This window comes from Bufo gargarizans, chromosome 3, assembly GCF_014858855.1.
Source record: "Bufo gargarizans isolate SCDJY-AF-19 chromosome 3, ASM1485885v1, whole genome shotgun sequence".
Lineage (NCBI taxonomy): Eukaryota > Metazoa > Chordata > Amphibia > Anura > Bufonidae > Bufo > Bufo gargarizans.
Window position 1 is genome coordinate 324,186,962 of NC_058082.1, and position 144,179 is coordinate 324,331,140.

Below are 144,179 nucleotides of genomic sequence, written 5' to 3' on the forward strand. Positions count from 1 at the left end.
GAAGCCAGATTGTCTGTTACGGGACCTCTCTGCTCTGCCTGTGTGCTAGGCCTAAATATATGCCAATGGACTGTTGCAGTGGTGGCTGACGTGAAGCCTCATTCTCTGCTATGACATGCAGACTAATTCTCTGCTGACATGAAGCCAGATTGTCTGTTACGGGACCTCTCTCCTCTGCCTGGGTGCTGGGCCTAAATTTATGACAATGGACTGTTGCAGTGGTGGCTGACGTGAAGCCTGATTCTCTGCTATGACATGCAGACTAATTCTCTGCTGACATGAAGCCAGATTGTCTGTTACGGGACCTCTCTCCTCTGCCTGGGTGCTGGGCCTAAATATATGCCAATGGACTGTTGCAGTGGTGGCTGACGTGAAGCCTCATTCTCTGCTATGACATGCAGACTAATTCTCTGCTGTCATGAAGCCAGATTGTCTGTTACGGGACCTCTCTGCTCTGCCTGTGTGCTAGGCCTAAATATATGCCAATGGACTGTTGCAGTGGTGGGTGACGTGAAGCCTCATTCTCTGCTATGACATGCAGACTGATTCTCTGCTGACATGAAGCCAGATTGTCTGTTACGGGACCTCTCTGCTCTGCCTGTGTGCTAGGCCTAAATATATGCCAATGGACTGTTGCAGTGGTGGGTGACGTGAAGCCTCATTCTCTGCTATGACATGCAGACTGATTCTCTGCTGACATGAAGCCAGATTCTCTGTTACGGGACCTCTCTCCTCTGCCTGTGTGTGTGCTGGGCCTAAATATATGCCAATGGACTGTTGCAGTGGTGGCTGACGTGAAGCCTCATTCTCTGCTATGACATGCAGACTAATTCTCTGCTGACATGAAGACAGATTCTCTGTTACGGGACCTCCCTCCTCTGCCTGGGTGCTGGGCCTAAATATATGCCAATGGACTGTTGCAGTGGTGGCTGACGTGAAGCCTCATTCTCTGCTATGACATGCAGACTGATTCTCTGCTGACATGAAGCCAGATTCTCTGTTACGGGACCTCTCTCCTCTGCCTGTGTGTGTGCTGGGCCTAAATATATGCCAATGGACTGTTGCAGTGGTGGCTGACGTGAAGCCTCATTCTCTGCTATGACATGCAGACTGATTCTCTGCTGACATGAAGCCAGATTCTCTGTTACGGGACCTCTCTCCTCTGCCTGTGTGTGTGCTGGGCCTAAATATATGCCAATGGACTGTTGCAGTGGTGGCTGACGTGAAGCCTCATTCTCTGCTATGACATGCAGACTAATTCTCTGCTGTCATGAAGCCAGATTGTCTGTTACGGGACCTCTCTGCTCTGCCTGTGTGCTAGGCCTAAATATATGCCAATGGACTGTTGCAGTGGTGGGTGACGTGAAGCCTCATTCTCTGCTATGACATGCAGACTGATTCTCTGCTGACATGAAGCCAGATTGTCTGTTACGGGACCTCTCTGCTCTGCCTGTGTGCTAGGCCTAAATATATGCCAATGGACTGTTGCAGTGGTGGGTGACGTGAAGCCTCATTCTCTGCTATGACATGCAGACTGATTCTCTGCTGACATGAAGCCAGATTCTCTGTTACGGGACCTCTCTCCTCTGCCTGTGTGTGTGCTGGGCCTAAATATATGCCAATGGACTGTTGCAGTGGTGGCTGACGTGAAGCCTCATTCTCTGCTATGACATGCAGACTGATTCTCTGCTGACATGAAGCCAGATTCTCTGTTACGGGACCTCTCTCCTCTGCCTGTGTGTGTGCTGGGCCTAAATATATGCCAATGGACTGTTGCAGTGGTGGCTGACGTGAAGCCTCATTCTCTGCTATGACATGCAGACTAATTCTCTGCTGACATGAAGACAGATTCTCTGTTACGGGACCTCCCTCCTCTGCCTGGGTGCTGGGCCTAAATATATGCCAATGGACTGTTGCAGTGGTGGCTGACGTGAAGCCTCATTCTCTGCTATGACATGCAGACTAATTCTCTGCTGACATGAAGACAGATTCTCTGTTACGGGACCTCTCTCCTCTGCCTGGGTGCCGGGGCCTAAATATCTGAGAATGGACTGTTCCAGTGGTGGGTGACGGGAAGCCAGATTCTCTGCTATGGAACCTCTCTCCAATTGATTTTGGTTAATTTTTATTTATTTAATTTTTATTTTAATTCATTTCCCTATCCACATTTGTTTGCAGGGGATTTACCTACATGTTGCTGCCTTTTGCAGCCCTCTAGCTCTTTCCTGGGCTGTTTTACAGCCTTTTTAGTGCCGAAAAGTTCGGGTCCCCATTGACTTCAATGGGGTTCGGGTTCGGGACGAAGTTCGGATCGGGTTCGGATCCCGAACCCGAACATTTCCGGGATGTTCGGCCGAACTTCTCGAACCCGAACATCCAGGTGTTCGCTCAACTCTACTCACAGGCACTTGTTTCCAGCAGCTGGTTGGTTAAATCCATTGACAGGAAGCATGTGATGCCTGATTGGCTGACCAGCCCACTGTCAGCAGGGTTGATTGCCACAACAACAGAACAACCCTGACCTTGCAACAACAGAGAGGCCAGACTCTGTTGGAGCATGGACAGGTTAGTACATGACACTGTTCTTATTTAGTAACCTTATTTAGTAACCTTAATCTCCAAGTATGGTGGTGATAATGGTGGAGTGGTAGAGAAATTACTGATTGGTTGACTGAGAGGTTTTACTATATAAATCTTTGTTGTCCTCCATGCATTTGTCGTCTATGGCATAAACTGATAGAGTTGGAAGGTATGCAATATGCTGTGAATATGAATACAAGGTTGGGGGTTTGTAAGTGTAGTGGCAATGAAAAACACCAAAATCACCTCTTACTGGGTGCACTGCTTTGTGGTTCTGTAAGCATAGGTCAGCAAATCCTGCATACAATCAGGCAGTGTAATTCATCCATACTGGCATGTGGCTGTTATGGGACCACAAAGAAAAAGCAATGCAGAAAAATGTATACATCTGGAATTTCCAAGCAGGATTCACAATAATAACATCTCTAGAGACTGTATTTTGGAATATGTTTAGACCCTGACTTTGTGGGCAACATACTGTACTGACACTCGTTTTAAAGCACATTATTCCTAGCTCTGTTTCCTTATGACAGATCGACTGATGTAAAGTGAGAAATGTCTTGACCATTTTGCTGCCAGGGGGTCATCAATTATAAAGATATTAAAAGAAATGAATATATGTGAAGCAAGTCCCTCGGGGCGTTAAAAAAGAAGTAAGATCTTTGACTGGTGACACAGGTCAAAATAATTGAAAGGTGAGGTATGATTATTCTGTATTCTATTTTTAGGTGACAGATTTTAGTTCATGCATTTGAATGAATAATATCTTGAGTCTTCAAAAATACTCAAAGGGCCCAAACTATTATGTTATTCACACCAGAAATGATAAATATGTACATAAATTTGTCTTCACTTCAATTGGATGCTGTGACTCTTCAGTGTTACTGCCATAATCCAGCACTAACTTTGTACGGTTTAGTTATTTACTAGTTTTGTTATTCTATTTTATGATTATTATTGTTTCTATCATTATATAAAATCCCCTTATCATACTGTGTAATTATTTTGTTATTTTAACACCTGGAGTTAATCATGGAGTTAAAGCAGCTACAGAGCCCCAGCTATGAAGATTAAGTCAGTCCTCCCCCTGCTGCCCGGGCTCTAACTGTTCTCACAAATCCTGATCAGAGCTCGGGCAAAACTGTTTAGGGGGTTAAAGAAGATAATTTCAGATCAGACTTAGTACAAGCAATTCAACTTTAATGAACAGTACTGCAGAAACAGTAATACAAAAATGTGACAGTTGAGGTCACTTTAAAAAAAGCTTAGTTCTCTTAGTGGTTATAATACTCCAATGAGGAAAGGAGGGAGAAATAGTTTCAGTTACACACAAGGTGACATTTAGCTGTTACAGAGTATAACAAGAATGTGTAGCCTAAGCTCTAACTCCTGTTTGCTTTACAAGAGACCCACCAAATGAGTGTTTCTTCATATAGGCCCAACTATTCCCAACTAAACAATGGTCGTCATTTACTCCTATCTAGACCCCAACTGTATATGGCTTTACCTCTTCCAGTACAAACACGTTTAGTTCTAGTGCTCCCCACAATCACATCAAAAATATCAAAGGCACCCCAACAGCCACAGAAGCTCATCTCTTTTTCTAGTAGAACTGGTACATATCAGTCTTTACTAGACACAGTCGCCCGCCACTAAGAGCTGACCTCACCCAGACCAATCATACACTTGGCATACACATCTTCAGTTTCAGCTTGCACAGTACTTTAGCAAACCTTCTTCATCCAGCTTTAGCCTAAATGTCCCCAGTCTGACAAGCTGGGCTAGGTTAACATCTGCTCCCCTGATGACTCAGTTCTGCCCTGTAGAACAGTATCACAACTTCTCTACAAGACGCCAGATAACACTATTTGCAGGCTTTCCGCAGACCCCAATCGTGTTTTACAGCCTTGATCCGCCACTAATAAAGATTAGAACTATGTGTATGCCATGCACCTCAATGTTGGATTAGGCCTCCTAAGAACTGCTATTGGCCTAGAATATAGGTCTTATACTAAGAGTGTCCTGTGTTGCTTTTAGCAACCAGTCAGAGCTCATATTATTGACCTGTAGCAAAATAGAAGCTGAGCTGTGATTGGTTGTTATATGCAATCTGATAAATAACCATGCTAAGTGCCACAGCAGCCAACAGACAATAGCTCCTGCAATTTGGCGGTTAGGTTACTAAGCGTATTCTTTAACAAATAATTGGAAAGTGCGGGGTGAAAATTTCCACTCAAAACATAGTCTATTACATTCCCCGAGTCACAAGAGGCAGGTGTGCAAAATTTTGTGATTGTAAATGCGACGGTGCAGGTTCCTTTAGAGGACATAAATACATCTTTATATATTATATATATATATTGTTGAGGAAGGGTTGAGACGTATGCATATATATCCATGCATGCCTGCAAACACGTGCGGGCATGTATGGTATATATGTGCATACATTAACCACAGCATCATGGGATGATGTGCGCAGATGTGCCCAGCATCTGCGCACGTCTGCCCATGGTGATCCCCAGGGGCTCATGGTGGCCCCTGTGGGAAATATGTGCCTCCTTTAGACCGTGCCCCTTATAATATATATATATAGCTGTGGCCCCTTATAACATATATATATATATATATATATATATATAATCCCCCTTAGAATACATTATGCCCCTTATATATGTGTATATATATTATCAGGAGGACATATATATGTATCTGCCCCTTCTTTGATATATATGGGCCCCTTTATATGGCCAATAGGGATATATATTTCCTGTATGGCCGTGTATATATTGGCCCTGTTTGGCCAGTGGGGACATATGTATGTCCCCTGTATGTGATGCCCCAGGTATATGAGACTGTGTGTGTATATATAGATATGTGTGTATGTATTTGCACACATGTCTTTATGTATATACACTTGTGCCTGCATGACAGTATGTATGTGGGCTTATTGCTGCCCATTCATACCCCCGGTTTTGTATGTGTATGTGTTTATAGATGTGGATATATATATGTACTATGTATATGTGTATAATTGTGCATATGTGCATATATACATATATATATATATATATATATATATATATATATATATTGGCCCTGTATGGCCAGAGGGGGGAAGGTCATAGTGTTATGTCTGTATATGTGGATATGTCTGTATGCTGCACACATGTCCATTTATACTTACATTACAGTTGGGTATATATAGATATGCCCCAATTGTCTTATATGCATGTGGCCAGTTATGTCCCCCAGCCATGGAGCCCCCCGCCTACCTGCGGGTGATGGCACCAGATGGCTAGATTGTCCAGTTTCTGGTCACTTCAGAAGATCAATAGAGCTATAGAGCTCTTTAAAACATGCCCAGCAGGGCTCCCCCACCTTCTGTCTAGGGACTGTTTATGACATGGGTGTGTGTTTGTGGTGCCATGGTGTCTTTGGCTGTACAGATTGTGAGCCTCAGGGGGCCAGCCAGTTGTCTGCTGCAATCTGAGTGCATGCATTCCGTCACACGCACACGATGATGTCATTTCCCTACACCTTGGATGGGGGAAGGGGGGGGGGGGTGAGAGTGACTTATATATCAGTCCAAGACAAAGGACCAGGGCTCTTGCAACCAGACTAGGATCAGAGACAGATGGGGACTGCTGCCTGAAGGAAGAGAGGCCCATATGCCCCTGGAGATGGCTGAGTATACGCTGGCATGGCATTGTACCTCTGCCCTTGCAGTGCCAACCATATTCACCCCTTCCCTGCCTATCCCTTCACTGCTGCCTGCTTACTCCAGTAGCAGCTGAGTGTGTGTTTTGGGGTGGGCTGCTAAGGTATGTAGGTACAGCTAGAGTGTGGGGTGGAATTGGGAATTGTCTAGTGTAGCTAGATTTGTATTGTGGTGTGTACGTCTATATGTATATATATATATATATTTATAACCATTGATCTATAAATATATATAGATATAGCGTATAATTAGATAACCTCAGCACTCACTTGCAAGTAACCCTTGCAGTGCTGAATCTATAGTGTCTGTGGCCTGCACTCCCCTGCAGTGCCCCTGTTAACCCCTTGTACCCTGTAGGGACAGTGCAGATGGGTGGGTTGTTGTTAATATTACTTGTATGTGTGCATTGTCTAGTTAGTTTATGGATGGAATTTGGGAACGTGTACAGTAGTTTAGGATTGTATATTTAGTGCTGTATTGTTAGTGTATTGCGTGCTTAGTGTATTGTAAGTAATAAATACCGTTATATTTGTACCCTTTGTGTAGCGTGTACTTGTTATCGGTAGCGAGTTAGTAAGGTGCATGCAGCTAGTATAGTGATTAGTGTAAAGTATAGCGAAAGTATTGTGTATTTATTATATAAAGGCATAAATAGGCGGAGTCATCAATAGACGGCCCCTCCTATTTATGAATATTAATTATCAATATTTGCATAAATGTTGGTGATTAATATTCCCCCTTTACATATATATATGGACGGAAGACAACAAAGAAAGTCCGCAGCACTCGTTGAAATATAGAAAATGTGTTCTTTATTCACACATGTCGAATTTTGACAACGTTTCGGTTCTCTCACAGAACCTTTCTCAAGTCATGTGTGAATAAAGAACACATTTTCTATATTTCAAGGAGTGCTGCGGACTTTCTTTGTTATATATATATATATATTGAATCAATTGAAAAACAAACTGAAATCTTTTAGGTGGAGGGAAGAAAACAAAAACAAAAATTAAAATAATGTGGTTGCATAAGTGTGCACACCCGATTATAACTGGGGATGTAGCTGTGTTCAGAATTAAGCAATTACATTCAAAAGCTGAACCCCAAATAAAGTTCAGCTGCTCTAGTTGGTCTTTCCTGAAATTTTCTTGTCGCATCCCACAGCAAAAGCCATGGTCCACAGAGAGCTTCTAAAGCATCAGAGGGATCTCATTATTAAAAGGTATCAGTCAGGAAAAGGGTACAAAAGAAGTTCCAAGGCATTTGATATACCATGGAACACAGTGAAGACAGTCATCAGGAGGCTACCAAGAGGCCTACAGCAACATTAAAGGAGCTGCAGGAATATCTGGCAAGTATTGGCTGTGCGGTAAATGTCACAACAATCTCACATATTCTTCATATGTCTGGGCTATGGGGTAGAGTGGCAAAACAAAAGCCTTTTCTTACAAAGAAAAACATCCAAGCCTGGCTACATTGCAAAAACACATCTGAAGTCTCCCAAAAGCATGTGGGAAAAGGTGTTATGGTCTGATGAAACCAAGGTTGAACTTTTTGGCCATAATTCCAAAAGATATGTTTGGCGCAAAGACAACACTGCACATCACCTAGAATATGACATATTTTCAGTTGTTTCACACTTTTTTGTTATGTATATAATTCCACATGTGTCAATTCATAGTTTTGATACCTTCAGTGTGAATCTACAATTTTCATAGTCATGAAAATAAAGGAAACTCTTTGAATGAGAAGGTGTGTCCAAACTTTTGGTCTGTACTGTATATATATATATATATACAGTACAGTCCAAAAGTTTTGACACACCTTCTCATTTAAAGAGTTTTCTTTATTTTCATGACTATGAAAATTGTAGATTCACACTGAAGGCATCAAAACTATGAATTAACACATGTGGAATTATTTACTTATCAAAAAAGCATGAAACAACTGAAAATATGTCATATTCTAGGTTCTTCAAAGTAGCCACCTTTTGCTTTGATTACTGCTTTGCACACTCTTGGCATTCTCTTGATGAGCTTCAAGAGGTAGTCACCTGAAATGGTTTTCACTTCACAGGTGTGCCCTGTCAGGTTTAATAAGTGGGATTTCTTGCCTTATAAATGGGGTTGGGACCATCAGTTGTGTTGTGGAGAAGTCAGGTGGATACACAGCTGATAGTCCTACTGAATAGATGTTAGAATTTGTATAATGGCAAGAAAAAAGCAGTTAAGTAAAGAAAAACGAGTAGCCATCATTACTTTAAGAAATGAAGGTCAGTCAGTCCGGAAAAATTGGGAAAACTTTCAAAGTGTCCCCAAGTGCAGTCACAAAAACCATCAAGCGCTATAAAGAAACTGGCTCACATGCAGACCGGCCCAGGAAAGGAAGACGAAGAGTCACCTCAGCTGCGGAGGATAAGTTCATCCGAGTCACCAGCCTCACAAATCGCAGGTTAACAGCAGCTCAGATTAGAGACCAGGTCAATGCCACACAGAGTTCTAGCAGCAGACACATCTCTGAATCAGGCCTTCATGGTGGAATATCTGCTAGGAAACCACTGCTAAGGACAGGCAACAAGCAGAAGAGACTTGTTTGGGCTAAAGAACACAAGGAATGGACATTAGACCAGTGGAAATCTGTGCTTTGGTCTGATGAGTCCAAATTTTAGATCTTTGGTTCCAACCACTGTGTCTTTGTGCGATGCAGAAAAGGTGAACGGATAGACTCCGTGAAGCATGGAGGAGGAGGTGTGATGGTGTGCGGGTGCTTTGCTGGTGACACTGTTGGGGATTTATTCAAAATTGAAAGTATACTGAACCAGCATGGCTACCACAGCATCTTGCAGCGGCATGCCATTCCATCCGGTTTGCGTTTAGTTGGACCATCATTTATTTTTCAACAGGACAATGACCCCAAACACACCTCCAGGCTGTGTAAGGGCTATTTGACCATGAAGGAGAGTGATGGGGTGCTACGCTAGCTGACCTGGCCATCATAGTCACCGGACCTGAACCCAATCGAGATGGTTTGGGGTGAGCTGGACCGCAGAGTGAAGGCAAAAGGGTCAACAAGTGCTAAGCATCTCTGGGAACTCTTTCAAGACTGTTGGAAGACTATTTCAGGTGACTACCTCTTGAAGCTCATCAAGAGAATGCCAAGAGTGTGCAAAGCAGTAACCAAAGCAAAAGGTGGCTACTTGACATATGTTCAGTTGTTTCATACTTTTTTGATAAGTATATAATTCCACATGTGTTAATTCATAGTTTTGATGCCTTCAGTGTGAATCTACAATTTTTATAGTCATGAAAATAAAGAAAACTCTTTGAATGAGAAGGTGTGTCCAAACTTTTGGTCTGTACTGTATATATATTTATTTATCTATCTACTGTAAGAAATTCCATGCCACCTCCGTATGGTGAGAAGATTGTGTCCTTTATTCACCTATGCAACGTTTCAGTCCACATACTGGGACTTTTTTCAATCAATGCGGAGATGCCATGGAATTTCTTCTATATTTGTACTGAGTGATCTTGTCAGGGTCCACAGCCACTGGCACTCCTTCTATATATTGGTTATATAAAGTTTTTTTATGATGCTGCTTCTGCAATTTTTTTTTTAATATATTTTGTTTCACTAAAGGTTATGAGGTATTGGGCTTCAAAAAAATGCCACCTACGCATGTGCACATGGTTGCAAATGAAAAACCGTATCTGGAAAAAACGGATGATAGTAATGAGACTGTATAAATGTTCAGACCTGAATACTTTACATTTACATACCAATTTTAGTTTTTTTTTTTCAATTGTCTAAGTTTTTCTTGAAGTTTAGAGCTTATTGTCGAAATATTCTAGTGACATAGCAAAATGACAATTTACTACTGTAAATTTAATACAGATACAATTAAGGGCTTATTCAGACGGCCGTATGTGTTTTGCTGTCCACAAATTGAGGATCCACAAAACACGGATACTGGCCTGTGTGAGTTCCGCAATATGCAGACCGCACATACGCAATTGCAATTGCGTATAAGAATAGGACATGCTCTATGTTTTTTGGAGGGCCTCGGAACGGAACAATAGATGCGGACATTTATTGTGGCCCCATTGAAATGAATGGGTCTGCACCGCCCCGCAAAAATGCAGAACGGGTGCGGAACATAACATATGGCCGCCTGAATGAACCCTAAAAAGGTTGTGCGATATTTAAAAAATAAAAATAAATAGGGTTTGCCAGGCATGGGCTCAAAATAATAAAACAACACTCACTTCATCAGCCGTTTTAGCACCATTGCTTTTATTCCCGCTGCTTCTGATCACCGCTGGCCCAGAAAGATAAGCCCAACCCACTAAACCCAACCAAGGCTTTAGAGGCCATTAAAATGCCAGCAACGGTGACATGCTAGTAGTTAGCACATCACACTCTGTTTTGGTGGGGACTGGAAAAGACAGGGATGACAGCCTTTGAACGCTATGAATAATATAATGATAGGTATTGATAGTTTTCTCGAGAAATGCCTTGAACTAGACATCTTAGACAATGTAGTTATGAGCGGAAGGGGCAATATTCAAATTTGTTATATTTTGAGAATATTTGGTAGAATATTCAACATATATTCCCGAATTTGAGAATTCGCGAATATGATCTTGATTGTGAAAATCGGCAATGTAATATGTGCGTAATGCGCACGCAATACAGGCGGGGGTCACTATAGCTACATTTTTCAAGCTGCTAGAAGTTTTCTGAGACTGGAGAAAATGGTTGGCACGGAAGAACATTACAATAGCTTTATATGCAATATAAAGCGAAAATATGCATATTATATCCAATATATTCGCAATTGCACAAATCGACAATTAATGATACGCATATTTTTGCGCAATACGTGCAACTTCACATTTTAGCAAGTCTGACTACATATTAGTGATTGGTGCACTAAGTATTATTGTGAACTTGTGACATCCATCACAGCACTATGTATGTATGTATGTGTGTATGTAGCATACATACATACGTACAGCACTATGTATGTAGCATGTATGTATGGACAGCAGAACCTATCAGGTGCTAGGGATGTTGCTAAGCTCAGACAAATACATTGCAGCCTTCTCATTGGCCCACAAGCAAGAGGAAGGGAGGGATCATGGGTTTAGTAAAAAAATAAAATAATCTAGAATATTCGAAAATTACAAATAAATATAATTATATTCTAAATATTCGCAAATTCTTGAAGTGGCGATATTTGCGATTAAAATTTGTGATTATAATATTTACGCCCATCACTAAGACAATGTAGTTTATTAATGTCATTGTTGAGGTAACTTCTTGTGGGATATTTTGGTTTCTTGTTATCATGAAATGTTAAGGAACAGTGCAGTCCTGTGCTCCACCTGCACCACTCTCTGCCTACTTGCATGATCCGTCCTAAAGTAATGGTCCACAACTGGGCGGCATTCTTTCCTAACTAGGTGTTGGACCATATTAGGAAAAATAAAATTGAGAAAATAATAAAGTTAATGACAGGAAAAAAAAAGGAAAGAAAAGAAACAAAAAGCAAAGTCAAAATCAGGCTAGAGTCTAAACCAGAGAGACCAGAACCAAGACAATTTTACAAACACAGAGTAAAATACCAGATGGAGTTAGAGACAGGAGATCAAGTCATGCAATAAATGGCAGTCAGGTGCTAAGTAGGGACAATCCAAAATTCAGAATACCAGAGAGCCAAACAGAAGTACAATACATCCTAGTGAGGCCTAGAAAACCAATCATGGGAACGTGTGGCCAGCAGCTCCCTGTTTAACCTCTTGGGTACCAGAGGTTTTTGCGTTTTCATTTTTCTTCCGTGTATTCACAGAGCCATAACCTTTTTATTTTTCCACTTGCATAGCCGTATGAGGGCTTGTTTTTGTGGGATACGTTTTACTTTCTAATACCACCATTTAATATAGCATACAACATAGTGGGAATTCTAAATTGGGTGGAATTGAAAAAAAAAATGCTATTCAGTCATATATACCAGTTTTCTGGCGTATACTTGTCGCATATTACGGCACAAAGGTTTACGCTGCAATCTGCAACTTTTCCTTGCTCACACCAGGCATAGAAAATGTTCTAAATTTAAGCCAGCAAGGAAGCTTACATTTAGACTAGGGGTGGATGTGCTAAAGTTATGTAGAGGCCGGCGCCTCTTCATAACTTTGGCATTTTCCACTGCCAGCGCTGGGGTTAAACGCTGGTTTTAATAAATTACTTATTTTGTCCCTCTGGCGTTCCCTGTGGGGAAACAGTGCCACATGTGTATAGGGTTTTTTATTTTTTGTGTTTTAATACTGAAAAAATAATAATCACATCAACATATTTTTACATCGCCCATTTTGACTTTTTTTTCTATTACACCATTCGCCATTTGGGATAAATATTTTTATAATTTAATAATATGGGTGTTTTCGGACATTTTATTGTTTATGCATTTATTTTTATTCTAGGGAAAGAGGAGTCATTTAACTTTTTTTTATATATATATCAAAAAAAAAATTAAACTGTTTTAACCCCTCTAGGAGGCTACAATATTCACTAGCTAGATGTATTTTAGCTTATACTGTAGTTCCATAAAGCTACAGTCTAAGCTCAATTTGCAGTTATTCTTATGTTGGCCTGCCACCTGCAAGCCTTCATAGGACCTGCAGCTCTAATACCCTCAGTCTCTTCAGAGAGACTAAGCACATTAAAACGAAAGGCCAACATCGCCAAATGCCACACGGAGGGTTCGGTCCTCATCTGGAAGCTTGCTCTTCAGTTTTTTTTGCCATTTAGATGCAGTGGTCACGTATTCAGGGTTAAGGGTTAAATGCCTGCGATCGGCATTTATTGCCAGTCGCAGACATTAGCCACAGGCCTCTGCTGTTTGAAACAGTAAAGACCCACTGGTTATGACGCCCGTTGCGCTCACGAGCAGGCTCCATATTTAAAGACCCTCCCAGTGCTGTACATATACGGCACTGGAAGTCTAAACCTTAAATAGTTTGCCTCAGGAAGAATGTGACACTGGCTCAGAACCATGGTTGATCAGGCATCCTGGCTACAAAAAGCCTTTTTTGTTGTGTATTAGTGTCACCACCAGACATCTGAGAAGCTCTGACAGACGTCTAGAACCTCCTCCTTGAGGTTCCTTTGTTTTGCTTTCATTTTCTCATCTCGTTAGCCTCTCTCAGCTGTCATGTAGTTGCACTGATTGCATCCCTTTAAATTCCTTTCCCATAGTGCATCACTTTGCGGTTTATACAACTTCCTGGAGTGTGTGTATGCTGTTCCTACTTCTGAGTCTTCTACAAGAAAAGTTTTGTTCATTCATTTGTGTTTTTCTGTTTGCTGGATCCCAGGTGACCCTGACTCCCTCCGTATCTAGTGTAGGGAGCTGGTGGTCGTGTCCCCTCACTATTATAGGGTGTTCAGGTGTTATACAGTCAAGGTACGAGGATATGCAATCATCTACCATTGGGATTTTCGCATAGGCTGAGCATCCAGGGAGAGAGCCAGGTCTGATGCAGGGCTCTCCCTTTTTGTTCCTTAGTTTTGGATCCAGTCAGTCGTATATTCATTTTGTGTTTTCTAGTTTCCTGCACACCTTCCGTGACATTATAAACCGCCAAAACCATCTCAAGCATGGATCAGGTTTCACTTTTGACTGAACACATGCAGGGTCTTTCATTGGAGGTAGAAGATCTCTGTAAGACTCTTTCTCAGTTTCAAGTGACCGGTTCAGCTTGCGTTCATGGAGTTTGTTCTGGGCCTAAGATCTCACTCCCGGATACGTTCTCCGGGGGTAGTGAGAATTTTGTGTGTTTTAGAGAGGCTTGCAAACTCCATTTTCGCCTACTTCCCCATTCCTCTGGTGATGAGGAACGGAGGGTGGGGATCATCATATCGCTGCTCAGGGATAACGCTCAGTCCTGGGCCTTTTCGCTGCCGGTGGGGGCACGGCCCCTCCGTTCAGTGGATGAATTCTTTTTAGCCCTGGGTCAGATATATGATGATCCGGATCGTATTGCTCTGGCTGAGTCTAGACTACGTCTTTTATGTCAGGGAAAACAATCTGCAGAGATATACTGTTCAGAATTTCGGAGATGGGCAGCTGATACTGGTTGGAATGATGCTGCACTCCGAAGTCAATTTTGCCATGGTCTTTCAGAGGGATTGAAAGATGCATTTGCCTTTCATGAGAGACCTGCCTCCTTGGATTCTGCCATGTCTCGGGCCGTTCGTATTGACAGGCGTCTTAGAGAGAAAGGAGAGATCACTCCTTCCTGTCATACTCAATCCCAGGACAGTGTGGCGGTCTCATTCAGTGCACAGGGGTCTCAGTCGCTGTCAATCCCTTCTGAGCAGGAACCAATGCAGCTGAGTTTGATTGCCTCTAACAATAGAAGATTCAGCCCTCATGGGAAGGTTTGTTTCTGTTGTGGAGGTATAAATCATTTGGCAAATGTTTGTCCCTCTAGGAGATTCAGGCAGTTTTTTGTGAGTAATAAAGAAACAAAAAGAAAAAAATCCTTTAAAAATGTTCCATCTATTACCATTGGCAGGTATGATGCGGAAATTGAAGGTTTTCCGTTTGCTTGTAGTTCCCGTTTTGTCCTACCTAGAGAGCAAGAACATTTGTTGTGAGATTTTTGTAGATAGTGGAGCAGCTGTCAATCTCATTTATAATCAATTTGCTATAACTCATGGTTTCCAGGTATGCACTTTGGGAAAGGATATACCTGTTTTTGCTATTGATTCGGCTCCACTTTCTCAGAAATCGTTAAAGGGTATAGTTCACAATATTCGTTTGATTGTGAGTGATGCTCATGTTGAGGATGTGTCATGTTTCGTCCTTAGCGGGTTGCCTACTCCTCTAGTGTTGGGGCTACCCTGGCTCACTAAACATAACCCCACCATTGATTGGCAAGCGAGGCAAATAAATGTTTGGAGTGACTTTTGCAGAGAGAATTGCCTCACGACATCTGTTTCTGAGGTTTCTACTAAGACTGTACCATCTTTTCTCTCAGAATTTTCGGATGTCTTCTCTGAGAGTGGTGTTCAGGACTTGCCCCCGCACAGGGAGTACAATTGCCCTATTAATCTCACCCCAGGCGCCAAGCTGCCTAAATCTCATTTATACAATCTCTCCCAACCTGAAAGGGTCGCTATGCCTGCTTATATCTCTGAGAGTCTGAGAAAGGGACACATACGACCCTCGAAGTCACCTGTTGCCGCTGTTTTTTTCTTTGTTAAGAAAAAAGATGGTTCTTTAAGACCATGTCTGGATTTCAGGGAGCTGAACAGTATCACAATTCGTGACCCTTATCCGCTTTCTCTGATCCCGGATCTGTTTAACCAGATTGTTGGGGCTAAAGTTTTTTCCAAGTTGGATCTAAGAGGGGCATACAACCTGGTCAGGGTCAGAGAAGGAGATGAATGGAAGACGGCCTTCAATACCACTGAGGACCATTTTGAGAATTTGGTTATGCCTTTTGGTTTGATGAATGCTCCAGCCGTCTTTCAGCATTTTGTGAACAGCATTTTTTATCATTTAATGGGGAAATTTGTATTAGTGTATCTAGATGACATTTTGATTTTTTCTCCTGATTTCAAAACATAAGGAACACTTACGTCAGGTTTTGCTCATCCTGCGGGAGAATAAATTGTACGCTAAACTGGAGAAATGTGTGTTTGCGGTTCCAGAAATTCAATTTCTGGGTTTTCTTCTCTTCGCTTCTGGTTTTCGCATGGACCCCGAGAAGGTCCGCGCTGTGCTTGAGTGGGAGCTTCCTGAGAATAGAAGGCGCTGATGCGTTTTTGGGGCTTTGCCAATTATTACAGGAAGTTTATTTTGAATTATTCCTCTGTTGTTAAACCACTCACTGATATGACTAGAAAGGAGGTAGATTTTTCCTCCTGGTCGGTAGAGGCACGTAAGGCCTTTTCTAATATCAAGGAGAGTTTTGCTTCTGCTCCCATCTTGGTACAACCTGATATTTCTCTACCCTTCAGAGTTGAGGTTGATGCTTCTGAGGTGGGTGTGGGTGCGGTCTTGTCTCAGGATCCCTCTCCTGCCAAATGGCGACCGTGTGCCTTTTTCTCGAAGAAACTGTCCTCCGCAGAGAGAAATTACGATGTGGGAGATAGGGAGTTGTTGGCCATCAAGTTGGCTTTTGAGGAAGGCGCCATTGGCTAGAGGGAGCCAGACACCCTATTACCGTATTTACTGACCATAAGAATCTGGCGTACTTGGAGTCAGCCAAGCGTCTGAACCCAAGACAGGCCAGATGGTCTTTGTTCTTTTCAAGGTTTAATTTTGTTGTCACTTTCCGCCCTGGGGTTAAGAATGTGAAGGCGGATGCCCTGCCACGTTGTTTTCCGGGAGGTGGGAATTTTGAAGACCCGGGTCCCATTTTGGCTGAAGATGTGGGGGTCTCTGCTCTTTATCCTGAATTGGAGGCAGAGGTTCAGGTAGCCCAGTCAAAGGCTCCTGATCTTTGTCCTCCTAGGAGGTTGTTTGTGCCTCTCGCTTTAAGACACAAGATTTTTAAGGAACACCACGATACTGTCCTTGCTGGCGGGGGCAAGAGCCACAGTGGATCTCATCGCTCAGAGATTCTGGTGGCCTGCGCTTCGTAAGTCGGTTGAGGGTTTTGTGGCAGCCTGCGAGACCTGCGCTCGTGCCAAAGTCCCTCATTCATGGCCAAGGTCTTCTCTTTCCCTTACCCATTCCTTCCCGTCCTTGGACACATCTGTCCATGGACTTCATTACGGACCTGCCTCGTTCCTCAGGGAAGACTGTGATTCTGGTGGTGGTGGACCGCTTTAGCAAAATGGTGCATTTCATCCCTTTTCCTGGCTTGCCCAATGCTAAGACGCTGGTGCAGGCATTTATTGATCACATTGTCAAATTGCATGGTATTCCTTCAGACATAGTCTCTGATAGGGGCACGCAGTTTGTTTCCAGATTCTGGAAGGCTTTCTGTTCTCGCTTGGGGGTTCGGTTGTCATTCTCTTCTGCTTTCCACCCGCAGTCGAATGGCCAGATAGAGCGCGTCAATCAGAATCTGGAGACATATCTGCGCTGTTTTGTGGCGGAGATTTACGAGGATTGGTGTTCTTTTTTGTCCCTTGCTGAGTTTGCTTTAAATAACCGTCGTCAGGAGTCCTCTGATAAGTCACCATTTTTTGGTGCATTAGGGTTTCATCCGCAGTTTGGGACATTCTCTGGAGAGGGGTCTTCTGGTTTACCTGATGAGGACAGATTCTCCTCGTCTTGGTCCTCTATTTGGCAAAAGATGTGTGCCTGGTCCGGACCTGAATGTTGGTGATCTGGTGTGGTTGTCTACTAAGAATATCAAATTGAAGGTTCTCTCCTGGAAGTTGGGTCCTAAGTTTATTGGGCCTTACAAAATCTTGTCCGTCATCAATCCTGTTGCCTACCGTCTTGATCTTCCTCAGACTTGGAAGATCCATAATGTTTTTCATAAGTCCTTATTAAAACCTTATGTCCAACCCATTGAACCCTCGTCTTTGCCTCCTCCTCCGATATTGGTTGATGGTAATCTTGAATTTCAGGTCTCTAGGATTGTGGATTCTCGTGTGGTCCGCGGTTCTCTCCAGTACCTCGTTCATTGGGAGGATTATGGTCCTGAGGAGAGGATATGGGTCCCAGTGACGGACATTAAGGCCACTCGTCTCATCAGGGCTTTCCATAGGTCCCATCCTGAGAAGATGGGCTCTGAGTGTCCGGAGTCCACTCGTAGAAGGAGGGGTACTGTCACCACCAGACATCTGAGAAGCTCTGACAGATGTCTAGAACCTCCTCCTTGAGGTTCCTTTGTTTTGCTTTCATTTTCTCATCTCGTTAGCCTCTCTCAGCTGTCATGTAGTTGCACTGATTGCATCCCTTTAAATCCTTTCCCATAGTGCATCACTTTGCAGTTTATACAACTTCCTGGAGTGTGTGTATGCTGTTCCTACTTCTGAGTCTTCTACAAGATAAGTTTTGTTCATTCATTTGTGTTTTTCTGTTTGCTGGATCCCAGGTGACCCTGACTCCCTCCGTATCTAGTGTAGGGAGCCGGTGGTCGTGTCCCCTCACTATTATAGGGTGTTCAGGTGTTATACAGTCGAGGTATGAGGATATGCGATCATGTACCATTGGGATTTTCGCATAGGCTGAGCAGCCAGGGAGAGAGCCAGGTCTGATGCAGGGCTCTCCCTTTTTGTTCCTTAGTTTTGGATCCAGTCAGTCGTATATTCATTTTGTGTTTTCTAGTTTCCTGCACACCTTCCGTGACAATTAGTGGCAAAAAAAAAGTTTTATTTGCCATTCAGCCATGCAGTTACATGTTCTAAAGCTTTTTTGGTGTGTATAAGTGGGAAAAAAGGGGTTATTAGCCATTGTGTGGTGAAGTGAGAAAATTACAGCCCTTTTTAGCATGTATTAGTGGGAAAAAAAAGTATTATTTGCTGTTCAGCGGTGCAGTTATATAGTCTAAAGATTTTTGGGCCGTTCAGCGGTGCAGTTATATGTTCTAAATCTTTTTTTGACGTGTATTAGTGACCCAAAAAAAGTATTATTTGCCATTGTGTGCTGTGCAGCAGTGCAGTTATATCTTCTACAGCCTTTTTGGCGTGTATTAGTGGTGAAAAAAAAAAGGGCTTAATAGCCGTTGTGTGGTAAAGTTAGAAAATTAAATGCCTTTTTGGCATGTATTAGTGGCAAAAAAATGGATTATTTGCCATTCAGTGGTGCAGTTATATGTTCTAAAACCTTTTTTGGCGTGTATAAGTGGGAAAAAAGGGCTTATTAGCCATTATGTAGTATAGTGAGAAAAATACAGCCCTTTTTGGCATGTATTAGTGGCAAAAAAAAAGTATTTGCCGTTTAGCTGCATAGTTATATGTTCTAAAGCTTTTTGGGCTGTTCGGCGGTGCAGTTATATGTTCTAAAGCGTTTTTGGCATGTATTAGTGGTAAAAAAAAAGTATTATTTGCCGTTGTGCAGTGAACTGGGAAAATCATAGCCCTTTTTGGCATGTATTAGTGACAAAAAAAAATGTATTATTTGCCATTGAGTGGAGCAGTTATATGTTCTAAAGCCTTTTTTGTTGTGTATTAGTGGCAAAAAAAAGTATCATTTGCTGCTCAGCGGTGCAGTTATATGTTCTAATGTTTTTTTAGCATGTATTAGTGACAAAAAAATGTATTATTTGCTGTTCAGTGGTGCAGTTATTTGTTCTGAAGCCTTTTTTTGGATGTGTATAAGTATGAAAAGAAAAGGGCTTATTAGCTGTTGTGTGGTGAAGTGAGAAAATCGCTGCCTTTTTTGGCATATATTAGTGGCAAAAAAAGTATTATTTGATCTTCAGCGCTGCAGTTATATCTTCTAAAGCCTTTTTTGGCATGTATTAGTGGTAAAAAAAGGGGCTTATTAGCCATTCTGTGGTGAACTGAGAAAATTAAAGGCCTTTTTGGCATATACTTGTGGCAAAAAAAAGTATTATTTACCGTTCAGCGATGCAGTTATATGTTCTAAAGCTTTTTTTGTTGTGTATTATTTGCCATTCAGCGGTGCAGTTATATGTTCTAAAGCTTTTTGGACGTGTATTAGTGTAAAAAAAAAAAGTATTATTTGGCATTGTGTGATGAAGTGACAAAATTATAGCCTTTTTTGGGGTGTATTAATTTCCCGTTTTATTTACTTATTTGATCTAACAGTATTTCAGACAGATAAGTGACAGGCCCTGAACAGGGGAGGGGCAGAGGCCTAAATGTTTCTGGAACAGGTCTCAGCAGAGTAAGGGGACATGGCAGCAGAGGTCATTTCCAGAGGCCCTGAGCTCCCAGTGTCAGCTAGCAGTCGTGTCTTGACCAGCAACCCAGCTGTTCTTGACATCAGACACCCCCAGCCAAGTTGGTAGGTTCGTCAGACACAACCCCTAGTTGGCATGGCCCGGGAGCAGGCCCTGTGCCCTCACCTGTCCTCAACCTGCCTCTGTCCTATTCTGTTCCCTCAGCAAGAGAAGTATTATATGTTGTGGGCTCAGCTCCACTATACAGCGAGGGCGAGCTACTAGTGGACAGTCAGCAGCTACTGCCCAGCCAAGAACTGGAGGAGACATCCACCACTTCCTCCGTTAGGCAGGCGAGTAGTGATGAGGAGAGTAGTAGAGTAGTGCATGGGAGCTGGTGTTGCGAGCGGTCAGGCTCCTGGCTCAGAGACCATTAAATAGGACATCTGTGACTTGCAGACAGTACTTGATGATGTAGCCGATCGCAATTGGGAGCCAGGTGACGAAGTGGCTTCATCATCATCGGGAGAAGAGGGTGGTAGCTTGCGCATGAGACAGAAGAGGAGCCAGCAAGTCTGTAGCGTAGCCTGAAGTCAGCAGGGTGGCAGCAGTGGGAGGTCAGGAGCCAAATGTGCCTGGGGTAGACCACTCGCTTCGCAGGAGCCTACCTGCCTGGAAAGCAGTGGTGCAGGGGTTCACTGAGGCGGTGGCGGTAGCAGTCAGTGAGTGCAGAGTGTTGGGGGTAAAATCACCTACTCAGCGGTGTGGCAGATTTTTTGTTAAGCTGCAGGAGGAGGTGAACATTGCCATTTGCCAAATCTTTGGGCAGAAGGTGAAGCGTGGTCAGGGTGCCAATGTTGGAAAAAAATGACATTGCAGCAGCACTCTGCAAACACAAATAAATTACAATAATTCCTTAATTATAGAAAACATTCTTGTGCTAATGTCATGCTTATTTTGCAAATTTGAGATTCTTGGCAAATACATTTTGTACAAAATTATTTGGGCCCGTCTGCCAAACGTAAAGGCGATCTCTATCAGATGGGAACCTAACACTAAATCCTACCTGTTATTTGCCATAATGGCCACCATAAAATTCAGAGAGTGCAGGTTCCACATGCATGCTGGGTTCACTCTACTATTTACCATTTTTGGTGCCATAATGGCCTCCATTAAATCCAGGGATGCAGGTACCAACATGCATGCTGAGCCCACTCTATACCTCTCCTGGTGCCAAATGGCTTCCAATAAATACAATGAGAGCAGGCTACAGCTTTATACTTACTCTAATTAAAATCAGCCTATGGGGCACCACGGCCTGTGTCAACATATGCAGCGTCACCATAAAGTGGGCTGGGAGAACCGTGGCTCCAATGTGGTAGTCCAGCCTGCTGCAGCAACCTCTGCATCACTCAGTGGCACGCACCCGATTTAAGGTAGTCAAGTCTCCACCACCTCAGCCGAAGAAAGTTGTCTGTTCTCCACATCATGTACCGATCCTGATGCTCCTGCTCCTTGCCCTCCTACTCCTCGTCCATCATTTTGTCAACAATTGATCACTGAAGCAATTGCCAAGAGACAGCAGTATATACACACTCATCCATTGGCGCAGAAGCTGAATGTGCTCCTGGCCAAGTTGCTGGTGCTGTCATTTCTTTACCAGAAATGCAGTACCAGCCCTTCACAAATATGTAGAACAGAACAGAGCCTGTCAGTGTCCGCCAAAGAGCATGGCAGGGCTGACGTGTGGAGCTATAACTATGGTCAAGGACAATATATGTCCTTTACGGCCCACTGGGTAAATGTGGTTCCTGCCCAGCCAAACCAGCAACTTAGCCAGGTGATGCCGCTTCCGCCTCCATGTTGTCACGCCATTGGTACTGCAACAATGTCTGCCTCTGCCTCCTCATCCTCCACTGTGTCCTCAGCCTCCACTGCAGGGACAATTCACAGTGCTCCTCCAGCATACCACATGTGCAGGGCACGGTGGTCTCACGCTGTTCTACACCTTGTTTGACTGGGCTAACGGAGTCACACAGGGGAGTAACTGCTCCGTGTCCTTCATCAAGAAATCAAATACTGGCTTTCTCCACGACAACTCAAAATCAGAACCATGGTGACCAACAATGGGAAGAACATGGTGTCGGCGCTGCATCAAGAAGGGCTGAGCCATGCGCCCTGCATGGCACACGTGTTCAATCTGGTTGTCAAGCGGTTCCTGAAGTCTTCCACCCATCTGCAAGACATCCAAAAAATGGCCAGGAAACTTTGCATGCATTTCATCCACTTGTACACAGCAAAGCACACCCTCATTTAGCTACAGCGTCAGAACGGCTTCCCCAACATAGGCTGATATGTGACGTTTCCACCCATTGGAATTCCACCCTCCATATATTGGACTGACTATACGAACAGAGAAAGGCCATAAACAATTTCTTGAAGATCCAAGTGGACAGGAGTAATCCCCTGTGTAACTTTGATGTCAGCCAGTGGCAATTCATCGCCAGGACTACGGGATGAACAACATCATTCCACTGCTTCATATCCTGGAACAGATGCTGGTACATCTGGCTGGTCAGGGGACTGGAGACGTGGTGCCTACATCTCATGGCCACATGAGCCCTGTGGTAGCTGAACAGGAGGAGGACATTGCAGCACAAGCAATGTGTAGTGAAATGGGTGGTTTTTCTACACAGATGACAGGAGAGGAGGAGCACTAGCAGCTGGAGGAGCAAGAGGGAGATGAGGAAGACAAGACACATAACCCAGGCACACTGTGGCAGTAGGCAGTCTATATGGAGGCAGGGAGTCCCTCTGAGTCAATTGAGCAAATGGCCCACTGCATGCTCACTTGCTTGGGTAGTGACAGACAAATTTTCACCATTCGGCAGAAGGATGACTACTGGCTCTCCACCTTGTTGGACCCTTGCTACAGGCCCAAAATTGGGGCCTTTTTTACACCCGCTGTAAGGGAGGACAAACTGAACTACTATAGGGACATCCTATGTAGTCAGTTGGCCTCTGCCTATCTGCACCATCCTCTCGCAGGTCTGACTGGGGAGCCCTCTGCGCTTTCGTTCCACTGCCATGGCAGCCATCAGCAGCTTGAGTCTAGAGTTGATGATGAGCAGCTTAACCTGCCTAGTGAAGAAACTACTCACCAGCAGCATCAGCTACACCTGGAACAGAACCTTAATCAGCAGGTGGTGGCATACTTGGACAGCACCCTGCCACCCCACATTCAAGATCGCCTGGACTACTGGGAAGCCAAACTGGATTTGTAGCCGCAACTGGACGACTTTGCCCTGGAAAAGCTGTCCTGCCCGGCCGGTATTAAGGCATCAGAGCTGTTGTTTTTTGTGTGGCCGGCGAAATAGTTACCCCAAGGAGAACTCGCTTGTCCACCCAAAATGTTGAGAGACTGACCTTTCCACCCACCAATGCTTGATGCATCAGATTAGATCATACATGCTGCCTCACCCAAACTTTGACAAAATATATCAGTTTCTTCTGGCTACCTGCCTCAGCTACTATTCTGATGGTGTCACCCGCCTGATGCCACACATCTGATGCCAAGTGCTCCTTCTTACACCCACCATCGTTAGCGGGTACTGTTATTGCCACTCACCACCCCAAACTGTCACCGGTTCACTCTGTGGTCACCTTATGCTGCTGCTACCTCACCACTCAGGCTTCCTCATGCTGCTGCTGCCACCTCCACACTCTGTCATTGTCTGTGGCCCCCTCATGCTGCTGTTAACTAAACACTATGTCACAATTCCACTCTGTGGCCTCCTCATGCTTCTGCTGCTGCCACCTCCACTCTATGTCACCTTGTCACTTTGTGGTCTCCTCATGCTGCTGCTAAATCAACACTATGTCACTGGGTCACTCTGTGGCCTCCTCATGCTCCTGCTGCTGCCACCTCCACACTATGTCACCTTGTCACTCTGTGGTCTACTTATGCTGCTGCCAACTTGCAACTCTGTCTTTGGGCCACTCTATGGTCTCCTTATGCCACCTCCACACTCTTTTATTGTGGCACTCTGTGGCCTCCTCATGTTGCTGCTGCTGCCATCTCCACACTATGTCACCTTTCCACTCTGTGGCCTCCTCATGCTGCTGTTAAATCAACACTATGTCACTGGGCCACTCTGTGGTCTCCTCATGCTGCTGCTGCTACCTCAACACTATGTCATAGGGCCACTTTGTGGACTTCTCCCACCCTCTCCACTTCATGACTGGGCCACTATTTTGCCTTTTTTTTTATCCTGGTTGACATCATCATTTATTTGACCCTTCTTATGATCTGTCAGAAGGATGGAAAAATGAGATTTACAACAGATCCTGTCTCTGTAGCTGCTGTAAGGCCTGTATGGCGCCATCAGAATTGGCTTATTATTTGGTAGCCAAAAGCAGGAGTGGGTACAAAACACAGATGGCATGCAAATATTCTATTGACATGTCATCTTTGTTTTGGATCCACTCCTGTTTTTTTTGGGGCTTCTGCAATACTGATGGATTACTGACCAAATGCTGACCGAGTGATGGGGGGGGGGGGTTATTGTTCTGATGGTTATTTGGTCAGTTTTGGCCCAGTAACTGCCCAAATAAGTGAAGTGTACAGTGATTCTAAAAACAATGACCGTCATGTGCCTGTCATACTGACTCACAGTATTGTTTCACAACCACAGTAAACTCCCTATGCATGTTACTGCAAGGCACAGTGTTCTACACTAGTGTTGAGCGCGAATATTCGAAAAGCGAATTTTTTTCGCGAATATCGCAACTTCGCGATTTCGCGAATATTTCGAATATAGTGCTATATATTCGTAAAAACGAATATTCGTTTTTTTTTTTGTTTTTTTTTTTCACAAAATTACAGTACACATATAATTGATTGTTTCCCAAAGGTCCAACAGCTCAGATCTTACTCACATTGCCTAGAAAGTGATTGAGGCGCGAATCTTCGTAAGGCGATTTTATTAGCGCACATGCGAATATCGGCACGTCCCAGAACAGAGGCAAAGGGCTTTGCATTCATACATTAGTGAATTGAGTTGTGAATCTTCGTAAGGCGATTTTATTAGCGCACATGCGAATATCTACACTTGTCCCAGAACAGAGGCACAGGGCTTTGCATTACATTAGTGATTGAATTGAGCTGCGAATCTTCGTGAGGCGATTTTATTAACGCAAATGCGAAAATCTACACTTGTCCCCAGAACAGAGAGGCAAAGGCCTGTGCATTCATATAGTATAGCACCATATTCGCGAATACGTAGAACTTCGTAAAATTCGATTTACGAATATTCGTATTTTTTATTTTACTTTCCACCTTACAGATGACATTGATCTGTACTCTGTCAACTACTGTCATCACCCCCCACTGTTTCTCGATTGATTCCCAAAAGTCCAAAAGCTCAGATCTTACTCACATTGCCTAGAAAGTGATTGAGGCGCGAATATTCGTAAGGCGATTTTATTAGCGCACATGCGAATATCTACACTTGTCCCAGAACAGAGGCAAAGGGCTTTGCATTCTTACATTAGTGATTGAATTGAGCTGTGAATCTTCGTGAGGCGATTTTATTAACGCAAATGCGAATATCTACACTTGTCCCCAGAACAGAGAGGCAAAGGCCTGTGCATTCATATAGTATAGCACCATATTCGCGAATACTTCGAACTTCGTAAAATTCGATTTACGAATATTCGTATTTTTTATTTTAGTTTCCACCTTACAGATGACATTGATCTGTACTCTGTCAACTACTGTCATCACCCCCCACTGTATCTCGATTGATTCCCAAAAGTCCAAAAGCTCAGATCTTACTCACATTGCCTAGAAAGTGATTGAGGCGCGAATATTCGTAAGGCGATTTTATTAGCGCACATGCGAATATCTACACTTGTCCCAGAACAGAGGCAAAGGGCTTTGCATTCTTACATTAGTGATTGAATTGAGCTGCGAATCTTCGTGAGGCGATTTTATTAACGCAAATGCGAATATCTACACTTGTCCCCAGAACAGAGAGGCAAAGGCCTGTGCATTCATATAGTATAGCACCATATTCGCGAATACGTAGAACTTCGTAAAATTCGATTTACGAATATTCGTATTTTTTATTTTACTTTCCACCTTACAGATGACATTGATCTGTACTCTGTCAACTACTGTCATCACCCCCCACTGTATCTCGATTGATTCCCAAAAGTCCAAAAGCTCAGATCTTACTCACATTGCCTAGAAAGTGATTGAGGCGCGAATCTTTGTAAGGCGATTTTATTAGCGCACAGGCGAATATCGGCACTTGTCCCAGAACAGAGGCAAAGGGCTTTGCATTCATACAGTATGAATTACGAATATTCGTAAATCGAATTTTACGAAGTTCGAAGTATTCGCGAATATGGTGCTATACTATATGAATGCACAGGCCTTTGCCTCTCTGTTCTGGGGACAAGTGTAGATATTCGCCTGTGCGCTAATAAAATCGCCTTACAAAGATTCGCGCCTCAATCACTTTCTAGGCAATGTGAGTAAGATCTGAGCTTTTGGACTTTTGGGAATCAATCGAGAAACAGTGGGGGGTGATGACAGTAGTTGACAGAGTACAAATCAATGTAATCTGTAAGGTGGAAACTAAAATAAAAAATACGAATATTCGTAAATCGAATTTTACGAAGTTCGAAGTATTCGCGAATATGGTGCTATACTATATGAATGCACAGGCCTTTGCCTCTCTGTTCTGGGGACAAGTGTAGATATTCGCATGTGCGCTAATAAAATCGCCTTACGAAGATTCGCAACTCAATTCAATCACTAATGTATGATTCATACATTAGTGATTGAATTGAGTTGCGAATATTCTTTCGAATATTCACGAAATTTCGCGAATTCGAATATGGGACATGCCGCTCAACACTATTCTACACCACTATACAGTCTCTTCGCAGCCAGGAAATAGCAGTTTTTTTTATCATATTTCGCCGTGAATAAATTCGGATCAAATCTTTTCGATAAATTTGGCGAACAGGCCAAATCTAAATTTTTAGAAATTTGCTCATTTCTAGCTGTGACCAGTGATTGGCTGCAGCAGTCACTATTCATGCTGACATTGTCATCACTAATAAGGTAATTATTACTCTATTTGTCATTTATGTGGTTTATAAAATAGTTCATGGGGTTGGAAAACTACTTTGTGCCGTTAACAGTTTTCATGTTTTTGCTTTATATTTTTCTTCACTGCCTTCAGTCATAACTTTACTTTTCTGTTCAAATACCCATATGAAGGCTTGTTTTTGTGGGACAAATTTTCTTTAGTGCAATTTATTTTACCATATCATTTAATGAAAATGGGCAAATACAGTAAGTATTGGTGGAGTGAAAAAAAAGGTTATGTGTTTTCTTTTTACGGCATTCATTGTGCCTTAAAAGAGTTGTCCTGCCATATATATTGATGACCTATGATATCTAATTGGTCCAACACCCAGCATCCCCACCCATCAGCTGTTTGCAGAGTTGGTGGCACTCCATGTAAGGCTGGCTTCCTGTTCATTATATTGCGCTTTGTCTCAGATGTGCAGTGTAATGATGAGTACTCGCTCCATTCACTTGAATGGAGCGAGTACTTGTAATTGCACTCCACAGGAGACGACATGTAAACAGCTGATGGGTGAGGGTGAAAGGTGTTGGACCTCCTCTGATCAGATATTTATCACCTATCCTGATGATAGGTTATCAATATATATGGCAGGGCAATCCCTTAAAAATTGATATATTAACTTGGGCATTCACTCTGCATTAAAACTGATGAATTACCTCATGGTCAGTTTCATTGCAGCAATACTAAATTTATGTTTATGCTACTATTTTTAATGAATACAAAACTTTGGGAAAAAAAATTGTGTCACCATATTCTGATACCAATATTTTTTTTTTACATTTTTTATCTACAGAGCCTCTGTATGTGCGAGTGCTTGCATTTTGTTGGGTGAGTTTTTTTTGTTGATACCATTTTTAGTACCTCAAGCAATATTTAACATACCATAGGCTATACTATAATGTTATAGGAAGATTAAAATCACAGGCCTGCATAAGATCTCACTGAGGGGTTATTTTCCAATGAATTCGCTCTACTTCACTAGCCTGAATGGAAACTAGAATAGGCATTTCCCACATGCCTCAATTTTCAGTGCATTTGAATGATGCAGTAGTATAATACATACTACACTTGCAGATATATTCCCGTTCTCACAAAGAAATCAAACAAAGGTAGTAAAATATATTAGTCTTAGTAATATAGCATACTACTTCACTGTTTTGTAGAATAAGTTTATTTTTGACTTACAAACAGCCACTATTATTTCATGGCTGATGCAATGCCTTAAAAATATTAATATTTGCCTCTTGAGTACTGAGTACTGAAAAAAAATGCTCTCAAGGAGGATTTATAACTGTTTAACGCAGTGAGAGCTTCTTAACCTTGGCAGCTATTAAATGTTAAGTTGAAACGGAGAACATTTTGAAATCACTAGTAAAAAAATAAGCTGACAGACCCCCACCTGATAGATTTAGGATGCTCCTAGCCACAAAATCAAATTCATAGCAGCCAAGGGGGAAAGCTGTACATTTCAGGTGCTTTAGATTATATGGAGAACATTAGTGAAGATTATATTTAAACAGAATATTACTGTCAAGTTCTATCTGACATTGAAATAGGTTTTTGATAGTTGTCTTACTAGGAAATTCCTTTCCCTCTCTTTCACTATAGTTACATGTAACGATGGCCTCTAGAAAACATTCTTAGGTACTATATGCCTGTGACAAAGAATATCAACCCGTTACGGATCAGCGCCATACATGTACAATGTAGCGAACATAGTGTTTGTGCATTTCAACATACATGTACTTCAGATCGAGCAGGCACAAGAGCTGTGCTCGCTCATTCAGTACAGTTGCTTGACTGTTAGTGATAGCCGGGACTCTGACGTATCTGCCAACGTTGCTGACAACTTCAATGCTGGTGGATTTATCCCTTAGATGCCACAGTTAATGCTGACTGAGGCATCTAAAGGGCTACACAGAGGGAGGGAGCTCCCTCTCTAACTCCAATGGCTCCCCACAATGAGATCGTAGAGTGCTGATGGTTGCTATAACATCCAGAAGACTTAAGAAGGCCTCCAGGCCTGACAATGTGAATGCAGTACAATACAGCAAGTATTGTACTCAATTGAAACAGGGATTTTGCCCTCAAATATTCTATACTGGTGCTGAAAAAAAAAGTTAGAAAATCCTAATAAAAACATTTAAAATTGTAGAAAATTAGAAAAAGAAAAAGACATACTAGGTATCACTGCAGTCTGTAACGACCGGCTCTATAAAATTGTTACATAATGTACCCCATCAAGTGAATGTCGCAAAAAAATAAAAACTATGCCAGAACAGTCAATTTTATCTGACAAACACATAGTGCAACAGCACTCTACAAACCTAAAGTAGAGTACAAAAGTATATTACATTGCAAATGCTAATAACTTAGAGATGCTTAGCAAATACATTTTGTACAAAATCATTTGAGCCCGTCTGCCGCACACCAAGGCGATCTCTATAAGACGGGTCCTAACACTAAAGCTCACCTGTTGGGTGCCATAACAGCGACCATGAAATCCAGGAAGTGCAGGTCCCACAGTTAATTTTAGACATCTTGCCCCCAAAACATAATATCAAGCGATCACAAATTTTTATGTACCCTAAATTGGTATCAATGAAAATGTAATTCCATCCTACAAAAAACAAGCCCTCACACAAGACCAGAAAAAATAAAGAAAAATATGGCTCTCAGAAAATAGCAACACAAAAACATGATTTCTTTTTTCAAAATGGCTTTTATTGTGTAAAACTGAAAAAAAAAAGAAAAAGAAAAAGAATAAACATATTTAGTATTTCTGCATCATGATGACCTGCTCTATAACATATCACATTATCTACCCCATCAGATTAATGCCATTTTAAAAAAAATAAATAAATAAAGACAATGCCACAACAGGTCACCTTGCCTTGCAAAAGCATAATACCAAGCAATCAAAAAAATTATATGTACTCCAAAATCATACCAATTAAAACATCAACTCATCCTGCAAAAAACGAGCCCTCACTTATAACTATTGCCAGAAGAAAAAAAATGGCTCTCAGAAAATGGTGACACAAAAAAGATGAATTTATTTTCAAAACAGCGTTAATTGCGTAAAAGTAGAAAAAATTTAAAAGTATATATAAAAAATTGGTAACCCTGCCTTTTCTTTATCCTGCTTCCTGAAATGTGAAATACAAATCATTTAAAATGTTATATTTAACCCCAAAACGTACCAATGATAGTGGCAACTCACAAAATAAGCCTTCACACAGCTTCATTGAGAGAAAAATAAAAAATTTATGGTTGGCAAAAAAATAGCTGTGGGAACCAATTCCAGCACTGGGATGTAAGGAGGCGAGTAAGTGAGCTTCACTACAGTTCCCCCATATTTAACGGTGCCATTGTATAAATTTTTAGCACATAGACCCCCTGAACTCAGTGGAAGTCCTGTGTCCTACCAGGTCCTTGGTCCATGAACCAATACCTTCTTAGAAATGGCAGCCAATCCACAACGGGGGGAGAAGTCACCGTTGCAACTGACATGCTGTGCAAGATGGTGTTTTCCCGCTCACTATTTCCCAAGCACAGCAGACCACCTAGCCTAAGAATTTCCCAATGCTTGGAGGGGGACTCTGTTACTGAGCTCATTATAGACCAGGGATGGCCAACCTACGGCTTTCCAGCTTCTGTAAAACTACAACTCCCACTATGCCCTGCTGTAGGCTGATAGCTATAGGCAGTGTGGGCTTGCTGGGAGTTGTATATTTGAAACAGTTGGAGAGCCTCAGGTTGGCCATCCCTGTTATAGACTATAAACAATTGGCAATTGAAGTGGCCTGTTGATTGGCCCCAGATATTAAAGATACCCTTGGCAACATGTTGGCTGGCTCCCTGCAGTAGATGCAAGATGATATAGCCCAGCACGCTACGAGACTTGATGAGATAGAGCAGTGGGTATCATATGTAGAAGACGATTATTTGCGGAAAAAAATCAGACCGAGAGAGTTACTAAAGAACACCACCCACAAAGACCATATCCAAGATCTTGAAAACCCATTTTGGAGAAATAATGTCCGGCTCGTGGGACTCCTTTGATTCTTATAGGTTTTATTAAGGGTGGTTGGATCCTGCCGAAATGAGGTCAAATGCAACGGGTAGCAGACCCATAGCTTTGGTGGGTTGTATTGAGGACTCCTCGGGCTAGAGGAAGGGGTTGTCCTCAATTGGGAGTATAGTTCTGTTTTGTATTAGAGGGCTCTGGAGTGGGTTTATCCCAGAAGAAAGTGAAGTCCATGACTCTAGTGACATTTTCACTATTTTCACTGTTTTCTGTGGGTTGGGGGGGGGGACAGGTTGGTATTGGGAGTTGAGCGGTCTCAGGTTCTCTTATCAAGAGGAATGTCATATTATTCTGCCTAGGTCAGTCGCACAGATAGTCAGGGGGATAACCAGTCTTTTGGAACCCTAAATACCAAATAATTATTTGGGTAATCTCCTGGAACAACAAGGGGCTAAGGTCCTCCCAAAAATGTATGTCGGTCTTACGTCATCTAAAAATTCTCCAGAATTAAAAGCTGACAGAATCAAAAAAACTTGGGCAGGACAGGAGTAGTAGTGATATATGTAGTGATGATGTAGTGATATATCCTGTTCATTATCACTGTATTTACATGGCTCTATGGAAAGGATTAATGAATACTGAGAGACTTTGGATTTTCATTAGGAAACTGGTAATTTTCTGCAGCTACCACAGGGTTTGAAGAGCCTGTTTTGGAGGGAAAAAACTGACGTTGTTTACCACCAAAAACAGACTTTTGAATGTCTGGATTAGGTTATTATGTCTGGTTATTATGTCTGGAAACTTGTTTTTGTCTGGAAACTGCTTTGTCATTGCCATTGAGTATCATTGAAGCTCGATTGTAAGTGTATTAGAGACAGAAAGTGTTACAATGTATCTATTTGCGATGAGCTTCACCACTCCACTCCTCCATTAGGCGGTGGTGACAGCGACATTACTTGTGCTATACTTCTTGTTTAACGTGTGCGCATCCTAAAAATATCTGTGACATTCTGTGTACTTTATTTGTGTATACACTTGCAAAACCTGCACTACTGTACATGTGACATACTTGCAAGCATATATACCATTTAATATGCGCAAGGCGAGCAGAAAGGGACAGGGAAGTGGCCATGAAACTGTGCCTGCTGCCAGAGCATAAGAAACACACTCATCCACAATACCTAGCTTCATGTCCCAGTTTGCAGGCTGGCGCAGGACTACACTCTCGAAGTCAGATCAGTGCGACCAGGTGGTCGGTTGGATTGCAGCAGATAATGCTTCCAGTTGGTTAAACACCACCCTGTCTTCCACAAAGTCAAGTCTCAGTAGCCAAGAGTGTGGTCAACCGAATCCTCACCCTGATACTCCTTCCACCCGCCATTCCTTAATTTGGGCCTCTCGCCAAGCCCGCTTGAAGAGGGACATGAAGAGATCTTGTGCCCTGATTCCCAAAGGGCTACACAGAGGGAGGGAGGTCATGATTAAGAACCATCTGGTTCGGGTGGCCAACTGCCGACTGGAGAAGACGCATCTTTCCTCTGCTCTGCTTCTGGGGGCACAATCCTCCTCAATCCTTGGCTAATTAAGCCTCAAAAGACCCCAGCTTATCCACAGTGGGATTACCCACACTCCACTCTACACAGAGAGACCAAATTTGGGTCACAAAGCGGTCCTGGGTCTGATTTGCCGCCGAGGCCTAGCAGCGTGTACATCCACGGCTTGGACGGAAGACTGCGGCGGCTGGGACAGCCATAAAGTCATGACGAGCTTTATCCCCTAAGCGACTCAAAAGACTAGCCCCGTTGGAATCATCGCAGCACAGGGCCAGGGGCCAGGGAGACGCCTTCGGCAAAAACTATGAAGCGGGCGCCATCTCGGGACACAGACAACATTAAACAAGGTACCGCTCTACCTCCAACACACCCCAGCCACACACAGAGCTGAGAAACCCAGTGCTGACACCCACAGCAGTAACGCTGACACACCGGGATACAGCAGCGGCGGTCTGAAACGTCCCTTCCGACTCTTACCTGGCCCTCTGCGCTGGACAATAACTCCGGTCCTGTCTGTCGGTGGCCCCAGTCCGGACACCGACCCGCCATCCAGTCAGTGAGTCTGCCTGTAACCGGGGATAGATCCTGCTGCAGGCCCGACCAAGCCCTGTGAAGGCCAATAAGGTAACCCCTAGTGAGGGAGCTAGATAGCTGCAGGGGCTGTTTGCTCAGACCAGCACTTGATTAACAAACGGTCCAGCCCTACAACAACTGAAGGGATATATCCTCACGAAGGGCCCTATTTCTGCCTAGCTCTGGAGACACAAGTTTCCTCCCCCCCCACACTGGCCCTCCAGGAATCAAATTAAAGGGTTGAAGACCATTTAACGCTTATCCCACTTGTTCACCTAAATTTAAAGAGACAGAGCTATATTTATTTTGCTATATTAAAGTGCCAGAAGAGAACTGATTAAATTGATTACTGTCTTACGCGTTGAGAAATAGAGAAAATTCAACAGTGGGGAATGAAGCTAGCCTAATGACATAACCAGTATCACCCTTACAGCGTGGTATTACAGCTTGGTTTAACCAAAATGGTGAAAATTGGTGGGTCTAAAGCTGGAGAACCAGCCGGTCAGCAGAAATTGAACTCAGCGAGTGGAGAAATGGACAAATTTATTAAAAAAGCAGCAGCCACGGTTGCAGCCAGAGAACACAAAATGGCGCCTGACACTCCAAAAGCCGCAGGCCGCAAACAAGCGGAATCCTCTGCTCATGAATGGGAAAGTGGGGAAGATACAGACAATCTGCCCATCTCCAGATCCTTCTTGAAGGAGGCTTTAGCATCTTCGTTCTCATCCGCTTTGGATCCCATCAGCTCTGACCTAACGACCATCAAGCTCGACGTCAAGCAGATAGGAAGAAGAGTTGAGACTTTAGAAGAAAATCAAGCAAACGTAATTCAACACCAGCAGGCAGTTACAAACAGTGTCTCCCTAATCCAGAAAAACATCAACAGTTTATTCAGTGCAATTGAAGATCAGGAGAACAGAGGAAGACGAAACAACCTCTGCTTTCGTGGCATTCCTGAATCAGTTGCTGCTGGAGACCTTCCTTACACAGTGGTTCAAATTTGCCTTATGCTCCTTGGCCCTGACACCGCTCACGAAGTTACACTAGAAAGGGCCCACAGAGCTCTAAAACCTAAACCTGCACCTTCAGAACCTCCCAGAGACGTGATATGCAAATTTCTGGCGTTCCCGGTGAAGGAAGCGATCATGTTTAAAGCGAGGTCCGGGAGTCCCATACAATGGGAGGGGAAAGACATCCTTATTTTTCAAGATCTGGCTCAGTCAACCCTGAAGAAGCGGAGAGCGCTTAAACCCCTCACAGACTGGCTTAGATCCAAGAAGATTCTCTACCGCTGGTCTTTTCCCTTCGGAATATCCTTCATGTTTGACGGCCACAGACTGTCCATCACCTCGTTTCAGGACTTAGAACCAATATATGATCTTCTGGGATGTGGCCCCTTAAACATCCAAAACTGGGACCCCGTCCAAAACCTTCTAGAACTCCCGGAACTACCTAAGCCGGAACCCTGGGAAAAATTACACACACAAGTCTCACAGACATAGGAGAAATGCGCAAGGTCCTTCTCCTAGACGTCTACAAGTGGACGATTAAAAAAAAAAAACGTGCTCATCACCACCAAGAAGTAGCTGTATGCTTTTACCTTCTAACTCTATCCCTCTGCCTCTTCTTCCTCTTATGTTATTCCGCCTACCTAGAGGTATAGAACGATCAAAAAAAATAGACCTTTACTGTCTATGAATGGGTTTTATTATCCTCTACTTAGGGTGATCTAACTGTCGCTAACTTTTCTCCCCTCTCTCTAAATACTCCTTTTACCCAATTCACTTGGGTTCCACTTTAACTAATTACTTCCATTTAATGGCTATAAAAGTTATTATGTTATACTTTTCAGCAATGGCCCGTCCTCTGACCCGGGCATATTGCTCGTTATATGTTTATGTTACTATTAGTTCGCTAGGAAACTGTATTGTAAGTCTGAGTCTGAGTAATGAGAAAACCAATTGTCATATGGATAGGTTTGCGGCTCCCTTGGTGGCTGGAAACTTGGGTTCCATTAGCTTTCCATCACAAGTAGCGAGTCTACAACCCCCCAACATTTTCAAGCCATGACAGATCTTCAAATATCCTCATATAATGTCAAAGGCTTCAAAACGCCCTCCAAAAGATCTCAAATCCTATCTTTATTAAGAAAAGAGAAATGTTCTGTAATATTTCTTCAGGAAACACATTTTAAAATCGACCATTACCCTAACCTCTCATTCTCTAGTTTTCCAGTGTGGTACCACAGTGGATCCGACTCTTCAGCCGCCAGGGGAGTAAGCATTGGATTCAAGAAAGGTTGTCCATTCCAATATACCTCCCATATACAAGATCCTGAAGGCCGGTACATAATGGTAAAAGGTACCTTTGCAAACCAAATATACACCTTTATCAACATCTATGCCCCTAACACTCAACAACACAAATGGTTCTCCTCCTTAACCCCACTGGTGGAAGAATTTAAAGATGGAATTGTTGTCATGGGTGGGGACTTTAACATAACAATGGACCCCACTCTAGATTCCTCATCACAAAAATCCTCTCTTTCCCAAACAAAACTCAGAGGTGTCCTTAAAAGACTCCACTCTCTCCAATTGGTTGATGTGTGGAGAATTTTAAACCCTTTAAATAGGGACTACACTTTTTACTCTAATATGCACCACTCCTATCATAGACTGGATTACTTATTAGTCTCAAAGGAACACCTCCAGTTTTGCACTAACGCTAGGATGGGGTCTATACAGCTCTCAGACCACTCTCCCATCTTCCTATCGATCTCTAACCCACAAAATATTCCTAAAACATTCAAATGGAGGTTAAATGAACAACTAGTCACTTTCCCGGATTACAAAAAAACAAATACAGAGCTCCCTGGAAGAATATTTTCTCCTAAATGCCATTCCCGAAACATCCCCCCAAACTGTGTGGGATGCACACAAAGCCTACATAAGAGGACAATTTATTAAACTGGGTTCCATACTAAAGAAAAAGAGAATGGCAAAGATGGAACAGCTTCTCTCGGAAATCCAGAAGCTGGAGGAGTCCCATAAAAAATCTCTTCTAGCCTCGGATCTCTCCCAACTTAACAAACTAAGATCAGAACTAAAAAACCTCCTTAATACTAACTCTGCCAAATTTTATTTACACTCCCAGTTTAAATACTTTGCCCATGGCAACAAAGCTTCAAAATTAATGATGAATCTCATAAAAAAGAGGAAAGTCCAAAACCACATCAGTAAAATTAATAGGAGAGATGGGGGGGTGGCTATCACCTCCAAGGACATTGCTTTTCAATTTCAAGAATATTATCAAACCTTATACAACATCCCACAAAGTAAGCCATATGCCCAAGACTCATCTAGCCCGAATACTATTGACTCTTTCCTCGATGCCATTACTCTTCCCAAACTGACGGAAGAACAAAAACTGATCCTCATTACCCCTTTCAGCACTGAAGAACTCGACAAAACGATAAAAAACCTCCCAAACGGCAAGGCACCTGGCCCAGACGGCCTCCTGGCCCTTTACTATCGCTCTTTTAGTACCACCCTCATCCCACACTTACTTCAGGTATGTAATAGATCCCTCCTAGGATTACCCATCTCAGAAGACATGACTAAAGCACATATTACCTTTTTACCCAAAGAGGGGAAAGACCCGTCTCAATGCTCTAGCTATCGCCCCATTTCCCTCTTAAACTTAGATTTAAAAATCCTTGCTAAAATGCTGGCTAACCGTCTCGCCCCATTCCTCCCAGACCTGATTCATAGGGATCAGACAGGCTTTGTAAAGGGCCGGGAAGGGAAAGACAATACTGCAAGAATTCTCAATGCCATCTACCACGCAAAGAAGAAAGGCTTTCCCCTGACTTTGCTAAGCACTGATGCGGAAAAAGCATTTGATAGGGTCAATTGGACTTACATGCGCTGCGTAATGGTCAAATTTGGTGTTCCACCACCATATGTAGATGCCACTTTCGCTATGTATTCCAATGCCTCCGCATCAGTGCTAGTAAACGATACTATTTCCCTTCCATTTGTAATTAAAAATGGTACGAGACAGGGATGTCCCCTGTCCCCCCTTTTATTTGTTTTAACAATGGAACCGCTTCTACAAACTATCAGACAAGATACAACAATAGAGGGGTTAAAACTAGGTAAGCAGGAACATAAAACCGCAGCTTTCGCGGACGACCTGTTAATCATCACTACAAATCCTCAAACTTCCTTGAAGGCCATCCACAACTTATTAGAAAGATTCAGTCCCCTCTCTAATTTCAAAATTAGCATGAGCAAATCTCAAGCCATAGGCATTGGCATTCCAACGCCTATGATTAACTCTTTAAAAGCTAAATCTCCTTTTAGCTGGGACACCCCCTTTATCTCCTACTTGGGAATGAAAATAAGCTCCGACCCCAATAACCTTTTTAACCTTAACTACACCCCATTACTTCAATCTATCTTGGATCAGATACACCATCTAGATTTCCAGACCCTGTCGTGGTTTGGTAGGAAAAACTTAATCACTTCTTTGATCATCCCCAAACTTAACTATTTAGAACAAGTACTTCCTATTCCAATCAAGAAAAAACATTTCAAGTCATTGTCGTCAGCAATTCGTAGATTTATATGGAAACAAAAAAGCCCGAGATTAGCGATGACCACTCTGCAAAAGCCCAGGGATCAGGGTGGCATAGGCCTCCCTAACCCACAAACATACAACAAGGCTATCCATCTGGCTAGAATCCTTGATTGGTTTTGGAAACCACCCCATAAATCATGGGTGGACATGGAATCATCCATAGCTCAACTTTCCTTCAGGTCACTCCTGACAGGTGACAAAGAAACATTAATCTCCCTCTCCAACACAAACCAGATTATTAAATCCTCGCTCTCAATATGGAACTGGTTTCGGGAATCTATTTGGGGTTTCCCTCTACCCTCCCCCTTAATACAAGTAAGAGACATTCTAGACTTAGCCCCTCTGGAATTAAAACAATGTCTCCCTATCTCTCTTAAAACATCCCAAACCCCCATTATTTCACTGTTTGATGAGGAGAGTAAGTTAATCACCAAAAAAGAAATGGCTGAGTTACTCTTAACCTCAGATACACTCCCCTCCCCGATATCATTCCTTCATAATTACATCTCTAAACACATCCCATTCCAGACTCTCCTTAGGCCCATTACTTGCTTCGAGGGATGGATATGTAGTCAGAATGCGATAAGCAAACCGATCTCTCAAATATACAAAAAATTAAACTCTCCTATTAACATGCCAAAACCAGCTTTCATTGGTTTATGGGAAAGAGATTTGGGAATCTCCTTTTCACCACCAGAATTGACCAAACTTTATATCTCCCCTCATAAATCGTCAAGGTGCGTACTAATTCAGGAGAATAGTTATAAAATTCTAATGAGGTGGTACAAGACCCCTGATATTACTTCCAAATATGACAGCTCGAATTCAGATAGGTGTTGGAGGTGCGGGGACTCAAAGGGAAATTTTTTCCACATTTGGTGGACCTACTCCATTGTATCTAAATGGTGGAAAGACATATTCGACAGGAGCAATACAATATGTAAAACCTCAATACCGCCAAATCCTTAATTGGCCTTATTGGGCCTTCCACCTCCGGACTTCATCCCTAAGATCCCCCCATTGTTCCATAACCTTCTCATGGCTGCTCGCCTCCTTCTGCCTCACTTCTGGCTTTCAACAGAACTTCCGTCCCCAGAAATGTGGATGGATAAGATAGATAGCTTATATAGATTCGAAGAATTGGCGGCTGCTGAAGAACGTAATTTAAGAAAATTTAGTGTTAAATGGGATAGATGGGAGAAACATAACCATTCCAACCACATGCAGACTTCTGTCAATAATCTGCCGACTCATTAATAGGGAGTGTGCATGTTTCCTCCTTCGGTCAACGAAGAGAGAGGCTATAATAGTCTAAAGGTTGGCCTTCTCCTTTGACTTTACTATTTGGTAAGAATTATTCTGTAATTACAATTATGTATATGTTCTCGACTCAGACTCAATAGGAGTGGTGATACTCAACTACTCCTACCCTTACCTGCTCACATTCTCATGGCAGTTTCACTGTATTGTTATTGTATACACCTAATGTTTACATTTAATGTTTACATCTAATGTTCTCATCTATTGTATGCTCTGTACTACCCAATATGGATTATGTACGACTCATCTATTTCATGACTGTACAATTATAATTACTTTAAATTAAAAATTAAAAAAAAGAACCATCTGGTTCGAAACGCGTAGACCGTATTGGGGCTTGCACCTTGAGGATTTTTCACCGCTGTATATTTGGTTTTGTGGAATAAAACATCGTTAAGCACGAAAAAAATCGAGGTGCTGGATTTTTTCCTTTCAAGTATATGAGTCTGGGTCTCTTCCCATCCGTGCACCTTTCAAACTACTGATGCAGGTGAGCTGGACTGTTACTATTGTTCCCTGATTCCCAAACTCTGGAGCTTCCACAGTCAGAAGAAGATGACGGTGGGGAACAGCAATTAGTGTTTCACGAGGTGGATGATTATGATGAGACACAGTTGCCATTAAGTCCACCACAATTAGTGTCTCAAGAGGTTCATGATGAGGATGAGACACAGTTGTCAATAACTGAGGTTGTTGTTAGGTCAACAAGTCAGGAGGATGACCAGAGTGAGGAAGTGGAACAGAATGTGCTGGACGATTAATTCACTGACCCAACCTGTTAAGGTGGCAAGCCGAGCGAGGACAGCAGTACAGAGGGGGAGGGATCTGCAGCACCGAAACAGACTCAAAGAGGCAGTGGGGTGGCAAAAGGGAGAAGGCGGGCCACACCAAACAGGTTAGCAACTATCCCTTGGAGCATCCCCTTGTTGCAAACTCGGTAGGTGTTCTGCAGTCTGGTGCTTTTTTTAGGAAAGTGCGGATTATAAAAGAATTGTCATTTGCAACCTGTTCCATACCAAAATGACCAGGGGCGTGAACACTAGCAACCTCACCACCACGAGCATGATCTGCCACATGGCATCAAAGCACCCTAATAGGTGGTCCGAATGCCTGCGTCCACAACCAGTGTCTGCGGGTCACACCACTGCCTCCTCTTCCCCTATGTTACGTGCTGGCCAATCCACTGTCCAAGACGTAGGCCCGGATGCCTCCCGCCATGCACCTGGACCTTCGCCAGCACCATTAGCTAGCACATCCACTTCTGTGTCCCAGCGCAGCATACAGATGTCTATACCCCAGGCCTTGGAACGAAAATGCAAATGCCCAGCCACCCACTCACAGACCATAGCACTAAATGCGCACCTTACCAAATTGCTGGCCCTGGAAATGTTGCCATTTAGGCTTGTGGACACTAAGGCTTTCTGCAGCCTGATGGTTGTAGTCCCAGCCTTACACCAGCATGTTACCCGTAACATCACTCATGCCCTGACCAACGCAGTTATTGGGAAGGTCCACTTAACGACTGACACATGGACAAGTGCTTTTGGCCAGGGATGCTACTTTTCCCTGACGGCACACTGGGTGAACCTTGTGGAGGCTGGGAGTGAGTCGTACCCTAGGATGGCACAAGTGCTACCAACGCCAAGGATTGCAGGCCTTACTTCCATCATGGTTTCCGCTGCCACCTACATTAGTGGCTGCAACCTCCCCCTTCTCCTCCTCCACCTCTGAATTATCCGTGTGCAGCACTAGTCAAACATCAGTCAGTAGCTGGAAGCACTGTAATGGGGAAGCGGCAACAGGCTGTGCTTAAACTAATCTGCTTAGGTGACAAACAGCACACCGCCACAGAACTGTGGCAGGGGATAAGGGACTAGACTGAGCTTTGGCTCTTGCCACTCAACCTATCTAGAGTGCCCCCCATTTCTTAGCTCTATTGTTTGTATATACAATGGTGTGCAGCCATTTTGTTTTTTGTAATTATGTTTGCTTCATGGATATGCACCTGTGATCCTGAAGGTTTTAGTCAAAATTTTCTTGCAATATATTGGGGGTGGCACCCCTCTACTTGGGACTTCTGAGCAGAATATGTTTGTAGCTGGTTCCTACACTGCCCTGAATATTGTAGTAAAAAATGAAATATTGGAATCGCACTCACCAGATCTTGCGGTCAACCGGAATGCAACAGCCCACCTGGAGTCCAAGATTCTTTAGGGCTCCCTCATGATAAATCCGAAAAACAACAATGGAGGCAGCATATCCGGTAAAAAAAACCTTTATTGGGCCCAGCCAAGTGAACTTGACGTGCAAAAAAGTTGTGACGTTTCGGCCGCTTCACAGCCTTTATCAAACACACTGTGCAATTTAAAAGTACCTGTTTAAATATACTAAGACACACCCCCTATCAATGGGGTGGCCAATGACAGAGACAAGAAATACTGATGTCATACAAAGTGCGCCCACAGGTGCTCCTACAAAGTGTCTCATTCATATAAGTTAGGTCCCCTGTCCCACATACCTTCACATCGCACGTGTATCACGGCGTACCCAGGCCTCCGGCGCGCATGTCGGGAGAGAGGGAGCAACGTCACCGGCCGCTTTACTCCGAGTCAGCTGACCGCAGGAAGCTCCGCCCCTTCGTCGCACGTCATCACCAGTCTCCCGGCACGAGCGCCGCCGCCAGGGACGCCTAGGAGTCACCTCCTCCCCGCCGCCTGCAAGCGATCGCTCCACCGCATCACGTCCACAGCACCAGCAGCCAAACCCCAGAACAGGTGGCGCAAATCGGGTGTCTCACCTAACACTTGCGCCCTCTCACACGCAGGGGGACATCCGCACATGGGCCGGTAGCAACACCACGCCTCCAGCCACAAAACCGGCCTTGGTGACGTCGCGGCTCCACCCTCCCCATGCCCGTCTCCCCACAGGTCTGTCAGAGACACAACTGAGGTCTGAACCCGCCCCTTGCTGTGACGCGTGGCGCGGGACGACCGCCCGCATGTCAGGGATGAAGAATAGATCCCTCATAACATACCGTGCTCTGCTCCGTGCGGACCAGGGAATAGGTGAAAACATGTGTGTATAATACAGAATACAATTAAATAAACACTACACAGGGAACAAGTTGCCATGGTCACTTTACACATTTGTGACTGAGAATTCTATGTTCATTCCGAACGGTTGCAGGGCTTTCATTTCAAAGATCCACTTAAGTTCCTTCTTGCGCAGAATGCGATCCTTGTCACCCCCTCGTCTCAGAGGGCCGACAGAATCAATGATTCTGAAGCGTAGTTGGTTGACCGAGTGTCCACGCTCCACGAAGTGTTTTGCCACCGGCTTATCTATCAGGGCCCTGCGGATATTGCTCTTATGTGAGTTGATGCGCTCCCTGGCTTCCATTGTGGTTTCCCCTATGTAAATAAGGCCACACGGGCACGTGATCATATAAATCACGTCCCGTGACCTGCATGTGTAGAAGTTTTTTATCTTGTACGGCTTGCCGCTGTAGGGATGGGCAAAGGTATCTCCCTTGAGCATGTTACCACAATTGCAACACCCAAGGCAGGGAAAACAACCCAACTTCCTTGGTGCCAGATACCTCTGCCCATCCCCACGCGGCTCGCCCACTTCCGTCCTCACCAATTTGTCACGCAGGTTGGTCCCCCTCTTGTATGTCATCATGGGGAAATCCACAAACTCCTCCACCCTGGGTAATCCTTTATGCAGGATGTGCCACTCTTTACGAATGATCCGCGCTATATCACCACTCTTAGAACCGTATGTGGAGACAAACGGGATCCGTTTGGCCTCCCTCTCCTTCACCTTCCCTTGGAGCGTGGACTCTCGGTCAACCTCCCCCACTTTCAGTGAGATCTTATCCACTAGTCGTCGTGGGTATCCCCTATCCAGGAATTTCCTCCCCATCTCCTCCACCCTCATCCCAAAACGCTCCTCCCCAGATACCACCCGTCTCACCCTCAACATCTGACTCCAGGGCAACGACTCCACCATCCATCGGGGGTGGTTGCTCCTGAAGTCCAACAGATTGTTCCTATCCGTTGGTTTATGGAAAATATCTGTTTCGATACCTCCCTCCTTAATGTGTACCATCACGTCTAGGAATTGCAGGGAAACTGTCGACATTGTCATGGTGAACCCTAGCCCGGGCACCATATTGTTGAGAAACTCACAAAACAGTTGTAATTCGTCTTGGGAGCCCCCCCACACCACGAAAATGTCGTCGATGTAGCGCCACCAGCACCGGGCTCTCCTAAACAAGTCAGCCTGGTAAATGAGTCTGTCCTCCACCTCTGCCATGAACATGTTGGCATACGTGGGCGCCACGTTCGAACCCATGGCCACTCCACGCAGTTGTTGATAATAGGTGTTCCCAAAGCGAAAATAGTTTCGCCTCAGGACCACCTCCAAGAGATGGAGGACAAACCCACGGCCGCCCAGGGAGAGCCCGGTGCGGGCCAGGGCCACATCGACGACATTCAATCCATAGGTGTGTTCTATGGAGGTGTAAAGAGAGACTACATCGAAACTGACAAGGATGGGGTCAACAGGTAGGCTCAGTTCTCTGAGCTTCAACAAAAAATGGCTGGTGTCCCTGATGTATGAAGGGGCGCTGGTGGCATGAACCCGCAATACCCTATCAAGAAATATCGCTATGTTGCTGAAGATTGAATCCCTGCCCGACACAATAGGCCGGCCTGGGGGGTCAACCAAGCTTTTATGTATTTTGGGAAGTACATAGAACAGGGGAGTGACCGGGTGTTTGATCAGAAGGAATTCCCTAACATCCATATCGATGATACCCCCAACCAGGGCTTCACCGATAATTGTTTCCAAAATACGTTTGATGTCCCACTTGGGATCATTCTGAAGTTCAACATATACCTCCCGGTCACCCAGCTGTCTATGTACTTCCCGTTCATAGCTGGGTGTGTCCATCACCACCACCGCCCCTCCCTTATCAGCAGATTTAATCGTTAAAGATTTATCCTCAGTCAGTTGTTTAAGTGCCTCTTTTTCCCCCCTTGTCAGGTTCGATGCAGTCCTCCCCTCCTTCAGCTCCCTCAAGGTCTCAATCTGTTTAGAAACAATGGCAATATATGTTTCCACAACGTGATTACTACGCGGTGGAGCAAAATCACTTTTGTTCCTCAAATCTAATGCCTTTAAGACAAAGTCAGCATTCGCCGCTCCATCCGATGTAGGTACCGTCGTCCTTTCCTCCTTATCAAGGAAGAAGGCCTTCAATCTGAGTGTGCGGTAAAACCGCTGGAGGTCAAGTTCCAAATCGAACCAGTCCATATCATGACCTGGACAGAAAGATAATCCACGTCCCAGGACACGTTGTTGTTCAGTGGAAAGCTGTCTCGTAGAGATGTTGACAACCAGGTTCAGGGTCAGATCTGGTTGCGTCTCGTCGCCCGTCCCCGTGTGTTCTTTTGTTTTTGGAACGGTGGCGGTAAGGTTTTTCTGGGGTCTATGGTATTTTCTTCCCCCCCTACGGCACCTGCGTCTTGGCCGTGTGGCGGGGGGCCTAAAAAAGAGGCTTTGCCTATATCGTCTGAGGAGTCAGATTCGGCCGAAACGTCATAATTTTTTTGCTGAATATTGTAGGCTTAAGTAAGTCCAAAGTGAGGCAGTTTCTTTAGTGATAGGGACCCATCTGCAGAAGCCACCTTGACGCCTGGTAGATGAGCCCGACACGTATGTGCGCTAAGAGCTTCCATTATTCATGTATACTCATTTATAGTCGGTATTGTACCACTTTTATTTAGAATGACCTCCATTTCTTAGCTCTATTGCTTGTATATACAATGGTGTGCAGCCATTTTGTTTTTTGTAATTATGTTTGCTTCATGGATATGCACCTGTGATCCTGAAGGTTTTAGTCTAAATTTTCTTTCAACCTAGAGCCAGGCATGGTTGTGTCTGATAATGGCTGTAACTTGGTAACGGCTTTGGAGCTCGGCAAGCTCACACACATACCATGCCTAGCCCACATGTTCAACCTAGTGGTTCAGCAGTTTCTCAAAACCTACCACAATTTGCCTGAGCTTCTGGTGAAGGTGTGCCGTGTGTGTGCCCATTTCCAAAAGTCATCAACAGCTTCCACCGCTCTGGCAACGCTGCAGCAGCGCTTGCAATTGCCAGCTCACCAACTGTTGTGCGACATGAGCACGTGCTGGAACTCCACGTTCCACATGTTGGCCAGGCTTTGTGAGCAGCAGAGGACAATAGTGGAATACCAGCTGCAACATGGTTGTCGCCTTTCCAGTCAGCTTCTGCTCTTCACAAGCAACGAGTGGGCATTGATGTCTAACCTCTAAGAGGTTTTATGCAACTTTGAGGAATCAACACAGCGTAACCATCCCACTTCTGTGTCTACTGAAAGTTTGCTGCTCACAATGAAGGCGGATGCTTTGCATGTGGAAGAGGTGAAAATGGGGGACAACTGTACACAGGGTGATAGCCAGATCACCCTCAGTTCATTTTCTCAGCACAAATTGGATGATGAAGAAAAGGAGCAGGAGACGGTTGCCTCCGCTACAGAAGGTAGTACCCATGGAAGTTTTATTTCATCTGTTAAGCGTGGATGAGTAGAAGAGAAGGAAGAGGATGACAAGATTGAGAGTCATCCTTCTGATGAGAACAGCAAAGTCTTGTCTGTTGGGACTCTGGCACACATGGCTGACTTTATGTTAGGCTGCCTTTCCTGTGACCCTCGCATTGTGCGCATTTTGGCCAACACCGATTACTGGTTGTTCCCCCTTCTCGACCCCGCTACAAAGAGAACTCCTTATCTCTCATTCCTGTGGTGGAGAGGACGAGCAAAATAGTGCAATACCAGAAGTTCCTTGTGGAAAATTGCTCCAAAAATTTCCAGCTGGGTAAAGGGGAACACACAGCAGTTCCAACAGAGGCAGGGTAACTCTCTCCAAGGCCTGGGACAGTTTTATGTCACTTCGCCAGCACCCTCAACCTGATGTTGTCATGGGTAGTACAGGCTAATAAAAGACAATCAAAGGGAATAAGAACAAAACAACTACAGACTTGGTCCCAAGCCTAGGGAATAAAGAGATCACCTCCTAGCAAACACTGACTCTCTTAGCTTCAACAATCTGGTTGAACAAATCTAGGATCAGGGGAAGGGGATAAGGATCACAGATAGTGATGCGATTCAACTCTCGTAAATCTAGACACGGCCTCGATGTCCCATCTTTTTTCTTTACAAAAAAGAACCCTGCCACCATAGGTGACTTAGATGGTCTGATGTGTCCCTTTGCCAAACTCTCAGTAATATACTTTTGCATAGCAACTCTTTCGGGTTCAGACAGATTATACAACCGAGACTTTGGCAACTTACCGTATTTTTCGCTTTATAAGACGCACTCCCCCCCCCTCCCCTCCCCTCCCCGCAAAGCTGTACAGCGCGGCCAGTGAAGTATCAGTGTGGAGGGAGGAGGCGGGGACACTCATGGCGGGGCCCAGTGCAGTGACTCTACTCTAATACACCAGGCCCCGCAACTGTTAAACATTCAATCTGATCTATATCTAATTGAATATGCTCTGTACGGTACTTACTGTAGTACCGTAAGTATAGCATTAAGACTTCACAGACCAGCATCTCCCTCGGTCATGCGCCGCCTGCCTCAGCTCCCTCCTCATGCGCCGCCTGCCGCAGCTCCCTCTGTCATGCGCCGTCTGCCTGTTCATTCATAACGTGAGATAAGCAGGCAGGCAGAGCATGAGGAGGGAGCTGGGGCAGGCGGCGCATGGCCGAGGGAGATGCCGGTCTGCGCCGTCTTAATGCTATACTTACGGTACTACAGTAAGTACTGTACAGTGCATATACAATTAGATATAGATCAGATTGAATGTTTAACAGTTGCGGGGCCCGGTGTATTAGAGTAGAGTCACTGCACCGGGCCCCGCCATGAGTGTCTCCGCCTCCTCCCTCCACACTGATGCATCTGATGGGGGATCTGTAGATGACACTTATGGGGATCTGTGGATGACATAAGTGTTATCCACAGAGCCCCATAAGTGTCATCCACAGATCCCCCATCAGTGTAATGCACAGATCCCCCATCAGTGTAATGCACAGATCCCTCATCAGTGTAATGCACAGATCCCCCCTCAGTGTAATGCACAGATCCCCCCTCAGTGTCATTCACAGATCCCCCCTCAGTGTCATTCACAGATCCCCCCTCAGTGTCATTCATAGATCCCCCATCAGTGTCATTCACAGATCCCCCCTCAGTGTCATTCACAGATCCCCCCTCAGTGTCATTCACAGATCCCCCCCTCAGTGTCATTCAAAGATCCTCCTTCAGTGTCATTCAAAGATCCCCATCAGTGTCATCCACAGATCCCCCATCAGTGTCATCCACAGATCCCCCATAACAGTGCATCATCCACAGATCCCCCATAACAGTGCATCATCCACAGATCCCCCATAACAGTGCGTCATCCACAGATCCCCCCATAACAGTGCGTCATCCACAGATCCCCATAACAGTGCGTCATCCACAGATCCCCATAACAGTGCGTCATCCACAGACCACCATTAGTTCAAAACCTACCAAAAGCACACCTTTTGGTTCAAAATATTTTTTTCTTATTTTCCTCCTCAAAAACCTAGGTGCGTCTTATCATCAGGTGCATCTTATAAAGCGAAAAATATGGTAGCTCTGGGAATCAGATTGACGGGGCAATCAGATTCTCTATGAGGGGGTAACTCCTGATCCACACCCTCAGCAAACACATCAGAGAAATCAGAGAGAAATGGGGGCAACATCTTAGTCGATATTCCAGCAAGAGATGTGATGAGACAGTTGTCCATACAGTAATCACTCCAGCCCTTGATCTATCTCGCTTGCCAATCAATGAAAGGATTATGTTTGAACAACAATAGCAACCCTAGCAGCAGAGGGGCCGGCAGACCCTTCATTATAAAACAAGAAATACCCTCAACATTATAATTCCCCACCCTTAACTGGATATCCTTCACCAAGGGTGTGTATGATGCCCTGCTTTTTGTGTAATAGAGGGTGTATTGGCATGCTGGTTCCTTGTAATTTTTGCCAGCCCTTTCACTTAGTGCATAGGCTTTATGAGTGTAGGAGTCCCACTGCCTGAAAAATTGTACCACAATGTGAATGAGGCCCTCCTTTATGTGATATACAGGTTGTATCCGTGTGCCTGTTCCTTGTAATTTTTGGAAGCACTTGCACTTTATATACAAGTAAATATACAGAAAAGAATGTTTCCTAACAATTTTTCCTCTCAAATCAATTTTATCTTTGGTTTGGTGCGTATTATTGTCAGTCTGTAAAAGTGGTGTACTACTCGGACAACATCGTTCCCTGCAGTGACCTGGGAGTCCAAGATACATCCAGACATCTTCCCCATGCTGTTCCTGAACCATTTCAGTGGTGTTTCTATTAATTTCTTACCTCTTACTATGAACCAGAAACCCTCCCCTCTTCAGAGCAGGGGGTGCCTGGTTTAATGCTCTGGTTCTCCCATTGACTTCCATTGTGCTCTGGTGTTCTGTAGAGCACCCGAGCATCCCAAAGTGTTTTACCAGAGCACCCGAGCACTTTGGTGCTCAACCAACACTATCAGGCACTCTTGCGCTTTTTTAAAAGGGACCCCACCCCCTCCCACAAGCTAGTGTGGCAAAATGCCAGGAAGGAATATGTCAGATGGGTAGCAGAAAAAGAGACATTCTATAAAACTGCTTCAGGGGCTCAGCTCCACAGGTTTGGAAACAAATACGGTAAACTCCTGGCAAACTGTAGCAATAGGTAGAAAATCATTTCACCACATAGCAATAATGTGGGTGCCGAAAGCCACAGTAACGATTCACCCAAAAGCCGTTACCGCCTTATTAGCTTCCTACTACACGGGGATAGGGGACCACAGATGCCAGTGGATACATTGTTAAAGGATACATCGCCCCCAAGCATTTCCCCTGTACAACTGTTCTTTTTAAATGCAAATATTACTGCAGAGGAGAGTGATAAGGGCTCTGGGAAATGCCAAAACCCACAGTCCTGATTGCTTTACCAGTGAATTCTACAAAGCTATGGAAGAGGAAGTTACTTCCCCCCTTCAATGCAGCTCTTAGAGGTGAGAGACCCCCTGGACAGGGATAACACATCCCACATCAAATTACTGCCAAAATCTGGAAAGGACCCTCTAGAACCTCAGTTTTACCACTTCGATCAGTGTAGATACCAAAATTCTGTCTAAGATTCTTGCAGATAGATTGCTGGTCATCCTGACGAGTCTGATAGCACCCGCCCAGATGGGATTTGTCCAAGGCCAGTCGTTTGTGAGTAATATAAGGTCGGTATTAACCGTGTTAGATGGAGTTCACCTTAACCCAGGGAATGACAAGTCTCGAGCCATGTTGGGCTACCCCACTCGAGCTAAATGCATGATTTGGCCTGAAGGGGCACTTCCTGCAAGTCCTCCAGGTTAAACCCTACTGTAAACATATACTTAGTGATATGTCTATGGAATGGGCATCTAATGCTTTTGATTCATTTATTCGAATTTCCCAGAGACCTAGTGTGTCACTCTTATACCAAGAGTTGCAGAATAGGTTTCACACCATTCATCCGGACAAGATTTTCAAAAAATGGGAGGCCATTCTGTGCTCGGGGGAGACACCTCTCATGGTAAAGCAGGGAATACAAGTTGTACAGCCTCATTTAATAAATTAATCATGGAGGAAAACCTGAAGATAATACACTGTGCTTTATACGATTTAAATCTCCCAAGCAAACCCGGCCAAATTTCATCACCTAACGACGTGTTCAAAATGTGTCCAAAAAGCCACGGATCTGTGACATGGCCTGTGGGTGTGCCCCAGACCAAAAATATTTTGGGAAACTGATTAATAAAGTGTATAAGTTCCAGGGTTTAATAAAAGAGAGTACAGGTGAAACTCGAAAAATTTGAATATCGTGCAAAGTTTATTTATTTCAGTAATGCAACTTAAAAGGTGAAGCATATGAGATAGACTCATTACATGCAAAGCAAGATATTTCAAGCCTTTATTTGTTGTAATTTGGATGATTATAGCTTACCGCTTATGAAACCCCAAAGTCTCAATTTTAAGGTACCCTTTGCTCAGGGGGTATGGATTAATTGAGTGTGACACTTTGAGCCTAGAATATTGAACCTTTTTACAAAATTCTAATTTTAATCTGCATTAATGCAAATCCTTTTAATTTGCATTACTGAAATAAATGGACTTTTGCATGATATTCAAATTTTTCGAGTTTCACCTGTATGGTCCTTTCACCATATTTTTTTCAGGGGCATATTTAAAATGTATTCAGAAACTTTTCAGAACCTTTCATTTTTTCCACATTTTATGTGTCCTTGTGCTAAAATAAATAAATAAAAAAATCAAGTCATTCTGCACTCAATGTACCATAATGACAAAGTGAAAACAGAATGTATTTGCTAATTTACTGAAAATGAAAAACTATTTTAGACATGTTACTGAGTACTTGGTTGAAGCACCTTTAGCAGCAATTACAGCCTCCAGTCTTCTTGGGTATGATGCCTCAAGGTTTGCACACCTGGATTTAAGGATTTTTTGATGTTCTTAAAATGGATGGGGACTGTCAGTAGACAGCTGTTTTCAAGTCTCTCTCAGAGATCTTCAATTGAGTTCAAGTCAGGTCACTGGCTGGGCCACTGAAGGGCATTCACAGAGTTGTCCATAAGCCACTCCCATCTTGTCTTGGCTGTGTGCTTAGGGTCATTGTCTTGTTAGAATGTGAACTTTCGGTCCAGAGCACTTTGTATCAGGCTTTCTTTAGGAAAATCTCTGTAGTTTGCTCCATTCAGCTTTCCCTCAACCCTGACCACTCTCCCTGTCCCAGCCACTGATAGACACAGCATAATGCTGCCACCACCATGATTCACTGTAGGGATAGTGGGCAAGTGATGAGCAGTGCCTGGTTTTCTCCAGACATAACTAGTGTTGAGCGCAAATATTCAAATCGCGAATATCGCCACTTTGAGAATTTGCAAAAATTTTGAATATTGCGCGATATATTCATAGAATTTATCGCAAATATATTACATTGCCGATTTTCGCAATCAAGTAAACAATGACTGGAGATCACGAATTCTCGAATTTGCAAATTTATGGCAAACATTCGGCCAAAAATTTGCTGAATATCGCAAATTCGAATATTGCTCATCTCTAGACATAACACTTAAAATTGAGGCCAAATGTACAATCTTGGTTTCATCAGACCAGATAATCTTGTTTCTTACACAATGTGAGTGGTTTAGGTATTTATTTTTTTCATGTTTCTTTTACTGAGAAGATGCTTCTTTATGGCCACCCTTACCAAAATCCAAGATTGATGAAATGCTGCAGTTAAGATTCAGTTTTTGGAAGTTTCTCCCATCTACACACACAGAGGTGTAGCTTCAGGGTTCAGAATGGGAAGGGAGGGGGGTCGAAACACATCTAAGTGGGTCCCCCAATGTGTTTTTACAGCTGCATTGGTGCATCCTAAGGCTGGGTTTCCACACAATTTTTGCTCAGGTGTTCTTTAAGCCAAAAGTAGGTATGGATCATAAAGAGGTTGACAGTACTGTATATGGGTGTTTGGGGTGAATATGACATTAGATGTTGCAATGAGCAGGTCACTGGTCAGCTATGCAGTGGGTCAGTATATATGTGTAGTAGTTTGTGACGACAATTGCAGCTTGCACAGGTACTGTAGCTGGGCCCTTTAAGATGTTTTAACTCACGTACCAGGTGAGGAATGCCAGGGGGGGATAATATCTCTGTGTAGCAGATATGGTAGTGGCAACGGTGTCTCCTACCTTGGTACGGCTAGACGCCTGGATCCTGGCTCACTTGCAATAAATTGAGTGTGATCAGTAGGAGTAATGGTGGAATGATTGAGATCCAGACAGGAGATATAATCCAACTTGTCTTTACTTAATGGCAACAGATATCCAAACGAGTTACAGCAATAGTCTTTTCGGGTTCCAGCAGGTATTGGCAATATGTGGCAGGAATTTATATCTATTCTGCTTCTTGTTATATGCCTAAAGAATCTGGCAAGTATTTATCCTCTGCTCTGTCTGACTTCTGCTTGTAGTGGGCCTGACTAGCTGAGGAGGAATTTGGCTTCTCCTGGGCTCTGGATATGTACTCACAGCACTGCTCGCAGGGAATGATGTCGTCCTGGAGATCTGAAGTTCTGGAGGTTATTGCTTGCTTGTCACCAGCTGAGGTAAATGACTCAGGCTGGGAAGATGGATCTTTGCCTCAGCCAAGGCGGGATGCAGGGTTGGGACCCCTGGTTCTGGGAGCTCCTACCAACACAGCTTGCCCCTGACAGGGGTGGCTAGTACACTAACTAAACTTCCTCTCCTCCTCATGAGACAGGACATGGGAACGTCCCACTTCTGCTCACTCAGGGGAGGCTAGGCTGGAATGGACTATTCCAGGCTAGGTATACTAACTGACTATGGTCTGCTACATATTGCTGCCACCTACTGGCGGACAGGGAAATTGCAGCAAATACATAATACAGGCCTAGAAAATACACATAATGGAAAATACTAAGTTTGACTACACAAGATGACAATAAATATACACTTGACATATTGTAGCAGGGAGACAGAGTTTAGTGACATACTCTGGGATGTTATAATGGGACCTCAAATTCCTTTAAACCTCCTGTCATCCCACCCCATTGCCCCCTAAGGGTACAGCCACACAGCGACACTGTCATCTGACAGCTGTCACGGCCAGGATTGCAGAGTAGTAGTGATCTCATAGAAATCAACAAGATCACTGCAACAGTTATGCAAGAAATCCAGCAGTGTTGGATATCTTGTGTTTGGTGCTGCAATCCAATTAATTTTTATGGGATCACTGCTACACTGCAAAGGCTGGCCATGGCAGCTGTTGCGCAACTAGTGTTGAAATGTAGCCATGCCTTACCCTAAATACAGACAAAAATAAAGAAAAAAATAATCATCTATCCTTGTGTGCTCTGGTTGCGACTGCTCCTGGTTCACTGCAATTTTCCTCCAGGTGTCTCCACTGCCCTGTGACCTGATTTTGCACAGTGCCATATCATAGTGCATACAGGGAGTGCAGAATTATTAGGCAAATGAGTATTTTGACCACATCATCCTCTTTATGCATGTTGTCTTACTCCAAGCTGTATAGGCTCGAAAGCCTACTACCAATTAAGCATATTAGGTGATGTGCATCTCTGTAATGAGAAGGGGTGTGGTCTAATGACATCAACACCCTATATCAGGTGTGCATAATTATTAGGCAACTTCCTTTCCTTTGGCAAAATGGGTCAAAAGAAGGACTTGACAGGCTCAGAAAAGTCAAAAATAGTGAGATATCCTGCAGAGGGATGCAGCACTCTTAAAATTGCAAAGCTTCTGAAGCGTGATCATCGAACAATCAAGCGTTTCATTCAAAATAGTCAACAGGGTCGCAAGAAGCGTGTGGAAAAACCAAGGCGCAAAATAACTGCCCATGAACTGAGAAAAGTCAAGCGTGCAGCTGCCAAGATGCCACTTGCCACCGGTTTGGCCATATTTCAGAGCTGCAACATCACTGGAGTGCCCAAAAGCACAAGGTGTGCAATACTCAGAGACATGGCCAAGGTAAGAAAGGCTGAAAGACGACCACCACTGAACAAGACACACAAGCTGAAACGTCAAGACTGGGCCAAGAAATATCTCAAGACTGATTTTTCTAAGGTTTTATGGACTGATGAAATGAGAGTGAGTCTTGATGGGCCAGATGGATGGGCCCGTGGCTGGATTGGTAAAGGGCAGAGAGCTCTAGTCCAACTCAGACGCCAGCAAGGTGGAGGTGGAGTACTGGTTTGGGCTGGTATCATCAAAGATGAGCTTGTGGGGCCTTTGCGGGTTGAGGATGGAGTCAAGCTCAACTCCCAGTCCTACTGCCAGTTTCTGGAAGACACCTTCTTCAAGCAGTGGTACAGAAGGAAGTTTGCATCCTTCAAGAAAAACATGATTTTCATGCAGGACAATGCTCCATCACACGCGTTCAAGTACTCCACAGCGTGGCTGGCAAGAAAGGGTATAAAAGAAGAAAATCTAATGACATGGCCTCCTTGTTCACCTGATCTGAACCCCATTGAGAACCTGTGGTCCATCATCAAATGTGAGATTTACAAGGAGGGAAAACAGTACACCTCTCTGAACAGTGTCTGGGAGGCTGTGGTTGCTGCTGCACGCAATGTTGATGGTGAACAGATCAAAACACTGACAGAATCCATGGATGGCAGGCTTTTGAGTGTCCTTGCAAAGAAAGGTGGCTATATTGGTCACTGATTTGTTTTTGTTTTGTTTTTGAATGTCAGAAATGTATATTTGTGAATGTTGAGATGTTATATTGGTTTCACTGGTAAAAATAAATAATTGAAATGGGTATATATTTGTTTTTTGTTAAGTTGCCTAATAATTATGCACAGTAATAGTCACCTGCACACACAGATATCCCCCTAAAATAGCTAAAACTAAAAACAAACTAAAAACTACTTCTAAAAATATTCAGCTTTGATATTAATGAGTTTTTTGGGTTCATTGAGAACATGGTTGTTGTTCAATAATAAAATTAATCCTCAAAAATACAACTTGCCTAATAATTCTGCACTCCCTGTACTTCCTGAAGCTGTAGGGCATCGTGTAGTACTGGTACCTGGAGTAGAGGATCAAGGGGCGGTGAGTAAAGTAATCACAATCACTTGCTGCTCCCTGAGCCTAGAAAATTATTATTATTTTACTGAAATGCACAGCTGTGCCCTTTGTGTGCCTCCCCTCAGTGGCTGCCCAGGCATATTAACTATAATGTAACACATGAATAAATGTTTTATAGCATTTTAAAGGGTTGGGAGAAAAAAAAAGGTTCACAATTGCTAAGCAAATTAATATACGTTGCTTTACAAGGGTTATCCCATGGAAGTTATTTCTCATCTGTTGACAGGATAACAGATTATGGGGGTACAACCGTTGAGACTGCCCACGATACAGAGAACGAAGGGTCCCCTCTCTGAATGGAGCTGTAGTGTACATGTTGGTCTACATCTCCATACACTTCCATGGACAGGTATAGATGACACTCAAATCAGTCATATAGAAATTAATGTGGTTGTGGACCTACAAGTTCACTACCATTCCATTCAATAAGTGGATTCAGGAAACCCTTATTATCAAGATTTTGTTGAGATCAATGTTGTATAAGATTTTGTTTCAATATACCGTTAAGTCGATATAACACCCTGCAGACTTTGTACCATTGGTGTGTGTACTCCAATGAAAAACACAGCTCCATTGACCTACTCAAAAAAACATGTGCCAGGTATGGCATAAAGGCCACGTTTGAGGCTGTCATTTTTTAAGCCGTTCTCATGAGCACACTGCCTGTTGGTGTGTACAATGGGTTTCACTCCTCTACGTCATAACATGGTGAATCTTTCTGTACTATTTTTTTTTTTAACCAGAAGAGCTTGTAACATTCAATTGGCTATACATGTCATGAGCTCCACCTCTCAAGTATTTTATCCTGGCAAAATAATGTAGGTCAGACGTCCATATTAGACATCAGATAGTAAGGTCTGCATGTCCAGGTAGGACCTGGCAACTCCTGGAGAGAGCTGCCTACAATGGTCTCCAGGTCCATCTAAGATATGGACTAGAGATGATCAAATAACTTCTAAATTAATTGGATTTATCAGGAATTTCATAAAAACTGTTCTGCCAAACCAAAGTTTTGGCCATTTGCTTCAGACGAATTGTGCAAAACTGTGATCGCCATTTTACTTTTACATACATGTTCCATGCCCTCACCTGTCCTGAACCTGCCTCTTTCTTTTTCTGCTCCTCCTGCTCGGGAGGTATTGTATGCTGCCAGCTCTGCTCCACTTTTCAGCGAGAACAAGCTTATTGAGGACAGTCAGCAGCTACTGCCCAGCCCAGATTTGGAGGAGAGGCCCGCTGCTGGGCATGAAAGTAGCGATGATGAGAGCCAAAAGTTCCCGGGGTAGACCGTCTCCTAGCCAGTGGCAGCTTATGCTTGACACCTGCCGTTTGACCTGGCTCTTTGAGAAGGCCACTTTATTTTTCAGCCAGCACTTTGGCATGAATGATGTAATTCCACTCCTTCATATCCTGGAGCAGATGCTGATAAATCTAGCTGGCCAGTGGACAGGAGGTGTGGCGCCTATATCGCATGGCCCCCTCAGTCCTGTGGGGGCTGAATTGGCGAAGAAAGAGGACGAGGAGGACACTAAAGCCTGGAAAATGTATACAGAAATAGGTGGTTTATCTGCACAAGTGACAGGAGAGGAGCAGAAGGAGCTGGAGGGTAATGAGAAAAATCAGACAGATGACCACGACAGACCATGGCAGTATGTAGTGGAGATGGAGGCAAGGAGTCCCTCCGAGTCCCTTGCACATATGGCCAGATGCATGCAAAGTTGCTTGCCTAGTAACAGCCACATTATTACACCGGAGGGATGATTACTGGCTCTCCACAATTTTAGAACCTCACTACTGGGCCGAAATGAGGGACTTTTTTTTACAACTGCTGAGAGGGATGATAAACTCAATTTATAGGGTTATAAGTGGTGTACCCCAAGGTTCAGTGCTGGGCCCTTTATTATTTAATTTATTAATGATATTGAGGTCAAGATTAATAGCACCATTTCTATTTTTGCAGATGATACTAAGCTGTCCATATACTACAAGCTGACTTGAACACTCTGAGTGATTGGGCATCAACTTGGCAAGTAAGGTTTAATGTGGACAAATGTAAAGTTATGCATCTTAGTAGTAATAATCTCTGTGCTTCATATGTCCTAGGTGATGAAAGACTGGGAGATTCACTTATAGAGAAAGATTTGGATGTCATTGTGGATAATAGATTAAATTACAGCATACAATGTCAATCAATGTCAGCTGTTTCTAAGACCACCAGGATACTGTCATGCATTAAACGAGGCATGGACTCGCGGGGCAGGGATGTAATACTACCACTTTACAAAGCTTTGGTGTGGCCTGATCTGAAATATGCAGTTCAGTGTTGGGCACCAGTCCATAGAAAGGCCTGGAAATGCTGCATTCTGACAGCCCTCTGTGATGCTGGAAACATGTTCGCCATTTTGTGTTAGTACCGGGGGTCAAAGTACGTTGCCACCCAGTCCTGGCACTTGCCCTTTATGCTTTTTATACGGGGTCCCTCTTCCAACACTGGAGCATGAAGACCCCAATTTGCACTAAATTGGAAGTGGTGGAGCAACCTGGCTACTGCTCATCGCCCAGGAAAGGAAAATGTCAACCTCGGTCTCCTCCCCCCATCCACGGAAAACACCAGGGATCACCAAAAAGTTTAAAATCCCCCTCAAATCTTACTCCTCCTCGTCCTCCTCCTCCTCCCCCCAGCCACCATCCTCCTCTGACTCCTCTTCAGACTCCTGCTGACTTGTCTCAGATGGAGTAGCCCCCCCTGGGAATTCATTCAGCATTGCGACTTCCTCATCTTCCAGCTCCTGCTCCTCGACGGCTTTATCAATGACACAATGCAATGCACGCTCCAGAAAGAAAGCATAAGGTACGATATCACGGATGGTGCCCTGGCTGTGACTGAACAGTTTGGTGATATCATCAAATGGCCACAGAAGTCTGCATGTGTCACGCATGAGCAGAAACTGGCACGGTGAAAAGAAACCAAGCTCCCCGAAACCTGGCCTGCTGCAGAGTTAATACAGATAGTCGTTAATGGCACGTTTCTCCTGGAGCAGCCTATCAACCATATACAAGGTGAAGTTCAAGCGCGTCAGGCTGTCACAAATCAGTTGTCTGAAAGGGACAAGTGGGGTCGCCGCTGAACGTTAGCAAGGCGAGTCATGGCCGTGTAAGATCTTTTAAAATGGCCAGAGATTTTCCTGGCCTGCCGCAAGACGTCCTGGACCCCGGAGTATTTGTCAACAAATCGCTGCATGACTAAGTTCAGGAGGTGTGCCATGCACGACACGTGTGTCATTTTGCCCTGTTTCAGTGCAATCAGCAGATTGGCACCTTTGTTGCACAACACTTTACCAACTTTTAAATTGAACGAGTGTCACAGTAAGTTGGGAAAAGGAAGAACACCAAATAAACAAACTACAACAGTAACACAGACTAGGCCCCAAAGCTAGTGAGGAGGGGGTGGTAACCTCCTAGTTATCCCTGAACCTCTCCCTGACTGCTGACAGTTTGAGCAAATCTTAATGGTGGAAGAACTCATACACCGAAACCTAAGACCTGCTGAAACTGTCACAAATCCTAAATTAGGGAGCGGGGATGAGACTGCCGGGACCTTCCACCATGAAGGGACCAGCGTCTTCCTGAGACCTAGACACAACACACAGGAGGACTTAGCTTAAGATGAATAAGAAGCAGGAGAACCTCTAGCAACTAGCTTAGAACTCCAGAAGGAAATAACAACTGCAAGGTCTGCAGTGAGGGGTGGGCTTGAATAGAGCCACTAAACATCATATGAGCAGAACCTGTGTAGAGGTGAGATCCTGCCCACAACAACAGACAGCAAAGAAAAACAGAAAGACCTGTCAGATAGACTCATTTGCTGCAAGTCTATCTGATCTTCTCAGACCTCTCACAGGGCAGGCAGTGACAGCGGGGTTAGCCACTGGTCGGCCTGTGACCGCAGAGCTGAAAGCAGTACAGGACCGGTGTGGCTCTTGGCTTCCAGGCACAACAGCTGCAGCACAGCATGGCAACTTCTCACCTAGGGAGCTTGGGGGGCGCATTGGAAGAGGCGGTAGCAGTGGAAAAGGAGGAGTCAGACGAGGAGGAGACGAAGGATGGAAAAGGAGCAGGAGAAGAAGAGGCAGGCCTGCATGCAATCCTTGGCGGTAACACCAAATCCACATGGGAGCCACGGGTTACATGCTTGTCGGCCGTCAGAAGGTTCACCCAGTGAGCAGTAAAAGTTATGTACCTTCTCTGCCCGTGTTTGCTAGACCATGTGTCTGTGGTCAGATGTATATTGGCACTGACACTATGTGCCAGAGATATATTCACTTGCTGCTGAACGTGGTCATATAGCTCTGGGATGCCCTTCTGGGAGAAATATTTCCTTCCGGGGACCTTCCATTGCGGTATGCCTCTGAGTCCACCAGTTTATTTGGCAGTAATTGGCGGGCTAGCTGTTCCAACAAGCCAGCGGTCAGCCGTTGGGCAAGAGGGTTATCTGGTGTCATTAAACTTTATATGCTCGAACACTTGGGCCACTGAAGCCTGCCTTCTGCCAGATGAACACGACAATGGTGGAAGGTAGAGTGGAGAACAAATGGGAGGGGACAGGAGAAGAGGCAGGACGTGGAGCGCCGAGAGGGTGGCTTTGTGGGTTCTTACGGTGTTGCTCCCACTGGGCTCGGTGATGAGAGGCCAGGTGCCTTCTTAAAGCCGTCGTCCCTAGGTGAGTGTTAGGCTTACCGCGACTTATGCTTGACAGCACAGGCTGCAGATGGCTACACTATTGTAAGCAGCTGACACGTAAAAAAAAAACACACTGCGGAGCCATGTGCCAGCGTCCTGGGAGCGCCAGAAGTGACCGTGCATGGTGGATGTGTCACTCCAGATACATTTTCTGTCTGCTTTTTGCCTACTGTGCCCTGCGAGTTTTCTGCTTGCTTCTCCTCCTTCTCCTCCCTCTTCGCTGCTCCATCTCTCCCTCTGAACTCCCCTCCTCTTCCTCTCTTTTGGGCACCCACGTGACATCTATCGAAACGTCATCATTGCCACTTTCGGCAACACTAACATTTAAGATCTCGGAGTAGGCAGCAACAGCGGGGACCTCCCGCCTTGGGCTGATCTGGGTACTGTCGTCAGACCGCTGGGTGGCAGCCGTTGCTACCTCCTCTTCCAATGTCAAGAATGGCTGCGCATCAGTAAGGACTGGGAATGTATGGGAAATTAATTTCTTTGACTCAAGTGGAGGGGCTATGGTGGTGGTGTATTTGAGGGTGCACACAGCAGAGAGTGAGGAGGGTGCAGATACAGAGGATGAGGAGGGTGCAGAAGCGGAAGGCTGAGTGAGCCACTCAACAACTCTGGTGCGCCCTTTAAAGTAATTGCAAGCGCCTTCTCTAACTTCTCAATTAGGCTCTGGCCTGGTGCACCTGCCTGACCCCTACCACCCCTGTGGAACAGCCTAAATCTTCCTCTGCCTGTTATTTTCAAAATGTATTTCCTTCTTCTGTCATCTCTGTTTTGGACCCGCTCCTGTTTTTCCTTTACCAATACTGATCAGTTACTGACCAAATATTGACCGTGTGAAGGCAGATACTCAAAAGACAGGATTCATCTATGTGGAAACAGCAGACGGTGTAAAATGAGACCGCTCTTTCACTATATAGTAGAATCATGGGCCACTGCACTGTTAAGTACATTATTCCTGATGCAAACGTTGACCTGTAAGAGTTCACACTTCAGTTATTTGTTCAGTTAATTCCGGCAGTTACTGTATGGTGAGCCAAAATCAGGAGCTAATCCTACCCCAGATAAGTTATCATGAAAAGAGCTGCACCTATTCTTTGTTTTGGACCCGTAACTGACCAAATAAGTGAAGTGTGAACTGAGGCTAATAGTGTCGAATGCTGATGCATTCATCCATATACTGTATTTGACCTGACTGTCTACTGATGAACAGTAAGTGTTTTACTATGAGAAAGGACTAGCTATGCATGCTGCTGCAATGCACAATAATGTACACTGAGATACACTCCCCTATGATATAGCTCATTTAACACACTTTGTGACAAATAAATATGGTATTAAGCAAATATTTTGAAAAATTCGGCCTAGTGTCCAAATCATTTTTTTTTTAAACTTCTCTCATCTCTGTTGATATCTTTTCACCACCAAGTTTTTTGGGGTAGCATTTTTAGTCACATAGCATTTTACTTGTGTCTTTTTCAGATGTTTATTTTTCCTATGAAGTCTATGGGAACACACCGGGGGAAAAAATAACTTCACACTGAAAGTGCACTGCAATTTCAAAGAGATTCAAATACAGAGAAACAAAAGAACATCAGGAAAAAAAAAAAAAAAAAACATCATTGCAAAAGACTGCAATGTTTGTAGGGATTTTTATGATTTCCTATCGGTCAAAATATACAATCTGAAAACACCCACCCCCCATTCCCACAGTGTTTTAATAAAAAAACGATGTAGTGTGAAACCACCCTAAAGGCCCCTTTACACCAGCTGACATAGCAGGTGGTTATGGGGGCCTAACAGTTTGTTCTCAATTAGAGTTGAGCGAACACCTGGATGTTCGGGTTCGAGAAGTTCGGCCGAACTTCCAGGAAATGTTCGGGTTCGGGATCCGAACCCGACCCGAACTTCGTCCCGAACCCCATTGAAGTCAATGGGGACCCAAACTTTTCGGCACTAAAAAGGCTGTAAAACAGCCCGGGAAAGAGCTAGAGGGCTGCAAAAAGCAGCAACATGTAGGTAAATCCCCTGCAAACAAATGTAGATAGGGAAATTAATAAAAATAAAAATAAAAATAAAAAAACATTAACCAATATCAATTGGAGAGAGGTCCCATAGCAGAGAATCTGGCTTCACGTCACCCACCACTGCAACAGTCCATTGTCAGATATTTAGGCCCAGGCACCCAGGCAGAGGAGAGAGGTCCCGTAACAGAGAATCTGTCTTCATGTCAGCAGAGAATCAGTTTGCATGTCATAGCAGAGAATCAGGCTTCACGTCAGCCACCACTGCAACAATTCCATTGTCATATATTTAGGCCCAGCACCCAGGCAGAGGAGAGAGGTCCCGTAACAGAGAATCTGTCTTCATGTCAGCAGAGAATCAGTCTGCATGTCATAGCAGAGAATCAGGCTTCACGTCACCCAACATTGGAAAAGTCCATTGGCATATATTTAGGCCCAGGCACCCAGGCAGAGGAGAGAGGTCCCGTAACAGAGAATCTGTCTTCATGTCAGCAGAGAATCAGTTTGCATGTCATAGCAGAGAATCAGGCTTCACGTAAGCCACCACTGCAACAGTCCATTGTCATATATTTAGGCCCAGCACCCAGGCAGAGGAGAGAGGTCCCGTAACAGAGAATCTGGCTTCATGTCAGCAGAGAATCAGTCTTCATGTCATGGCAGAGAATCATGCTTCACGTCACCCAACATTGGAACAGTCCATTGTCATATATTTAGGCCCCGACACCCAGACAGAGGAGAGGTTCATTCAACTTTGGGTTGCCCCGCAATATAATGGTAAAATGAAACTAAAAATAGGATTGAATGAGGAAGTGCCCTGGAGTACAATAATATATGGTTAAGGGGAGGTAGTTAATGTCTAATCTGCACAAGGGATGGACAGGTCCTGTGGGATCCATGCCTGGTTCATTTTTATGAACGTCAGCTTGTCCACATTGGCTGTAGACAGGCGGCTGCGTTTGTCTGTAATGACGCCCCCTGCCGTGCTGAATACACGTTCAGACAAAACGCTGACTGCCGGGCAGGCCAGCACCTCCAAGGCATAAAAGGTTAGCTCTGGCCACGTGGACAATTTAGAGACCCAGAAGTTGAATGGGGCTGAACCATCAGTCAGTACGTGGAGGGGTGTGCACACGTACTGTTCCACCATGTTAGTGAAATGTTGCCTCCTGTTAACACGTTGCGTATCAGGTGGTGGTGCAGTTAGCTGTGGCGTGTTGACAAAACTTTTCCACATCTCTGCCATGCTAACCGTGCCCTCAGAGGAGCTGGCCATGACACAGCTGCCTTGGCGACCTCTTGCTCCTCCTCTGCCTTGGGCTTCCACTTGTTCCCCTGTGACATTTGGGAATGCTCTCAGTAGCGCGTCTACCAATGTGCGCTTGTACTCGCGCATCTTCCTATCACGCTCCAATGCAGGAAGTAAGGTGGGCACATTGTCTTTGTACCGTGGATCCCGCAGGGTGGCAACCCAGTAGTCCGCACACGTTCAAATGTGGGCAACTCTGCTGTCGTTGCGCAGGCACTGCAGCATGTAGTCGCTCATGTGTGCCAGGCTGCCCAGAGGTAAGGACAAGCTGTCCTCTGTGGGAGGCGTATCGTCATCGTCCTGCGTTTCCCCCCAGCCACGCACTAGTGATGGGCCCGAGCTGCGTTGGGTGCCACCCCGCTGTGACCATGCTTCATCCTCATCCTCCTCCACCTCCTACTCATCCTCATCCTCCTCGTCCTCCAGTAGTGGGCCCTGGCTGGCCACATTTGTACCTGGCCTCTGCTGTTGCAAAAAAACTCCCTCTGAGTCACTTCGAAGAGACTGGACTGAAAGTGCTAAAAATTACCCCTCTTTCTCCTCCTCCTCCTCCTCCTGGGCCACCTCCTCTTCCATCATCACCCTAAGTGTTTTCTCAAGGAGACATAGAAGTGGTATTTTAACGCTGATAACGGCGTCATCGCCACTGGCCATGTTGGTGGAGTACTCGAAACAGCGCAACAGGGCACCCAGGTCTCGCATGGAGGCCCAGTCACTGGTGGTGAAGTGGTGCTGTTCCGCAGTGCGACTGACCCGTGCGTGCTGCAGCTGAAACTCCACTATGGCCTGCTGCTGCTCGCACAGTCTGTCCAGCATGTGCAAGGTGGAGTTCCACCTGGTGGGCACGTCGCATATGAGGCGGTGAGCGGGAAGGCCGAAGTTACGCTGTAGCGCAGACAGGCGAGCAGTGGCAGGATGTGAACGCCGGAAGCGCGAACAGACGGCCCGCACTTTATGCAGCAGCTCTGACATGTCGGGGTAGTTGTGAATGAACTTCTGCACCACCAAATTCAGCACATGCGCCAGGCAAGGGATGTGCATTAAACCGGCTATTCCCAGAGCTGCAACGAGATTTCGCCCATTATCGCACACCACCAGGCCGAGCTTGAGGCTCACCGGCAGCAACCACTCGTCGGACTGTTGTTCTATACCCCGCCACAATTCCTGTGAGGTGTGGGGCTTGTCCCCCAAACATATGAGTTTCAGAATGGCCTGCTGACGTTTACCCCAGGCTGTGCTGAAGTTGGTGGTGAAGGTGTGTGGCTTACTGGATGAGCAGGTGGAAGAAGAGGAGGAGGAAGCTGAGTAGAAGGAGGTGGCAACAGGAAGCAAAGAATGTTGCCCTGCGATCCTTGGCGGCAGAAGGACGTGCGCCAAACAGCTCTCCGCCTGGGGCCCAGCCGCCACTACATTTACCCAGTGTGCAGTTAGGGAGATATAGCGTCCCTGGCCGTGCTTACTGGTCCACGTATCTGTGGTTAAGTGGACCTTGCCACAGATGGCGTTGCGCAGTGCACACTTGATTTTATCGGATACTTGGTTGTGCAGGGAAGGCACGGCTCTCTTGGAGAAGTAGTGCCGGCTGGGAACAACATACTGTGGGACAGCAAGCGACATGAGCTTTTTGAAGCTGTCTGTGTCCACCATCCTAAATGACAGCATTTCATAGGCCAGTAGTTTATAAATGCTGGCATTCAGGGCCAGGGATCGAGGGTGGCTAGGTGGGAATTTACACTTTCTCTCAAATGTTTGTGAGATGGAGAACTGAACGCTGCCGTGTGACATGGTTGAGATGCTTGGTGACGCAGGTGCTGGTGTTGGTGGTACATCCCATGTTTGCTGGGCGGCAGGTGCCAACGTTCCTCCAGAGGCGGAGGAAGAGGCCGAGGCGGCGGCGGCAGCAGAAGAGGCCGAGGCGGCAGCATCAGAAGAGGTAGCAGGGGGAGCCTGAGTGACTTCCTTGTTTTTAAGGTGTTTACTCCACTGCAGTTCATGCTTTGCATGCAGGTGCCTGGTCATGCAGGTTGTGCTAAGGTTCAGAACGTTAATGCCTCGCTTCAGGCTCTGATGGCACAGCGTGCAAACCACTCGGGTCTTGTCGTCAGCACATTGTTTGAAGAAGTGCCATGCCAGGGAACTCCTTGAAGCTGCCTTTGGGGTGCTCGGTCCCAGATGGCGGCAGTCAGTAGCAGGCGGAGTCTCTTGGCGGCGGGTGTTCTGCTTTTGCCCACTGCTCCCTCTTTTGCTACTCTGTTGGCTCGGTCTCACCACTGCCTCTTCCTCAGAACTGTGAAAGTCAGTGGCACAACCATCATTCCATGTGGGGTCTAGGACCTCATCGTCCCCTGCATCGTCTTCCACCCAGTCTTGATCCCTGACCTCCTGTTCAGTCTGCACACTGCAGAAAGACGCAGCAGTTGGCACCTGTGTTTCGTCATCATCAGAGACGTGCTGAGGTGGTATTCCCATGTCCTCACATCAGGAAACATAAGTGGTTGTGCGTCAGTGCATTCTATGTCTTCCACCGCTGGGGAAGGGCTAGGTGGATGCCCTTGGGAAACCCTGCCAGTGGAGTCTTCAAACAGCATAAGAGACTGCTGCATAACTTGAGGCTCAGACAGTTTTCCTGGTATGCATGGGGGTGATGTGACAGACTGATGGGCTTGGTTTTCAGGCGCCATCTGTGCGCTTTCTGCAGAAGACTGGGTGGGAGATAATGTGAACGTGCTGGATCCAATGTCGGCCACACAATTGACTAATGCCTGTACCTGCTCAGGCCTTACCATCCTTAGAACGGCATTAGGCCCCACCAAATATCGCTGTAAATTCTGGCGGCTACTGGGACCTGAGGTAGTTGGTACACTAGGACGTGTGGCTGTGGCAGAATGTCCACGTCCTCTCCCAGCACCAGAGGGTCCACTAACACCACCACGACCATGTCCGCGTCCGGGTCAATTACTAGATGTTTTCCTCATTGTTACCGTTCACCACAATAAGAAAAATATTATTTGGCCCAATGTATTGAATTCAAATTCAGGCCTTTTTTTACAGACACTTAACACTATCTGGCTATCTATTTAGGTACCGTATTACACTAATAAAAGCACAGCAGTAACAACAGATTTAGCTGAATATAAATTTGAGGCCTAGTATTTAGGTGCTGGATGACAGGTGTACGTTTACGGACAGAATTAGACTTGGAATTGCACAGTAGCGTGTGTGTGAAGTTATTGAGAATGACCCTATCTGCACCTTGAATCTTATATACCCTTTTAGGGATAGATTTAAAGTAGGCCTGATACAGCAGAAACCACTAATTTAGAGAATTGCAAAATTGGGAATTGTATTTCAACCCAGAACAAAAACTGTGCTTTGACGGATACTAAATAACTTGACCAGCCACAGCAATAATGACAGATTTAGATGAATATAAAGTTGAGGCCTCAGGCCTAGTATTTAGGCGCTGGATGACAGGTATACGTTTACACACAGAATTAGACTTGGAATTGCACAGTAGCGTGTGTGTGAAGTTATTGAGAATGACCCTATCTGCACCTTGAATCTTATATACCCTTTTAGGGATAGATTTAAAGTAGGCCTGATACAGCAGAAACCACTTATTTAAAGAATTGCAAAATTGGGAATTGTATTTCAACCCAGAAAAAAAACTGTGCTTTGACAGACACTAAATAACTTAACCAGCCACAGCAATAATGACAGATTTAGATGAATATAAATTTGAGGCCTATTTTTTAGGTGCTGGGTGACAGGTATACGTTTACACACAGAATTAGACTTGGAATTGCACAGTAGCGTGTGTGTGAAGTTATTGAGAATGACCCTATCTGCACCTTGAATCTTATATACCCTTTTAAGGATAGATTTAAAGTAGGCCTGATACAGCAGAAACCACTAATTTAGAGAATTGCACAATTGGGAATTGTATTTCAACCCAGAACAAAAACTGTGCTTTGACGGATACTAAATAACTTGACCAGCCACAGCAATAATGACAGATTTAGATGAATATAAATTTGAGGCCTCAGGCCTTGTACTTAGGCGCTGGATGACAGGTATACGTTTACACACAGAATTAGACTTGGAATTGCACAGTAGCGTGTGTGTGAAGTTATTGAGAATGACCCTATCTGCACCTTGAATCTTATATACCCTTTTAAGGATAGATTTAAAGTAGGCCTGATACAGCAGAAACCACTAATTTAGAGAATTGCACAATTGGGAATTGTATTTCAACCCAGAACAAAAACTGTGCTTTGACGGATACTAAATAACTTGACCAGCCACAGCAATAATGACAGATTTAGATGAATATAAATTTGAGGCCTCAGGCCTTGTACTTAGGCGCTGGATGACAGGTATACGTTTACACACAGAATTAGACTTGGAATTGCACAGTAGCGTGTGTGTGAAGTTATTGAGAATGACCCTATCTGCACCTTGAATCTTATATACCCTTTTAGGGATAGATTTAAAGTAGGCCAGATACAGCAGAAACCACTTATTTAGAGAATTGCAAAATTGGGTATTGTATTTCAACCCAGAAAAAAATCTGTGCTTTGACAGACACTAAATAACTTAATCAGCCACAGCAATAATGACAGATTTAGATGAATATAAATTTGAGGCCTATTTTTTAGGCGCTGGGTGACAGGTATACGTTTACACACAGAATTAGACTTGGAATTGCACAGTAGCGTGTGTATGAAGTTATTGAGAATGACCCTATCTGCACCTTGAATCTTAAATACCCTTTTATGGATAGATTTAAAGTAGGCCTGATACAGCAGAAACCACTAATTTAGAGAATTGCAAAATTGCGAATTGTATTTCAACCCAGAACAAAAACTGTGCTTTGACGGATACTAAATAACTTGACCAGCCACAGCAATAATGACAGATTTAGATGAATACAAATTTGAGGCCTCAGGCCTAGTATTTAGGCGCTGGATGACAGGTATACGTTTACACACAGAATTAGACTTGGATTTGCACAGTAGCGTGTGTGTGTAGTTATAGAGAATGACCCTATCTGCACCTTGCTTGTTATATACCCTTTTAGGGATAGATTTAAAGTAGGCCTGATACAGCAGAAACCACTAATTTAGAGAATTGCACAATTGGGAATTGTATTTCAACCCAGAACAAAAACTGTGCTTTGACGGATACTAAATAACTTGACAAGCCACAGCAATAATGACAGATTTAGATGAATATAAATTTGAGGCCTCAGGCCTTGTACTTAGGCGCTGGATGACAGGTATACGTTTACACACGGAATTAGACTTGGAATTGCACAGTAGGGTGTGTGTGAAGTTATTGAGAATTACCCTATCTGCACCTTGAATCTTATATACCCTTTTAGGGATAGATATAAAGTAGGCCTGATACAGCAGAAACCACTAATTTAGAGAATTGCAAAATTGGGAATTGTATTTCAACCCAGAACAAAAACTGTGCTTTGACGGACACTAAATAACTTGACCAGTCACAGCAATAATGACAGATATAGATGAATATAAATTTGAGGCCTATTTTTTAGACGCTGGGTGACAGGTATACGTTTACACACAGAATTAGACTTGGAATTGTACAGTAGCGAGTGTGTGAAGTTATTGAGAATAACCCTATCTGCACCTTGAATCTTATATACCCTTTTAGGGATAGATTTAAAGTAGGTCTGATACAGCAGAAACCACTAAATTAGGAAATTGCTAAATTGGGAATTGTATTTCAACGCAGAACAAAAGCTGTGCTTTGACGGACACTAAATAACTTGACCAGCCACAGCAATAAACACAGATTTAGATGAATGTAAATTTGAGGCCTATTATTTAGGCTCTGGGTGAAAGGTATACGTTTACAGACGGAATTAGACTTGGAAATGCACAGTAGTGTGTGTGTGAAGTTATTGAGAATTACCCTATCTGCACTTGAATCTAATATACCCTTTTACGGATAGATTTAAAGTAGGTCTGATACAGAAGAAACCACTAAATTAGGAAATTGCTAAATTGGGAATTGTATTTTAACCCAGAACAAAAACTGTGCTTTGACGGACACTAAATAACTTGACCAGCCACAGCAATAACCACAGATTTAGATGAATCTAAATTTGAGGCCTAGTATTTAGGCGCTGGGTGAAAGGTATATGTTTACAGACAGAATTAGACTTGGAAATGCACAGTAGCGTGTTTGTGAAGTTATTGAGAATGACCCTATCTGCACCTTAAATCTTATATACCCTTTTAATGAATAGATTTAAAGTAGCCCTGATACAGCAGAAACCACTAATTTAGGAAATTGCCAAGTTGGGAATTGTATTTCAACCCTGAACAAAAATATATCCTTTGCCAGACAGCAGACAGAATTACAATTGGCTGGCCACAGCTGAAACACCAGATTTAGTGTACTGTTATTTTGGCAATTGTATTTCACCCCTCAATAAAATAGCAAGCACAGCAAAGCCCCTGATGTAGGATATAGCCAAAAAATAACCACACTATTGATGGTTAAATGCACTTGGTGACAGCTTGCCCCTGATGTGGGATATAGCTAAAAAATAACCACACTATTGATGGTTAAATGCACTTGGTGAAAGCTTGCCCCTGATGTAGGATATAGCCAAAAAATAACCACACTATTGATGGTTAAATGCACTTGGTGACAGCTTGCCCCATATGTAGGATATAGCCAAAAAACAACCACACTATTGAGGGTTAAATGTACTTGGTGACAGCTTGAATCTGATGTAGGATATAGCCAAAAAATAACCACACTGTTGATGGTTAAATGCACTTGGTGACAGCTTGACCCTGATGTAGTATATAGCCAAAAGATAACCACACTATTGATGGTTAAATGCACTTGGTGACAGCTTGCCCCATATGTAGGATATAGCCAAAAAACAACCACACTATTGAGGGTTAAATGCACTTGGTGATACCTTGCCCCATATGTAGTATATAGCCAAAAAATAACCACACTATTGATGGTTAAATGCACTTCGTGACAGCTTGACCCTGATGTAGGATATAGCCAAAAAATAACAACACTATTAATGGTTAAATGCACTTGGTGACAGCTTGATCCTGATGTGGGATATAGCCAAAAAATAACCACACTATTGATGGTTAAATGCACTTGGTGACAGATTGACCCTGATGTAGGATATAGCCAAAAAATAACCACACTATTGATGGTTAAATGCACTTGGTGACAACTTGAACCTGATGTAGGATATAGCCAAAAAATAACCACACTATTGAGGGTTAAATGCACTTGGTGACAGCTTGCCCCATATGTAGGATATAGCCAAAAAATAACCACACTATTGATGGTTAAATGCACTTGGTGACAGCTTGCCCCTGATGTAGGATATAGCCAAAAAATAACCACACTATTGATGGTTAAATGCACTTGGTGACAGCTTGACCCTGATGTAGGATATAGCCAAAAAATAACCACACTATTGATGGTTAAATGCACTTGGTGACAGCTTGAACCTGATGTAGGATATAGCCAAAAAATAACCACACTATTGAGGGTTAAATGCACTTGGTGACAGCTTGCCCCATATGTAGGATATAGCCAAAAAATAACAACACTATTGATGGTTAAATGCACTTGTTGACAGCTTGCCCCATATGTAGGATATAGCCAAAAAACAATCACACTATTGAGGGTTAAATGCATTTGTTGACAGCTTGCCCCATATGTAGTATATAGCCAATAAATAACCACACTATTGATGGTTAAATGCACTTGGTGACAGCTTGACCCTGATGTAGGATATAGCCAAAAAAAAACACACTATTGATGGTTAAATGTACTTGGTGGCAGCTTGTGCTGGCGCACCACAAGACACAAAATGGCCGCCGATCACCCCAGAAAAAAGTGAATGAAAAACGCTCTGGGCAGCCTAAAAACAGTGAGCAATTGAATAGCAGCAGTTCAATGATCCACAGCTGTAGATCGATCACTGAATTAAGTCTTTTGGAGGAGTTAATCACTGCCTAATCTTGCCCTAACGTCGCAGCTGCATCCTCTCCCTACACTGATCAGAGCAGAGTGACGTGCGGCGCTACGTGACTACAGCTTAAATAGAGGCTGGGTCACATGCTACACTGGCCAATCACAGCCATGCCAATAGTAGGCATGGCTGTGACGGCCTCTTGGGGCAAGTAGTATTACGCTTGTTGTTTGGCTGCTTTGCAGCCTTTCAAAAAGCTCCAAGAAAGCGACGAACACCGAACCCGAACCCGGACTTTTACTAAAATATTCGGGTTCGTGTCCGTGTCACGGACACCCCAAAATTCGGTACGAACCCGAACTATACAGTTCGGGTTCGCTCATCCCTATACTCAATAATTGCCTGCTCATTACAGGTGATGAAAGCTGCATTTATATGCACCAATCATCTTCACCATGTGGGAACAAAAGATCGTTAGAGGGAAACAATTTTGGCATCCATGTGGCATAAGCAATGCTTTTACCCAGGGGAAGAGTGTTCACTCGTTCATCAGATGATAAGGGGCACCTTTATACAGGGTAATTATCGGTAAAGAGCTTTACTAGGAATCCTCATTCTCGATAATTGCCCTGATTATTGTCCCACGCAAATAGCATTTATCATGAAGAGTAAGTTAATACAAGGCACTTACTAATGTATTTTGATTGCCCATATTGCCTCCTTTGTTGGCTTCATTCTTTTTTTTTTATCACATTATACATTGCTTGTTTCCATGGTTATGACCACCATGCAATCCAGCAGAGATTGGCCGTGCATGCACACTATAGGAAAAAGCAATGGCCCATGCACATTCCCACAGTCCTGGCCACCGGAGAGGCAGGGACTCTTCCTATAGTGTGCAAGCACGACCAACACTGCTGGATTGTAGGGTGGTCTTAACCTCTTGATACAAGCAGTGTATACTGTAATGAAAAAATGAATCAAGTCAGCAAAGGAGGCATTATGGGCAATCACAATACTTTAGTAAGTGCCCTGTATTACATTTTTCTACTTGATAAATGCCATTTGCTGTAGAGAAGCCATGCTCGTGCAGCAAATGACAACAGGCTGAGAGATCACCTTTAACTGCAGCATTAGGCTGTGTTCACATTTTTATCACACATTTAACGTATAACCATGACTTATCCATTAAACGGATGCCTCAGATAGATTCCATATAATGGCTTTCGTCACCATAGCTTTTCTTTATAAAATAAGTTATCCGTTAACATATGCATTTTTTTCAGGATTCTGCAGGATAAAGTGTGTTGTACTACTCCTTTGCATGTTAAATGTATGTGAAAGACCCCTTAATTGATTCTGTTACCATATCATATAAGCTTTGTTCTGGCAACATATCTAGGCAATATGCTTGTTTCTGGTACCACATATGTGGTAACATTGATTCTGACTTGAGATGAGCAAAGTTTTCAAAAATTGGATTCGGATGCTTCGCTGAATTTTTTTGAAAAATGTGTTTAGTTACATCACGAAGCGTGTTAAATCAGCTATATTCTGGCCTGCAGGGATAGTGTATCTTGGTGTACATCACTGTGCTTTGCAGCAACATGCATAGCTAGTCCTTTCTGGTAGTGAAACAGTTACTGTGCATCAGTACAGGCAGGTGGACACCCCTATAGCAGTAAAATTAGAAAGTTTATTCACCCCAATTTGAGAATCAAGGTGTAATATAATTGCTTATCTATTAAACAAGGTGGACATCCCAATAACAGTAAAATTAGACAGGTTATTCACCCCAATTTGAGAATCAAGGCGTAATAAAATTGCTTATCTAGTAAACAAGGTGGACGCCCCAATAACAGTAGAACAAGACAGGTTATTCACCCCAATTTGAGAATCAAGGCCTAATAGAATTGTGTATCTATTAAACAAGGACACTATTCAATTAGATAGTGCTGTGCCATACACAGATATTGATACAAACTGCGCTGTCTCCTATGGATCCGTTCAGCTTCAGATTACAGTCCCTACACTGTCCCTGCACTCTCCCTATCCAATATTCCACAATTAAAAGCTTTGAGCAACAATGTCTCTAGCGCTTGTCACGTCTCTCCCTATGATCAGCTAAAAGTGATGGTGGAGACCATCCAGGATAAGGCTTTTAAAGGGCTGTGACATCACAGGGGTTGGCTAGCTGATTGGCTGTCTGCACAGCATTATGGGTGATTCCACGTTGCCAGGCTTCTTACTTTCATTTTGTAACACGTGTAGCTGCCATTTTAAGAAAAAAATATTTATTACCACAAAGAGCTAGGAAATATGGATTTGTTGTGAATCAAATTGTTCCTAAACTTCGGATCGAATTCCACTTTGGATGCTTTGATTCGCTAATTGCTAGTTCTGACACAAACTACAGTATGTAGCACTCTTGGTTCTGATAATGTACTGTATCTATGTAGTAATTGCGGTTCGCCCGGCAGTCGTTTTGCGGCGAACTTTGCTCGTTCACGATTTACCGAACATGCGAACAAATGGTGATATTCGCACGCGCCAATTTTTTTTTCAATAGTGCTGAACTTTGACCCATGACACACCATCAGGTGGGACAGGACAGCCAATTGAGACATTTCAGCACATGGACACAACCCCAGCCCTATAACAAAACCCGATCTGGCAGCCATTTTACATTATGTGTTTTGCCATTGTAGGGAGAGGTTGCATTTTGGAGCAGGGACAGTTAGGGACTCCAAACGCTAGCTAATAGAGACTCAAAAGTCCTTTTAAGGACTGGTATATGTGTGCTATTGGTGTGATATAGAGGGGTGTGATATACTTATACTTTCTAACATATAAATTATATCATAGTGTATGTGTATTGTGCAGAAGTTGTGTGTGGTTCTGCTGCGATACCGCAGCTAGACAGAGGGACAAATGATATTGGAGTAACTAATTGCAAAGGGTGTGAAATAACTGTTGCCCCCCCCAAAAAAAAATGGTTGAGGGCTGCGATATACCTTCCACAAAATCCTGATTGAGTAGTGCTATATACCTGTTTCCACCAAATACTGATTAAGGGGTGCTATTTACCAGTTTCTGCCAAATACTGATTGAGGAGTGCTATATACCTTCTTCCACAAAATACTGATTGAGGGGTGCTATTGCTATATACCTTCTTCCATCAAATACTGATTGAGGGATGCGAGGCACCTGCTTCCACAAAATACTGATTGAGGGGTGCTATATACCTGTTTCTGCCAAATACTGATTGAGGGGTGCTATATAACTGTTTCCAGCCAAATACTGACTGAGAGGTGCTATATACCTGTTTCCGCCAAATACTGATTGAGGGGTGCCATATACCTGTTTCCGCCAAATACTGATTGAGGGGTGCTATATACCTGTTTCCGCCAAATACTGATTGAGGGGTGCCATATACCTTCTTCCACAAAATAATGATTGAGGGGTGCTATTGCTATATACCTTTTTTCACCAAATACTGATTAAGGGGTACAATACAACATTTTCCTCCAAATACTGATTGAGGAATGTCATATACCTTTTTCCACCAAATACTGATTAAGGGGTTCAATACACCTACTTCCACAAAATACTGATTGAGGGGTGCCATATACCTGTTTCTGGCAAATTCTGATTGAGGGGTGCTATAAACCTGTTTCTGCCAAATACTGATTGAGGGATGCCATATACCTTCTTCCACTAAATACTGATTGAGGGGTGCTATTGCTATATATCTTCTTCCACCAAATACTGTTTGAGGGGTGCAATACACCTGTTTCCGCTAAATACTGATTGAGGGGTGCCATATACCTGTTTCTGCCAAATTCTGATTGAGGGGTGCTATATACCTGTTTCTGCCAAATACTGATTGAGGGGTGCCATATACCTTCTTCCACTAAACACTGATTGAGGGGTGCTATTACTATATACCTTCTTCCACCAAATACTGATTGAGAGCTGCCATATACTTGTTTCCGCCAAATATTGATTGAGGGGTGCTATATACCTGTTTCCACCAAATTCTGATTGAGGGGTGCTGTATACCTGTTTCCACCAAATACTGATTGAGGGCTGCAATTTACCTTCTTCCACAAATAATGCTCTTCTCTACGGACTTAGGCAGAGATCATTTAGAAAATGACAGGCAGAGGAAGAAGCAGACCGTTCCGCAAGGATAGTAGGGGTCGGGCAGGTGCACAAGGCCAGAGCCTAAGTGGCAAGTTGGAGAAGGGGCGTGCGATAACTTCAAAGGGCACACCACAGTTAGGTGAGTGGCTCACTCAGCCTTCCGCTTCTGCACCCTCCTCATCCTTTGTATCTGCACTCTCCTCACTCTCTGCTGTGTGCACCCCCAAAGACACCACCACCACCATAGCCCCTCCACTTGAGTCAGAGGCAGTGGCGTAGGGATCGCCATAGCAACCATAGCAGTGGCTATGGGGCCCTACGCCACTGGGGGCCCGTCCGGACTGCATAATTTTTATTTTTATTTTTTTTATTAATACACTACACACAGGCACTCCAGGCAGCCAGCCAGGCCCGACCGCCCGCCCGCCCAGTGTAGTGGGCGGGGATCGGGCGGTCCGCGGCTCGGGCCAGGCTGGGGGGAAGGAAGCCAACAGGAAGGAGGAGCTGTAGTAGGAGCAGGTGGACCCGGGCCGGGCGCACTGTCTGCCGCACGCACAGGAGATTCGGAGAACATGAGGTAGGCGGTGGAGGGGGCCGGAACAGGGGCATAGCGGAGGCGGAGCCAGGCTTGCACCAGTGCTGCAGTGCGTGCAGGAAAGATTTCCTCCGGCTCCGCCTCCTAGAGTCCTAGTAACTAGAGGGAGGACTCAGGAGGCGGACTCATGCGGTGGAGGGGGCGGGGCGGGTCCGGGCCGGGGGGTACCTGTGGCTTTTGTGGAGAGTGGAGGGACTAGGAAGGGTCCCGCCGGCCGCACTGGCGCCAGTCAGATTCGGCGCTATGCGGCTGATATATATGCTAATCTTATCTGACTGCCCGAAACCAGTCTGGCTGAGCAGAGCAGGCGGCGCAGCTCTCATTCAGACTCAGAGAAAGTGAGAGAGGGGAACCCACCTCACAGTCACTCCCGTCTCCAGTCCTCAGTCTCAGTGCCTGCCTGGTCTCCAGTCCAGGGACAGACTCAGTCCTGCTGCCGTCGGTCGTGCCCAACTGCCCATCCAGTCTGTGCCTGGCTGGCACCTGCTGTCTGTGTGACTAGACTCTAAAAGTAAGTGATGTAAATATGTGATTCATTTGAATTTAAGTGAGATTATTGAGAATTTATGATTTCTGAGATAATCTAAATTCTTAAGGGTACTTTCACACTCGCGGCAGGACGGATCCGACAGGCTGTTCACCATGTCGGATCCGTCCTGCGGCTATTTCGCCGTGCCTGCGGACCACCGCTCCGTCCCCATTGACTATAATGGGGACGGGGGCGGAGCTCCAGCGCAGCACGGCGGTGCACGGAGAAAGCCGCCGGACTAAAAAGCCTGACATGCAGATAGATATGTGGGGGCTGGGGGGCCCATAAATTTTTTTTTGCTATGGGGCCCATGCATTTCTAGCTACGCCCCTGGTCAGAGGAATTATTTTCCCATCCATTCCCAGACCTTACCGATGTGCAGCTATTTTTGGCATCGGATGAGGAAGAGGAGGTAGCAACAGCCGCCACCCAGCAGTCTGACGACAGTATCCAGATCATCCCAAGGTGGGTGGTCCCTGCTGTTGCAGCCTACTGGGAGATCTCTAAAGTCAGTGGTGGTGAAGGTGACAATGATGATGTGAGGATGGTGTCCACAAGAATGGAAGAGGAGGGGAGTTCAGAGGGAGAGACAGAGCAGCAGATAGGGAGGAGAAGCAGGCAGAACTCGCAGTGTACAGGAGGCAAAAACCAGACAGAAAATGTATCTGTAGCAAGCCATCCACCATGCACGGTCACATCTTGCGCTCCCAGGACGCTGGCACATGTCTCCACAGTGTGGGCTTTTTTTAACGTGTCAGCTGCTGATAATAGAGTTGCCATCTGCAGCCTGGAGTGTCAAAGCATAAGTTGCGTTAAGCCCAACACTCACCTAGGGACGACCGCCTTATGAAGGCACTTGGCCTCCCATTACCGAGCAGTCGGAGCAACTTGTCAGAACACGCAAAGTCACACTTCCGGCGCTCCATGTCCTGCCTCTTCTCCTTCTCCTCCCTCCTCCCATTTGTCCTCCACTTCACCTTCCACCATGTCATTGTCGCGTTCATCTGGCACAAGGCAGGCTTCCGTGGCCCAAACGTTCGAGGGTAAAAAAATTATGTCGCCGGATAATCTTCTTGCTCAATGGCTGTCGCCAGCTTGTCGGAACTGCTAGCCTGCCAACTACCGCCATAAAAATTGGTGGACTTGGAGGCCTTTAGAAAATTTGTGGCCATTGGCATACCGCAATGGAAGGTTCCTGGAAGGAAATATTACTCCCAGAAGTGCATACCCTGAACTATGTGGCCACATTTAGTGGCAAGTTAATATATCTCTGGCACACAGTGTCAGTGCCAAGATACATCTGACCACAGACAGGTGGTCTAGCAAACATGGGCAGGAAAGGTACATAACTTTTACTTCCCACTGGGTGAACCTTCTGATGGCCGCCAAGCATGTAACCCATGGCACCCATGTGGATTTGGTGTTACCGCCACAGATTGCATGCAGGCCTGCCACTTTATCTCCTCCTCCTACTCCATCCTCCGTCTTCTCCAGGACTGACTCCTCCTTTTCCACTTCTACCACCTCTTCCGCTGCACTCCCCAAGCTCCCCAGAACCTATTTGACGTGCCAGGTGAGACATTGCCATGCTGTGCTGTGGCTGTTGTGCCTGTCCTGCACTTCTTTCAGCTCTGCTGTCACAGGCCGATCAGTGGCTAACACCCGCTCAATTTGACAGTTGGTAAAGTGGTGTGCGACAACGGTGTTAATCTGGCCATTTTAGAAGATCTTACATAACCATGGCTCGCCTTGATGACGTTCAGCGGCAACACCACTTTCCCGTCAGATGTCTGATTTGTGACTGCCCGACGTGCTGGATCTCCATCTTGTATATGGTTGTTAGGCTGCTCCAGGAGAAATGTGCTGTTAATGACTACCTGTACGGACTCTGCGGCAGGTCATGTTCTGGAGAGCTTGTTTTTTTTTTTTTCACCGCGCCAGTGGCTGCTCATGAGCGACGCATGCAGATTTCTGCGGCCATTTGATGAGATCACCAAACTGGTAATTCACAGCCAGGGCGCCATCGGTGACATTGTACCTGCAGGAGCTGGATGTCACGGGTTATGGGGAAGGGGAAAACACCAGATACACATAAAAGAAATAGACAACAGTCTTGGCCTCAAAAGCTAAGAAAGAGGGATGGTAACCTCCTAGTAATACCTAGGCCTTTCCCTAATTCCTGCCAGTATAAGCAGATCCTGATGGTGGAAATGCTCATACACTGGATACCTATGCCCTGCTAAAACTGACGAGCCCAGGGATAGGTAGCAGGAGACGAGACAGCTGGTTCCTTCCAGGTGAAGAAACACGCGTCTTCCTGAGGCCTAGAACCAAAACACACCAGAGATCAACAAACAGAACAGGCAACTTGAACTTAGTTTTGAGATGAATGGAGAAGCAGGAGATTCAAGACAAACAAGCTCTAGCAACTCCCAGAGGAAATATCAACCTAAATAGAGCCTCATCACTGATAACAAGCATAACGTGAGGAGAGGTGAGATCCTGCCAAACAACAACATACAAAGAGGAAAACAGAGAGACCTGTCAAATTGCCTGCTGACTTGTCTCAGATGGAGTAGCCCCCCCGAGACAAGTCAGCAGGAGTCTCAAGAGGAGTCAGAGGAGGATGGTGCCTGGAGGGAGGAGGAGGAGTAAGCAGTGCAGGCTTTAAACTTTTCGTGGGAACCCTGCTGTTGTCCGTGGACGGGGGGAGGAGACCGAGGACGACATTCTCCTGGGCAATCAGCAGGAGACAAGGCGCTTCACCGCTTCCAATTTTGTGCAAATGGGGGCCTTCATGTTCCAGTTTTTGAAGAAGGACCCCGTATAAAAAGCATAAATGGCAAGGACCAGTACTGGGTGGCAACATACTTAGACCCCCAGTACAAACACAAAACGGCAGACAAGTTAACAGCATCACAGAAGTCTGTCAGAATGCAGCATTTCCAGGCCTTGCTGCGAGAGATGCTGCACTCTGCTGTTGTGGGCACTAGCAGAGGACTTCCACCCACAGAGAAACAGTTGTGGGTACCAATCCTACCGCACATGCAAGAAGAGGGCGGTTTGAAGATGTGTTGTTTACTTCGGATATGAGATCATTTTTGCAGCCAACTCATCGACAGCCGCCCTTCGGATCCAGCCTCAGGAACCCCTGGTGTGCAGGCTTGACCTGTGGCCAGAACTGACACAATTTGCCATGGAACTCTTGGCTTGCCCCTTGTCTAGTGTCCTGTCCAAAAGGACGTTCAGCGCAGCAGGGGGGATCGTGACCGATAAGCACACACTCGCCTAGCTCACGACAGTGTGGACTACCTCACATTTCTAAAAATGATCGAGGCATGGATCTTGGAGGAATTCAACACCTGTGACGACCACGTTTAATTGAATCTCCTCATGCCAGACCATACATATATTCGCCAAAACCCAGAACAAAGATTGGTCCCTTTCTTATGTAAATACAGTGGCATAAAAGGCCTTTTCTGTCCGGTGAATGCCTAATGTTTGGGGCCTGTACTCCACTGGACTGCAGTTTAATTGGTATCCAATGACCGCCTAATATACCTCCAGCCACATAATCACTTGATATTTTCTGTACAGTGAATGCATAATTTTTGTGGCCTGTACTCTAACTGGCCAACAGTAAAATTGTTATACTGTGACCCCCTAATATACCTCCAGTCACATAATGACTTGATGTTTTCTGTCCAGTGAATGCCTAATGTTTGGGCCCTGTACTCCACTGGCCTGCAGTAAAATTGATATCCAATGACCATCTAATATATCACCAGCCACATAATCACTTGATCTTTTCTGTAAGGTGAATGCCTATGCAAAAGCGTCCTCGATGCAATGCTGTCCACCTGCTCGCCTCCACGGTTCCAGGCACCGTGCTCACCTGTGATCATGATCTGTGCTTCCCTGTCTTTGCTGCTGCTCTGGAGATTCCACTCCGCAGCTTCTAGTCAACCTGAACGCTGCTTGTGCTTGGCTGCTGTACGCATCACTCCTTGGGCGGGGCTGTGTTGTGTCAGGTGATTTCATTGACCTACCCTGGCTCTCCTGGAGGTATTTAAGTGGCTCCGCCCTCTACCCAAGCGCCTCAGAGTTAATGTCCTATCCTGTGCAATTGAGCTTACTACCACTTGTGTTCCTGACTACGTTCCTTGTTCTTAGACTACGCTCTTTATCAGATCCATGCTCGCTTGCATCGCTCCTCCTGTTGCCTACCCAGATTGTCTGACTTTGTTCCTGTGCCACCTGCCCTGACCCATTGCTTGTCTCGACTACGTCTCTGCCTCGTCTACCAGTCCTGTCTGGTTGCTCCTGGTAAGACCCTGCCTGTCTAACTACGTCTATACTGTCGGTACTATCGCAGGTACCTCCTGGTTCGCCAGGAACAGCTGCTACTAACTCTGGGACTGCCCTGGAGTGGTACCTGGAAGCTATCCTAACGGCCCAAGTCTATCCTCACCACTAGAGGCTCTAGTGAAGACCAGGTAGCTGCTTAGTCACGCCCCTACAGGGTACAGCCAGTCTGTAGCACAGTGGGTCTATTTCCCCTGATTCGTGACAGCCCAATTGTTGGGGCCTCAGAGGAATTTAACACCTGTGACGACCACGTGTTATCGAATTTCACCTATTATCATTTGTTGTTTTTTTTCCAAGAGGGGGGATTTTGTTAGCCATGTTTTTAATCCAATTTTATATTTTTAGTTCTTTTAAACATATGTATTTGACATGTATTTGTACTGGCCTACAGTAAAATTGAAATCCAATGACCATCTAATATACCTCCAGCCACATAATCACTTGATCTTTAACCCCTTAGGGACACAGCCTTATTTCACCTTAAGGACCAGGCCATTTTTTGCAAATCTGACCAGTGTCACTTTAAGTGCTGATAACTTTAAAACGCTTTTACTTACCTAGGTCGTTCTGAGATTGTATTTTCGTCACATATTGTACTTCATGACACTGCTAAAATTGGGTCAAAACAGTAAAAAAAAATTGCATTAAAAAATACCAAATTTACCAAAGATTTTGAAAAATTAGCAAATTTCAAAGTTTCAGTTTCTCTACTTCTGTAATACATAGTAATACCCCCCAAAATTGTGATGACTTTACAATCCCCATATGTCTACTTCATGTTTGGATCATTTTGGGAATTATATTTTATTTTTTGGGGATGTTACAAGGCTAAGAAGTTTAGAAGCAAATCTTCAAATTTTTCAGATATTTTAAAAAACCCAATTTTTAGGGACCAGTACAGGTCTGAAGTCACTTTGCGAGGCTTACATAATTGAAACTGTGGCAAAACCAACCTCGCCACTGGGTTTTGAATGGGCCTGTTTGCCAGCCTCTTGCCTCAGGATTATGGCCCATACTAACTTTGAAGGAGAAGATAGTCCGGCCGCACAGCTTAAATCTGTGGAACTGTTTTGGGCAGGAAAGCCATGCTTGCGGCCGGCCAAATGTGACTTCCATGGAATTCGGGAACCCCTGCTCGGATCTGGGTGATTGTTTGATATGTTGTTCACCCAGATCAGAGCTATCCATGGATACGTTATGGGGATATGTGGGGTATTGAGGTGTGTGACAGAACCATCTGTCATTGGAATTGTATTGTATGTTATGTGAGGGTACCCAGATAGCTATGCCATGGAGCCTGTTCGTGAAATTAAAGACTTTGGCTCCATGTCAATTTTATTGTATTCGTGTAGTCTGAGTGCCATTCACCTAATAATATGCACTCAGACTTGAGCTATCTGGGGATATGTTAAATGTCTGTGTTTACTGTAAGGGTTGTGACATTGTATTTTTAAATGGTGATTTCTGTCCTGTTGTCCCCACATGTGTATTGGCGATTTCCCTTTGTCCTGAGAGATAATTGAATTGCTCCTCGGGTGTCTCCAGGGCAGAGAGGAGGAAACCATGATGCATTGTGGGGATGTATTGTGTCTGTGTAACCTGAATTGCTGCATATCTGTCCTGTGTCACAGTCCACCATCTGGTCCCCTAGGGGAGTGTCCACCAGATGGGGACCTGCATAAATACGGGCGGGTAGCCCCCAATAAAGAGTTGCTATTTTACATTCAACATAGAGCCTCGTCTCATGTGTGTGGGGATTGCTATACGTGTATACTCACCTGGAAATTACTCCTAGCTCTTGTAAGAGCTGTTCCTGGTTCCTGTGGTGGTATCGGTGTCAAGTGGAGTGCTTGGAGTCCTCGGGAGGCCCTGGGAGCATCTATCAATGGAGGTACCCAGTCGGGGTGCTAGGAGATCCGTTACATTGGTGGCAAGCGGCGGGATCGTTCCCACAGCCAGAAGGACAGCTACAGGAGACACCATTCCATGTATTTTACAAAGTGAGGGCAACGCATGTCCTAGTACAGCGACCCTGACAGCACCAGAATGGAAACAGCAGTGGAGTTTGATGAGGGTATCATGGATGACCGAGATGCAGCCCGCAAAGGCATCTGGTACCAGGCACTGGGTATTGTGGAGTATCTGCGGGACGAGAGACTCCCCACGGAAGACCAACGGTTGCAGAAGCGAGTAGCCCTGCGGATGCCCTTCCTGGGAGAGCAGCCCCAGGAGAAATGGGTAAAGGAATTGGAACTCCTAGCATGGCAGGAGCTATGGCTGAAAGATGCCTACCAGGCGCTCTGGTGGTATGGGGCACAGTACCTACCCAGGACAGCTGAGCATGACAAGCCAGAGGGAGAGGAGTTTCATGGTCCTGGCTTGTTATGGGAGACTTTTTCAGAGCTGGAGTTTGGGAGCCCTACACAAGCCCGGTTCCGTGATCTCTTGGAATGGAGGGAGAGTAGGTATGACTGGGATGACACTCATGAGATTGAGCAGGACCTGGTCCACCTGGTGACCCGGGAGATGGAGTTGGAACAGGACTACCAGCAGCTGTTCCACTCCAGTGAAAAGGCTCAGCAGGAGAGCAGAGTGACAGACCCAGGTCCAGAGCCCTTCAGCTGGAAGGATATTGTGGATGTTTACTGGGAAGAACCCCAGGTGGCTGGTGGAGATGGAACCGAGGTCTCTCCACTGCTCCTGCAGGGAGTTGGGAGCCCAGTCTCCATTCCCCAGTGGCTGAGTGATTTACAGGGAATTGGGAGCCCAGTCTCCATTCTCCAGTGGCAGGCTGAGTTACAGGTGGCAGAGACAGTCGGTCATGTCCCCGAGCAGCAGGTTGAGTTATTGGGAATTGGGAGCCCAGTCTCCATCCTACAGCAACATAAGGATTTGTTGGGAACTGGGAGCCTAGTCTCCATTCCCCAGCGGCAGATTAACTTACCAGGGGGAGACAGTAAGCCCCACAACTGTGCAGATGGGACAGTGCTCTCTGCACTTACAGCACAGGGGGTAGGGACAATCGGTCCTGTCCCCCAGCAACAGGGCTGTTTATCCAAAGGGTAGACAGTCGGTCTCCCTCTCCAACAACCAGGCTCCAACCAGGCTTCTTCCATGGTAGCGCTGGCACCAGGGCAGAGTACCGCTGATCCCTGCACACAAAGCAACCTTTGGACCGTGTTAATCTGGGGGGTTGGGTCATGGGGTATTTTTATAGAGGAGATTCTTACGGACGTGGTGATCCCTAATAAGTCTACTTTTTGTACAATTATTTATGTTTTAGACTATATTATCCTTTTTGATACCCAAAAATGTTTTTTGTATCTCTAAAGTCTAAGAGTCATATTTTTTTTTTTCAGCTGATTATCTTATGTGGGGGCTCATTTTTTGCGGGATGAGAGGACAGTTTTATTGGCACTATTTTGGGGGCTATATGACTTTTTGATCGCTTGCTATTAAACTTTCTGTTATGTAAGGTGACCGTGTTAATCTTGGGGGTTGGGTCATGGGGTATTTTTATAGAGGAGATTCTTACCGACGCTGAGATACCTAATGTGTATACTTTTAATAAATTATTTTATTTTTTACAATTTTTTGGGTGTCTCAATTCTGAGAACCAGTTTTTTTATCCGATGTCAGTGCTAAATTGGGATATAAATTTTGTACTCCATGGAAGTGTGGTACTCCCTGAAGCAACCAATAAGGCAGAGGCCCGGATGATCGGGGCACGTGTCACATTGAGTAGTGGTGTCCTTCCGTATCCCCCTCCTGTGACACACTCTGCACCTTTTTGGGGTTTGTCCCTTCTTTCCAGTATGGGGGACCACACCTGGAAAGTGTTGGCCAGGGACGATCCGGGCGTCTACAGTTCCCGAGGTACTCCGGCCTGCTCTTTCCCGGTCTGAAAAGATCAGGGCCTTGAGGACTGTTTCATAGAACTGAAGGAATGTCCCTGTGTTGCCAGCGCTCCGGGACAGCACAAAAGAGTTGTACATGGCAACCTGTACCAAGTAGACCGCAACTTTTTTGTACCATGCTCGGGTTTTGCGCATGGCATTATATGGCTTGAGGACTTGATCAGAGAGATCAACTCCTCCCACATACCGATTGTAGTCGACAATACAATCGGGCTTGAGGACCGTTGCCGCGGTACCTCGCACAGGGACAGGGGTGATGCCATTACCATGAATTGTGGACAGTACAAGGACATCCCTCTTGTCCTTATACCTGACCAGCAACAGGTTTCCAGTGGTAAGGTCACGGGTCTCACCCCTCTGGATAAGTACCTGGAGGGGGAGGGCAGGGAGGCCGCGTTTATTTTTCCGCACGGTCCCACAAGCGGACGTGGATCTGGCTGCAAGGGACTGGAACAAGGGGATACTAGTATAAAAGTTATCTACGTAAAGGTGGTAACCCTTATCTAGAAGTGGGTACATAAGGTCCCACACAAGTTTCCCGCTAACATCCAGAGTGGAGGGACATTCTGGGGGTTGAATACGGTAATCTCACCTCTCGCATACACAAAACTTGTAAGTGTACCCTGAGGTACTCTCACAAATTTTGTATAGCTTCACGCCATACCTCGCCCGCTTGGAGGGCACATACTGGCGGAAAATGAGTCTCCCCTTGAACGCAATGAGAGACTCATCAACCGCGACCTCCCTTCCAGGTACATAGGCCTCCATGAATTTGACCCTGAAGTTATCGATGACCGGCCATATCTTATACAGACGGTCATGGGCAGGATCACCTCAGGGGGGACATGCTGCATTATCTGAATAATGCAGACATTTCCGGATGGCCTCAAACCGGGAGCGTGTCTGTAAAGTGGGGTCTGGTAGAGGACGTCCCCACTCCAGTACAGCCTGACACTTGGTTTCTTGACCAGGCCTATATGCAGCACGAGGCCCCAAAATGTCCTCATCTCGGCAGCACTGACCAGCGTCCAGCCACTGGGCCTGGCCAAAAAGGAGCCCGGGTGTTGCGCAACGAACTGTTGTGCATACAGGTTCGTCTGCTCCACCATCAGATTTACCAGTGGGTCACTGAAAAAAAATGACAAAAAAAGTGATATTCAGTGTAGCCCACTGTGGAAATCTGGATTCCTGATTGGCCTACAAAATCAGGAATCACGAGCTCGTATCGGTCTGGGGTACACCAGACATGTTCACCGGCAGGGTGCTCCGGTGGATTTAACTGGAGGACCGGGAAAAAAAAGCAAACAATAAAATAAAATGAAATCCTGCACCCCAAAACAGTGTGTGGGGGGGGGGGGAAGCGGCAGCACCCCTGGGGGGTCTAGGGTCACACAGCTGTGCTGTGGACCCCAGACACCCTAACTTAGGGTGATGCAATCAAAGTTTTACAAACTAACTTTCCCTTTATTTTACCTGCCTAGACCAACCTTTCCCTATACTTTCCCTAAAGTACCTGCAATTGAGATGGAGGGTGCTGGGGCACAGATCGGGTCCTGGGGGGCACAGATGGGGTGATGCTGGCACAAATCCACGAGGTGCAGCAGCGCTCCCCTCTCCTCCGGCTCCGGGACACAAAAGGAGGAGGAGCTGGCAACATTTGAATCTGCCGCTGGCCCGCCCACCAACCAATCAGAGGCGATCCTGAGAGGTGATGTCACCATCACCTCTCAGGATCGCAGGATGGTGATTGGTGGGGTAAAATCACACCACCATCCTGTTCCGGGTTATCGGGTCTTCAGACACCCGAATAACCCAGAAACGCAGAAAACCGCAGGTCTGAATTGACCTGCGGTTTTCTGCGATCGCCGACATGCCTTAGCCTAGGTGCCTGCTCAATGATTTGAGCAGGCACCGGGTTCCGATCACCGCCCACCGGGCGGCGGTGATCGGAACCATACATGATGTACCGGTAAGTTATGTGTCCTTAAGTACCAGGACAACATGACGTACCGGTACGTCATGTATCCTGAAGAGGTTAATGTATGTTAATGTATGTTGAATTTTTGGGGCCTGTACTCCAGTGGGCTACATTAAAATTGGTATTCAATGACCGCATGATCACAATTTCTTTTATGTAAGGTGAATGCCTAATTTTTAGGGCCCGTACTCCTGTGGCCTAAAATAAAAAATTTCTAGGCTCCTTCATGGCACATTTATGAGAATTTCTCTTTAAGATGCATAAAAATGGCCCATGATTAAAATACATATTTTTTGTGGGAATTTTTGTCATTGATCCCCCTCTAGTATGTCACTGTTCATGTTGAGGGACTATTTGTGCACCTCTAGTAAGTATTTGGTGGTTGCAAATAAGCCATTAAAGTGAATGGGGCCCGCCGCAAACTTGCAGTTTGCGAACATTTGATCGCGTTTGCGAATGGTCCCGACCTATGTTCGTCCATCACTATGTAATAATATTGTTTCTATTGCTGTATTTACATTTAGAGTATAGTTCTGACATTGAAAGCTATGTTGTTTCTTGTAATATATCTAGAAAATATGTGTGGTCCTGATTAGAGTTGAGTGGACACCTGGATGTTCGGGTTCGAGAAGTTCGGCCGAACTTCCCGGAAATGTTCGGGTTCGGGATCCGAACCCGATCCAAACTTCGTCCCGAACCCGAACCCCATTGAAGTCAATGGGGACCCGAACTTTTCGGCACTAAAAAGGCTGTAAAACAGCCCAGGAAAGGGCTAGAGGGCTGCAAAAGGCAGCAACATGTAGGTAAATCCCATGCAAACAAATGTGAATAGGGAAATGAATAAAAATAAAAAATAAAATAAATACAAATTAACCAATATCAATTGGAGAGAGCCACCACTGCAACAGTCCATTGGCATATATTTAGGCCCAGGCACCCAGGCAGCGGAGAGAGGTCCCGTAACAGAGAATCTGGCTTCATGTCAGCAGAGAATCAGTCTTCATGTCATAGCAGAGAATGAGGCTTCACGTCAGCCACCACTGCAACAGTCCATTGTCAGATATTTAGGCCCAGCACCCAGGCAGAGGAGAGAGGTCCCGTAACAGAGAATCTGGCTTTATGTCAGCAGAGAATTAGTCTGCATGTCATAGCAGAGAATCAGGCTTCACGTCACCCAACATTGGAACAGTCCATTGGCATATATTTAGGCCCCGGCACCCAGACAGAGGAGAGGTTCATTCAACTTTGGGTAGCCTCGCAATATAATGGTAAAATGAAAATAAAAATAGGATAGAATGAGGAAGTGCCCTGGAGTACAATAATATATGGTTAAGGGGAGGTAGTTAATGTCTAATCTGCACAAGGGATGGACAGGTCCTGTGGGATCCATGTCTGGTTCATTTTTATGAACGTCAGCTTGTCCACATTGGCTGTAGACAGGCGGCTGCATTTGTCTGTAATGACGCCCCCTGCCGTGCTGAATACACGTTCAGACAAAACGCTGGCCGCCGGGCAGGCTAGCACCTCCAAGGCGTAAAAGGCTAGCTCTGGCCACGTGGACAATTTGGAGACCCAGATGTTGAATGGGGCCGAACCATTAGTCAGTACGTGGAGGGGTGTGCACACGTACTGTTCCACCATGTTAGTGAAATGTTGCCTCCTGCTAACACGTTGCGTATCAGGTGGTGGTGCAGTTAGCTGTGGCGTGTTGACAAAACTTTTCCACATCTCTGCCATGCTAACCCTGCCCTCAGAGGAGCTGGTCGTGACACAGCTGCCTTGGCGACCTCTTGCTCCTCCTCTGCCTTGGCCTTGGGCTTCCACTTGTTCCCCTGTGACATTTGGGAATGCTCTCAGTAGCGCGTCTACCAACGTGCGCTTGTACTCGCGCATCTTCCTATCACGCTCCAGTGCAGGAAGTAAGGTGGGCACATTGTCTTTGTACCGTGGATCCAGCAGGGTGGCAAACCAGTAGTCCGCACACGTTAAAATGTGGGCAACTCTGGTGTCGTTGCGCAGGCACTGCAGCATGTAGTCGCTCATGTGTGCCAGGCTGCCCAGGGGTAAGGACAAGCTGTCCTCTGTGGGAGGCGTATCGTCATCGTCCTGCCTTTCCCCCCAGCCACGCACCAGTGATGGGCCCGAGCTGCTTTGGGTGCCACCCTGCTGTGACCATACTTCATCCTCATCCTCCTCCACCTCCTCCTCATCCTCGTCCTCCTCGTCCTCCAGTAGTGGGCCCTGGCTGGCCACATTTGTACCTGGCCTCTGCTGTTGCAAAAAACCTCCCTCTGAGTCACTTCGAAGAGACTGGCCTGAAAGTGCTAAAAATGACCCCTCTTCCTCCTCCTCCTGGGCCACCTCCTCTTCCATCATCGCCCTAAGTGTTTTCTCAAGGAGACATAGAAGTGTTATTGTAACGCTGATAATGGCGTCATCGCCACTGGCCATGTTGGTGGAGTACTCGAAACAGCGCAACAGGGCACACAGGTCTCGCATGGAGGCCCAGTCATTGGTGGTAAAGTGGTGCTGTTCCGTAGTGCGACTGACCCGTGCGTGCTGCAGCTGAAACTCCACTATGGCCTGCTGCTGCTCGCACAGTCTGTCCAGCATGTGCAAGGTGGAGTTCCACCTGGTGGGCACGTCGCATATGAGGCGGTGAGCGGGAAGGCCGAAGTTACGCTGTAGCGCAGACAGGCGAGCAGCAGCAGGATGTGAACGCCGGAAGCGCGAATAGACGGCCCGCACTTTATGCAGCAGCTCTGACATGTCGGGGTAGTTGTGAATGAACTTCTGCACCACCAAATTCAGCATATGCGCCAAGCAAGGGATGTGCGTCAAACCGGCTAGTCCCAGAGCTGCAACGAGATTTCGCCCATTATCGCACACCACCAGGCCAGGCTTGAGGCTCACCGGCAGCAACCACTCGTCGGTCTGTTGTTCTATACCCCGCCACAACTCCTGTGCGGTGTGGGGCCTGTCCCCCAAACATATGAGTTTCAGAATGGCCTGCTGACGTTTACCCCGGGCTGTGCTGAAGTTGGTGGTGAAGGTGTGTGGCTGACTGGATGAGCAGGTGGAAGAAGAGGAGGAGGAAGCTGAGTAGGAGGAGGTGGCAACAGGAGGCAAAGAATGTTGCCCTGCGATCCTTGGCGGCGGAAGGACGTGCACCAAACAGCTCTCCGCCTGGGGCCCAGCTGCCACTACATTTACCCAGTGTGCAGTTAGGGAGATATAGCGTCCCTGGCCGTGCTTACTGGTCCACGTATCTGTGGTTAGGTGGACCTTGCCACAGATGGCATTGCGCAGTGCACACTTGATTTTATCGGATACTTGGTTGTGCAGGGAAGGCACGGCTCTCTTGGAGAAGTAGTGCCGGCTAGGAACAACATACTGTGGGACAGCAAGCGACATGAGCTGTTTGAAGCTGTCTGTGTCCACCAGCCTAAATGACAGCATTTCATAGGCCAGTAGTTTACAAATGCTGGCATTCAGGGCCAGGGATCGAGGGTGGTTAGGTGGGAATTTATGCTTTCTCTCAAATGTTTGTGAGATGGAGAGCTGAACGCTGCCGTGTGACATGGTTGAGATGCTTGGTGTTGGAGGTGGTGGTGTTGGTGGTACATCCCCTGTTTGCTGGGCGGCAGGTGCCAACGTTCCTCCAAAGGCAGAGGAAGAGGCCGAGGTGGCAGCAGCAGAAGAGGTAGCAGGGGGAGCCTGAGTGACTTCCTTATTTTTAAGGTGTTTACTCCACTGAAGTTCATGCTTTGCATGCAGGTGCCTGGTCATGCAGGTTGTGCTAAGGTTCAGAATGTTAATGCCTCGCTTCAGGCTCTGATGGCACAGCGTGCAAACCACTCGGGTCTTGTCGTCAGCACATTGTTTGAAGAAGTGCCATGCCAGGGAACTCCTTGAAGCTGCCTTTGGGGTGCTCGGTCCCAGATGGCGGCGGTCAGTAGCAGGCGGAGTCTCTTGGCGGCGGGTGTTCTGCTTTTGCCCACTGCTCCCTCTTTTGCTACGCTGTTGGCTCGGTCTCACCACTGCCTCTTCCTCCAAACTGTGAAAGTCAGTGGCACGACCTTCATTCCATGTGGGGTCTAGGACCTCATCGTCCCCTGCATCGTCTTCCACCCAGTCTTGATCCCTGACCTCCTGTTCAGTCTGCACACTGCAGAAAGACGCAGCAGTTGGCACCTGTGTTTCGTCATCATCAGAGACTTGCTGAGGTGGTATTCCCATGTCCTCATCATCAGGAAACATAAGTGGTTGTGCGCCAGTGCATTCTATGTCTTCCACCGCTGTGGAAGGGCTAGGTGGATGCCCTTGGGAAACCCTGCCAGCAGAGTCTTCAAACAGCATAATAGACTGCTGCATAACTTGAGGCTCAGACAGTTTCCCTGATATGCATGGGGGTGATGTGACAGACTGATGGGGTTGGTTTTCAGGCGCCATCTGTGCGCTTTCTGCAGAAGACTGGGTGGGAGATAATGTGAACGTGCTGGATCCACTGTCGGCCACCCAATTGACTAATGCCTGTACCTGCTCAGGCCTTACCATCCTTAGAACGGCATTGGGCCCCACCATATATCGCTGTAAATTCTGGCGGCTACTGGGACCTGAGGTAGTTGGTACACTAGGACGTGTGGATGTGGCAGAACGGCCACGTCCTCTCCCAGCACCAGAGGGTCCACTAACACCACCACGACCATGTCCACGTCCGCGTCCCTTACTAGATGTTTTCCTCATTGTTATCGTTCACCACAACAACAAAAATATTATTTGGCCCAATGTATTGAATTCAAATTCAGGCCTTTTTTTACAGACACCTAACACTATCTGGCTATCTATTTAGGTACCGTATTACACTAATACAGGCACAGCAGTAACCACAGATTTAGCTGACTATGAATTTCAGGCCTAGTATTTAGGCGCTGGGTGAATGGTATACGTTTTACGGACAGAATTAGACTGGGATATGCACAGTAGCGTGTGTGTGAAGTTATTGAGAATGACCCTATCAGCACCTTGATTCTGATATACCCTTTTAGGGATGTATTTAAAGTAGGCCTGATACAGCGGAAACCACTAAATTAGGAAATTGCTAAATTGGGAATTGTATTTCAACCCAGAACAAAAAATGTGCTTTGACGGACACTAAATAACTTGACCAGCCACAACAGTACAGCAGTAACGACAGATTTAGCTGAATATAAATTTGAGGCCTAGTATTTAGGCGCTGAGTGACAGGTATAGATTTACTGACAGAATTAGACTTGGAAATGCACAGTAGCGTGTGTGTGAAGTAATTCAGAAAGACCCTATGTGCACCTTGAATATTATATACCCTTTTAGGGATAGATTTCAAATAGCTCTGATACAGCAGAAACCACTAAATTAGGAAATTGCTAAATTGGGAATTGTATTTCAACCCAGAACAAAAAATGTGCTTTGACGGACACTAAATAACTTGACCAGCCACAACAGTACAGCAGTAACGACAGATTTAGCTGGATATCAATTTGAGGCCTAGTATTTAGGCGCTGAGTGACAGGTATAGATTTACTGACAGAATTAGACTTGGAAATGCACAGTAGCGTGTGTGTGAAGTTATTCAGAATGACCCTATGTGCACCTTGAATATTATATACCCTTTTAGGAATAGATTTCAAATAGCTCTGATACAGCAGAAACCACTAAATTAGGAAATTGCTAAATTGGGAATTGTATTTAAACCCAGAACAAAAAATGTGCTTTGACGGACACTAAATAACTTGCCCAGCCACAACAGTACAGCAGTAACGACAGATTTAGCTGAATATAAATTTGAGGCCTAGTATTTAGGCGCTGAGCGACAGGTATAGATTTACTGACAGAATTAGACTTGGAAATGCACAGTAGCGTGTGTGTGAAGTTATTCAGACTGACCCTATGTGCACCTTGAATATTATATACCCTTTTAGGTATAGAATTCAAATAGCTCTGATACAGCAGAAACCACTAAATTAGGAAATTGCTAAATTGGGAATTGTATTTCAACCCAGAACAAAAAATGTGCTTTGACGGACACTAAATAACTTGACCAGCCACAACAGTACAGCAGTAACGACAGATTTAGCTGGATGTAAATTTGAGGCCTAGTATTTAGGCGCTGAGTGACAGGTATAGATTTACTGACAGAATTAGACTTGGAAATGCACAGTAGCGTGTGTGTGAAGTTATTCAGAATGACCCTATGTGCACCTTGAATATTATATACCCTTTTAGGGATAGATTTCAAATAGCTCTGATACAGCAGAAACCACTAAATTAGGAAATTGCTAAACTGGGAATTGTATTTCAACCCAGAACAATAAATGTGCTTTGACGGACACTAAATAACTTGACCAGCCACAACAGTACAGCAGTAACGACAGATTTAGCTGGATATAAATTTGAGGCCTAGTATTTAGGCGCTGAGTGACAGGTATAGATTTACTGACAGAATTAGACTTGGAAATGCACAGTAGCGTGTGTGTGAAGTTATTCAGAATGACCCTATGTACACCTTGAATATTATATACCCTTTTAGGGATAGATTTAAAATAGCTCTGATACAGCAGAAACCACTAAATTAGGAAATTGCTAAATTGGGAATTGTATTTCAACCCAGAACAAAAAATGTGCTTTGACGGACACTAAATAACTTGCCCAGCCACAACAGTACAGCAGTAACGACAGATTTAGTTGAATATAAATTTGAGGCCTAGTATTTAGGCGCTGAGTGACAGGTATAGATTTACTGACAGAATTAGACTTGGAAATGCACAGTAGCGTGTGTGTGAAGTTATTCAGAATGACCCTATGTGCACCTTGAATATTATATACCCTTTTAGGGATAGAATTCAAATAGCTCTGATACAGCAGAAACCACTAAATTAGGAAATTGCTAAATTGGGAATTGTATTTCAACCCAGAACAAAAAATGTGCTTTGACGGACACTAAATAACTTGCCCAGCCACAACAGTACAGCAGTAACAACAGACTTAGCTGAATATAAATTTGAGGCCTAGTATTTAGGCGCTGAGTGACAGGTATAGATTTACTGACAGAATTAGACTTGGAAATGCACAGTAGCGTGTGTGTGAAGTTATTCAGAATGACCCTATGTGCACCTTGAATATTATATACCCTTTTAGGGATAGATTTCAAATAGCTCTGATAAAGCAGAAACCACTAAATTAGGAAATTGCTAAATTGGGAATTGTATTTCAACCCAGAACAAAAAATGTGCTTTGACGGACACTAAATAACTTGACCAGCCACAACAGTACAGCAGTAACGACAGATTTAGCTGGATATAAATTTGAGGCCTAGTATTTAGGCGCTGGGTGACAGGTTTAGGTTTACTGACAGAATTAGACTTGGAAATGCACAGTAGCGTGTGTGTGAAGTTATTCAGAATGACCCTATGTGCACCTTGAATATTATATACCCTTTTAGGGATAGAATTCAAATAGCTCTGATACAGCAGAAAACACGAAATTAGGAAATTGCTAAATTGGGAATTGTATTTCAACCCAGAACAAAAAATGTGCTTTGACGGACACTAAATAACTTGCCCAGCCACAACAGTACAGCAGTAACGACAGATTTAGCTGAATATAAATTTGAGGCCTAGTATTTAGGCGCTGAGTGACAGGTATAGGTTTACTGACAGAATTAGACTTGGAAATGCACAGTAGCGTGTGTGTGAAGTTATTCAGAATGACCCTATGTGCACCTTGAATCTGATATACCCTTTTAGGGATAAATTTAAAGTAGGCCTGATACAGCAGAAACCACTAAATTAGGAAATTGCTAAATTGGGAATTTTATTTCAACCCAGAACAAAAACTGTGCTTTGACGGACACTAAATAACTTGACCAGCCACACCAGTAACAACAGATTTAGCTGGATATAAACTTGAGGCCTAGTATTTAGGCGCTGGGTGACAGATATACGTTTACTGACAGAATTAGACTGGGATATGGCCAAAAAATAACCACACTATTGATGGTTAAATGCACTTGGTGTGACAGCTTGACCAACCACACTACTGAGGGTTAAATGCACTTGGTGACAGGCGCAGCTTGCCCCTGATGTAGTATATGGCCAAAAAATAAACAGACTATTGCTGGTTAAATGCACTTGGTTGTGACAGCTTCACCCTGATGTAGGATTTAGCCAAAAAACAACCACACCATTGAGGGTTAAATGCACTTGGTGACAGCTTGCCCCTGATGTAGTATATAGCCAAAAAATAAACAGACTATTGCTGGTTAAATGCACTTGGTGTGACAGCTTCACCCTGATGTAGGATTTAGCCAAAAAACAACCACACCATTGAGGGTTAAATGCACTTGGTGACAGCTTGCCCCTGATGCAGTATATGGCCAAAAAATAAACAGACTATTGCTGGTTAAATGCACTTGGTGTGACAGCTTCACCCTGATGTAGGATTTAGCCAAAAAACAACCACACCATTGAGGGTTAAATGCACTTGGTGGCAGCTTGTGCGGGCGCAACACAAGACACAAAATGGCCGCCGATCACCCCAGAAAAAAGTGACTGAAAAACGCTCTGGGCAGCCTAAAAACAGTGACCAATTCAATAGCAGCAGTTCAATCATCCACAGCTGCAGATCGATCACTGAATGGAGTCTTTTGGAGGAGTTAATCAGCCTAATCTCGCCCTACTGTCGCAGCTGCAACCTCTCCCTACGCTAATCAGAGCAGAGTGACGGGCGGCGCTATGTGACTCCAGCTTGAATAGAGGCTGGGTCACATGGTGCTCTGGCCAATCACAGCCATGCCAATAGTAGGCATGGCTGTGATGGCCTCTTGGGGCAAGTAGTATGACGCTTGTTGATTGGCTGCTTTGCAGCCTTTCAAAAAGCGCCAAGAAAGCGACGAACACCGAACCCGAACCCGGACTTTTACGAAAATGGCCGGGTTCGGGTCCGTGTCACGGACACCCCAAAATTCGGTACGAACCCGAACTATACAGTTTGGGTTCGCTCATCCCTAGTCCTGATATTGTATTTATGTACAGTAGATCGATTATGTTTTTCTTTGCAGTATTTTGTTATGGCATTGTAGCAGACCATTTTACCTAGACAATATACCAGTTCAAATTAGCTCATTTTAATGCATCAATATGCCAGTTTAATTCAGTGCTTTTTACTGCATCAGTAAGCCATTGTCAATACCAATGTGCAGTATATTCGTAGAAGGGAGCCTTCAATAATGCTTCTGTTAAAGGGTTGTCCAGGATGAGAAAAAATATGGCTGCTTTCTTCCAAAAACAGCCCCACCTTTGCATAGGCTGTGTGCAGTATTGCAGCTCTGCCCCATTGACTATGGTGGAGCTGAGCTTCAATTCCAGAGACAACCCATAGACAGGGGTAGTGGAGTTTTTGGAAGAAAACAGCAATTTTTTTTTTAATCCTAGACAACCTCTTTGACTACTGAAAAATACTTTTCTACCACCATTTTATACATTTTACTGCTTCAATATTCCAGTTTAATTTAACGCATTTTAACACATCGATATACCAGTGTAAATTCCCCCATTTTACTTAAATATCTCATTTGTACATTATCAATACCAATGTTCAGTGTGTTTGGAGAAGGGGTGTGTCATTGAACTGCATTTGTGTTAATACCCACACCCCCCCAAAAAAAAAAAGAAGTTCCAATTTTTTCAGAGTACCAAACCTGTGAGTTGTCATTGTTTATCTCTTTCCCGACCAGCACCATACATGTACAGCAATGTCTAGGACTTTAGAAGATCGGGCGATTTTCCATGTTTGCATTTTCATTTTTTACTGTCCACCTTCTCAGAGTCATACATTGTAGTGGGAAGTGTGAAAAAAATTCCTAATAGGGTTGACTTCTTCCACAATTGGGGTGGAACACAATTATGCCACAGTTTTTTTTTCTGTGAGGGTATTGAGTGAGGCAGGTGGCGTTGTCACACTCAAGCGGGCAAAATTGTCCTGAACAAGTGTCCACAACATTACCGTTATCAAAATGAATTAGACACATGGATCCATGAGGATTTCCCTACATCTGCTGATGACAATGAATAGATCTGTAGCTGCTGACAGTGAGGGAGTCATTTATTATGACTGGCGTTTTAGACACTGGTTTTAATAACTGCAGGAGCTGGGGCGTTCCTGTAGTTGCCAATGGCTGTCTTGATCCACTGGGGCCAGAACCACGATAACACTGCTGGTGCTGGACTGTATCCTGTTCATGACTTGGTCCCCTGGACACCGTCGAGGTGTCACCACGTGTTGCTGCTCTCCAGAAGGGATGGTAAGGCATGGTGTGCCCCAATGGGAAATAAGGCCAGAGTGTCAGGGTCTGCAGTAAACCAGTGTGTTTCTGGAGGAATTCAGGTGCAAAATAATACAAGCAAGGCATAGGGCTGGCTTCTCCAGTCTCCTTTCTGGCAGAAGAAGGGTTTAATGCTGAGGAAAGGCCCGAGTTAGCTGTCCCTCTCTCTCTCTCTCTCTCTCTCTCTCAAGGCTGGTACCCTGGTCAAGGGCCCACAGTCTATAGCTCAGTAGTACTGATGGATCCTCGGTGACAGGGCTGGTTACCCAAGGTCTGTGGCTTAGCATCCCATCTCAGCATCTTCAGCTGATCACCAATGCAGACTGGAAGAGTTTCCCCCTTCAAGCACTGTTCCCCAACTACAGAATACTAAGGGCTCTGACTGCTCTCCTTATATACAGTTTCAGGCTGAACTAGAACCTTCTAGTGGGAGGGGTAGAGTGGAGAAGCACAGCACAAACAGATACATTGTTTCAACACCCCTCTCTCATAGACTTACATTAGAGAATCAATGATATTCAGTGGCAATGACACAGCAGTTTTTCCAGACACAAATACGTTTCTAGACATAATAAAGCTAAACCAGACATTCGAAAGGTCGGTCTGTCTGGTTTTGGTGGTAAACATGTCTGGCTTTTTCCCTCCAAAACATGCTCTTCTTTAAACCGTATGGCAGCTGTGGAAAATTACCAGCTTCTCATTCAAAGTCCCAAAAGTCTGTCAGCATTCATTAACCCTTTCCACAGAGCCTTGCAAATACAGTGCAATTGAAGAGAATATATATCACAACATACATATAAAATGTACACAGTATTACACAGTATTAAACAGTGCACGTTAACCCTTTTAATTTAAATAAATTATGAAGTTTATAACTTTGCATATAGGGAAACAAGGGCAAATGACCACAAATGTCCAGACTTCACAGTACCACTGCTGCAGGGCACTACATAACTCTTCTAGCTGGCAGTGGATCCGCCGAAGTTATGAAGAGGTGCCAGCCTCTACATAACTTTGACGTATCTAGCGCCTATCTAAATGTAAGGCAGCTTCCTTGCTGGCTTACGTTTAGACCATTTTCTATGCATAAAACAGGGGTAGAAAATTATGAATAAGACAGGCCTACCGGCCTGTTCTCTTCCCCGCCATGCCACGCACACTTTTTTAGACCTGGTGTGAGCGGGGAAAAGTCTCAGATTGGCTGGGCGAATAACCTTTGTGCCGCAATGTGCGCCAGAAATACGCCTAATGTAGGCATATTACTGTATAGTAAATAACCTCATTAATATTTATTTCCAACCCAATGATTCAACTACCACTGTCTGCCTGTTTATGGCGTTCCATATTATACTGCAACTTCTGCTGCAACTGCTGCTTCTGCCCCTGGTGCTACTATTGCTACTCCTAAACTGCTGCACATTTCCTGGCTTGTCTGTGAGATTTCATACTACAATGCTGCTGCTGCTCTCAAACAAGGATAATTTTCCAGTGCTTGTTTAGAACAAGCGACTGCATTTTTCAACTAATACTGTGTATGTATAATGATTGGCAGGCATATGCCCCTAATAAGGGATAATTTATAGAATAGTTTTTAATGTAATTAATAAAATAAAAAAACAAATGTGTTGGCGCAGAGTGTTTTTAAACAGGCAGTTTGTTAACATTGTCAATAGGGATGAGCGAATCGATTTCGGATGAAACATCCGAAGTCGATTCGCATAAAACTTCATTCTAATACTCTATGGAGCAGGAGCTCTGTACAGTCATGGCCAAAAGTTTTGAGAATTATATAAATATTGGAAATTGGAAAAGTTGCTGCTTAAAGGGGTTATCCCACCTTCTCATTTCCATGCCGTGGCTGCTCTTTCATGTTCGAGAAACTGCTCAGTCAAGGGGGCGTTTACTGACTCCGCCGCCTTGTTTGGCGTCCGCGTTCCCGTGTGAGCAGGAAATCATTCGCTTAGCCGCCGCAGCTACAAGCGCAGGAGAACTAACAAGCGCGCAGGCGCAGAGAGTTCTCTGCATAAAAAACACAGGACGAACTAAAGGAATCCACCGCGCAGGCGTGAAAATGCGCAAGCCTGAGAGTCAGGTCGGGCTGCATAAAAAAAAAGAGGATATCGCGCAAGCGCGACAAATGCTCCGATGTTGCTGGGGTGGCTGTAACCTATAACGACCGGCAGTAAACAAGGCTACAAAAGAAGGTCAAATATATAAAAAGGGAGGACAAATCTCTAATAACTTCTATTGGGTAAGTTGATACTGGTGTCAAAAACTACACAATTAGGCAGACTTCAAAAGATGGGATAACCCCTTTAAGTTTTTATAATAGCAATTTGCATATACTCCAGAATGTTATGAAGAGTGATCAGATGAATTGCATAGTCCTTCTTTGCCATGAAAATTAACTTAATCCCCCAAAAAACTTTCCACTACTTTTCATTGCTGTCATTAAAGGACCTGCTGAGATCATTTCAGTAATCGTCTTGTTAACTCAGGTGAGAATGTTGACGAGCACAAGGCTGGAGATCATTATGTCAGGCTGATTGGGTTAAAATGGCAGACTTGACCTGTTAAAAGGAGGGTGATGCTTGAAATCATTGTTCTTCCATTGTTAACCATGGTGACCTGCAAAGAAACGTGTGCAGCCATCATTGCATTGCATAAAAATGGCTTCACAGGCAAGGATATTGTGGCTACTAAGATTGCACCTTAATCAACAATTTATAGGATCATCAAGAACTTCAAGGAAAGAGGTTCAATTCTTGTTAAGAAGGCTTCAGGGCATCCAAGAAAGTCCAGCAAGCACCAGGATCGTCTCCTAAAGAGGATTCAGCTGCGGGATCGGAGGGCCACCAGTGCAGAGCTTGCTCAGGAATGGCAGCAGGCAGGTGTGAGCGCATCTGCACGCACAGTGAGGCGAAGACTTTTGGAAGATGGCCTGGTGTCAAGAAGAGCAGCAAAGAAGCCACTTCTCTCCCAAAAAAACATCAGGGACAGATTGATTTTCTGCAGAAAATATGGCGAATGGACTGCTGAGGACTGGGGCAAAGTCATATTCTCCGATGAAGCTTCTTTCCGATTGTTTGGGACATCAGGAAAAAGGTTTGTCCGGAGAAGAAAAGGTGAGCGCTACCATCAGTCATGTGTCATGCCAACAGTAAAGCATCCTGAGACCATTGATGTGTGGGGTTGCTTCTCATCCAAGGGAGTGGGCTCACTCACAATTTTGCCCAAAAAACACAGCCATGAATAAAGAATGGTACCAAAACACCCTCCAACAGCAGCTTCTTCCAACAATGCAACAACAGTTTGGTGAAGAACAATGCATTTTCCAGCACGATGGAGCACCGTGCCATAAGGCAAAAGTGACAACTAAGTGGCTCGGGGACAAAAACGTTGACATTTTGGGTCCATGGCCTGGAAACTCCCCAGATCATAATCCCATTGAGAACTTGTGGTCAATCCTCAAGAGGCGGGTGGACAAACAAAAACACACTAATTCTGACAAACTCCAAGAAGTGATTATGAAAGAATGGGTTGCTATCAGTCAGGAATTGGCCCAGAAGTTGATTGAGCGCATGCCCAGTCGAATTGCAGAGGTCCTGAAAAAGAAGGGCCAACACTGCAAATACTGACTCTTTGCATAAATGTCATGTAATTGTCGATAAAAGCCTTTGAAACGTATGAAGTGCGTGTAATTATATTTCACTACATCACAGAAACAACTGAAACAAAGATCTAAAAGCAGTTTAGCAGCAAACTTTGTGAAAACTAATATTTGTGTCATTCTCAAAACTTTTGGCCACAACTGTACAGTATTAGAATGTATTGGCTCCGATGAGCTGAAGTTATTGCTTTGTGAAGTCTCGTGAGACTTCAGGTAATAACTTCATAAATTAATTTGTACTGTAAAAAAACATTTCCTGAACTCGGGTTCAGTTCCAAGTGGTACCTTGGAACCGAACTCGAGTTCGGGAAATGTTTTTATACAGTACAAATGAATTTATGAAGTTATTATGTGAAGTCGATTCCCTCATCCCTAATTGTCAACCATGCATTTACTCGAAGATATATATATCAGTGTCACTTTGACATTATTTACTATTGCTGTCATTGTGTTAAAGAGCTTAAAAGGGTAAAATCACTTTAGTAAGTGACATTTATCATATAGATAAAGTTAATACAAGCCACTTACTAATGTATTGTTATTATCCATATTGCTTTATTTTCTGGCTGGATTCATTTTTCCATTCCATTATACACTGCTTGTTTCCATGGTTATGACCACTCTGCAATCCATCAGTGGTGGCCGTGCTTGCATACTGTGGGAAAAAATGCCGAACTCTGTGGTGACTGGGACTGTGGGAGCACACATAGGCTGGTGTTTTTTTTGTTTTTTTATAGTGTTTTTTATAGTGATGCAGCACAGCCAAGCTGATGGATTGCAGGGTGGTCGTAACCATTAAAAAACTAGCAGTGTATAATGTGATGGAGAAATGAATCCAGCCAGCAAAGGAAGCAGTATGGACAATACATTAGTAAGTGTATTGCATTAAATTTCTCTACATAATAAATGCTATTTGTGGAAGTTACAAAACCACTTTAAGTGGGTAGGGGGGGGGGTTAGTTTTAGCGATATATATGAAGAAGATAGTGAGGGCAGCAGCAGTGAGAACAGTGGGGGAGATTTATCAAACTGGTATAAAGAATAACTGACTTAGTTGCCCATAGCAACCAATCGGATATCACCTTTCCTTTTTCACAGCTCCTTTAAAAGTTCTACTTTACACCAGTTTGATAAATTACTTCCAATGTCTTCACTGTTCAGTACTTTGCTGTCCTGAACAGTGAAGACAGGTTTTCCTTAGCAACACTCATTTAGAGAGCACTACTAAGGCCAATTCAGAACTAGAGTCTTTCCTTGAAATGTACTGTATAATTTAAATGACAAAAATATGTGGTCTCAAAAGGCAGGAAATGCTCAACCCCAAATGCATTTGTGCATTTATGCTCAGGGAAGCAGATACTGCGCTTGTGGTCTGTTGCTAAGGGTGATCCCCAGCAAAAAATGCATACAGTGGAGGATGCCCACAGCTGCACAGAGACACCCTACACCAGCTGGTAAAATTTGTGGCTGTGGAATATTATATAGAATAAATAGTTAGAAGAATAGGTGCACTACTGTGGTGGATGCAAACAGTAACATCTGACCCTCACACTGATGTTAAAAATGAGACTTTAGCCAGTATATCCTTATATTAAGGACATACCTGAACCCGCACACCACGCCAAGGTTTGTCAAGTGGCACGGGACCTAATGCTAAACCTAAGTACCAGGATCCAGTGGGTGAATTACAGCAGAATAAGGTCCGACTCACAGCAAACAGTTCCCAGTTCCCTCCAGTGTGACTTGGTGTCTTAACTTCCTCCATTCCAAACCATTACTTGACCACTTAAATAAATAACCAAAGATTACTCCATTTTCATTATTTCAATAATCTTTATTAAATGGATAATATTGGCCACGGTGTGTATATGTTAGGCTACTTTCACACTAGCGCTCGTCAGTCCGCTCGTGAGCTCCGTTTGAAGGAGCTCACGAGCGGACCCGAACGCAGCCGTCCAGCCCTGATGCAGTCTGAATGGAGCGGATCCGCTCAGACTGCATCAGTCTGGCGGCGTTCAGCCTCCGCTCCGCTCGCCTCCGCACGGACAGGCGGACAGCTGAACGCTGCAAGTTCGGGTGTCCGCCTGGCCGTGCGGAGGCGTGCGGATCCGTGCGGATCCGTCCAGACTTACAATGTAAGTCAATGGGGACGGATCCGTTTGAAGATGCCACAATATTGCTCAATCTTCAGGCGGATCCGTCCCCCATTGACTTTACATTGAAAGTCTGGACGGATCCGTACGAGGCTATTTTCACACTTAGCTGTTATATGCTAATATAATGCAGACGGATCCGTTCTGAACGGAGCCTCCGTCTGCATTATTATGATCGGATCCGTTCAAAACGGATCCGATCGAACGCTAGTGTGAAAGTAGCCTTACTTTAAATTCATATATAAATACCAATATCTCAATTTTATATAACTAACCAATACACATATTCATATAGCCCACTCAAAGAGTGACTATTCCCCCGTACTACACACCATGACAATTAAGGAAAAAAGGGGAGGGAGGGAGGGAGTCTCGTCGCTGCCGTTACCTGCATGAGCACCAACTGACATTTCCTCTCTTTTATAGGTACCCTCGAGCCAGGATGAGATTCCCCTCCAATCAGCAGAAGAAGATTGCCGCATGAGAAACCGCAGACTGCACCACTTGACATCTGTTACCAGGTAAGATCTACATACTGTTAATAATTGCACATGCAATTAATAGGTGTCGTGACACCATGTCACCCCTTAATTGCATACGCAATAAGGTTTGATCAAACCACACATACAATGGGAGGAGGGAGGAGGCTTAGAGTCCCACCAATGGCTGGCTGATATGTTGCAGGCCTCACAGGTTCACCTAAATGCTGCCTATGGATGGTAATCAAGGCGCATTTAGATTGGAGTTTATACACCTCCACATATAAATAAATTGTTTAAATGACAAAAATACGTGGTCTCAAAAGGCAGGAAATGCTCAATTCCAAATGCAGTTGTAATTTGCCCTGGTACTACCCATACGGTACAGGTAGGTTTAGCGTTAGGTCCGTTGCCACTTGAGAAACCTTGGCATGATGTGCGGGCTCAGGAATGTACTTAATATAAGGATATACTGACTAAAGTCTATTTTTAAAATCAGTGTGAGAGTTTAGTCAGATGTTACTGTTTGCATCCCACTCAGTAGTGCCCCTAGTCTTGCAACTATTTATTCTTGAAATGTACTGTACAGAACACAAAATCAAATAATAAAGTGTACTACGAAAACATTCCTTGTCACTTCCCCAACACATTACAAATATATATATATATATATATATATATATATATAGACAATAAGAAATAAAGGTTTTGGAAAAAATATATGCATTATATTTTATAGATTAAGGGATGAGGGATTTATTTGTGTGAATCATAGCTCCTTTTGTCTTACTCTGATTCTCACAGAAAAAGGTCCTGGAATATCCTGTATCTATTACATATGCTGATAGGTAGAGAACAAAAGGCACCCAAAATGCGTCAATAATGGAGAAGTGTCATAAAATGCTAAAATAACTGGTTAACCAAGATTCAGTTTCTGGGCAGGCCCACAAACTCTCAGATAACCGATATGGGGCCTTGGCAAGGATGGGGGTTGTGTCACGGCGTGGTGTGGGAGGGGAACTCCACACCAAACACAAAAGGGAGGGAGAAGGTACCAGTCCTGCAAACTAGGGAAAGGGGGAAGCTCACCACCTAATAAATCCTAACCCGAGCCCTGACTGCTAACAGAATGAACAGACCCCGATGGTAGGACTGTTCATCCGCAGGAACCTAAGCCTAGCTCACCCTAGAAGGCCCTGAAGATAGTGATTGGGCTACAGACGACCTGTTCCTTCCCAGCTGAAGGAACAAGAGTCTGCCTCAGGTCTGGTACCAAGAGACAGGAAAATAAACAATACAAAAAGGAAAGACACTTAACTCCAGGTAAATGGAAAGCAGGAACTCAGCCGAGATCCAGACACCAAACGATCCACAACCAAAATGAGCTATCAACCACAAGGAGTGATGGGTAAAGCCAGACTAAGAAGGGAGTAGTAATGATCACATGATCTACACCTGAAAAGGAGGTGTGGACATCCTAGCAACACATAGACAAAGTAAACCCAAAAGAAGCTGTCAGATCACTGACGTGCAACCAGTTTGTCAGAACTTCTACCACCTGTCATGGGTATGACAGTACACCCCGATTTATGGGTGGCCTCTGGACACCCAGGACCCACTTTATCTGGATGAGCTTTGTGAAAAGCTTTCACCAGACGCTTAGCATTAACATCCGCTGGGACCCACAGCCTCTCCTACAGTCCGTAACACTTCCAGCGCACGATATACTGGAGGGATCTACAGAGAACTCGGGAGTCAATTATCCTGGTGATTTGAAATTGCAAATTACCGTCCACTATCACAGGAGAGGGAGGCAAGGTGGACGGTTCAACAGGTTCAACATAACTCTTCAACAACGACTTATGGAACACAATATGAATTTTCAAAGCTTGGGGGAGCTCAAGACGAAAGGCTACTGGGTTAACAATGGCAGTGATCTTATATGGACCAATAAACCTTGGGCCCAGCTTCCAAGAAGGTATTTTCAACTTAATGTCTCTTGTGGACAGCCACACAGAATCACCCACTCCGAGGTCCGGACCATCCATACGTCTCTTGTCAGCCATACTTTTATACTTCTTGCCCATCTTTTCCAGATTATTTTGAATTTTCCGCCAAATAGCTGACAAAGAAGAAGAAAATCTTTCCTCTTCAGTTATACCAGAAGTCTCAGTGCCAGATAATGTGCCATATTGCGGGTGGAACCCATACGCCCCCAAAACAGCGACTTATCAGTAGATTCCTGTCTACGGTTGTTTATGGAAAATTCGGCCAAAGACAAGAATGAAGACCGCTCCTCTTGATTCTCTGAGACAAAACATCTCAAGTAAGTCTCCAAATTCTGGTTTGTGTTTTCAGTCTGTCCGTTTGACTGAGGGTAAAAGGCCGAAGAGAAGGACAATTGTACCCCCAGACGAGTACAGAACGCATTCCAGAACCTGGAAACAAACTGAGACCCTCTATCAGACACTAAATCAGAGGGCATACCATGTAGTTTCACAATGTTATAGACAAACATCTGTGCAAGAGTTTTAGCATTGGGAAGACCTGGTAAAGCTGTACAGTGCACATCTTACTAAATCGATCAACAACCACCAGAATCACAGTTTTCCCTGAAGAATTAGGTAAATCTGTGATAAAATCCATGGATAAATGAATCCATGGTCTAGAAGGAATGGACAGCGGAAGTAAAGATCCGGAGGGCCAAGTATGTGTCACCTTAGCACATGCACAAGTACTACAAGCTGACACATAGTCCTCAACACACTTGCATAAACCTAGCCACCAGAATCTACGAGATATGAGATCGACAGTGGATCTGCTCCCTGGGTGTCCTGTGAGAACAGTACAGTGATAGAAACATAGAATGTGTCGGCAGATAAGAACCATTTGGCCTATCTAGTCTGCCCAATATACTGAATACTATGAATAGCCCCTGGCCCTATCATATATGAAGGATGGCCTTATGCCTATCCCATGCATGCTTAAACTCCTTCACTGTATTTGCAGCTACCACTTCTGCAGGAAGGCTATTCCATGCATCCACTACTCTCTCAGTAAAGTAATACTTCCTGATATTACTTTTAAACCTTTGCCCCTCTAATTTAAAACTATGTCCTCTTGTAGCAGTTTTTCTTCTTTTAAATATTCTCTCCTCTTTTACCTTGTTGATTCCCTTTATGTATTTAAAAGTTTCTATCATATCCCCTCTGTCTCATCTTTCTTCCAAGCTATACATGTTAAGGTCCTTTAATCTTTCCTGGTAAGTTTTATCCTGCAATTCATGTTTTAGTTTAGTAGCTCTTCTCTGAACTCTCTCGAAAGTATTAATATCCTTCTGGAGATATGGTCTCCAGTACTGAGCACAATACTCTAAATCAGGTCTCATTAGTGCTCTGTAGAGCGGCATGAGCACCTCTCTCTTTCTACTGGTAATGCCTCTCCCTATACACCCAAGCATTCTGCTAGCATTTCCTGCTGCTCTATGACATTATTTATGTGTCATCAGCAAAAAGACACACCTTACCATCGAGGCTTTCTTCAATTTTGCTGATAAAGATGTTAAACAATATAGGTTCCAGAACAGATCCCTGAGGTAACAAGACCATGGTCTGAATATACTCCATTGAATATAACCCTCTGTTGTCTGTCCCTCAGCCACTGCCTAATCCATTCAACAATATAGGAGTCCAAGCACAAAGACTGTAATTTATTGATAAGCCTTCTATGTGGGACAGTATCAAAAGCCTTAACTAAAGTCTAGATAAGTGATGTCTACTGTACCTCCGCCATCTATTATTTTAGTCACCCAATCAAAAAATGAATAAGATTAGTTTGACATGATCTCCCTGAAGTAAACCCATGCTGTTTTTCCATCTTTCAATCCATGGGATTTTAGATGTTCCACAATCCTCTCCTTATGTATGGTTTCCATTAATTTCACCACTATTGATGTCAGGCTTACTGGCCTACAGTTGTCCGATTCCTCTCTACTACCTTTCTTGTGAATGGGCACAATATTAGCTAATATTTCCAATCTTCTGGGATGACTCCTGTCACCAGTGATTGGTTAAATAAATCTGTTAATGGTTTTGCTAGTTCATCGCTAAGCTCTTTTAATAGATTTAGGTGTATCCCATCAGGCCCCTGTGACTTATTTGTGTTAATTTTAGACAGCTGACTTAGAACCTCTTCCTCTGTAATAGATCTCAGCAAATCTCCGCAGACCGCTTTCCCTGGTGAAAACTACGCAAATTAGTCTCGGCCAGGGAAATCCGATCCGGGTCGTCGTAGCTCAGACCTAGAGCTCCGAAAAACTCATCTACCGACCGGAGGGACTGTGATCCGGTCGGCAAAGAAAATGGCCATGCCTGAGCGTCTCCTTTAAGCAACGACATGATTATACCCACTGTTTGACTCTTTATCACCAGAAGAATGAGGATGTAGCTTAAAATATAATTTGCATGATTCCTTAAACAACATGAAATTGTCACTGCCTTTAGAAAATCTGTCCGGGAAAGCAACCTTAGGTTCAGGGACGGACTGATTCCACTGTCGGAATCAGCAGCCTGAGGTCTATGGATTAGCGAGAAAGTTTTGCAGAGGTCAGCTACCTGCAAAGACAACCCCTGTAGTTGTCCGACTAGTGCAGAGATTGGATCCATCGCCAAACTGACACAAACAAAATGGCGGTTTTGACAGTTGATAATGTCACGGCGTGGTGTGGGAGGAGAACTCCATACCAAACACAAAAGGGAGGGAGAAGGTACCAGGCCTTTAAACAAGTTAAAGGGGGAAGGTCACCACCTAATAAGTCCCAACCCGAGCCCTGACTGCTAACAAAACTCATAGACCCCGATGGTAGGACTGTTCATCCGCAGGAACCTAAGCCTGGCTCACACTAGAAGGCCCTGAAGATAGTGATTGGGCTACAGACAACCTGTTCCTTCCCAGCTAAAGGAACAAGAGTCTGCCTCAGGTCTGGTACCAAGAGACAGGGAAATAAACACAATACAAAAAGGAAAGACACAACTCCAGGTAAATAGAAAGCAGGAACTTAGCTGAGATCCAGACACCAAACGATCCACAACCAGAATGAGCTATCAACCACAAGGAGTGATGGGTAAAGCCAGACTAAGAAGGGAGTAGTAATGATAACATGATCTACACCTGAAAAGGAGGTGTGGACATCCTAGCAACACATAGACAAAGTGAAACCAAAAGAAGCTGTCAGATCACTGACGTGCAGCCAGTCTTTCAGATCTTCTACCACCTGTCACGGGTGTGACAGGTTGAGAGCTTTCAAGGAATAAAATATCCATGCTTTGGGGAAGCTGGACGAAAAGCTGGAGGAGGCTGGGGGCAACTTGGAATGGGACAGGACAGGAGACTGGTGGACAGACCTAAAAAGGCCGTGTGTGGTAAATATGTACTGTTATGTTTAAAGAGTTGTCTGTTGCATAAGTTTTGTCATCTTGGATTGGTGAAGTAATTGTAATTACTGTTATGTGTGTATAAGTCTCTCCCTATTTATTTGTTTTTGTTCCACTGTAACTCCATATATACTCATCAACAATAACTATGGTATCAATTTTTCACATTGTACAATATATCTTCCTTTACACATTCACTCTTGTGTCTCATTTATTGCATCCAACCTCAAATCAGACCCAGTAAGAGGTTGTATGTTATATAGTATATATTCAATATATATTTATATATAATTTCTTACAACAATTACAATTTAACAATTACGCAGTAATATATAATGATAGGCTTTAAACCAGTCTTACGCCTCCAAATTCTAATAAAACCATTACCAAGTGTGACATAATTACTAACATACTGTTATAAAGGCTGTTTGTGTCCACCACTGTCTCAACTCATCCAGTGGGTATGGAAAGCCAGGACCTTTTTGTCAGTTCTCCAGGACTTGTACCAACATCCTTTTGCTTCCTCCCCTTGGGTACGGCCTCCAGAGTAGTGCTACCCTGTTTCTCTTCATGCCAGAATCCTGCTGCCTCTCCTAATGCTGCATATAGGGTGTGTTCACATTTCCTCTGGCTCTTAAATGGCCAGCAAACACACTTTAGTACCCTCAATCCAATGGTTAGCCACCTTAGGGCACCTTAAGGCACCTTTCTCTGTGAAAAGGTTTCTGAGCAAGATGTTTTAGTACTCTAATGTCATGCAATCCTGTGCCGTTATCTTGTTTGCCTTCCCATGTATTGAGTTTTGCCTGTTTCTGGTTCTGACAATTTGTTGCCTGCCTTGACCACTGCCTGTCCCTCATTCTGAAATGATGCTGCCCACCTTGACCTTTAAACTCTTTACTGGACTGTTGGTATGCGGCCTGCCCTGAACTCAGCTTATTTCTTGACTACTGTTTTGCTTGACTTCTCAGTGCTCAGCAGTCTCTTGACCCATGTGGGTCAGCAGCCTCTGAACTGAGAGAACTCTAGGGGGTACCCCTGTATATGGTCAACATTTATGGGATCTACATACCTAGTACTGTAATACATTTTGAACATATTTTTCCACGATTTGGTAAAACTAGACAGCAGTTACAGAAAATAATAAATCTACATGAGATACTTTAACTTGCAATCAAAAAGAAATTACAGCATTTCAATGTGACCGGATTTTTGAATGCCAGGTCATATCACAGAAAACCTTGGCATTTCAGAAATACCTAGGAAACTAATACAAGAGAACTGAAATTGAGAGAATAATTTGAATCTGAAAACTATGGTTCTAAAACATTTCACTCTTTTATTTTTTGGTTTCTCTTTTCTTCCCAGAATTACTTCCTAGAAAAATTACTAACAACTTTATCACAAAATGTTGACATAACAGATGCAGCAGGTGCCAGCTTGTCAGAATCCTGCGGACATCTAATTAGAAGCAAACTTAATGGAAAGTCTTACACTATGATGCAAGTAACAAAAGTTATGTGCTTCGTATAATAGATTACCTATCTTATTGACCACAGTTAAGAGTAATAACGCAACATCATCGGACAACGTGTCATCTGCATATATAGGTGATGCAAGTTTTCTCTGCCCAGTTTTAATAGACAGGGAGTGTGCAATATGTAGCCTGCTAGCATGGTCTCCACACTATGGAGCACTTTCAGTAAGTCTCCATACTTGGCTGGTCTCTTTAACCACTTCATTACCAGAGTGTTTATCGGAGTGTTTAATGTCTTCCTTACCAGGCCAATTTTTCAGTTTTAGCAATGGTCCTATATAACTGCAAATAATTAATTTTTGAGCCAACATCTTGATATTTTTCATGGGACATTGTAGGTCTTTCCTCTGTGCCAAGAGATGACAGATATGATTATTTTTTTAAATGAAGGAAAAACTGAAAATTATTAAAAAAGTATATTTCTCGTTTCTTATATTTTTTTCTGTAACAAATGGATTCAAAACAATATATTTCAAAATGTAAAGTTTTTGTAAGAAAGCAAAAAGGAAAAAAGTGTACATTTGTATATTTAAGAAACACAAAGTCCAAAAAACGATTACTAAAACAATTAAATATTTATGTTTAATTTTTTTAACCCCTGAGCCCGCCCGATTACCGGCAGAGGTCTGGCAGTCACTGATAGCCGGACCCCTGCTGTATGCGCTGGCATCAGGTGAAATCAACAATGCCGGCGCATTAACCTCTGCACGGCCCCCTGACCCCTAACCGCGGCACGTGCGATGTCCGTGCTGGGAGGAAGCAGCCATTAGGTCCCTGCGCTGCTGTGGCAGGGACCCAATGGCAGGGAAGGCAGCCCGATGCCTTCCTTATGCATTCTGGCTGCCTTCCGGGAGAGCCTGTGAGATCCAGCCCCCTGGATCTCACAGGCAAGCAGGCTGTAAGTGTATTACAGTGTATAATACACTTACAGCCAATACATCACAATACAGAAGTATTGTGATATATTGTAAAAGGGGATTAGACCCCCAAAATTTGAAGTCCCATAGTGGGACAAAATAATAAAATGAAAAAGAAAAAGTTTAAAAAATAAAGTTTAAAAAAAATAAAAAAAAATAGTTTCAATGAAAAAACAAAAGCGTATTTTTCCCAAAATAAAGTAAAAAAAAAATAAATATATATATATTAACATATTAGTTATCTCCACGTCCAAATTGACCAGCTCTATAAAAATATCACATGACCTAACCCTTCAGATGAACACCATAAAAAAAAACTGTGCTAATAATGCAATTTTTTTGTCATCGTACATCACTAAAAGTGCAACACCAAGCGATCAAAAGGCATATGCCCCCAAAATAGTACCAGTCTAGGTGTCACCTCATCCCACAAAAAATGAGCCCCCTACCTAAGGCAATCGTCCCAAAAAACCCCCAAAACTATGGCTCTCAAATTAGGTATCGCCACGTTCGTAACAACCTGCTCTATAAAGATACCACATGACTCTGCTCTGCCTGCTACAGGACATTTAGTAAGTAGTACAGATTGGGCTGGGGATCGGAACTTAAATTAAGGTTATTAATATAAAAGGGTTAGTCAATAAAGCAGTGAGTGAGCGGCGGGGCCGGAGTACAATGATCACAACACCCCCCTCCCAAAGGTTCAGCTCCGGTATATTAGGGCATCTGTGGATGCCACTATTATGGGGTGGGGGATATGTGGATGGCACTGTTATAGGGTTGGGGATCTGTGGATGACACATATATAGCAGTGCCATCCACAGATCCACCCCCCATAACAGTGCCATCCACAGATCCCTCCCATAACAGTGCCCCCCTCAGATCCCCCCATAACAGTGCCATCCACAGATCCCCCCATAACAGTGCCATCCACAGATCCCCCCCATAACAGTGCCATCCACAGATCCCCCCCATAACAGTGCCATCCACAGATCCCCCATAGTAGTGTCATGCACAGACCACCATTAGTTCATAACCCACCAAAAGCACACCTTTTGGTTAAAAATATATATTTTTCTTATTTTCCTCCTCATAAACCTAGGTGCGTCTTATAGGGTCAAAAATACGGTAATATAGAGCAACCAAAAATCATATTTACCCTAAAATAGTACCAACAAAACTGTCAGCCAATCCCGTAGTTTTCAAAATTGGGTCTTTTTTTGGAGTTTTTACTCTAGGGGTTTATCGGGGGTCTTCAAATGTGAAATGGCAGCTTAAAATGTTCCCAGTGAAATCTGCCTTCCAAAAATCATACAGCAAAATATGGGGTGTTTCTATAAACTACAGAATCAGGGCAAAAAATATTGAGTTTTGTTTGGCTGTCAACCATTGCTTTGTTACTGGAAAAAATTGATTAATATGAAAAATCTGCAAAAAAAGTGAAATTCTGAAATTTCTTCTCCATTTTCCATGAATTCTGTAAAATCTGTTTTGAATAACTTGAGGTGTAGTTTGTAAAATGGGGTCATTTTTGGGAAGTTCCTATTATGTAAGCCTCACACAGTGACTTCAGACCTGAACTGGTCCTCAAAAAGTGGGTTTTGGAAATTTTCTGAAAAATTCACAAATTATGCCAGTGTTATCCAATACATTCCAGAACTGTAAGGCCTCATGCACACGGCTGTTGTTTTGGTCCGCATCCTAGTCGCAGTTTTGGCGGCTTGGATGCGGACCCATTCACTTCAATGGGGCCGCAAAAGAAGCGGACAGTACTCTGTGTGCTGTCCGCATCCGTTGCTCCGTTCCTTGGCCCCGCAAAAAATATATCCTGTCCTATTCTTGACCACGCTTTGCGGAAAAGAATAGGCAGTTATATTAAAGGCTGTCAGGCCGGGAGCTGCGTTGCGGACTTGCTGCAGGAGGATTGCTTGTCTGCAAGGGGCCTTAGAGTTAGTGTTTTAGGGTTTTGTGTGGGTAGTGATTAGTGTCATCGTCTTTTGTCTGTGGAAAAAAAATAAACAACCAAAATAAAAGTCTTCTGTGTTTTAGGGTTAGTGTTTTAGGGTTTCGAGTAGGTAGTGATTAGTGTCAGCTTCTTTTTAATTTGAAAAAAAAATTAAAAAAAAGAATTTTTCTGTGTTTTAGGGTTTTCGTGTATATTTTATTTTACCTTTTTTGCCACATTGTCCCCAACCCAATAAAGTTTACCTAAATTCCCTCATTATTTTCCTTGTATATATTTTTTGTATATAAAAAACACATCATGAGTGCACGTGGCCGTGCCGGAAGCCACGGTCGTGGTAGGGGAGTTGGTTCCAGTGCTGGACCGCCTCCAGAACAGGGCCGCTCCTCTAACCATGGAGGGACGGACGCAGGTGGCAGGGGCGTCCGCCTCGCCCATGATTTTTTTGGGCATGGCAGCCACACCATTCCATCTCAAGACAGGCAGTAGTATCATTCGTGACACAAGCTAGTGGCATGGAGTCCTCTGCCCCGGTTCTGAGCAGCAGCAGCTCTCTGCCTCCTGCAGGACCAGCCCCCAGTCCCCAAGAATTGACCCTGATGCTGTTTGACAGCGACAGTGAGAGGGACATCTTGGTGGTGGTAATGCAGGAGAGTGAGCTAGAGGTGGTCCGGATGCTCAGGACCTTTTGGAAGGAATGGAGGAGGAGGAGGGGGTACCGCCCTTTAGTACACCAGTGACATCCCTTCCAACTGGTGTGGGTGGTTCACAGAACCCCTGCACCTAGTCAGACCCAGGCGTCAGCGAGGGGACACCTGAGCCAGGTCAGGGGCTCCATGTCTGCTGTTTCCCTCAATCAACCACTTGTCAACCTTGGGTCTGACATTACAGGCGATGAAAAGGAGGGTGACTTAGAATGGGTGAAACTCCCTTATCAGGTGACAGCAGCACTGATGAGGAAGGTAGGCACCCGAGGCAAACAGTGCACCAGGGAGCCCAGTGGCTGGGGCTCCACTAGTAATGGCAGCAGGAGGTGGCGGCAGTAGCAGCAGTTGCCGCTTCCATCTATGCGCACCGAGCCCAAACAGGCGCAAGCCAGCACCACCCCATCTGACAGGAGGTCTGTGCGTAAGTTGCCTATTTGGGCTTACTTCACCCTGGTAATTGTTATCTGTGCCATGCCAGAATGAGGAGAGGGAGGTCTGTTGCTCGGCTGGGTACCACTGCCCTTACCCAGCACCTGAGAGTCAACCACTGGCGGGAGTGGGAACAGATGCAGGGTGGTTGCAATAGTGCCAGCAGCAGTGTGCAGGGGAGAGCAGCTCCTGCCACTGTTCTGCAGCCACCCCACCCCCCTCCAACAATGCATTCCAACCCCCCCACTCCCTCTACTAGAGGTACTGGTACCGGCAACCAGACCTCTGCCTCCTATGCACCCTCCTCTATCGCCTCCACTGCCATCCGGCGCCAGCCGTCGGTTGCCGACGCATTTGGATGCATCGCACAAACATCTGCTGCCCTTCAATATTGTGGACGGCAATCCATTCCGGCAGATGTTGGAGCAGGCCCAACCCAGATGGCGTGTCCCGAGCCGCCATTACTTTGCCAGGACCGGCGTCCCTGCCCTACACCAGCACATTGTGCATAAAGCATCCCTGTTGCTGGATAACGCTGTCAGTGACAGGGTGCATCTGACAATGGATGCCTGGACCAGCAGACATGGGCAGGGATGATGCATCAGTTTTACAGCCCATTGGGTGTCTCATCGAGGTGAGGCAGGGATCATTAGATGAGGCGGCATCTCATTTTGTGGTGCCGCCCCAGGGTGTCCTGGGGAGAACCGCTGCTCACCCTCAAGCCACTGTCTCTACCGCTGCTGAGCCACCCAGCAAGCGTCCCCATAACTACGCAAGTGTGCGGCACATCTGCTGCCAGGCCGTGCTCCAGCTTGTGAGCTTAGGGGAAAGGAGACACACTGGACCTAATGTTCTGGCCACCCTCCAGGTTCAGGTCCACAAGTGGCTGACACCCCGGATTCTCCAGGCAGGTATAGTTGTCTGTGACAATGGCAGCAACCTCCTCGCCACCCTCAATGCTGGCAGACTAACACACATGCCCTGCATGGCACATGTCCTCAACCTTGTGGTACAGAAATTCCTACGCACATACTTAAGGTTGAATGACATTGTGCAACGTGTAAGTAGGATTGCCAGCCTCTTCCGACGCTCCCCAACATCCACTGCGTCCCTGTCCAAACTGCAACAGGACAACAGCCTGCCACCTCACAGGCTGATTGTTGACAGTGTGACGTGGTGGAACTCCACCCTCCACATGTTGTAGAGGTTGTGGGAGCAGCGATGGGCGGTAATAGAATACCTGTTGTCTAAGGCACTTCCGGGCCATCACACCCACTCCCCTACATCACCAATGCGGAGTGGGGGCAGATACACCAGGTTTGCCACGTGTTGTCCCCAATCAAGCAGGCAACCAAGATGGTCAGCAGGGAGCATATCGATTGACCTCAATGACGTGCTCCCCATAGTGTTCCTGCTGGACAGGATACTAGACCGTCTGCTTGATACTGGGAAGAGTGCCTTGGTGGACCAAGAAAAGGCAACAATGCTCCACCAAGACCAGACCCAGGACGAGGAGAAGAAGGAGGAAGAATGTGTTGAGGAGCTTGCCGACTTCTGGGCCTGTTAAGGAGGGAGAGCTGGTGCTGGGGGCACCGTTAGTCAAGGGATTGGGTGGCTCCCACAGGGAGCAGCAGCAGCAGGAGGACCAAGATGTCATGGTCCCAGGCAGCCAAGAAGAGTCACAGTGGGCTGTCCTCTTCCCCATGGCTGCCCGCATGCTGCGATGCCTCTGGAGGGACCCCTGGATCAAGAAAATTAAGGAGAGGGATGATTTTTGGTTGGCAACCCTTTTAGACCCTCGCTGCAAGGGGAAACTGGAGCAGTTTATCCCAGCCAGCCGGAGGGATGCCCGTATGAATAACCTGCGGGCCTGTCTGATCCTCTGGCTGGAGCAGGCAAACCCTCAGCCTTACGCTCCAGTTCTCCCCACCCATCTCACACAGCAGGTGGCTGGCCCAAGAAGCTCCAGCAGAGTAGGTGATCTTATGGATGAGATGAGGTTGTTCTACCAGTCTGCGCGATCCAGTAGCAGCAGCAGCAGTAGTCATCACCAGCGGCTGGTCCAGCATGAGCACCGACGACTACATGGAGTACTGGGTTGCCAGGCTTGACACCTGCCGTGAGCTCGCTCAGTATGCACTGGAAGTACTGTTTTGCCCCCCTCCAGCGTACTATCTGAGCGGCTGTTCAATGTGGCAGGTGGGGTGGTCACCGACAAGCAGACCCGTCTGTCCACTGACTCTGTGTACAGACTGACATTTATCAAAATGAATGAGTCCTGGATCTACAGTGACTTCTTGTGAGCGTGAGCCGCAAACTAGTTATCATAGCCTGACCTCCAGCATTATGTTTGTTCACACGTAAGAAGAAGGAATAGACACAGAGGAAGTGCTAAGGAACAGGTAATTACCTTAAGCATGTGTTATCTATTGGCAAGTGTGTCGGTGACACCTACAGTGTGTGATAGTGGGCTGGCGGAGGCTGGGGAGAGTGCGGTGTCATACCGATATTTATTTATTCATAATTTTATTTATATATTTCTGTATTGATGAATTTATGTATTTTTTGATGAATTTATGTATTTATTTATGGATGCATTTATTAATATATTTTTTTATTGATGACTTTATTTATATATTTCTCTATTGTTGAATTTCTTTCCTTTTTTTGGTGAACATTTGTTTTTTTTCAATTCCATTTAACTAATTCAAAAACACAGAAATATAGTGGCAAATCTGGGGGAGCTGCTCAACCCCTAACACTGTAGCGTGTTTTTCATTGGGGGAGCAGCCCCACCGCATGTGGACCGCAGCAAACGACTATCCCCAGCAAAAAATATTTTGCATACGGTGGAGGATGTCGGCGCGGTCCACATGCACCACAAAGGCATCCTACACAAAACGGAGCATTGTGCGGATGAAAATATAATCATAAATCACAGAAAAAATGCACCACACGGATATGCCACTGACTATACTGGCTAGTCATAAATGCAGATATTAAAAGCTGAGACTTTTGCCAATATATTCCTGTCAGGAAGATATCGGAGCCCCAAGCACCACGTCACGGTTCTCAGCATGGCAAGGGGTCCTACCACTACGCTACCTATGGTGTGAACAAGGTCTGAGGGTAATGTAATCCAGCTCACAGCCAGGCTTCCACACAACCGCCTAGCAGGACAACTAGTGCAATGTGAACAAAGCCAGACTGTAAGCCACACCCATATCAGACCATGTGATGGAGGTTACCAGGTGCAAAGAGTGTTTGAATGCCAGGTGAAGGCACATACACTACATATAAAACAAGACAAAAACACAGAAATATAGTGGCAAATCTGGGGGAGCTGCTCAACTCCTAACACTGTAGCGTGTTTTTCATTGGGGGAGCAGCCCCACCGCATGTGGACCGCAGCAAACGACTATCCCCAGCAAAAAATATTTTGCATACGGTGGAGGATGTCGGCGCGGTCCACATGCACCACAAAGGCATCCTACACAAAACGGAGCATTGTGCGGATGAAAATATAATCATAAATCACAGAAAAAATGCACCACACGGATATGCCACTGACTATACTGGCTAGTCATAAATGCAGATATTAAAAGCTGAGACTTTTGCCAATATATTCCTGTCAGGAAGATATCGGAGCCCCAAGCACCACGTCACGGTTCTCAGCATGGCAAGGGGTCCTACCACTACGCTACCTATGGTGTGAACAAGGTCTGAGGGTGATGTAATCCAGCTCACAGCCAGGCTTCCACACAACCGCCTAGCAGGACAACTAGTGCAATGTGAACAAAGCCAGACTGTAAGCTTCACCCAATGAAAAACACGCTACAGTGTTAGGGGTTGAGCAGCTCCCCCAGATTTGCCACTATATTTCTGTGTTTTTGTCTTGTTTTATATGTAGTGTATGTGCCTTCACCTGGCATTCAAACACTCTTTGCACCTGGTAGCCTCCATTACATAGTCTGATATGGGTGTGGCTTACAGTCTGGCTTTGTTCACATTGCACTAGTTGTCCTGCTAGGCGGTTGTGTGGAAGCCTGGCTGTGAGCTGGATTACATCACCCTCAGACCTTGTTCACACCATAGGTAGCGTAGTGGTAGGACCCCTTGCCATGCTGAGAACCGTGACGTGGTGCTTGGGGCTCCGATATCTTCCTGACAGGAATATATTGGCAAAAGTCTCAGCTTTTAATATCTGCATTTATGACTAGCCAGTATAGTCAGTGGCATATCCGTGTGGTGCATTTTTTCTGTGATTTACCATTTAACTAATTGTTGAAATATAAGTATATATAGATATAGATATAGATATAGAGAGAGAGAGGCAGCACCAACCAATATTGGGAATGGGTGCTAGCTCCAAATGAGAGGCTTACCCAAATTTTATATCTGAAAAGTAGAGCTGCACTCCGAGATTGCGTTAAAAAAAGGGATGTATTTATTCACTCATAAGGGACGCGACGTTTCGGCTCCAACATGAAGCCTTTCTCAAGCAATGTGAACAATGCAAAATAGACAAAAAAAAAATTCAGCATTAACCCATACTGGCGTGAATGACAATATAAATACATCAAGATATTACAATTCATCATAAAACATGTGTAATTCATTCATAGTACAGTACAATAAAACAGTATCATAAGTGTCCATACATGATTGGTGCAAAATCAATGTGTACGTAAAGTGCTTTAAAGATTGCTCCCAGCAATAAACAGTTAAAAAGGTTCTCAATTCATTATGTATGGGGAATGGCAGGAACATATGGTGGTGGGCGTGAGTGAAGGCACATAACAAGGCAACCTACATACCCCCATTGCAAATCGACCACTGAACACGCCGTGCCCGGTCCTCCAGTGAGCATGCGCCAAACGCAGGCGCATCGTGCAAATGTCATATAGAAGCGTCATCACAAACATGCGCCTGCGCAGTATTCAGTACATCTCAAGAATCACCATCTTAGAAAAGGTAAAACATAGGTCAGACGCAGCAAACGCACAGCGGCATCACCTATGTAAACTATCATTCAGACAGTGGCAAAACCATGCTATTCATACATTCGACAACCTGTTACTTATAAGATCATCTGTATTCAACTGAAGATACCGTCAGGCACCAACTATTGAATCACATACAGGGAGCAATTCCACACAATGTTAACCCTGCTGTTCTCGTAACTTATGAGGGATCTCCTCATGTCATCACCATATTAAGGAGACTGAACAACCATATTATCACAGGCAATAACGCATGAAAAAAGACGCCTAGAAAATAATTCTGGGGTTGAATTTGCATTGATTGCACATCACACCGCTCATCAGTCATGTGGTCCTTGGCCATTCACCATAACAATCTGTGTGTAAAAAAGAGAGAAAAAGAGAGAAAAGTAATTAATATAAATATACCCTCCACATATTACAATATAATAATCCAGGATTTGATGTCTCTTTCCTTATGATTGAGATCTACAAAATGCTTGGAAACAGGCAAATGCAATCTTTTTTTGTTGAATACTTAACCGGTGGTTATTTATTCTGGATTTAAAGTCCATGGAGGTTTCCCCAACATATAAGATATTGCACAGACAAGACAATATATACACTACATGATCGGAAACCACACAAATACTGCGCAGGCACATGTTTGTGATGACGCCTCTATATGACATTTGCATGACGCGCCGCACACTGGAGGACCGGGCACGCGTGCTCAGCGGTCGATTTGCAATGGGGGTATGTAGGTTGCCTTGTTATGTGCCTTCACTCACGCCCACCACCATGTGTTCCTGCCATTCCCCATACATAATGAATTTCCCCATACATATATTTATTGCTGGGAGCAATTTTTAAAGCACTTTATGTACACATTGATTTTGCACCAATCATGTATGGACACTTATGATACTGTTTTATTGTACTGTACTATGAATGAATTACACATGTTTTATGATGAATTGTAATATCTTGATGTATTTATATTGTCATTGTGGTCATGGCTACGGCAGAGAGCTCGTGCCTGAACGTGCCGAACCTGACAGAGGAAACTACCTTACCTACCTGATATGGCTGGAGAGGTGCCCTTAGCCATGCCGCGGGTACGCCTAAAAGGGGACATACCCTGAGGAGTATGAAAGAGAAAAGGGAAGGGTGGGGCACCAGAAAACGCATGCAAATGGGGAGAGGGCGTGCCTCCTTTTAAGAGCGCCTATGCCCCTCCCAGAAATGCAGGCTGACATGTCAGCCTTAAGCTACTTGTGGTCATGGCTACGGCAGAGAGCTCGTGCCTGAACGTGCCGAACCTGACAGAGGAAACCACCTTACCTACCTGATATGGCTGGAGAGGTGCCCTTAGCCATGCCGCGGGTACGCCTAAAAGGGGGCAAAAAGACACACAAGTAGGGAGAGAAAACCTTTATTGGCAGTGTACCGAGTTACAAAACCAAACTGTGGAATGCCTGGGATATCTCGGCCTGGGGGTTAGGTATGTAGCGCGAGAAGCATGAGGAGCGCCAGCGACCCATTTTTCGGATGATGTGACCGGGGACGTGGTGTTTTGATGCTGCGGATGCAGCTCCAATGCGGAAAGAGTGCCCTGAGATGGCCTTGGGGTCGAAACCCAAGCCTATTGCCAGAGTGCGGACGTGCGAGATGAATTGCGAGGCCGTGAGGGCTGAGGCCTGAAACGGGAGCAATGTTTGATCAGGGGCGGAGTCCCCCAGAGCCGACAGGAGACTCTTGAGTACCTGGACCGGACACCATGTGTTGTCAGAGGGGAAGAAATTCACCTCCACTGGTGGGCCTACCTGCGAGGTTTTGGAGGTGAAGAGGTGCAGGGAGAAGTGGTCGTGGTGCCAGACTAGCTGACCCCTGGTGAGACCCTTGGACCTGGCTGAAGTGCGGGTGAATTCGCCGGGTCTTAAGAACCCATAGAAACTAAGGTACATGGCGGCCTTGATGACTGTGCTGTGAAGGAGCCCAAAAGGAAGACCATCTAGGGAGGCTGATAGTTTCCTAAACAATTCCCCAGACACGGGCTGCCTGCTCGGGATGGCTGCGTGACTACTTTTCTGAACCCCCCCTAAGGGTTGCCCTGACTGCTTGGGATAGGAAGACCGATCTGCTTTCGGGGTCTTCCAACATGGAGAAATGTTGGACTCCGGCCAAATACATTTTTATGGTATTAAAGGACAGTTTGAGATCGATATGACAGAAGGCTATGAAAGCTGTGAGGTACGTGGTCTTGTCAGTGTCTTGTCTTGGGTGTAGGCCCCTGAACCTGTTGAAAGTGTTCCAGGCGGTCCTGTAATTCCTGGCAGTGTTATGCGACAAAGACTTCTGCATCAAGGATTTTGCTGAATCAATGAAAAGGTTTAATCTAACACTAGACATTGGTACGTCGGAGGAGGTAGCCCCACACGGTCTGCCTCTGGCATGACCTGAAAGAAAGTTTGGTAAGGCTACTTTCACACTAGCGTTCGATCGGATCCGTTCTGAACGGATCCGATCATAATAATGCAGACGGAGGCTCCGTTCAGAACGGATCCGTCTGCATTATATTGGCATATAAAAGCTAAGTGTGAAAATAGCCTCGGATGGATCCGTCCAGACTTTCAATGTAAAGTCAATGGGGGACGGATCCGCTTGAAGATTGAGCCATATTGTGGCATCTTCAAACGGATCCGTCCCCATTGACTTACATTGTAAGTCTGGACGGATCCGCACGGCCAGGCGGACACCCGAACGCTGCAAGCAGCGTTCAGCTGTCCGCCTGTCCGTGCGGAGGCGAGCGGAGCGGAGGCTGAACGCCGCCAGACTGATGCAGTCTGAGCGGATCCGCATCCATTCAGACTGCATCAGGGCTGGACGGAAGCGTTCGGGTCCGCTCGTGAGCCCCTTCAAACGGAGCTCACGAGCGGACAGCCGAACGCTAGTGTGAAAGTAGCCTAATTAAAACAGGACAAGGCGTCTGCGGCCACATTATGAACCCCCTGAATATGCCTGCATGCCACGTGAAAGTTGTACACCAGCGAGAGCCAGACCAGCCTGCGGACGAATGACATTATCTGGGGCGACTGAGACTTGCCCTTGGTGATAATGTCCACCACTGTTTGATTGTCCGTGACGAACGCCACAGAAGAATTGGCCCACTGGCTGCCCCACACCTGGGCTGCTGCTACGACTGGGTAGAATTCCAGCAACGGGGATGACTGTAGAGCGACTCTGGTTGTTGATATCTCGGGTGGCCAGGGACCCGCGAACCATTGATTTCCCACAGATCACCGCGAACCCCCCGGAGGCGGCGGCGTCCGAGAAAACCAAGGTGGAAGCTGGCCCTAGCTGAGGAACAAACAAAGACTCCGTTCCAAGAGGCCAGGAAGTTCTCCCACATGGCCAGGTCGGCCATGGCTTGGGGGTCTAACGTGATGAGGCTGTCTTGCTCTGGGGCTGAGGGGAGTAACTGGAGAAGCCTGGACATGAAGGCCCTGCCCTGGGGCATGACTTTGGTGGCAAAGTTGAGCATGCCTAGAAGGGACTGCAACTCGACCTTGGTGCATGACCTGCTGCCTGCCGCTGTTGAGATGGCCTCCTTGATTTTTGCCAATTTTTCGGCTGGTAATCTGGCCTCCATCTTCCCTGTGTCAAGAATTATGCCCAGGAAGGTGATTACTATTATTTTTGAAGGTGCCACTGGAACATTAAGTCGGCCGAACAGCTGCAGCAGAGCCTGGAGTTTGCAAGGCTGGCGGTCTGGGCTTTCGATGATGAGAAAGTCATCCAAGTAATGGATGATCATAGGGCAATCGCAGTGGTTGACCAGTATCCAATGCAACACCTGAGCGAACTGGTCGAACAGCCAGGGACTGCTCTTGGACCCGAACGTCAGGCGATTGGCAAAGAAATACTGGTCTTGCCACTTGATGCCATAGAACCTCCAAAGCTGTGGATGAATGGGCAGCAATTTGAAGGCGTCGGCGATGTCTGCCTTGGCCAACCATGCCCCCCGACCTACTTGGAGGATCAGTTGGATGGCCTTGTCTATGGTAGCGTAACACATGGAGAACTCCTCAGATGGCACTAAGGAGTTGAGGCTGGGTGTGCTGGAGCCATGAGGTGCCAACAAGTCGTAGATGAGACGTTTTTTATTTGTGAATTGCTTGGACACAATACCAATGGGGTTGATCCTCCAGAGGTCAAATGGCATGAAGGGAAAGGGGCCGATGAGAAACTCCTTCTCTAGTTCTGACTTGATCAGAGTCCCCACCGGCTCAGGATCCCTGCTTGCCGACAGCAGATTGGGCCCCTCCCAGGAAGTTTGTGGGAGAGCTACCAGCCCTGTGTGGAACCCGATGGTGAACCCTGAAACCAAGAACTGCACCCATTGAGGGCTGTGGTGCTCGCGCAACAGGGACTCTAGTAAGACCACGTTGACCCCGCTTAGTCAGGATGGCCTTGCTCTTTGTGGACACGCCGTCTGCGGGTGAGCCCTGAAACAGCCTGCGCAGACGTGGAGGGCCTTGCACTTATTGTAATAACAAGCCTCCTGGTTGAAATTGTTACAGACCTGGCTGTTGCCCAGGAAAACTATTGGCCGGCCTAACTTATCCGTGGTTGCGCCAGGTCGTTAGAGGGACCCGGAGCTACTACGGAGGGATCTGCCCTGGGATGTGGAGGGACCTGAGTTGGGGCACCAAGCGGAGGAGTGAGTGATGGACTGGCATGCCGCACATGCCGGGGCCCTGAGGCCCGCGAAATGTCGGCAAAAAAGCTCCATGTCCATGGCCGCCCAGTTCGTGAGGTGCTGGAATTGGACCAGTGAGGCGGCGGCTTTTGCTGAAAAGGAGCGATGATAATCATAAAAAGCCTGCCCACCGTCCGTAACCCTGTAGAGGTAAGTATCCAACTCTTCCCGCCTTTCAGGGTGGACGGAGCAGATGACGTCCCTGAACAAGCTAAACGCCAGGACAAACTCCGTGATGGTTAGCTTCCTGTTGAGGCAGGGGTCCCTCGCTTTGAGGACGATGGATATGTTGCCGCAAGCAATGGTCTTGCTCTCTACTGTGTCATGGGTGGCTATCAAGATGGAGGCCAGATTGACGTCCTTGCCCTCTAAAATGTCCTTCTTGATGTTGTTTGGGATGAAGTGGGCTGGAGCTACCTCGGGTGCGCAAGGGACCCTACCTGGGGGAACAAAACCTGACGTGGAGGCAACAGGCAATGGAGAGGCGGCATGCTCGGGTGTCAGCCCCTGATGAGATTCAACGGCCAGGAGTCTGGACGGCACATCTGAGACTGAGGAGGCAATGGTGTTCATCATGGCATGCAGTTGTGACAGGGACACTTGCAAAGTGGACATGGAGACTTGCTCCAAGTCCGGGGCTGCTGGTTCAGCCGTGAGTAGCCTAAACAGTTCTGCTTTCCGGGCGGAAGCGGGGTGTTGGATCCCTCTCCTGTTGAGCTTTGCGATTGTCCAGCTCCTTAGTGATGAGTAGCTGGGCTGCTCAGATGCGGGTGTCTCAGGGATGGATGGGGTATCCTCGATGTTGGAAACATGCGACATGATGTGGCTGTGAGGTGATAAACAAAAATTAATGGCTGAGCTGGAGGCCCCGTATGACAGAAGGACGACACCCGAGCCGTGAATGGTGGTGAAGAGAGAAGCTAGTGCGGGCAAGTGCTGAGAGCTGTGAAAGGGGTACTACTGTGTAGGACCTTACCAGCCTAAGGCGTGAAAACAGGCGTAAGAGCTACGAGGACGTGACTACCGACAGGGGTTTTATGAACATGAAATAGAACACCAAACCTGGGGTCGTAACGTAGAAAATGAAATTGATCGAATCTGGAAAAAATGATAGCGACAAAGAATAATAATTAACCGCATGAACCTGGCATGAACCTGGCCTGTGACCGGATGAAAAACTTAAACCTGAAGCGTAACGGGGAATAAACACATGAGAGAAACGTAAGCCTGACAGCGTAACAGGCAACAGACGTGGTACAGTGGATACGTGAGCCTGAAGCATAACAGGCGGCAAATGAAAGAAAAAAACGTAAGCCTGAACGTAAGAGGCAACAGACATAATATACTTGGAAACGTGAACCGGGAATGTACCTGGCAACAGAAAAGAAAAACGTAAGCCTGAAACGTAACAGGCAACGGACATGATATATTGGGAACGTGAGCCTGAAATGTGGCAGGCAACAGGCATGATATACTGGAAACGTAACCGGGAATATAACTGGCAACAAAAAAAAAGTAAGCCTGAAACGTAACAGGCAATAAACATGATGACTTAGAAACGTAAGCCAGAAACGTAACTGGCAACAGACATGATGCATTGGAAACGTAAGCCTGAAACGTGACAGGCAACAGACATGATATATTGGAAACGTAAGCCAGAAACGTGACTGGCAACAGACATGAAGCATTGGAAACGTAAGCCTGAAACGTAACAGGCAACAGTCATGATATATTGGAAACGTAAGCCAGAAACGTAACTGGCAACAGACATGATATAATTAGGAACGTAAGCCAGAAACGTAACTGGCAACAGACATGATGCATTGGAAACGTAAGCCTGAAACGTGACAGGCAACAGACATGATATATTGGAAACGTAAGCCAGAAACGTGACTGGCAACAGACATGAAGCATTGGAAACGTAAGCCTGAAACGTAACAGGCAACAGTCATGATATATTGGAAACGTAAGCCAGAAACGTAACTGGCAACAGACATGATATAATTAGGAACGTAAGCCAGCAACGTAACTGGCAACAGACATGATGCATTGGAAACGTAAGCCTGAAACGTGACAGGCAACAGTCATGATATATTGGAAACGTAAGCCAGAAACGTAACTGGCAACAGACATGAAATATCTGAAAACGTGGCCCTGGAACAGGCACTGATGGCAAATGATGCGTGAGCCTGAGGCGTGACTGGCAAGAAAAATGGTCTGGGAAAAACCTGCGCCCGTGGCGTCATGCGCAACAAATGGTAATACGTGATAAGTAAGCCTGACACGGAACAGGCCCCAGACAAGGCAGAGCATGATAAAACATGGAAAATGAGTAATTACCGAAAAACGTCCGCAGATGTGGCAGTGTGTGATGGCGGCGCTTGACACGGGCGGAACTGTTGAGAACCCTTGGCAGACAATGTGTTTGCCTGGCATGGCAGAGTACCCAGAGTCTGCAACGACAATCAGTATCATGACCGGGGGGGGGAGGGGGTACGTGGTGGTTTGTGGACTGCGCCATTTGCTTGACCCCAAAAACCCAGGGATCTTATGCGTCCCTGTGAACTAAATGGTGCCCACTTGGACTTGGGTTTGGTCTAAAACGGCCGTGTGAATGACCCCCTAATCTGATCTGATAATGGCTTTGCCTCCATCCCCCTTTTTTTTTTTTTTTTTTTAATGCATTATTTTATTTTTTTAACTTTATTGTCAACTGACAACTGCCGGTCGCCGGCCGGCAGCTGTGAGGAGTGGAACCGGCGGCCCTGGGTCCCGGGCGACAGGGCCTGGAGCAGCGGTAGATCGCTGTGGCTCCCGGAGCCGGGAGAGGGAGCCTGACACGGGACGCCGGCTCCGTCTCCCCGGCAACGGAAGCGCTGCGCGGCGTCACACGTGACCTGGCCCGGCCGGCGCCGGAAGCGTGGATTGAGCCGGCCGTGCCAGAGAAGGGTGGCTGGTGGTGAACCGGGTGGAGGGGGAGACGCATGCCGGGAAGGGGGTTCGGGAGGACAGCGACTAACTTACCCTTGCTGCAGGAACGAGCGGCGAGCATCGGCAACTTACCTGGTGAGCAGCACGGCAGTACGGGGCGTGACGTTGAGGCGGGAAGGCACCAGAAAACGCACGCAAATGGGGAGAGGGCGTGCCTCCTTTTAAGAGCGCCTACGCCCCTCCCACAAATGCAGGCTGACATGTCAGCCTTAAGCTACTTCACGCCAGTATGGGTTAATGCCGGCTTTTTTTGTAACCACTTCAATTTGATGATGTCACTTCCTTTCACTATATATGTCTATTTTGCATTGTTCACATTGCTTAAGAAAGGCTTCATGTTGGAGCCGAAACATCGCGTCACTTATGGGTGAATAAATACATCCCTTTTTTTACTGCAATCTCAGAGTGCTGCTCTACTTTTCAGATATATATATATATATATATATATATATGACAAAAAATGGGCAGCACTCCGCATACCCAGTATGTGTATCACCACAGATATTCGCCGGCTTCGTGTGACAACTGTTCCCTCTGGGCTGCATATGAATGCAGTTCAACATTAGATCTCGATCCTCTGGGCATGCGCAGTGGCTAACAACCACTGAGATAGAAATATTTGTAGCGGACGCCTAGTGCGCCTGCGCGAGATATGGGGAGATCTCGCGGGCCTGGGATATGTTCCGGCACCTGTGTAGAAAACATTTGAAGCGGACGTTCGGTGCACATGCGCGGGAGGTTGTAGGCTCTCGCGACTTGAGGATGCATATCGGCGCCTGCGCAGTACCCGAATGGGGACGCCAAGATCGGATCACATGCATGGGAATTCATGGCGTGGGTTTGTCCTCTTTTTAAACTTTTCTAATTGATTCATATTTTTGCACAGCTGCACTTTATGTGCCAATTAGTGGTAATTATGTATGGAACATTTGAATGTGGATGTGGGATCCACTTTTTTTGTTAACATGTATATCATGTAATACACTATCACGTATTGATACACTGTAATGAATTTTGAACTTTTAATTATGTCTTATACCTGTATTTGTAAAAATTTTCTCTATGAGCAATTATGTTACACTGATGAGATTCACCCATTTAAATATGTTGAGAGCACTGTGTTCACTAGCTTGACAAAGGCTCCATTGCGAGAGATGAAATGCTGCATTGCTTTGGGGTGTAAATAAACATCACTGAAATTTTAAAAAAACAACACGAGAGTGCTGCCCATTTTTCGTCTTTTCTACCTTACTGCTCCTGGTCCAGGAACATTTGTGGAATTGCAGCTGGCATACCTATAGAGTGCTGCTGACCCTGTTGCCTTTTCATAGATAGATAGATAGATAGATATATATATATATATATATATATATATATATAGAGAGAGAGAGAGATAGATAGAGATATATATATATATATATATATATATATATAGAGAGAGAGAGATATAGAGATATATATATATATATATATATATATATATATATATATACATACACTACACATTAAGCCCGTTAGAATAACAGGCGCTAGAATAGTAGTGCATAAAAATTTGTAGGAACAGTAGATCTTAAATGTCAAGGGAACTTGACCACATTGGCTTTTTGTGTCGAATAACTCGATTAAATTGATAAATTCTTTCAGCCCTAGTACAGTGTAACCCATAGTCCTCTGTGTGATCTCTGGACAATGCTCTCCATACATAAACCATACTGGAAAATAGACCTCTCAGATACCTATTGGCACACAGCGCTCCACACGCTGCCCACATCGGTCTGCTTATAGTTTCCATATCGGGCACATCGAGTCTGGAGCAGAGCACTGCGGTAACTCAGCCTGCCGTGTCGTGTGCTGATTCCTCCAAGCCAGGGGGCAGCAGGACTGGCGTGGTTTAGCAGTGGCTCTCTTATCCACCTTTTGTCTGTGAGGAGTCATGGTTACCGACACTCGCATGACCCATACATGATTAGCGCCACACACACACTGTGATCCAGCCATTGGCAGCACCCAGCCATCCTCTGCCCATCAGAGCACAGAAGCCAGTGAGGAACCAGCTTGCCTCGGCCCGGGTCTGTTAGTTTCCCCGGCTCTGCAGCTGGGATCAGCTCCCCTCCCCTCAGTCAGGTCATGCTATAGAATAAGCCTTTAGCTGTGAGGATTGGCTACAGACGGGGGGTAGTGTCACACAGCCTGTTTTTATTTTTTATTTACAACATTCATCTGACAGGTTAGATCATGTGCTATTTTTTTCTAGAGCAGGATGTCACGGACGCAACAATGCCAAATATGACTCCGTTTTTTGTTTGTTTGTTTCATTTTTACATTATTTTTTTTTTGATCGCTTGGTATTGCACTTTTTGTGATGTAAGGTGACAAAAAATGGCTTTTTTGACACACTTTTTATTTTATTTTTTTGATGGTGTTCACCTGAGGGTTTAGGTCATGTGGTATTTTTATACAGCAAGTTCTGACGGACACGGCAATTCCTTAATAGGTCTACTTTTTATTTATTTAAGTTTTACACAATGAAATTTTTTAAACAAAAAAATAATAATTTTAGTGTCTCCATAGTCTCAATAGTTTTATTTTTATTTTCTAGGAGCGATTGTCTTAGGTACAGTATCATTTTTTGCGGGATGAGATGACAGTTTGATTGGAACTATTTAAGGGTGTATGACTTTTTGATCGCTTGCTATTACACTTTTTGTGATGTAAGGTGACAAAAATGGCTGTTTTGACACTGTTTTTATTTTTTTAAGGTGTTCACCTGAGTGGTTAGGTCATGTGATATTTTTATGCAACAGTTTCTTATGGATGCAGCAATACCTAATATGTATATATTTTTTATTTACTTACATTTTACACAATAACAGCATTTTTTTTTTAAATGATGTTTTAGTGTCTCCATTTTGTGAGAGCCATAGTTTGTTAATTTTTGGGAGATTGTCTTAGGGGCTAAATTATTTGCGAAATTAGGTGTCGGTTAGATTGTTTGTTTCTATTTTTGGGGGGAATATGCCTTTTTGATCGATTTGTGTTGCACTTTTAGTGATGTAAGGTGAAAAAAGAAAATTTTTTAGGACAGTTTTTATTTACAAAGTGCACGGGTCAAGCTTGGATTCTTGACCAAAAATCCCAAATTGAATGAATTATATAACCTGATCCAATGGGTGGATCAAAGGGATTAAAACTTAGCATTTAATGGTAATCGATTTAGAAAAAATGGCACAAATAAAGGAACATAAAAAACCAACATATACATAGACAGACCCAAAAGGGCCAGACACACTTGCACAATTGTACCCCAATGGCAGAAAATGGAACGTTCTCACCCGAATAGTTGAATGGTGAACCGATCTCTGTAGATGGAGCCTCAAAGATAGAGTCGCAGGTCAGGAGTCTGGTTCAGGGCGGGTGCTGGTCCCAGGAGTACGTGCAATAAGGATGGTACCACAGGTACTGAAAGGTAGGCTGGGTCGGGAGAGATGATTCCCTGGTGTATCCCTGAGTAGGGGGAGGGGCTAGTCGACCCTGCCTACCTATACGGAGTGCTTGCTCCGCAAGGAGCGACCCCGTCCGGATACCTAACCCTGGTGGGGCCGGTGTCCCTAGTAGGCCCTAGCAATGTCCCGACGTGTCACGTTTCAGTTTGAATTAACGCATCAGGGGACGTCAAAAAAAGGGGCTAGCAGGCACAGATGTGCCTGGAAGTAAAAAGAGGGCTGATGGCTAGACCTGTAACGCGGACTAGCCACGTAAGTGGGAGCTTAGGCAGTAAATAGAGACAAAAATTAGATATTTACAACTGCCGAAAGGTCCAGTGGGGCCTGTTTAGAGCTCCAGGTACGGTGGTCGGGCCAGTGGGACCGGACCGCCAAAAATCCTAAGCAAATGACCGCAGGTGCTGGTTGGCCAGTGGGCTAACCAGGCACACCAGCAGGGATGCCAGATGCGGTCACAGTGGGGCCCAAATCAAGGGTGGCTGTCAGCAAATGTTACCTTGGTGGCTGCCATTTAAATAAGGTACCAGAGCGCGCCTTTTTTTGGCTGTGAACGCCCCCTCCGATTGTCCAATGGAGACCGGACAGGCTGGATCCAGAGGACGGCTGATCTGCGTGTGCTGGAACGCAGCGCCAGGCGGCGCGTGCGCTCCACATGACGTCACCGCGACCGCGCCCCAGGAAAGGGGGGCGGGGTCGGGTGGAACGCACATGGAACGCAGGCGCCAGCCGGAGACGCCGCGAGCACACGCTGGAGAGCAGGAGGGGTAAAATAAAGATCACAGGGGGCGGGTCTGGCTGCCTAGCAACCGGACGCCACGCAGAGACGCGCGGTGAGCCGGTGGCCAATATGAGAGACCAGCGTGTCAGCGGTCTCAGAGAAGAAGAGGAGAGAATGTGCTCTCAGTAAACAGAGCTTCTATGGGAGGATAAACTAGGCAAGGAGACCCAGATGCTGAACAGAAGGCTAGCAAAGGGGTCAGGAGGCATGGAGGACAGGAATTAGTGACTAAATTAATGTAGAAAAAGCAAAAGCAAAGGGGCTGAACACGGGGATCATTCAAATAAAATAACATTTACGATGAATGTCGTCCATTGTTCACAAAAAACAGCTAAAATTCAGCTGTTCATTGAGCCCCAGTGGTGTCGTGGATTTGAGATAATATATCCAGCGAAGTTCACGCTGAAGAATTAATCGGTCCCAGTCGCCTCCACGGCGCGGCGGGAGGACCCGGTCAATGCCCATAAATGTGACGTGGGCAGTGCCGTTATGATGGATACGAATATGGTTGGCTATGGGCGTGTCCTTACTTTTTGAAATGTCATTGAGGTGTTCACCCACCCGCCTGCGAAACTCTCGTATGGTCTTACCAACATACTCCTTGCCGCATTCGCAGGCTAGGCGGTAAATCACCCCCCGGGTCTTACAATTAATGAAGTGATTGATGGTGTAAACCTTGCCGGTGTTGTGGCTACAGAAGGTCCTACCTGTTTGCAGATGGCTGCATGCAATGCACCCACTGCATCTGTAACAACCCTTAATATTTGACTGTAACCAGGCGGTACCTGTGGGTACAGGCGGTATGAATTCACTCGAGACCAATCTGTCGCGGAGGTTACGACCCCTGCGGTAGGTGATATTGGGGTGGGGGCCCAGGACTTCTCTGAGGTCTGGATCCATCATGAGGATACCCCAATTTTGAGATAAAATGCTGCGGATCTCGGGTGCTGCACGGTTGAAAGTACTGATTAGGCGGATTGGATTGCCCGTCTGTTCTTGATGGGGTTTAGGGATAAGGAGGTCTGTTCGGTCTGCCTGGAGTGCTGCTCTAAAGGCTAATCGTAGTACCCTATCAGGGTACCCCCTCTGAAGGAATCTCAGACGTAGATCGGCAGCCTGACAGATAAATTCCTTTTTCGACGAACAATTTCTCCTAAGGCGGAGGTACTGGCCTTTTGGGATGCCTTTCCTAAGCGGGAGTGGGTGACTGCTTTCCCACCTAAGCAGGTTGTTAGTGGAACTAGGCTTCCTGTACACAGTCGTGGTCAGTTCCCCTTCCGCTGATTTTGAGATGAGGACATCCAAGAAAGGTAACTGAGTGATGTTATTCTCGCTGGTGAAGCGAAGGCCTATGTTATTGATATTCAACGCTTTCACCAGGGAGTGGAAGGATGCCTCATCACTGTTCCAAATGATGAAGATATCGTCAATGTATCGCGCCCACAGTCCCACCGGGTCCAAGAGTACGGACCCAGTGTCGGTAAACACCAGGGTTTCCTCCCACCAGCCCAGGAACAAGTTGGCATACGATGGGGCACAAGGGCTCCCCATTGCAGTGCCCCTGAGCTGGTGGTAGATCCTGCCGCTGAAAGAGAACACGTTGTGGGTAAGCGTGAACTCTAACAAGCGGAGAATGAACAGACTGTGGGCGCGATACTGACGACCTCGGCTACTCAGAAAGTGTTCAACAGCCTTGAGGCCTAGTGAGTGTGGGATGCTGGAGTAAAGTGCCTCGACGTCTATACTTGCCAGTAGGCTATCAGTCTCTGTATAGATGCCCTCCAACCGTTTCAGTAGGTCAGTCGTATCGCGAGTATAGGATGGGAGTGTAGTCACGAATGGTGCCAAAATCTTGTCCACGTAGACCCCTGCATTTTGGCAAAGGTTGTCCACTCCGGAGACTATAGGTCGTCCCTTGAGTGGATTGACCCCTTTATGTAATTTAGGGAGGCAATAGAATGTTGCCATACGGGGGCACGGGGGAAATAAAAACCTGAATTCTTCATCAGAGATGAGATTTGCCGACTTGGCCTCCTCTAGGATAGATTTGAGTTCAAGTCTAAATTCGTTAGAAGGATCTCGTGCTAGTACCTCATAGGTGGAGGGGTCGTTCAGTAAAGAATCACACATTGCTCTATATCGACCGTGGTCCATGACCACCGTATTCCCCCCTTTGTCCGAGGGTTTGATGACAATGGACCGATCACTCTCAAGATCGGAAATCGCGGTGGCCTGGGCCCGGTCGACATTAGAGCAGTGTGTGGGCCTGACTTCCTCGACCTGGTTGGAAACCAGATCTAAGAATACATCAATACACGATGGATCAGCGGGTACTGGTGGCATTTTATTATTTTTCAATTTGAGAGCAGTGAAGGGACCCAATCCGTCGTGTTGTGGTGGCCCCTTATCAAGGTCAAAGAGCAGGCGCACGTCTGACAGGATTTCAACCGGAATGCCCAGTTCGCGACACTGTCTCCTATCTTGTAACTTGAAAAATTTGTGCCAACGTAACTTGCGAACGAATAGATTGAGGTCCTTGATAATATCAAATCTGTCGAAACTAGGGGTAGGGACAAAAGAGAGGCCCAGTTGGAGGACTTGCGTCTCGATGGTACTGAGTTGACGGGAGGACAGATTGACGACCTGGGGGCCTAGGGGTTTGGAAGTTGTTGGACTCGGTTGCGTAGTGGGTATTGTGAGGGTGGCGGGTTGGATTGCCCCTGGTTGGGGGTCCCCCCTAAAAAACGGCGATCCCTCCCACGTGAGCTTCCTCGTCTACGCCCCCTGCGGCTCCCTCCCCGTGGGGATTGTCTATTACCTTTAGGTAGGCTGTCTGAGTCTGAGTAATCGGTTTCTGTCGAAGAAAGGTCAGTCAGCGCCACGCTAGTCTCACCTCTGTGAGCTATAGAGGAGTATATTCTGTTCTCCTTGAAGTCTGCCAGATCTCGCACAAATTGGCGGTGTTTCCGTTCCTTGAGATGATACTGATATTTATCAAGGTAATTTTGGAGTTGCTTCTCCTTAGTGGGAAAATCCGCCTCTTGTGCAAAGGTCTGGGCAGCTTCAATGCTCGCGGTCAGTTTTTTATTAAGAGTTTCAAGTTTAATTTTTTCTTCAGCTAGTAGGAGACGCATCAACCGCAGGGAGCTATTAGTAGCTTCCTGCTCCCACTTACTGAGGAAGCCTGGGCTCCTGAATCTGGCCGCGGGCAGTAGCGAGATTCTGAGTCCACGAGGAACGATATTGTGTTTGAGATAGCTCTCTAGGCTCTGCGTCTCCCACCAGGAAAGAATCTGGTCTCTATAGACATCCGTTAAGTCCTTAAAGGCAGCATTAAAGGAAGGGATGTATTTTTTCTGTGAGAATTCTTTGTCCGAAAACACCTCCTGAGCCTCCACCAGCCAACTATCCGCACTGAAGCCAGTTGCCAGAAAGCCAGCCATGCTCTGAAATTAATATATATATAAAGTGCACGGGTCAAGCTTGGATTCTTGACCAAAAATCCCAAATTGAATGAATTATATAACCTGATCCAATGGGTGGATCAAAGGGATTAAAACTTAGCATTTAATGGTAATCGATTTAGAAAAAATGGCACAAATAAAGGAACATAAAAAACCAACATATACATAGACAGACCCAAAAGGGCCAGACACACTTGCACAATTGTACCCCAATGGCAGAAAATGGAACGTTCTCACCCGAATAGTTGAATGGTGAACCGATCTCTGTAGATGGAGCCTCAAAGATAGAGTCGCAGGTCAGGAGTCTGGTTCAGGGCGGGTGCTGGTCCCAGGAGTACGTGCAATAAGGATGGTACCACAGGTACTGAAAGGTAGGCTGGGTCGGGAGAGATGATTCCCTGGTGTATCCCTGAGTAGGGGGAGGGGCTAGTCGACCCTGCCTACCTATACGGAGTGCTTGCTCCGCAAGGAGCGACCCCGTCCGGATACCTAACCCTGGTGGGGCCGGTGTCCCTAGTAGGCCCTAGCAATGTCCCGACGTGTCACGTTTCAGTTTGAATTAACGCATCAGGGGACGTCAAAAAAAGGGGCTAGCAGGCACAGATGTGCCTGGAAGTAAAAAGAGGGCTGATGGCTAGACCTGTAACGCGGACTAGCCACGTAAGTGGGAGCTTAGGCAGTAAATAGAGACAAAAATTAGATATTTACAACTGCCGAAAGGTCCAGTGGGGCCTGTTTAGAGCTCCAGGTACGGTGGTCGGGCCAGTGGGACCGGACCGCCAAAAATCCTAAGCAAATGACCGCAGGTGCTGGTTGGCCAGTGGGCTAACCAGGCACACCAGCAGGGATGCCAGATGCGGTCACAGTGGGGCCCAAATCAAGGGTGGCTGTCAGCAAATGTTACCTTGGTGGCTGCCATTTAAATAAGGTACCAGAGCGCGCCTTTTTTTGGCTGTGAACGCCCCCTCCGATTGTCCAATGGAGACCGGACAGGCTGGATCCAGAGGACGGCTGATCTGCGTGTGCTGGAACGCAGCGCCAGGCGGCGCGTGCGCTCCACATGACGTCACCGCGACCGCGCCCCAGGAAAGGGGGGCGGGGTCGGGTGGAACGCACATGGAACGCAGGCGCCAGCCGGAGACGCCGCGAGCACACGCTGGAGAGCAGGAGGGGTAAAATAAAGATCACAGGGGGCGGGTCTGGCTGCCTAGCAACCGGACGCCACGCAGAGACGCGCGGTGAGCCGGTGGCCAATATGAGAGACCAGCGTGTCAGCGGTCTCAGAGAAGAAGAGGAGAGAATGTGCTCTCAGTAAACAGAGCTTCTATGGGAGGATAAACTAGGCAAGGAGACCCAGATGCTGAACAGAAGGCTAGCAAAGGGGTCAGGAGGCATGGAGGACAGGAATTAGTGACTAAATTAATGTAGAAAAAGCAAAAGCAAAGGGGCTGAACACGGGGATCATTCAAATAAAATAACATTTACGATGAATGTCGTCCATTGTTCACAAAAAACAGCTAAAATTCAGCTGTTCATTGAGCCCCAGTGGTGTCGTGGATTTGAGATAATATATCCAGCGAAGTTCACGCTGAAGAATTAATCGGTCCCAGTCGCCTCCACGGCGCGGCGGGAGGACCCGGTCAATGCCCATAAATGTGACGTGGGCAGTGCCGTTATGATGGATACGAATATGGTTGGCTATGGGCGTGTCCTTACTTTTTGAAATGTCATTGAGGTGTTCACCCACCCGCCTGCGAAACTCTCGTATGGTCTTACCAACATACTCCTTGCCGCATTCGCAGGCTAGGCGGTAAATCACCCCCCGGGTCTTACAATTAATGAAGTGATTGATGGTGTAAACCTTGCCGGTGTTGTGGCTACAGAAGGTCCTACCTGTTTGCAGATGGCTGCATGCAATGCACCCACTGCATCTGTAACAACCCTTAATATTTGACTGTAACCAGGCGGTACCTGTGGGTACAGGCGGTATGAATTCACTCGAGACCAATCTGTCGCGGAGGTTACGACCCCTGCGGTAGGTGATATTGGGGTGGGGGCCCAGGACTTCTCTGAGGTCTGGATCCATCATGAGGATACCCCAATTTTGAGATAAAATGCTGCGGATCTCGGGTGCTGCACGGTTGAAAGTACTGATTAGGCGGATTGGATTGCCCGTCTGTTCTTGATGGGGTTTAGGGAAAAGGAGGTCTGTTCGGTCTGCCTGGAGTGCTGCTCTAAAGGCTAATCGTAGTACCCTATCAGGGTACCCCCTCTGAAGGAATCTCAGACGTAGATCGGCAGCCTGACAGATAAATTCCTTTTTCGACGAACAATTTCTCCTAAGGCGGAGGTACTGGCCTTTTGGGATGCCTTTCCTAAGCGGGAGTGGGTGACTGCTTTCCCACCTAAGCAGGTTGTTAGTGGAACTAGGCTTCCTGTACACAGTCGTGGTCAGTTCCCCTTCCGCTGATTTTGAGATGAGGACATCCAAGAAAGGTAACTGAGTGATGTTATTCTCGCTGGTGAAGCGAAGGCCTATGTTATTGATATTCAACGCTTTCACCAGGGAGTGGAAGGATGCCTCATCACTGTTCCAAATGATGAAGATATCGTCAATGTATCGCGCCCACAGTCCCACCGGGTCCAAGAGTACGGACCCAGTGTCGGTAAACACCAGGGTTTCCTCCCACCAGCCCAGGAACAAGTTGGCATACGATGGGGCACAAGGGCTCCCCATTGCAGTGCCCCTGAGCTGGTGGTAGATCCTGCCGCTGAAAGAGAACACGTTGTGGGTAAGCGTGAACTCTAACAAGCGGAGAATGAACAGACTGTGGGCGCGATACTGACGACCTCGGCTACTCAGAAAGTGTTCAACAGCCTTGAGGCCTAGTGAGTGTGGGATGCTGGAGTAAAGTGCCTCGACGTCTATACTTGCCAGTAGGCTATCAGTCTCTGTATAGATGCCCTCCAACCGTTTCAGTAGGTCAGTCGTATCGCGAGTATAGGATGGGAGTGTAGTCACGAATGGTGCCAAAATCTTGTCCACGTAGACCCCTGCATTTTGGCAAAGGTTGTCCACTCCGGAGACTATAGGTCGTCCCTTGAGTGGATTGACCCCTTTATGTAATTTAGGGAGGCAATAGAATGTTGCCATACGGGGGCACGGGGGAAATAAAAACCTGAATTCTTCATCAGAGATGAGATTTGCCGACTTGGCCTCCTCTAGGATAGATTTGAGTTCAAGTCTAAATTCGTTAGAAGGATCTCGTGCTAGTACCTCATAGGTGGAGGGGTCGTTCAGTAAAGAATCACACATTGCTCTATATCGACCGTGGTCCATGACCACCGTATTCCCCCCTTTGTCCGAGGGTTTGATGACAATGGACCGATCACTCTCAAGATCGGAAATCGCGGTGGCCTGGGCCCGGTCGACATTAGAGCAGTGTGTGGGCCTGACTTCCTCGACCTGGTTGGAAACCAGATCTAAGAATACATCAATACACGATGGATCAGCGGGTACTGGTGGCATTTTATTATTTTTCAATTTGAGAGCAGTGAAGGGACCCAATCCGTCGTGTTGTGGTGGCCCCTTATCAAGGTCAAAGAGCAGGCGCACGTCTGACAGGATTTCAACCGGAATGCCCAGTTCGCGACACTGTCTCCTATCTTGTAACTTGAAAAATTTGTGCCAACGTAACTTGCGAACGAATAGATTGAGGTCCTTGATAATATCAAATCTGTCGAAACTAGGGGTAGGGACAAAAGAGAGGCCCAGTTGGAGGACTTGCGTCTCGATGGTACTGAGTTGACGGGAGGACAGATTGACGACCTGGGGGCCTAGGGGTTTGGAAGTTGTTGGACTTTCTGGCAACTGGCTTCAGTGCGGATAGTTGGCTGGTGGAGGCTCAGGAGGTGTTTTCGGACAAAGAATTCTCACAGAAAAAATACATCCCTTCCTTTAATGCTGCCTTTAAGGACTTAACGGATGTCTATAGAGACCAGATTCTTTCCTGGTGGGAGACGCAGAGCCTAGAGAGCTATCTCAAACACAATATCGTTCCTCGTGGACTCAGAATCTCGCTACTGCCCGCGGCCAGATTCAGGAGCCCAGGCTTCCTCAGTAAGTGGGAGCAGGAAGCTACTAATAGCTCCCTGCGGTTGATGCGTCTCCTACTAGCTGAAGAAAAAATTAAACTTGAAACTCTTAATAAAAAACTGACCGCGAGCATTGAAGCTGCCCAGACCTTTGCACAAGAGGCGGATTTTCCCACTAAGGAGAAGCAACTCCAAAATTACCTTGATAAATATCAGTATCATCTCAAGGAACGGAAACACCGCCAATTTGTGCGAGATCTGGCAGACTTCAAGGAGAACAGAATATACTCCTCTATAGCTCACAGAGGTGAGACTAGCGTGGCGCTGACTGACCTTTCTTCGACAGAAACCGATTACTCAGACTCAGACAGCCTACCTAAAGGTAATAGACAATCCCCACGGGGAGGGAGCCGCAGGGGGCGTAGACGAGGAAGCTCACGTGGGAGGGATCGCCGTTTTTTAGGGGGGACCCCCAACCAGGGGCAATCCAACCCGCCACCCTCACAATACCCACTACGCAACCGAGTCCAACAACTTCCAAACCCCTAGGCCCCCAGGTCGTCAATCTGTCCTCCCGTCAACTCAGTACCATCGAGACGCAAGTCCTCCAACTGGGCCTCTCTTTTGTCCCTACCCCTAGTTTCGACAGATTTGATATTATCAAGGACCTCAATCTATTCGTTCGCAAGTTACGTTGGCACAAATTTTTCAAGTTACAAGATAGGAGACAGTGTCGCGAACTGGGCATTCCGGTTGAAATCCTGTCAGACGTGCGCCTGCTCTTTGACCTTGATAAGGGGCCACCACAACACGACGGATTGGGTCCCTTCACTGCTCTCAAATTGAAAAATAATAAAATGCCACCAGTACCCGCTGATCCATCGTGTATTGATGTATTCTTAGATCTGGTTTCCAACCAGGTCGAGGAAGTCAGGCCCACACACTGCTCTAATGTCGACCGGGCCCAGGCCACCGCGATTTCCGATCTTGAGAGTGATCGGTCCATTGTCATCAAACCCTCGGACAAAGGGGGGAATACGGTGGTCATGGACCACGGTCGATATAGAGCAATGTGTGATTCTTTACTGAACGACCCCTCCACCTATGAGGTACTAGCACGAGATCCTTCTAACGAATTTAGACTTGAACTCAAATCTATCCTAGAGGAGGCCAAGTCGGCAAATCTCATCTCTGATGAAGAATTCAGGTTTTTATTTCCCCCGTGCCCCCGTATGGCAACATTCTATTGCCTCCCTAAATTACATAAAGGGGTCAATCCACTCAAGGGACGACCTATAGTCTCCGGAGTGGACAACCTTTGCCAAAATGCAGGGGTCTACGTGGACAAGATTTTGGCACCATTCGTGACTACACTCCCATCCTATACTCGCGATACGACTGACCTACTGAAACGGTTGGAGGGCATCTATACAGAGACTGATAGCCTACTGGCAAGTATAGACGTCGAGGCACTTTACTCCAGCATCCCACACTCACTAGGCCTCAAGGCTGTTGAACACTTTCTGAGTAGCCGAGGTCGTCAGTATCGCGCCCACAGTCTGTTCATTCTCCGCTTGTTAGAGTTCACGCTTACCCACAACGTGTTCTCTTTCAGCGGCAGGATCTACCACCAGCTCAGGGGCACTGCAATGGGGAGCCCTTGTGCCCCATCGTATGCCAACTTGTTCCTGGGCTGGTGGGAGGAAACCCTGGTGTTTACCGACACTGGGTCCGTACTCTTGGACCCGGTGGGACTGTGGGCGCGATACATTGACGATATCTTCATCATTTGGAACAGTGATGAGGCATCCTTCCACTCCCTGGTGAAAGCGTTGAATATCAATAACATAGGCCTTCGCTTCACCAGCGAGAATAACATCACTCAGTTACCTTTCTTGGATGTCCTCATCTCAAAATCAGCGGAAGGGGAACTGACCACGACTGTGTACAGGAAGCCTAGTTCCACTAACAACCTGCTTAGGTGGGAAAGCAGTCACCCACTCCCGCTTAGGAAAGGCATCCCAAAAGGCCAGTACCTCCGCCTTAGGAGAAATTGTTCGTCGAAAAAGGAATTTATCTGTCAGGCTGCCGATCTACGTCTGAGATTCCTTCAGAGGGGGTACCCTGATAGGGTACTACGATTAGCCTTTAGAGCAGCACTCCAGGCAGACCGAACAGACCTCCTTATCCCTAAACCCCATCAAGAACAGACGGGCAATCCAATCCGCCTAATCAGTACTTTCAACCGTGCAGCACCCGAGATCCGCAGCATTTTATCTCAAAATTGGGGTATCCTCATGATGGATCCAGACCTCAGAGAAGTCCTGGGCCCCCACCCCAATATCACCTACCGCAGGGGTCGTAACCTCCGCGACAGATTGGTCTCGAGTGAATTCATACCGCCTGTACCCACAGGTACCGCCTGGTTACAGTCAAATATTAAGGGTTGTTACAGATGCAGTGGGTGCATTGCATGCAGCCATCTGCAAACAGGTAGGACCTTCTGTAGCCACAACACCGGCAAGGTTTACACCATCAATCACTTCATTAATTGTAAGACCCGGGGGGTGATTTACCGCCTAGCCTGCGAATGCGGCAAGGAGTATGTTGGTAAGACCATACGAGAGTTTCGCAGGCGGGTGGGTGAACACCTCAATGACATTTCAAAAAGTAAGGACACGCCCATAGCCAACCATATTCGTATCCATCATAACGGCACTGCCCACGTCACATTTATGGGCATTGACCGGGTCCTCCCGCCGCGCCGTGGAGGCGACTGGGACCGATTAATTCTTCAGCGTGAACTTCGCTGGATATATTATCTCAAATCCACGACACCACTGGGGCTCAATGAACAGCTGAATTTTAGCTGTTTTTTGTGAACAATGGACGACATTCATCGTAAATGTTATTTTATTTGAATGATCCCCGTGTTCAGCCCCTTTGCTTTTGCTTTTTCTACATTAATTTAGTCACTAATTCCTGTCCTCCATGCCTCCTGACCCCTTTGCTAGCCTTCTGTTCAGCATCTGGGTCTCCTTGCCTAGTTTATCCTCCCATAGAAGCTCTGTTTACTGAGAGCACATTCTCTCCTCTTCTTCTCTGAGACCGCTGACACGCTGGTCTCTCATATTGGCCACCGGCTCACCGCGCGTCTCTGCGTGGCGTCCGGTTGCTAGGCAGCCAGACCCGCCCCCTGTGATCTTTATTTTACCCCTCCTGCTCTCCAGCGTGTGCTCGCGGCGTCTCCGGCTGGCGCCTGCGTTCCATGTGCGTTCCACCCGACCCCGCCCCCCTTTCCTGGGGCGCGGTCGCGGTGACGTCATGTGGAGCGCACGCGCCGCCTGGCGCTGCGTTCCAGCACACGCAGATCAGCCGTCCTCTGGATCCAGCCTGTCCGGTCTCCATTGGACAATCGGAGGGGGCGTTCACAGCCAAAAAAAGGCGCGCTCTGGTACCTTATTTAAATGGCAGCCACCAAGGTAACATTTGCTGACAGCCACCCTTGATTTGGGCCCCACTGTGACCGCATCTGGCATCCCTGCTGGTGTGCCTGGTTAGCCCACTGGCCAACCAGCACCTGCGGTCATTTGCTTAGGATTTTTGGCGGTCCGGTCCCACTGGCCCGACCACCGTACCTGGAGCTCTAAACAGGCCCCACTGGACCTTTCGGCAGTTGTAAATATCTAATTTTTGTCTCTATTTACTGCCTAAGCTCCCACTTACGTGGCTAGTCCGCGTTACAGGTCTAGCCATCAGCCCTCTTTTTACTTCCAGGCACATCTGTGCCTGCTAGCCCCTTTTTTTGACGTCCCCTGATGCGTTAATTCAAACTGAAACGTGACACGTCGGGACATTGCTAGGGCCTACTAGGGACACCGGCCCCACCAGGGTTAGGTATCCGGACGGGGTCGCTCCTTGCGGAGCAAGCACTCCGTATAGGTAGGCAGGGTCGACTAGCCCCTCCCCCTACTCAGGGATACACCAGGGAATCATCTCTCCCGACCCAGCCTACCTTTCAGTACCTGTGGTACCATCCTTATTGCACGTACTCCTGGGACCAGCACCCGCCCTGAACCAGACTCCTGACCTGCGACTCTATCTTTGAGGCTCCATCTACAGAGATCGGTTCACCATTCAACTATTCGGGTGAGAACGTTCCATTTTCTGCCATTGGGGTACAATTGTGCAAGTGTGTCTGGCCCTTTTGGGTCTGTCTATGTATATGTTGGTTTTTTATGTTCCTTTATTTGTGCCATTTTTTCTAAATCGATTACCATTAAATGCTAAGTTTTAATCCCTTTGATCCACCCATTGGATCAGGTTATATAACAGTTTTTATTTACATTTTTGGACGGTGTTTACCTGAGGCGTTAGGTTATGTGATATTTGTATAGGTCATTATAGGTTATTGCAGGTCATTATGGACGTGGAAATACCAAATACAGACGTGGACAAAATTGTTGGTACCCTTTGGTCAATGAAAGAAAAAGTCACAATGGTCACAGAAATAACTTTAATCTGACAAAAGTAATAATAAATTAAAATTCTATAAATGTTAACCAATGAAAGTCAGACATTGTTTTTCAACCATGCTTCAACAGAATTATGTAAAAAAATAAACTCATGAAACAGGCATGGACAAAAATGATGGTACCCCTAACTTAATATTTTGTTGCGCAACCTTTTGAGGCAATCACTGCAATCAAACGCTTCCTGTAACTGTCAATGAGACATCTGCACCTCTCAGCAGGTATTTTGGCCCACTCCTCATGAGCAAACTGCTCCAGTTGTGTCCGGTTTGAAGGGTGCCTTTTCCAGACTGCATGTTTCAGCTCCTTCCAAAGATGCTCAATAGGATTGAGGTCAGGGCTCATAGAAGGCCACTTTAGAATAGTCCAATTTTTTCCTCTTAGCCATTCTTGGGTGTTTTTAGCGGTGTGTTTTGGGTCATTGTCCTGTTGCAAGACCCATGACCTGCGACTGAGACCAAGCTTTCTGACACTGGCTAGTACATTTCTCTCTAGAATTCCTTGATAGTCTTGAGATTTCATTGTACCCTGCACAGATTCAAGACACCCTGTGCCAGACGCAGCAAAGCAGCCCCAGAACATAACAGAGCCTCCTCCATGTTTCACAGT